Here is a 144,179-nt window from a genome sequence, read left to right as displayed (position 1 = left end):
ATCTGCATGAAAATCAGTCCATCTTTCTCTGTCAACACCATTAATTTTCCTAATTAAGAGGCACTTTTATTGGAGTATTTGATTTTCAAAATGGATGTTTGATTCAAAAAGCATACTTCTAGCATTGGTGCCTATCTAAAATCCCTATCACTATTTGGGTAGAATATATTGATGGAGCCAATTGAGCCAATCATCATACTCATTGATATATCACCAGATATCATATTTGATTCTGCAATAAGAGCTTTTAATGATGTCAAGCATTTTTCAAATTTGTATTGAATATTTACATCGTTTCTTCTTCTTGGGAGTATTAGCCATTATGTCTTACCATTGTTAAGTAATTGTCCGGGATCCTATTATTCTTATAAATAACCTTTTATATCTTCTTTTTTAAACCTATATGTTGAATGAGATTTTTTTCCCTTTAGGATCAATCCGAAAACATCCTTAGCTTAAGTTTCTAACTCGTCATCCATTATCGTTGTCCTTTCACTGTTTTCTTCCTAGTTTACTGCTGTTCCAGCTTTCCTAAACCCTCAAAACAGCCAAAAACCACTCCAAAATCTGATTATTTCCCTACTCCCTGTGCTAGCACTCTTTCGTTTGCCATCGGAGTAGTAATCAATTTTTGCAATGCCAAAGTTCCTTTAAATTTACTTAACAATGTCTCTAATCTATGAAGTGGATCTTTGATCCCTCAAATTCATGACTGATCTATTTTTAGCCAAAATTGGAATTAGTGCCCGTCTTGAAAGCATTTTAATGCACCACAAACCTAATCATTCTAAAAAGTGTAATGACACTTAACCTGCCTTTTTAGGCAAATTTAGGAAGGCCAGAGCACCATCAACCTCCCTTCTAACTGCCAAGGCATCCGACATATAGCTTTAGCAGTTCAGAAAGCATGACAATGTAAGAACATGTTATTTTGCATTTTTCAGTAAATATGAAAATGAAGCACTAAAACTTGAATGCCAAGGTCTTCAATAATGCTACACTATAAGCCGTAAAGAGTTGGCAAAAGCCATATGAAAAATTCTCCAACAAGGAGAGTTGACAGAACTTTAGCCGAATTTAGGTTAATGCCTCAAACATAACAAACAAAGTTAAGGTCCTATATCATCATCCTAGAACAAATGCTCGATGCTAATGAAACAACAATAGCCAGCCTAGGCTTTACTCTGAAATTTGCTCATTAAGGCCTTCAATACAATAAGATCAAGCTCCTACTCTGTTAGCTTGAAGGCAAGAATTGAAACCTTCACTTGGGACTACTCTGACATTCTTGCTTATGCTTTAACAAGCCGCTGCATATCCCCCATTAAGGCCTCAAATAACGGAATTAAAGTTATGCTAGGCTAGTCAAGAGCAAAGGCTCCATGCTGTTAAAATCCTTAGCGTAGGTTAAAATTCAATTATAGCAAACCCGCTTCGATATTGGTAAGTTGTTGAATACATATATAGACCAAGACCTTAGAAAAAACAAAAAATCTGATTGATTTGAAAGTTTGAAGCCAAAGCTTAATGCTACCATTTTTCATGAGTCAGTCAAGACATCCTAGGGAAATTCAAGCTCTGCACGAAAAGTTCTAAGGAATTAAGGCAATAAATCTCGCCTGGCCAAGGCTTCAAACACATAATAAAAGGAAAGGTTCTAACAGTCAACCCAAAGAAAAAGCTCCATACTGTAAAAATATTGAGACGGCCAATGCAAGATTTATAAAATAACAGAATATATTTCATCTTTTTGTTCTTTAGAAAGCTCCTCGGATGAGACATCCATTATTACAAACAAAGAAGACTTCATGTCCCAGTCAAGGAACCCTCATAACCAGTGATAACCCAATAAACTCAAGATAATGAAATCATGAAAACTTAGCAACATTAACCAATCCATCCAAACCCCAATTTCAAGTCTTGCATGCTAACAGGTCTTCCAAAATTTAGAGCTGAGCTGTGAGCTATAAAAATCCCCATCAGGCTCTGCTCATATTTAAAAGATTCCGGATCAACCATTTATAATACGGATTTGATACAAAAAATAGCATTACCTAGCCACTAACAAGGACTTTATGTGAAAAAATCCTAAATCCGTGGTTAGAACATTTACATCTACAACAATTCAAAAATCCAAAGCAATTCTTCATCTACAGCAATCTAACAATCCAAGCAAAACAATAAGTCATCTACTGCAATACAAAAGATAATTGTGTAAGTGTATAACTTCTACTGAATTCTAGAATTAAAGACTGATTTCAACATAAGCTTATTTCCAATATAGTTGTTTCTCCACCTTTATATGTACAACTTTTTTTCTTCTTTTTCTTATACATAGAACAAGCGAATAAAAGTCATTCATAAATTATTTTATCCTCTTCTCTTTTCTCATTATAATTTTCAAACATTAAAAGAGCTATTAAGGTTCAACGCTCTGTGAGGTTGATGGGTCCTTCAACATGGAATATCTCCTCCAAGTCGACTCGTCCTTCACCAACATTAATGAAAATCAGCCGTCCTCAAGCAAGAGTGGCAAAAATACATGAAAATATTCCTCTTGGAAAGAGCATGGTGGTAGCTGACACAAAAAAGCTAGCGGTAAAAAATATGACAACTATAGTGCTGAGAAATCAACCTCAAAATGAAAAATTCATATCCAAAATATAATAAATTCATGATAAAATATTGGATTAGAATTTTTAAAGAAAACCAATAATAAAGAAATATTGCAACATCTCTCTCATTAATATTTCAACCATTTAGACAGTAAACTAAAGATAACCAATTATTCTTATAACAAAAACTTATTCTCAAACATCAATAGAATATGCTCAGTTACTCAAAAAAGTAAATACTTAGATGCTCTCATCACAAACAAGAAGTAAACTACTACTTAGATATTAGAGCCAAAAGCATCAAATTATACGTTATGAGACAAAAATGTCTTTCATAATTACAATACATGCCATAAAAATTATAATGTCCAGATTGAAAATGTGTAACTATTAAAAGTGGTCGGAATATTTTTTTTTTTTTTTCATTATGTAAAAAGATTTGACTATTGATTTTGTATTTAGTGTCAAACTCACTCAAGACAAAAACTATGTAGCAAAGTGCTCACTCAATTTTTGCCACTTTAAGAACTCAAACTAATGGATAATGATTGTTAGCGTGGAGATGTTTTCAGGACTCTACCTTCTAAAAAATGATTCCTTAAACTAAAATTTCAAATACACTTTAAAAAATGATAGTGAAGTATGGCTTTGGCACTACAGGGCAACCAAATTTTATTTACCTTGAAAAACTAACTCTTTCTCTAATAACCAACCAAAATTTTAAAGGACTTTCAATATGAAATTTATCATCTAGTTAAATACACTCATAATTCATATATCCCAATCAAACCCACAAACCTTCCCAATCTTTTGTTTTGGTCTGCAATAATGTCTAGAATAAATCAAGGTTACAAAACATCTTTGAACTTAGATGGTTTAGTCCCTTCATCGATGATAATATTTATCTCATTTTAAGTTTTCTTGATGAAGGAAAATTTTAAGGTGGGGCAAAATTTTAAACATTTCAACATCATGATCCACAGTCAATTTTAGTCCAAAAACTAAATCCTTAAAACCAGCAATTCTAAGAATACTATGAACCTATCTTAGAAAATTATCTCCTACATCAAAAGATTATGTACCAAAGTCCCTATGCCGACACCCCTTAACAAAATGGGGTTGTTGAATGAAAAAAAATAAAAACCTCATAGTGGTAGCCATATCACTAAGTATCATTGAGAAGAAGCTATTCTACGAACTACGCCCTCATTAATAGAATGCCCTTAATAGTACTTAAATTTCATACTCCTGTTCAAACCCTTACTGATTCATTTCCCAAAAAAAAAAATCATTTCTCTTCTTTCTAAAATACTTGGGTCTGAGCCTTCATTCATATTCATTCTCAACACTAAAGCAAATTAGCATCTGAATCTACCAAGAGTGTGTTTATTGTATACTCCCCAAATAAAAAAGAGTACAAATGCTAACACCTTGCCATTAAAAAAAGAAATGACCAAATGATACATAAACTTTTTTAAGTATATCCATTTTAATCTCAAACGTTTTTCAACTATTCAATTTGATCCATAAACAAACCAAATTTGGACCATTTTGGTCATACCATCAACTTTATCATTTCTTTAGACAAATCAATCCAACTTTTAAAGTGTCCATTTTAATCCATGAGTGCATTTTTTTTATTTCAGGGTCAATCTCATTAGTTTGAACTGGTACAAGGAGAGAGATTAACCCTACAAATTCTAAAATGCTCACAAGAAAAGCTTTCCTCCATCAATTTCTCTTAAAAAATGATAAAGTTGACAGTATGATCAATTTAGTTCAAATTGGTGAGCTGAGAAACTAATTGAAAGTATGGAAAAGTCTAACTAAAATAAACTCTAAAAAATCTAGAATTCCATGAGTGTGACGTTTTTTTAATATAACTCTAAAAAATCTAGAATTCCATGAGTGTGACGTTTTTTTAATATAAACCTAAACACTCCAAATTCGAAAATTAAGATGAGGAAACTCATGAACAAGAATTTTCATCCACCTTGCTTTATAATCAAGCACATGTAAAACAAGCATGCCCCATTGTCCCTCATTCAACTTAATAAAGCCTCACCAAAGCTCCAAACTCCCTTCTCACCATATTGGTGCATCAAAACTACTGATGCCTCCCAGAATCGCCGACTCCCTCATCACCTTATCACTACATCCAACATATGCAGAAGGAGCTTCATGTATATACTAGCAAAGAAAACTAGAAAAGAATAACAAAGAGCCTAATCAAGATATTTCAAACACACCCAAGAACCTGAACCTGATTCAAAAACCAATGAAGTGCAAACTTATGAGAATAAATTCATATATGATGACATTATGAATTTTCGTACAAATGAGAAGACCTATTTGCAAAGTTTTTGTACTTTCTTTTCGTGGAGAGGAAATCCTATTTGCAATATTTTCATGCAGGTACGAAGACCTATATGCATCATTCTTAGTGTGGTGGGAGCAGTAGATCGAGCCATGGTGTTTATAACCAACATTCTCTTAATGCACCCGACATGAGAGTGATGTCGAAATACTGCCAAAACTTTCAATGACCAAGACTTGAAACATAACGAACTTAAATAACTTTCTAGACCCAAAAAAGTGAAAACACAACTAAAAAGAAATTAAAAATGCAAATCACATTAAATGACCACTTAAATTGACATCTAAGTTATGTCTAAGAAAATAAAAACCAGAATAAAACCTAAAATGAGAGCTTGAATTGGACTTGCAGAAAACTTACAAAAACCTTGAAACCTAGCCTATGAGCAAGGGACTCTATGATGAACTTCAAAGCTCACTACGAGCATAGAACTTCATGATTGCACTAAAAACTCTCTTTAACATTCATAGCCCTCACGAACACACTCAATGAAATGAATTGAGAATAAAAACGAACTAAAATGGCTTCCTATTTATATATAGAAGAGCAATTCCCTACAGGGCCCATTCAAGTAAAACATAAGCCACATAAAATCAAATTGTGTCCCTTTAAAAACATAAAAGAGACCCAAACTCGTGAAGCTTATAATTAGATCCGCAACCAACACACACAAGCAAACAAAAGACGAGCAATAATAAACTCAAAATTTAGGCCACATGCATGTTTCAAGGACAATGAATTCATGTGAAGAACAGTCACATCATACCTTTAAACGTCTCAAATATTTGTTTGTTCATGTGAACTACTTCTAAACCAAAAAAATGGTCAATCTATTCCTCATCATAGGTCTTATTACTGCTTTAATTGATGTGCACATCAATCATTAAAAGCAAATCATGCATGTCACAAAAACAGTATGCTTCCATGAATAATAGTACACTCCACACCCTCGTGAATGAATTTTTTTCAAAACTACAAGGTCATTGCTATATATCACATGTCACGTGGTCATTTCAAAAAGCATGTACAACATATTGAATCACCAAAAGCGGCTCCACATGTGCTCGACAAATGAGGTAAACACTCGAATTTAGAGTCTAAGAATGTTGCGCATGCTAATAGTAATACAAATTTGAATTTGACTCACTCAAGAAGCATGAAATAGCTAAAAAAAAGTGTGGTCATTTTGAAAACTTGCAAGCTCTTTTTAAGATCAAAACTCAAATTCATCATTATGTTGCAAGATGTCCTCCAGCAAGCCTACAAGATAAGGTCCTAAGTCCCAAGTTTCAAGTATAATCCCCCTCACAATGAAAGAAGTCAATAAAACTTGAACACCATGAGCAATGCTCAAGCAATAAATTTCAAATAGATCATAATAAAAGAATCATTTCAAGTTCTACTATTATAATAATTTAGTAAATTCATGAAAAAGCATACTATTACAAATTTCACAAAGATATTTTATTTTAGATTTGCATTAAATCTTCAAGCTTCTTACAAAGAAAATGTGAACTACTTCTAAACCTTATCCTCTGTAAGCAAGGATACAAAATTGACAGGGCTCAAAAGGACCAAGATCAAACACCAAACCCTAATAGTGGTCGAGTTAATAGAATATCTCAATAAGAGGAAAAAAAATCTCAATAAGAGAAAAATCTATTTTCAAATGCCACCAAATTCAAACATGAAATATTTCAAAATCAAATCTCTAGAAAATACAAAATTTTAAAAAAAAAACTTATATTTAAATATAAAATATTTAAGTAAAAATTATCGCACTAAATTTGAAGTAACAATCCATCAACACTTCGCAATAATTTGTCAAAGGAGCCATTTAATACTAATCTCAACTCACAAAGAGACAATCTCATATCAAGCGTATCAATATTTACTCCCAAAAGATTTCTCGCAAGAAAAAGACATAGCACGTGTCCTCCATATGTGTGGTTTTGCCACCAAATGGTTACACCAAGAAACATTTATGATTTTCATTCTATGACGACATGGTTTAGCCATAAAATAGAACCATTAAATTACGATCACGGCCATAGTCTACATGTTTCCCAATGGCTCAGCCCCCCTAAAATTGTGAAGTGTAGCATGCACTTGATATAGCACAAAGACCTCTGTTAATTAAGTTCAGCTTAAGCTTCCTTAAATAAACATCTACCCCAATACTGCAATATCTTCTGGGACAATACAACCCACAACTGCCAACAATGATACTTCGATAAGGTCTGGTAGGATACATCCACTGACTAGCTAGACCCGGAAGCCATAATAACATGAGGCAATGGAATCATAGGATCTTGATTAGATTCGTCATAATTTCCCACTCCATCTACTCTAAACTTATGAGAATAAATTCATATATGATGACATTATGAATTTTCGTACAAATGAGAAGACCTATTTGCAAAGTTTTTGTACTTTCTTTTCGTGGAGAGGAAATCCTATTTGCAATATTTTCATGCAGGTACGAAGACCTATATGCATCATTCTTAGTGTGGTGGGAGCAGTAGATCGAGCTATGGTGTTTATAACCAACATTCTCTTAATGCACCCTACATGAGGGTGATGTTGAAACACTGCCAAAACTTTCAATGACCAAGACTTGAAACAGAACGAACTTAAATAACTTCCTAGACCCAAAAAAGTGAAAACACAACTAAAAAGAAATTAAAAATGCAAATCACATTAAATGACCACTTAAATTGACATCTAAGTTGTGTCTAAGAAAATAAAAACCAGAATAAAACCTAAAATGAGAGCTTGAATTGGACTTACATAAAACTTACAAAAACCTTGAAACCTAGCCATGAGCAAGGGACTCTACGATGAACTTCAAAGTTCAATACGAGCATAGAACTTCATGATTGCACTAAAAACTCTCTTTAACATTCATAGCCCTCACGAACACACTCAATGAAATGAATTGAGAATAAAAACGAACTAAAATGGCTTCCTATTTATATATAGAAGAGCAATTCCCTACAGGGCCCATTCAAGTAAAACATAAGCCACATAAAATCAAATTGTGTCCCTTTAAAAACATAAAAGAGACCCAAACTCGTGAAGCTTGTAATCGGATCCGCAACCAACACACACAAGCAAACAAAAGACGAACAATAATAAACTCAAAATTTAGGCCACATGCATGTTTCAAGGACAATGAATTCATGTGAACAACAGTCACATCATACCTTTAAACGTCTCAAATATTTGTTTGTTCATGTGAACTACTTCTAAACCAAAAAAATGGTCCAATCTATTCCTCATCATAGGTTTTATTACTGCTTTAATTGATGTGCACATCAATCATTAAAAGCAAATCATGCATGTCTCAAAAAACAATATGCTCCCATGAATAATAGTACACTCCAAACCCTCGTGAATGAATTTTTTTCAAAACGACAAGGTTCATTTCTATATATCACATGTCACGTGGTCATTTCAAAAAGCATGTACAACACATTGAATCACCAAAAGCGGCTCCACATGTGCTCGACAAATGAGGTAAACACTCGAATTTAGAGTCTAAGAATGTTGCGCATGCTAATAGTAATACAAATTTGAATTTGACTCACTCAAGAAGCATGAAATTGCTAAAAAAAATTGTGGTCATTTTGAAAACTTGCAAGCTCTTTTTAAGATCAAAATTCAATTCATCATTATGTTGCAAGATGTCCTCCAACAAGCCTACAAGAAAAGGTCCTAAGTCCCAAGTTTCAAGTATAATCCCCCTCACAATGAAAGAAGTCAATAAAACTTGAACACCATGAGCAAAGCTCAAGCAATAAATTTCAAATAGATCATAATAAAAGGATCATTTCAAGTTCTACTATTATAATAATTTAGTAAATTCATGAAAAAACATACTATTACAAATTTCACAAAGATATTTTATTTTAGATTTGCATTAAACCTTCAAGCTTCTTACAAAGAAAATGTGAACCTCAAAGTTACCCTGCTTATATGGTAGTTCAAAAAAATCTACAAACCTTATCCTCTATAAGCAAGGATACAAAATTGACAAGGCTCAAAAGGACCAAGATCAAACACAAAACCCTAATGATGGTCGAGTTAATAAAATATCTCGATAAGAGAAAACTCTATTTTCAAATGCCACCAAATTCAAACATAAAATATTTCAGAATCAAATCTCTAGAAAATACAAAATTTTAAAAAATAAAAAACTTATATTTAAATATAAAATATTTAAGTAAAATTGATCGCACTAAAATTGAAGTAACAATCTATCAACACTTCGCAATAATTTGTCGAAGGAGACATTTAATACTAATCTCAACTCACAAAGAGCTAATCTCATATCAAACGTATCAATATTTACTCCCAAAAGATCTCTCGCAAGAAAAAGACATAGCTCATGTCCTCCATATGTGTGGTTTTGGCACAAAATGGTGCCACTAAGAAACATTTATGATTTTCATTCTATGACGGCAAGGTTTAGCCATAAAATAGAACCATTAAATTACGATCACGGCCATAGTCTAGATGTTTCCCAATGGCTCAGCCCCCCCTAAAATTGTGAAGTGTAGCGTGCACTTGATATAGCACAAAGACCTCTGTTAATTAAGTTCATATTAAGTTTCCTTAAATAAACATCTACCCCAATACTGTAGTATCTTCTGGGACAATACAACCCACAACTGCCAACAATGATACTTAAATAAGGTCGGGTTGGCTACATCCACTGACTAGCTAGACCCGGGAGCCATAATAACATGAGGCAATGGAATCATAGGATCTTGATTAGATTCGTCATAATTTCCCACTCCATCACTCTAAGCCAAAGGTGATAAATTTTATCTAAATTTTAAAATCAAACTAATGTCACTATAAGTTAAGCACATAGTGCCTAATGACTAGCCTTAATTGAAATGTTTCTCTCATCACTTAGGAAGAGTAATTAACCATAAACATTTGTGTCTATGGGAAACATGGAACCATATCATTAAGTCCTAAAATTAAGGAGAATTTTTGGGCAACATCTTATATATGATTAAATCTATCTTTTGGAAATTGGACAAGGAACAAAACTCCCTCAAAAGAGTCGGGAGTGAATTTTCAAAGTCCACAATAGCATGTAAGAAGTAGAGAGGTTAGCAAGTGATTGAATTTCATAAGAGTATATCTTGATTCATTTTTTATCTTTTAAGCACCTTTAGAATATTTCTAGATATTTATTTTGTCTTATTTTTACATTTTATTAACCTAATGTTTGTGTACTTAAGTTGTATTGTTTCAATTCTAAAAGCATTTTTGTTACTTTTTAAGTGAATTTTGAGTAGAATTAAAAGTGCTTTAGCATCATCCCATATACAGGTTGTTAGAAACCATGTTGGTGTATGTGTCATGCATAGAATAATATGGCCAAAATCAAGTCCACACAACATAAAGAAAAATGTGCCCATGTGGTGCGTGGAGCACCTGCAAAGATACTCCACATTTGGATTTCAACACCCCTACACCTGTCTTTTTTTTTTTCAAAAGGATGGCATGCAAAAGAAGCTAGTGGCAATGCTAACAATCTAATCCCTTTTCTAAGCGGGAGAGACATGGTTGAGTATCAAAAGCTCATTTTAATAAAGAATTACTCCAGCTTGGACCGATTGAGCTGGTGCCACGTAAATGAAAGAAAACTCCAAATGCAACTTCAAATGAAGGAGGCACCCTTCCCTCTCAAGTGGCCAATGATGTGGTCCTTTAATGGGATTGTAAAGGGCGATGTAACATGGCTAACCCACTGTTGGGGTGTCAGAATTTCAACACCCCTAAACAAATTTTTTTTTTTTTTTTCAATAGGATGTCATGCAAAAAAAGCTAGTGGCAACACCAACAAAACTAATCCCTTTTCAAAGTAGGAGAGACAAGGTTGAGTATCAAAAGCTCATTTTGATAAAGAATTACTCCAGGTTAGACCAATTAAGCCGGTACCCCGTGAATGAAACAAAGCTCCCAATGCAACTTCAGATAAAGGGGACCCTTCCCCCTTAAGTGACCCTTCCCCCTTAGGATTGTAGGGGGCGCTACAAGACAGCTAACCCACGGTTGGGGCACTGGGACACTAAACAGCCTTAACCTATTAGGATATTAAAAAACATTATACTATAAATCTTGTTACTGAATCAGCAGCTCAATTGAAAAGCACAACTAAAATAAGTAGCAAGCATTTTAAATAGTTACCTGAAGTGCAGATATTTTAGCAAACCTTTCATACAAGCCTTCAACCACAACTTCACAGGTTGACTCAGCTGTAACTATAACTTTCTTTAGAATATTCTTTACATATGTAGAGTTGAATAAAATATCACTATGCACCTGCATATGCAATCCACGTGCATGAATCAAGGACCAGAACTAATTACAAAAAGCATGAACATAAAAAAAAAAAATTAGAAATTCTACTTGTCGAAAGCCAATGTCTATCTTTAAGTAGGTTTAATATGTACCTAAAGGTGATATAGCAGAAAAAGACTAGTGAACATCAAAAATATCATAAAACTTAGAACTTATTTTGCTTCACATGCTGCTTAAACAAACAAATTCTATATGCTCACTAGAAGTGATGTTTCAAGTAGCTTCCCTGCAAAGTATCATCAGGTCATACAATAATCATAACAAGACATAATGCGGACATGATCAAGACCGAGACCATGTCATTCCCAATGGATATTTATGGGACTAAACAAAAAGAAAGTTGGTTTAGTTTAATCAGTTGAAAAGATAGAGAGCAAGCCAGGGTAAAATAATTAGGTTGTCAATATTGTAACATGTAGTTCACTGTAAATCATGGAAACAATGACAGAAGATGCATGTCTATATTGGATGTAGAAACTCCAGGGTCAGCAAACGGAGAAAAGATAAGTCGCCAATTAAAGGAACTAAGAGAATACAGAACTTGATTGCAGAGCAACACAAAGAATTAAAAGTCCACACGCACATAATCCCAGATGAGCAAAGTGTGGATCTGGAACAAAGCACGGAGGAGGCACAAAGTCTAGAGTTGGTAACACATAGTAAAGTTAAGAACTCATCTTTTTATTCATAATAATCATCATGAATTACAACAAGCTTAAGAGGCAGCTTATAAGATAATCGCTTAGGAAACAATGATATAAATTATTTACTAATGCTTCAAAAAACATCTAACTTCTAAAATGGCATATTAAACTCAAGCAATGTAATATAAAGACAACGGAAAAAACAAACCCTAAAAATGCTTCACACTACAACAACAAACACTGACATATCTAAAAGTCCTTTGAAAAACTGGTGCAGCATCAATTCTCCAAATGTACAAAGAAGTACTCCTTAGAAGTTGAAGAGCTTCATTGGAAGAAAGAATTAGTATTTCATAACCAGTGGGAGAAATATTTGGTGATCTCCTAGCAGACTGCAAGAATGGTTGATGGTCTAATTCCAAGTAAGAAAAGAAAAAAAGGGGGGGCGCGCAGGGGCAAAGCAAGCAAGCCAAGTTGATGAGTAATCATGAATTTAACACATCAATCAGGATGATGATTAAGTTGTCTTCATTGTGACCTAGATTTGATGACTACTAGTTATGGAAACAAACTCTCTAAAATGTAGAGGATAGACTTCATATATCAATCCTAGCCCAAACCTACATTTGGTGGGAACCTCATAAATTGAGTTACGACTTTTAAACCAACACGATGAATAACTTTATTCTTCTTTTTTCCCCTCATCTCTCATAGCTCAAGTTGAATATAGGCATTTAGGGTTTTGTTTATTTAGCTCAAATTGCATGAAGGCATTTAGGGTTTAGTTTATTTTGGAATCATATGATTAAAGAAATTTGGATTGGATCTTTTCATTTAAGAAGGGAATATTAGGAAGGTATGGCATGGGATTTCAAAATGGCTGATTAAGAACATCGTATGGGAAGATCTGGAGTAGGACAAAAGATTAAATGCTATGTTTATTTAGGAAATGTATGATTGGATGAATTGAGAAAAGAAAATGGGGTGGAGGGCCCATTTTAGCTTTGGTGATTTTCGGTAAGAGAATAAAAAGGATGGGATTGCGGGTTTTTTCCTTGAAAGGAAAAATTAGAGGCTCAAATAAAGTCCTAAGATTGGGAAAAGAGAGTGATTCCTAATGGGAGAGTTGTCTTTCTAGAGAGAGGACAAGAGTGCTCAAGTTTGGCGAGAGAATCCTGCAAAGAGAAATAAAGTTGATTGAGGAAGGTGAGGTGAAAAGAAAAAGAGAGTTCGTTGGGTAAAATAAAATGGAAGTTATGAGATAAGAGGATATCCAGCTTAGAGAGAATGTTTGGTGCCATGTGAGAGAAAGATCATATCTCTCAGTAGGGGTGTCAATTCGGGTCAGCGAGTCGGGTTCGGGTCGAACTCGGAACTGACCCGGCACTGTTCGGGTCAACCCGAACCCGACCCGTTTTTAAAAACGGGTTAGGTTTTTGGACCCGAACCCGACCCGATTCGGGTCCGGGTCAAAGTGACCCGATACGAATGACCCGAAGTTGACCTAAAATTGCTAATTTTCGGGTCAAAATCGAGTCAATATTCGATTTTCGGATCAAAATGGGTCAATCTCGGGTTTTCGGGTCAAATATGAGTTTTCGTGTCACTTTCGGATCAATTTCGGGTTGCTGGGTCAACCCGAACCCGACCCGATTTTTAAAACGGGTTGATTTATTCAACCCGAACCAGGATTTTTCCGAGTCGTGTTCGGATCGTGTCAAAAATTGACACCCCTATCTCTCAGAAACAAATGAGAGATAAGAGGGAATACAATAAAGGAGTGGAGTTTATGGATGAAAGATAGTACCATGTGAGAGAAAGATCATCAGAAACAAACAGAGAATCGATAGGAAAGAGAAAGAGGGAGCACTGGATAAGAAAGATAGAATTTATTCTAAGAAAAGTAAAATTAGCCCATTCGTGCATTCATCATAATCAAGCTAGAAAATTATATACCCCTGAGTAATGACCAACAATAGTTATCCATTATTTGAAAGGCCAATTATTGTAAGGACAATTAACACACAAACTAGAGCAAACGTCAAATGGCACAAAAACAACAAAGGAATTGCAACAACAACAACAACATCAAATCTTTATCCCACTATATGGGGTCGGCTAAAAATTTTTTTCTCCATTATGTCCTCTTAAATAGACAAAGGATTTATATGGCAAAGCCTGTATAAGGTCAGGTTCGTGATTCAATCTACTAACTTTTACTTTAAGTTGTTCACGTCCATAATTAATAAAGAAATGTTGTCCTTCAAATTCTACAAGAATTTGTGCAGAATAGTTCTATATTTCTCGTGTAGACTAGCATAGTCATGCAGTGTTAAACCATTATTTATTGATTTGTATAGGTTTGGCTCATAGTACGGATACAAAAGTTAGATGGAATGAGCCTCTAGTCCAACATTACCCATCAAGCTAATTTGGTGGCACACGGGTAATACATAATTTAGTCTCAAGCTAAGGAATTGTGAAATCATCATGGACACTAGTGTAGAAAATTGACATAATGGTATTATCCCTGGACAAAACTATGGATAATGCCTAATTGAGTTATGAATGAGCAGATTATTAAAAATGTCCAATAACAAACAAAAAAATTCAATTAAAACAGATATATGTGTGTGAGCCTAAGTCTGAAAGCCAACAACTATATCCAGCGCTTTTTTTAAAAAAACAAACATATCCAGCACGCTTGGCACTGGATGTCACTAACATCAGAACTAACATTACACAAAATGAAGTGCAAGTAATACTTTAACAGCAAGATGAGGATATTCAAAGTACATTTTTGTCAAGATTAAAAAGTAAAAACAAAGATGTCGTGTCTCTTATCCTAATCATAAATCCTAAATTCGAATGTGTATCAATGAAATCCAACATATGCAGTCGCAAAATGAATGGAAGAACAAACCTTTTTTATACCTTATTGTGACAAAAAAATCCAACAGCACATACAACTCAAAAATCCTTAATTTTAAATAATCGGAAGACATAGAAAAATCATCAAATTAGGAGAGGGAAATTTCAAAGCATATCACAAAAAATTCTAGCTCAAGCAATAGGCTCCCTAGTTCCTGCAGCATTGTTCATAAGTTCAAGTCAAGCATGTGAACTTCAAAATTAATCATTCACTGGCTCTCTACATAAAATTGTATCTATAACTATTTTGTACTTATAACTAGTCATGCATCTACTTATTTGTAACACGTCTTGAATACTACTTTTAATTGATAAAATATTTGGGATAGGCTTCTATCCTCTCATAAGATGAAAAAAAATAAACCTTAGAAGTAGACCAAATTCTTAAAATGCAAAAAGAATTTTTGAAACATACGGAATTTTCAACACATAGCTCTAAAATGAAATTCTGAACTTCTTCAGTAAGGGATCCTCCACAAGTTTGCCTGTAAAGACAAAATATATGTTTTACAAAAAAAAAAAGACATAGGAAAATGATATGCGCAGATCATTAGCATTTCCAGAATACTATAACTGAAATGTCAATAGCTAAACACTATGTTATTCCAAATATGGCTGAGGCATACCTTTGCTAAAAATAAATGCAAAGTTTCCATTCAAATTAAGGCAAAAATATCAAGAGAAAACTTTCATTTTCAGCTTCTGCGCAGAAATATTGATCTTTGTCTCACCAAAAAACCATCAACTTTTTTTCATTTATCATTCAGCATAGCAAACTGCCGCACGATATTACTTTTTTTTATTTCCACTCAGATTAATTTCCCTTTTGTCTGATCAAAATAAAGATGCCTTTTGAGCCTCAAAACAGAAACTTGAAACTAAGAATTTATTCTTCTTTGAATAATCAATGATACGAAATATCATACAAATGAGAATGAAATTCACGCGCGCTTCTTCGGTTTAATCCCGTAAATCCATCAAACTATTGGATTTAATAAATCAAGGACTTCGAGCAAAATGTGGAAAACGCAGTGAAATGAGGACTTTAACTTACTGTGACATTTGAGCAACCTTTTTTTCTTTTTTCTTTTTTTCTTTTTTTGCATTTGACAAAATTTAACTCAATTCCTACTTAAATATTTCATACATCTTTAGTTGTGGCATTGTAGTCTCGAAGGCCAACTTTGCTTGAAATATTTCATACAAAAACCAAACAGTAACAAACGAAACTACCTGGCGATGAGGAAAGATAAAAAGGAAAGGTACCTTGCTAATGAAATGAAGCAGTTAGCCGGCTCCAAGGCAAGAAAGGCTGCCTTTAGACACAAAAAATTATGGCTTTTGGTATCCTGTACAAGAGCCATTTTGCCCTCGAGAAAGCGCCGCCACTAGTTTCAAAACTCTACGGAAAGCGCTTCTATCCAAATTCCTAACCAAGGAAGGGCAGGGGGAACCGGAAATATTCCGCGAAGGCTACCCGGGCCTCCACGGGAGAAATTATTCATGCCGTCCGAATTTCATTAATTTTAAACACTGCGCGAAATTTTACCTTATAATTATAATATAATATATTTGTTTACTTATTTGTAACTTTCATTTAAGATGTTAAATAGTAGAAAGATAGACTACTTAAAATAAGACATTAATAAGCTTATTTGTAAGCTAAAATGAACAAAGTCATGTGAATAATTTGAGTAAAACTAGAACAAAATATGATATAATGCCATGATTTAAGTGCATCAAACATGAATAAATTTTGATGTTATAACAGTTGGCAATGTGGCTTGAAGACATGAAAAGTATGACTTTTAGCACAATCAAATAATAAATATATGAAAATTACACTAATGTATATGACAATATGACAAGACTAAGGTGCTCAAGGTCAACAAGAATTTTACAATCTCTAACCTCAACATTATTTGTAGGATAAAACTGAATGAAACCCACCATATTTTAACTATCTATAATACAATTTTGGTGCCAATTTAGTGTTATCCATGGCTACTAGAGTAAGAGGGCAGTTACCAATGACATGAGGAAAAGCATAGATAAGAAGAGCACAATAGCAATAGAAATGTCAAGTGGCAATACTTAGAGGAAAAGTCAAATAAAGAAAAAAAAAATTTACTTGTCTAAATAGTAGGAGAGGAGGAGAAGATGATGAAAGAAAAAGAAGAGGAAGAAGTTTAGATGCTGCTGTGTGAGATTCACCCTTTAGGTTAGTTAGGAGATTTGTTATGATTCATGTTAGCTCCCAATAACAAATTTCTGATTTCAATTCTGATATTTTTACGATAAGTTATGAAGTAAAATATATTTTTAATAAGGATTACAAATCTTTCATCTTGTATTTTATGGAATACTATAAAATACTTTATTTTGGTCATTTTAACCGTAAGAAATCGATATTTCACTGGTATGTTTCATCTATACAAATTTCTGAATTATTCCTATTGAAAATGACAATTTTGGTATTTGCTAAGATTTATTAAAAAGTCTTAGGATGATATTTTAAATATCCCTTATAAATGGTTTTTCAAATTGTGAATATTTGATGTAAAAGTAACGCATACATGCATCATCTTTATGAAATGTTGTAAATATATATTCATGTTCATGTTTTACATCATGTATATAAGTTAAGTATGTTTATCTATGCATGTGCATTCATGTTCATATGATGGAAGTTCTTACGTGGGAGATAGTTAATGTGCACTACGAGTTCTATTATAGGAGCTCAATTCTCCATTATAATTTTGTTTTTGACTCTTACTCGTCTACTTTTATGAGGATTGGAGAGATTATTTGTGATCTCATCTACTTTATTCGAGTGTGGGAGGTTCAATAGAGTTATATGTGGAAGTAGAGTTATAAGGAGAATTGATTTGTTCGCTTTAACCTAATGGGAATTTGATCCTGCGCTCTCACCTCACACCGTCGCCCACTGCTACACTCGCGAAACCCAAGCTCCGTTCTCTGCCGCGCGGGTCTGGTCAACCCGGCAACCCGGCCGGGTCAGGTCCGGGTTGAAATGTCTGACCCGTTTGCAAAAATGGGTAGGGTTCAGGTTGACCCGTTTATATATGGGTCAACTCGGGTTCGACCCGAACCCGACTCGTCGACCCGAATTGACACCCTACATTAGGGCATGCATGTCATAGTTCATATGTTACATATTCTATCAAATGAAATAAATTTAAATACAAAAAATGCATTGTAGTTTTTTTTTAATTATTTCCGGTCTCGACAATTATCCTTCCGCAGTTCTGTTAAACAATGCACTCTAATACTTATGTGAAAGTATATTAATGTTTGTACTTTTCAATTTCAATTAACAAGTTCCAAAAAAGTTAATTTTGATGCACATTGAGGTTTTATTCATTTTATGTTATCCTTCTAATAATATCAGCATGAGTAACCCTTATTTTTATATTTATTACCAAAAAAAGTATTTATATTAATGAATATTTAAACATTTTATTTATACATTACAAATATGAGTATTAACATCTATTATAAAAGCTGGGATAGACTACTAAGCATGCGAAGCTTAGTTTATTATTTATGAAATAATATGAAAAAAGAAAGTTATGGTTGAGTAGAGCTTGATAAGGGCAAGACCATCAAAAGCTTTGTATTAAGGTATTTTGTAATCCAATTATTATATTTTTTATGTATAAAATGAAATCGAATTGAAATGTTTATGTATGATTCTTTTGAAAATGAAATTTGGGCAATATTTTATGTTATTTAAATTCTTTTGGATTACTTAGTCGGATCTGAAATATTTTACATTGTGGTTGAGATGATTAGGATTAAGAATTAACTATTTCATTAGATTTTGGGGCATGACAGTGGTATCAGACCAACGATTTGGAAGAATTGAATCATAACCAAAGTTGTAGATAATTATATGCACATGCAAGGAGAATGTCAAGGCACTTTAGTATTATTTTATGTATATATATGTTATGTGTGTGAATAGTTTAACCATGTATTTCTATGATAGATAAAATATTGTTACATCATGAATCCTCAAGTCAAAAAGTAGCTGAAGAATGGAGTTACAGTCAAGTTGATTTAGTTTAGAGTACTATGGGGGCAATGAATCTAGAATCCATGATGCAATGTGTTGGATTAGTAGCCCATTTTATGGGTTAATTTCAAAGTAGGATGATGGGAGTTAAGGGAGAGGAAGTGGAGAGGCATCTCCATTTATTTTTGAGATTGAGGCCTCCAAGATTTCAAAGAGCAGTCGAGACTTTCGTAGTTGAGGCTTGCCTGATGAGGTTTGAGAAGTATTATTAATAGTATGCAGTGTTCTAAGTGTAGGAATGTCCCATTAGCATTATTTAGGTTGGATGGAGAGGAAAATCATTAGTGGATAGGCCAACGAAGAGAGAAGTCTGAAGGTGACTGTATGCTGAGATTTCCTTGGACGAGTTTACTAAGGCTTTCAATAGTTATATTACCATCAGCCATGCAGTAGATACAAGAGTCGTTCATGATAGTTATCCATGGAGTAAAATGATAATGCAGTATGAGGAAGATTTTATAGCCCTTATCATTTATGCTCCTTAATTGGTTAATATTCTTGAAAAAAGTGTTATAGTTTCTTGAGGGGTTTGATATATAGTTGAGGCACCCCTAAGTTTTGATCCATATTCTTTATTTTTATGTGCTCGTGGAAAGAGCACTGCTAGTTGAGAATGAATTGATGTCCACTCAATAAAGGTAGGATACCATCATGAAGAGGCTTGCATAAGAATAATCTAGAAGTGGTGTTAGTGAGAAGAAGACTTGGTTTGGATGTACTGATTCTAGGTGGGGAGGACCTACCGTATATGGGAGAGTGTAAGTGGATCAATATCTACAGGAAGAAGCATGCAAGTCGATCATGTATAATCACGTGACATTATTTCATCTACGGTTAGTCTAGTCACCAAGTGACTCAGTGTGGAGGGCACCAGATGGTAGATATATGGCAAAAGGAAGCAATACTGCAAGAGCTAGCAACTATTAACAACAAACACATCTAGAATTATTAGTGAAGGATCCTCAACCAATAATGATGGTAAGTTTGGAGGCAAATGATTTGGTGGATCAACATGAGGTGCTCATATTAGTGAAAAAGAATTGGTTTGGATGTAGTGATTCTAGGTGGGGAGGACCTACCATATATGAGAGTGTAAGTTGATCAATATCTATAGGAAGAAACATGAAAGTAAATCATGTATATTCACGAGGCATTATTTCATATGTGGTCAGTGCAGTCACCAAGTGACTCAGTGTCCATGGAGAACACCAAATGATAGACATATGATAAATAGAAACAAGAGCTACAAACTATTAACATCAGCCCCATCTAAAATTATTAGTTAAGGATCCTCAATCAATAGTGATGGCAAGTTTGGAGGCAGATGATTTGGTGGATCAACAAGAGAGGCTCATAGAGAGTTAATTGTAGCGGTTAGTGTAGCATAAGTGAGGCATAGAATATACAATCTAACCCAGTAAGAACCAAAGGATGTACATGATGTATTGACAATTACGACTTTTGTTTTTTTATGGTCTTATCATATTTTATTTGATTATAGAGCGAGCCATTCATTTCTTCTAAGTATGCGTTGAATGGTTTGGGTCAAGTTTTTGATATGTTATTATATAGTTTGTTTGTTTGTTTTACTACTTATTGGACAATTTTAGTTACTAATCAAAATTGCATATGTGAAATTAAAACCCCAAATAAGAAGTTAAAATAATTGATGGCGTTATCATATTAAAGTAGTTTGATGTAATTGAAGATATGGACCGACTAAGTAAATATGTGGCCAAGATTGATTGTAGTAAAAAGAGGGTGATTCTACATGACAAAGTGCAAGTGTTTCATTTTCAAGGTGCCAGAGGTGTTTTATCTTCCCTAATATTTGTATTGTAGTTGATAAATCCTATAGAATAGTTGATAAAGTTTGGATGATGAAATCAATATAAATGATTAAAGTTCAGTTAAAGTACAATTACAAAGAGAAAAGTCTTTGGAGAAAGAGATAGAGATAATGCAACTTTATATGGATCCATTATGATTGTTAGCTGGTACTGAATGTCTCAATGATTAAATTTTACTTGGGTTGAGAATGCAATGACCACTTTTACATTACCAAGTCCACATGTGATAACCAAAACTGAATATGGTGAAAAATTTAAGCGTGGACCTTCGAAAGAGCACCGCTCGTGGGATACAAACGCAGAGAGTACGGCCGCACTATCCCATAGGACAAAACGATTGTAGACCTCTACACTCGACACAAACAGGTCGATGGAAGGGAAGATTGGATCGTGCATACGACTAACCATTGAGGATAGAGGCTGTCGCCAACACACCCCGATGGGTAGTAATATGTACGACCTAGTCACGGGTTTCCCCCACCCGATACAACAGTTCGAATGGGGTTTAGTAGATGTGGAACCGAGTCTCCCACGGGCGCAAGCCCCCATAGTTAATTACATCCGAGGCCGGAGCCCGAGAAAATTCTCGATTAAGGATCATACATTATCCCCTCCTAAAGTGGGATTGGTACAGGGGTGAAGACTAGGAAGTCCTATCCAAAAAAAAAGAAGAAGAAAGGTCCGAATGGCTGAATCAATATGCGTGGTTCATACCAGCATTCGGAGGCTCTAGGGTACTAAAAAGAAACTGAAGAAAATAAAAGATCAAGCACTCAATCACATATGTGATAGAAGGATGGAGGTGGCATCATCCTGTGACACAAATAAGTAGGATTTATAATCCCTGAAATAAAGGGACATACCTACTATTTAAGGAATACTACGAGACCTAGTGTAGTAGCCTCGAATCCTAGATCTAGGTTGGGCTTAGTGTTCTACTCAACACTAAGGCCTGTGTCCTAGCTAATGTAGTGCAAAATCTGGACTTACCCTGGCCTAGATTGGGGAGCCAGCTAATCGCTTTAAAACCATGCAGTCTAGTCAGTTATGAAAGATTGGTGGGTGGTACAGTTATTGGAAGTAGGACCGACATCTAGAAGATTTCCTAAGTGGTCTTAGACTTATATGGGTCAGATGCTTCTAGCTAATGCAATTAAATTTTATTTAGTTGGTTAATAATGCAATGCATGCTAGTTGAAATGTCAGCTCATGAATGCTATAGAATTTTAAAATCAGGCTTATAGAAAATAATTTTTTGAAAAGACTGGGTCTCCCTAGGTCCGGCACTTCATCCTCATAGGCCAGATTATCCGAACTCTACCCGCAGGCAGGGAGATGTCTTATAACAAGGAAAGAAAGATGTAGTAACATGCATGCGACCCCGGACGATTCCGGCAGTTCCCTAGGTATGTTAGATTTCTATGTTATTTAGACTTAGAATTTTAAAGATTAGTTGTGAGTCGAAAATATTTTATAATCCTTAAGGAGCCTAACGAAAATCCAGGCGAAAGCAAAAACGGCATGCAAGAAAGAAACCTAGAAAAAGCAGGCAATTTCTACTATGCAATCAGGTAAACACATCAATATAAATCCAAAAAATAATCAACTAAATGGTCATAGACAAATTGCCCTTATTACAACCCAGATATGCAGAAAATAAAGTGGCCAGGCACCACTGCCAACAACCTAGATTTCTAAGCCTATGACAGACGCAAATGATTTTGAGTGGGATATTGGTCTTCAGTCTTCTGGGGTGTCTCCTTCTCCTTGGACTCCTTGGACTCCTTGGATCTCTCCTCCTTGGACTCTTTAGATCCGTCGTGGCTTAAATATCCAAACGAAGAGACAATTCTCCCCTTTGGGGATGATTGCCTTTTCTCTTTGGATATCTAAAGCCATCCAACTCGATCTTCCAAATGGAAGAAGACTCTCTCCTTTAGGGTTGCCTTCTTCTTTTGGAATTCGAGTTTGATAAGAATATCCACACTCATAGACCATTTTCATAACTCTTTACAAATATTACAAATTTTATATCAAATATAAAGAAAAAAAATTCTAAAGTCCCTACAAGGTTATCCTAATAAAAATCAATCCCAAGCCGTTTATATATAAAAATAAAAACTAAACCCATTGAAGCTGTGCCAAGCCATGCTCTTAATTATGAGGGCTAAGCAGTCCACCTGTAGCAGTTATAATTATTTTAGCCCTCATTTATTTAGGGGGAGCCGGCTGAGCAAGCACCTGCATAAGACAATATTAAAAATCATAATGGTGCCCCCCTTTTATTAGCTTGAGCATGGATACCTACACGAAAGAACAGTATATATATTATATATATTTTAAACTGTCGATCCCCGCCAGGATATTTTTACATCCTTTGTAAGTGAATTTTTTTTTTCAGTTGTAAGGGTATTTTTAAATTGTAAGAAAAAAAAATAATGTAATGATGTCATGAAACTGTAATGAAGTCAAGTAAAGCAAAGTATAAACTCTAAAGCAACAGGTTGATATAAACAGGAAGCAATCGAACAAGAAAACTCAGAGAAATAAAACCAAACCAACATTCAGATGAGTATTAAGACCAACGAAATATTTACCCGACCAACGTTCGGATGAGTATTAACGAAATATTTACCTTTCAGCAATTACAAACAATCGCCTTTTATTCGATCGTTTCGAAATTGAAAGAATCTCAAGAACCTAAATATCAAAAGAAGATAATCTCAAGAACCCTAGAAATCACAAGAAGAAAAAAAATGTATAAACCCTAGAGAGTGGCATTGGACATTCAAATGAATTAAAAGAATTTTACCTGAGTATGGGCCGTCGCGATTGGAGGAGACGAACAACAAGAAGAAGCCGGCCGTCGCGATTGGAGGAGGCGAACAACAAGAAGAAGCAGCCATCGTGGTTGGAGGAGGCGAACAACAAGAAGCGAACAAGAAGAAGCGGGCTATAGAGAACCCTAGAAAAAGCGAAAGAGGCGAACAGGAGGCGACCAAGAAGAAGAAGCGGGCACCGTAAGTATAACTTACCCGCACGATTTCGACCTCACGCCAAACCTCTCGCGCCAAATCGCTGTTACTTAGCGCGAAATGAAATATGCCGTAATAAATATTTCTTAAGGCATTTAAATAAAAGTGTCATAATAAATATGCCTTTAAAAATAATTTTTTTTGTAGTGGGCTGAGCAAGCACCTGCATAAGACAATATTAGAAATCATAATGGTGCCCCCCTTTTATTAGCTTGAGCATGGACACCTACACCTACACGAAAGAACAGCATGGACACCTACACGAAAGAACAGTGTTTCTAACCTAAGGGCAGATCTAGCGCTCATCACATCATCTACAGAGTGTAGAAAAAGTAAGCAAACACACCAATCATTTTCAAACAGCATGCAATGAAAACCACAGAAAGCTCCGGCACACAGCAGAAAATAAAACCCAGTGACCTAGCCTAGATCTAGAAGTTCTTACCTAGCAAACAATTCTATGTGTGTGTAAGGCTTATGTGGCTTGGATAGGTCCTAAGCAGGGTAGTTGGTTAAAATTGTCTAAAGTTCAGATGTGTTATAGGACGGAAAATGAAATTTTAATTAAAATTTAAATATTAGTGAATTAGGGTCCATTTTTGTTAACTTAGTTTGTTGATCACTTTTAAAAGCTTAGTATAGTCATATTTGAAGTTTAAATTACATTAGCCAATTTTGGAAAGTCTAGTGTCCTCCTAGGTACCAAGTTGAGGGGGTCCAAAAAGTCAATATGGGAAATAGGATAATTTTGGGTATCCTAATATTTAGGAAAATACTAGACCTTAAGAGGAGTAGTTAGCCAGGTAGTGCACTAAAATTAGAATTTTCTAGGCGAAGTTATGAATTTTCTAAGTTTCAGACCCTAAATGAACTATGGTTGACCAAAAAGTTGATTTTCTAATCTAGGTCATTTTCTAGAAATCTAGTATTTTTAATAAATATTATATCCTAATTGGAGTCTAATGAAAGTGAGTTTGCCAAATTTGGAATTTTCTACAATTAGTAATGAATTTCTAAAGATCGGGTAATTAAAGGAATTTTCTAAATTTTCTAATAAATAGCTGATTTTATGGTTTTGATCCAAACCAGCTCCAAACTGATTGGAATCACCCCCAAAGGTCAAGGATGACCTGAAAAAGTGATCCCAAGTGTTTGGGGAAAATTTGGGGTTTTTAATAATTTTTTATGAATTATCAGGGGCAAAAAGGTAATTTCCACCTATGTTCAAATTAAGGGTCAACCTAGAGTCAAACTAAGGAACCCTATTTATCTATGGTCAAGGATCAGATTATGGTCAAATCAAGGTATTATGGGTAATTGTTTGACCTAAGATGTATTTATTGTAATTTTTAGAAGGTCTCGGGGCCTTATTTAGCAGGTTAGTTATGGTTGGTTAATTAAGGAGTCTAACAAGCCCTTAAAAAATCCTAGAAAATTTTGAAAGATTTAAGATGTCTTTAAGTTTAAATGTTAAGGTTTTTATGTTAATCAGTGGTCTACCCTAGCTCCTAGAAATTTTCTAAGTTCGCTAGACGGATCCTTAATTATTGTCCTTAGGATGTCACTATGTTATATGGGTTTAAATTGCGTTTTGAAATAACCCTCAAGGTAATAAATACATGGAATACATAAAAACAGTAAACACACCATGTCCTTAGATCTATGAGAGCCTAAACTAAGTGCTCGTGGTGCAACCTACACATGCAAGCTACGACGAACAAAAAAAGTAAGTACGACCAATAAAGGGACCAGTTAATGGTAGGGACTCAACCATTCACTAGTCCAACTCCCCCAAGATTGCTCTTCATTCATAGAACCTATGTCCAAAATTTCATACGTAGTGGATCTCCCAAAAATTAGTATTTAGTAGTATAAGTAATTTTAAAATACTTTAAAATACTTATATAAATACATATATTTTAAAAAAATAATAATAAGATAGTTTAAAATAAATCAGTTTGTAGTAGAAGAATATATGGGAGACCCACTGACCACTCAATCGAGGCTTCAAAATGATTTGAAAATAATTCTTAATTTCAAAATAATTATTCTAATAATTATATAAACAATATTAAAATACCCAAATAATCAAATCCAAAGAGAAATCAGCTATAATAATATTATATTATAATAGTAATAACATAATTAAAATATTATTTTTAAAAAATAGCATTTTTACTATTTCTTAATTAATTAAATAAATATAAGCTATTTTTAAATAAAATTAATTTTGAAATAACAGGGACAAAAATACGAACGAAATGAGATATTGTGAGTCGAAAACGGATCAAAAACGAATTTATTAAGATTTTTTTGAATAAAAATAGCTTAAAAATATTTAAAATAAATGAAAATTTCAGAAAAGCTATCAGCGCAACACGTGGCGTCCTCCAATGATTGTCGCAATCAGTGCCACTTATCCACGTAGGCACTCAGCAGGATCTGCTGTTTGGTCCAAACACACAACGGCGAGATTACATCCGTTGATCTAAAGATCAACGGCTGCGATTTCATGCAGTTCAAAGAGAACGAACCAAAACCCTAGAATGATTTTTTTGCCTCATTCTCCCAAAATACTCAATGAAACGAGATGAAATTTGAAACATAGGCTCTATACATGAAGAGCATTCATGGGGAAGTGTTTGTTTAGCAAATAATCAGCTTTTCGAAAAGCTATTAAACCAAAAACTATGTGATCTATTCTAAGGGTTTTTAAGAGATCTAACCGTCAGATTTTCACGTTCTTGGGCTTGTTGGACTCGTGGAAGATGCAGGAGTATTTCTTCTCTTGACCTCAAGCTCCGAATCTCCTTGGATCGGGCGGTAGGAGTCCCAAAAGTTCTTTGTCTTCGGTGTTGCCGGAGGGCCGCCGCCGACGAGCTTCTGACCGTTGGATCTGGTCGGGAAAGATGGTGGGAGGCTGTGCGAGTACTCTCCTCAAATCTCAGGGGTTGAGGATTCTTGGGGATAGAGCAAGAGCAAAAAAAAGTCCATAAAATGACCTAAATTTCACTATTTAAACCCCGCTCCCTCTCTTGGACGGTGGAGATGAGATCAAGCCTCAAATTTAAAGAGAGAGGGAGTGGAATTAGGCGGGATTTTGAATTTGAGCCATTAAGGAGGCATTAATTCCATTGAATGGGGTCTTAATGGGCTCTAAATAGGTTATTTCAACCTATTTAAGACTTGGTTTGACCAAGTCAACGATTGACTTGGTCAAATCAGTCAAGTGAGTCAAAGGGAATGAGAGATTGAGCCAAGAAAGGGTTTGAAATTGATTTGGGCTCTTAATGGGCCTATTGGGTCAATTTTGACCCATTAAGGCTTGGGTTGATCAATCAAAGTTTGACTCGGTCAACCTAGCCTATGTGGACCCATGGAGTGTGGTTGGGTCAAAAAAGAGGTCAACATTAAGTTCATTGAATACTTGTTAAATCTCTATGAATTTTTGAAGTTTTTTTTTTATTTAATCATAAAAGTTTGTGGTTTGAAATTGATTAAAAAAAAGTTAAGAATGAAAATACTACTTATGAGCATTCCTATGTTATTTTCTCTGTAAATTGGTAAGTGCATATTAGCACAATTGTGCTAAAGTCAATGTTTAGTCTAAAATTCTCCTTAGGAATGGTGTGGTGATTGGTTCATTGTCTGTATGTTCAAAGTTTTCTTTTGGGAGTATTGTGTGGAACCTTTAGAATTAGTATATAGTTCAACCTATTTAGATTCGACTTGAGTTGAGGTAAACCACTAAACTTTTGCTTTTGAAACCCTCTACATGTGTTTAGAAGTGTTTAATGTGTATGTAAGAGTTTGCATGTAATCTTATGGAGATCTTGAAGGTTTCTTTGCATGTCTAAAAATTTGTATTTTTCCCTCTGGAGCATTGCGGTGCTGGGTTTGGTAGTGCTCGATCTGGCATTAGTGCTATTAGTTTTTTGGCAAATTAATTTAGCAAGGCAGCATTGGGGTGGTGCTACAAGTTTTCTAAAGTAGCATCATGGTTGGCTCCATGGGGCACTATTTCATGTCATTCGATTTGTATGTAGTTGGTGCTTGCGAGAGAAAAAGTAGGATTTCAAGAGATATAAAGTCCATTTTGGGAGGCTTTTAGGCCTTTTCAACTGACACCCTAGTTCTAAAAGCTGCTTGGGCGCGAAAGGTAATATTTTGCCTATTTCAATTTTCAATAATTTAAAGTTTGGGGATTTTTTTTGATCGAATTTATAATTTAGTTTTACAAAAAATCTGATTTTTCCATAGTTTAGTAAATTTCATTTGGATAACACTTTATATGTTACTAATATAATTATTTTGGTCATTTTGAACATTTATTCGAGATTTGATGGGTGATTTTAAAAGTAGCCATTTTTATCAATTAAAAAAAATCACTTTTACATATATAAATGGTGCTTTAGTTTAGTTAAAACTTCAGAATATTGTTATACACAATATCCGGTAATGTGATATAATTCTGAAAAAGTATAGTTTTCAGGAACTGTAGAACATCGGATGAGAAATTATTTTGACAACCATTACAACATTTTATAGAATTATAAAATAACTTTGTAATCGTTTCAATAGTGTAAAATGCATAATGTATGTGTTTTAAATTTTTGAATTGGGTGAAAGGAACTTCTATTGGCAGAGAGAAAATGTTATCTTGGCGGCGAGAAGGAATTCTATTATTTATTATTTGTGTAGAAAATTATAGAGCCTAAGGACTATTCTGAATTTACTAAGAAGTGATTTTAAACCCTAAACCCTAAACTAAGAAGTGATTTTGTTGGCAGTGAGAGGTGCTTATTTTAGCTAAGGATTAGTTGTTATTTTATCTTTGGTTTTTTTGTACAGTACTTTAGTTTTTTTTTATTATTATTTAAGCACTTTTAGCTCTTTTCAATTTGAATTGTTGATTCTTTCTTTAGGCTATTATAACATATTGGGCCAAATTATCTCACTCCTGTTTTTTACTTCCATTTTCAGACCAAGAAAAGGGCAAGAATCCAGCTGAGTAGTTTTTGATAACAGACTTTAATTTGTGTTGTAGGTATACATTTTAATTGATTTTGTTATGGTAGGATTTAATTTTTTTGTACTCTTCTATTGTCAATTGTTGTGTAGTTAAATCTCAGATTTTATATATATTTTTTGATGACATAAAGGAAATATTTATGAGATTCTATAGTCTTCTACTTTATATTGACAAAAGTGGATGTGTGTTGTGTACAATTTGGATGTTCAGTTCCCAATATTTCTCCAATTGGACCTAAGGGTTAGTTTTCGAATCTTACCATGATCGAGAATGGTATGACTAGTAAGGTTTGATCGTGTCATATTAGGCCAGGTCATGATAAGCTTTTTGGTTTCATAGCATCGGTTGGAGAAAGAAATTTTAATCGAGCCATATGATTTAATTCAACGAAGAGTGACATAATTCTTATGCATGTGTCACATATAGTTAAATTCAAAGCCTCTGAGATGGATCAGTTACATAAAGATAGGACTAATGGTTAGAACTCTAGTTAGGAAGTCAAGTTCAGGGTATAGCTCCTATGATTAATTATGAGGTAGTTTTCATAGTGTGGGTCACGTAGCACACCTCATAAGTGAGGCTCAGATATGGTTCTACGATACCCAATATGATGATATGGATAAATTAATACTAATAAAATTTTATAAAGTTACAACCTCCAAGACTTTCAAGTGTCATTAATCATAAGGTAACTAAGGATTGATTAATGACAATAAATAAGCCATTGGATGGGATGCATTATCCCCTGAGAGGAGAGTAACATTAGTTGCTTTTTTGCTAGATTGTGATATAGAGCAACAGTGGCTAGGCGAATTGAAGGAGAAGTTTTAGGTTCACGCAAACACCATGATTACTTGGAAAGATTTTCTAGTGACATTTAGAACTTGGTTTGTACCTTCGTCTGTTAGTATGCAGCTATATGACTCTTTTTTTAGATGGGATTAAGGGAGTATGTGTTAAAACTAAAAATTTTGGAAATTACATTTTTATCAACAATAATCAATAAATTTATTTAGGAGTTATTATAAGCCCAAATCATAAATCGTCTTCTTTTTAACATCTCTATTATTGTGTTTTAGTTTTTTTAATTTTTTCATAATTTTTTGGCACTCGTGAATTTTTTTAAGAAAATAACACCTAACAGTACAAGTGGAGATTTTGGGATCACCAAGTGTTTATTTTGAAAACTGATTTTATCATAATTTTTAAATAAAAGAAATTATTTTATGGATATTTTTCAATAATTTTTCAAGCCCAATAAGTATTTATATGAATTTTATATTGAAAAATGATTATAATATTAATATATTATTTTATATACTTTTTTTTAAACCATTATAAAGTTTATAAATCCAATTTAAATCCCTCTCTCCTTTCAGCTTAACATAGAAGGATTTTTTAGAACTGAAAAGAAAAGAGAGAGAAGGAAGGAAGTTATATTTTTGTAGTCGTAGAGCAATTTTCGTCCGTCGGCCCAGTTAGAAAATTTGCTCATCTTGAGGTATGTTACGTTTTGTCTATTTCATATTTCAATAATTTTATTTTTTTTATATTGTTCCTATCAAATTTGTATTTTAGTTATAAAAAAATAATGATAACTCTATTTTGGTAAAAAAAATTATCACGTATCTTTTTATATATTATAGATATTGTTGTGATCACAAATATTTTGAGCATATTGTGAAAATTTTTCATCAGATGATTTTAAAAAAGTTGTGATTTTTTGACAACTCAAAAATTTATTTTAAGATCTAAAAATAGTTTATTTAATTAAGGCTTTATAATAATATTTTACACAATTTGTGATAATTTGGTCAAGTTCGAAAATTATAAATTTTTTATTTAGTAGTATTTTTGTTGCCAACCGTTGGAACATTTTAATAATTTTAGAATTAAGTCCAACTATGCTTTAATTATGAAATGCATTAAAAATATGTTGTGAAGTATTGTGATGTGATGCTGGTGCCAGTGGGCGACCGAGGTGGAATTTTGTTATGCCGGCTCTAGTGGGCTGCCGAGGTGGGATTCTATTATATAGGTGTGAGTGGGTGATTTATTATGTCGGTGAGATTCTATTAGTTCATGTTATTATGTTAGAACCAATGAGCTATCGAGGTGAGATTTTGTTATGAAGTATTTGATTATAATTTAATTCATTTTAGTATTTATTTAATTTTAATATAAGATTCAGCATAGTGATCGCAATTCTTTTTATTTTAGTTATTGGTTTATATTTTAGACTACAATAGCCTACTAAGTCATGTTAGCTCATTCATTTGAAACCACTTAAGTAAAAGAAAGCTAATTCTGAATCATTGAGGTGCCTTTTGGTGTAATGGCTGGAGTTTCCATAAGAAACTCCTTGTTGACCGGAGTTTTCATAAGAAACTCCTAGTTAAACGTGCTCATCCAAGAGCAATTTTAGGATGAGTGACCTACTGGAAAGTTACATCAACTTGACAAAACCATGAGGCTTGTAGTTCAAAAAGAATAATATCTCGATAGTTAAGAGTTTGAGCTATTATAAATGGTAACAGAGAAATACACCACCCGAAAGATGTGAGCTAAGTGTCATACAAGACAAAGTGATATGCCAAGGGAGCCACATATTGAACCCTATCTAGTACAAAGTGCTACCTAATGGTAGCCAACACTTAAACTTATAGGGGCCACCTCATGAGTCATATCTTTCTGGTCGATGATTTTGGGATATAGTTGTTGATGAGGATGTCAATTACTTATGTTGGGGAGATTGCGAAATCCCTTAAATAAAAGAAAGCTAAATGTTAAACATCGAGGCGCCTTTTGATATAATTGCTCAAATTTTTATAAGAAACTTAGCAGTTAAGTGTGCTCATCCCATAGCAATTTTGGAATGGGTGACCGACTAGAAAGTTACACCAACATGACAAAACTGTCAAGCTCTTGAGCCAAAATGGATAATATATTGATATTTAAGAGTTTGAGCTATTACAATTCCTACTTTTGCTTTTATTTTTAGGCCAGGAAAAGGGTAAGGAGAGAGCTAATTAGTTTGGATATCACGCTCCAATCTATGTTGCAAGTATGATTTAATTAGTTTTTATTTTTGCGGGCTTGACTTATTTTTTTGTGCTATCTATTGTCAAGCATTATTATATATATAGATTTTAGATTATATATTTTTTAGATGATATATAGAAAATCATGTTGATATTTAGTAGATTTCTGCTTTATATTGCATTAAATAATAACTATGTGTAGTATAAAAATTTAAAGTTTTTTTTTTTTTCAGTACTTCTCCAACCAGATATTGTGGTCAATCTTGCTACAATTGGACATGATATAACCTGTGTGTTATCAGATTAGATTGAGTCAAGTTGTGATAAGATTTTTGGTATCAGAGCATAGGTTGGAAAAGTGAATTATAACAGAGCCATAAGGTTTAATATATAGAAGAGTGAGATGCTTCTGAGTAGTTTTGGGTGCTAATTTTATTTTTATTTTTTGTATACATGTGTTGCATTCAGTCGTATGTTTTGAGATAGCCGCTTTATCTTAGCTAGATCCAGATATGACCAACGGTCAAAGTTATAGTCAGGCATCTTAGTTTCAGGGTATAGTTCCTATGACCAATTATGAGGCAATTTCTCAAAAAGCATATATAATAACACAAATAGTTGGTGAGGCTCACACACAAGTTATAAGTACCCAATTTGATGATATAGATAGATATTTATATAATTTAATGTGATTACAGTCTCCTAAACTTTCAAGTGTTATTGAGCTAGAGCAGCTGAGGATAGAGAAGACTCTATATGGGGTGCATTGTCATTTTGATAGGAGAGTTGCATTAGCTACATTTTTATTTGATGGAGAGGCATAGCTCTGGTGGTTGGGCCAATAAAGAGAGAAGTTTCAGGGTCATATAAATACCCTGATTACTTGGGATGAGTTTGTTGAGACATTTAGGACACAATTTATGCCTCTGTATACTAAGAGATAGTTATATAGCTCTTTTTTAAAGTTGATTCAGGGAACCATGCCATGGATGCAGTACAAGACCGAGTTTACTGCTCTCTCCAGGTATACTCCACAGTTAGTTAACACTTATGAGGAAAAGTTTTACTAATTTCTAGATGGACTCCAAGATGCTTTGAGGCAGCCACTGTTGGCACAAGATATCAAAGATATTGATCAGTTGGTCGAGAGGGCCAAGATGATAGAAATTGATATGGTAGTAGTATAATAATGATGGACTACAAGCAAGAAGATATTTTGCAGTGAGGCAACTAGTTGTATCCATTCTAGGAAGAAGAGTATATTTGGACCTGATGAGTTCAAAAAATAGGGGACCGTCTATTGTAATTTCATCTGGATCAGATAGAGGTAGTTTTGTTAGTTATGGGATTCGGTGAGTGAGGCCACATTATGTCAATAGTGTGTTAGAAGGCACAATGTTCAGTGTTGTAGAGCATCAGGTAGGTGTTTTCATTGTGATTAGTTTGGACAAAAGATTGTTAAGTGCTCACAAGGTGATTTTGATAGATGTTCTAATTTCATAGGCTCTAAATAGTCGATTGTGGGTAGGCCGAGGGCAATACCACCTTGAGTGTATACTGATACTTATGGTAGCCAAGATTATCATGAGGTCAACCTTCTATCATTTCTCGATGTGCAAGTAGTTGTGTTTCTTTGACCCCAGTGCATCCATAAGTTTACATTTTGATGCAGCAAAGAGGCCAACGAGTCCCCATATGCTATGATTGGAAAGACTTATATTTTTGTATCTCTTCATCATATTTTATTTGATCTTGGTACTAACCAATCTTTCATGTATGGGCAGTATTTTGATTCTCTTAGTTTGCATCCATATTATTACTTATTTCTTTGTTTGTGGTTTTGCTTACGGAAGATGTAATGGTAACTAGTAGGATTAATTTTTTTGATTTAAATTTTTCTAATAGAGTTTGGAGATATAGTTTAATTTTTCTATATATTTTTGCATTTGATATCTTTTTAGGTATGGACTGGATGAGCCTATATGGGGTTCAGATTAATTACTTGAAAAAGAAAGTAACTTTGTATTAGAATGGTGAGAGCTTTATATTTCAGGGAATAAGAGGTGTTATCTCTTATCTAATTTCTGCTCTAGAAGTGGATAGACTTTATTGCAAAAATAGCCAAGTACTTTTAGCATTTGTTAGAGAAGTAATTTTTTTTTTAATTTTATGAGTAGTGTACCTGTAATTCGGGAGTATCGAGATATCTTCTTGAAGGAATTAGTGATTTTATCGCTAGACAGAGATAAAGAGTTATGTATCGATCTTTTTTGGGTTATGCTCTAATCTCTAAAGCTACGTATATAATGACACCTAAGGTGCTTCATGAATTGAAGGTTCAACTTTAGGAGTTAGTTGACAGGAGATTCATTCGCCCTAGTGTGTCTCTTTAGGGAGCACATGTTCTATTTATGAAGAAAAAGATAGTACAATATGCATATATATTGATTACAGGAGTTGAATAAATTCACAATAAAAATAATTATCATTTGTTTAGAATTGATAATTTATTTGATTAGTTGGTTGAATGTTCAGTATTTTCTAAGATCGATCTACGATATGTTTATCATTAGTTAAAGGTAAGGGAAGATAATGTGGAGAATACTACATTTAGTATGAGGTACGAACATTATGAGTTTTTATTCATGTCATTCAGAGTGATTAATGCCCTAGCAGTCTTCATGGATTTGATGAACAGTAATTTCAATGAGTATTTTGATCAATTTGTGATCATTTTTATATATGATATTCTAATTTATTTTCGATCTGAGGAGGAGAATGCAACACACTTTGAAGACTACTCTAGATATTCTAAGACAATATTAAGTATATGTTAAGTTCTGAAAGTGTGAGTTTTGGCTAAGGAGCATATCATTTTTAAGGCATGTAGTGAGAAATGCATGAATTTTAGTAAATCCCCAGATGATTCAAGTTATTTCTGATTGGCCAAGGTCTACTACTTTTCCATAGGTTCGTAGTTTAATAGGTTTGGATGGTTATTATCAAAAGTTTATTAAGGGATTTTCTTGTATTTCCTTACCTTTGATGAGATTAACTCATAAGTCAATTACTTTTATATGGACTCCGGAGTGTGAGGTAAGTTCTTAGCTACAGAAGGATCATTTGACTTCTGCTCTAATTTTGACTATTCTTTCAAGCATTGAGGGGTTTCAGGGTTTTAATGATGTATCATCTAGAGGTTTGGGACGTGTGTTGATACATCATGGTAGAGTGATTGTCTATGCATCTTGGTAGTTGAGATCACATGAGAGAAACTATCTGATACATGATCTTGAGTTAGTTGTTGTTATATTTACATTGAAGAGTTGGAAGCATTATTTATACAGAGTCAGATATGAGATATTTACTAGCCATTAGAGCTTAAAGTACATTTTATTTGGAATGATTTAAATTTGAGGTAGAGAAGATGGTTAAAGTTGATCAAGGATTATGATCTATTTATTCAATATCAACCTTATCAGGCGAATGTGGTAGCATATGCTTTGAGTAGGAAGTCTTTAGGCACTTCTCATTTGTTACTTACTTATGTAGAATTTTTTTTTAGAGATTTGGAGAAATTGGAGATATATGTGGTGTCTACTGATGCATATCTAAAATTATTATCTCAGATGATTATTCAACCTACTCTATAGGAAAGAATTCAAGAAGCTCATAAATTGGATATATAATATCTAAAGTTGGGTGATCAGACAGATTAAGGTTGGTAAGAGATGAACTTTATTTATCTGATTCTGAAGTTATTTTTTGCAAGGATAGATTATGGGTTCCTTTTACTGGTGATCTGAGAGCTAATATCCTGCATGAGGCACATTACTTGGGCTACACTATGCATCTAGAAAGTAATAAGATATATAGAGCTACAAGTAAGCTGAGGAGATGATGATTGTTCACATACATGTACATGCATGAAAGAAGATAAAAAAGAAGAAATGATAAATAATGCCAATAAATGAATAGGCATATAAGAAGTATTTACCTCCAACTTCACTGGGAGGGAACTCATACAAGCCCGAAGGAGTACATAAAGTATCCAAACCAATCAGCTCCAAAATCGAACCTTGATTAATTAATAGATGTATGACTAGAGGCCGAAATAAAGGAGAGAAAATATATCACAAATATAAAGTTAAACTTTAATATTTGTTGCTCAAATAAGATAAATGTTATAACCTAGCTTGTCGTACGATATCTTACTCCTATGGTGGTCCTTGTAAAAAGAAGAGAGATCAATCTATATTTGTGTAAGGGTGCTACAATGTATTTGTATTATTATATATGTAAAAAATGAAAATAAAATAATATTATAAATATGAATAAATTAAGTGCAAGGGCTACCATGCCTAAAAGCAGGCTCGGGGCTTCTCTTTCTTCTCATGTTAAGAGCTCTAGATGACTTTGACTATACGTGAGCATGATCTCTCAGCCCTGGAGAACTTCTCGGCCATCTAGGTCCCTTAATCCTTCTATTCTATCTATGAATGGCTAGATTAAAATAGGTGGAATTATGTGTCGAGTCTAGGGCAATCGTAGGTGCACAATGCTTGTGGGAGAATCTATATGCTCAATATAAAAATGAAAGCATGTCCCGAGACAATGAAGGAAAGCCCATGTCATAGAAGTTACCTCAAGACAAGTTGAAGATGAAAGGGAGCTCAAATGAAGACAATATGTCACCCCGATAAAGTACTAGAAGCCGATCAAAGGGTGTGGCATGAATAAACCCAAACTTCCATGCTACTCAATTGGTATTGTATCTCTCCAAATATCACAGAATCATCTTACCTATAACATAGTCAAAGAGGAATTATACTAATTTTGTAAAAAGCAATAGGTGTGTATCCACCCATAGAAAGCAAAGTGGGTTAGTCAAAGAATCAATAAGTGAAACACTAAAACTCTAAGGTAGTAAATACCCAACTAGAGATCTATAGAGTAGTATGAAACAATAAGCTAAGTGAAAATGGGCGAACATGAATAGTCTGATCTAAGCCTGATTAGTAGCTGAGGTTGCTATGGCAAGCTAAATCAAAGAAGGAAAGAACCAGTTCATATAGTAATCAGGTTACTCGGGGCAACTAAAAGCACCTGTAATATGAATGTGTGCCCAACCATGAATGTAATGCCATGACAACTCAATACTGTGTTGGCGACGTCCATAAGAAGTATTAATATGTCCAAAGGCATGATATATCTATGTGAGCACTGTTGGATCCAGCAAAACTTGCCTCCCCTTAGCAATTAGACTAGCCATCAAGAAATAATTGGGGCTATCTTGGTTAGGAATAATAAAACAACATAACCATGTGAATATGAAAGCCACTAAAGATATCTCTTCTGAAACTCCCTAACATAAATAGATTGCACTTCTTATACTATCTTAGGCTAAAAAACTTCACTAAAGATAGCTCAGTAAATTGAAATCCCGTGTCAAAAAAATTAAGAGGTTGGGCAGACTGTATAATATATGACTCCTAAACCAGTAGACTCTCAATCCAATCATCTGAAGAAATAATAACTTGGTGATGGCGGCTTCTTTGTTTCTACAGGTGACAGTAGTGAGCTAAGCTATGATGAAGACTCTTAGAGTAAATTAATTCCCCTCTCCTCTACTGACCAGTCAGTTGATGGTTAAAAATATAATAGCTCGTATTTTGACTCAGATAAATAATTTTTTTTAAGAGTAATTATAAGTCAAATTTGAAAACCGTCGTCACCATAAGATATATATTATTGTGTTTTAATTACACAAATTTTTCATAATTTTTTGATACTCATACAAATCCTTAAGAAATTGACACATATAGATATAGGTGGTGATTTTGAGAGTGTCAGGTGTTCATTTTACAAATCAATTTTATTAAAATTTTCTAAATAAAATAAACTATTTTATAAATATATCCTATTATTTTGAAGCCCAAAAAGAATTTATATGAATTTTATAATAAAAATTGATCAAATTATATAATTATATTAATATTATTGGTATTTTAATGATATTATATTATTATTTTAGTAAGAAAAAAATCTTAATCCATTAACATATAATCACATTAAAGCCACTTCACTAAAAAATTGTTTTAGTTGAGAGCACATAGAGAGGAATTAAGGGAAAAAGAGAAGAGAGAGAAAATCATAGGATTAGGATGCTGTTTGATTTTCGTTTGTCGATCATATTGGAAAATTTGCTCCTCTTATTGTAAGGAACATATTTCATTTTTTTATGTCAATAATTTGATGTTTTTGATATTTTTCTCATCAATTTTATATTTTTGTTATAAAAAATAAGAATAATTTTGTATTGGTATATCATTCACTACGTAACCTTTTATATGTTATAGAAATTGAGATTATGAATATTTTGAGTGTTTATTTGATATTTTTTATAAGATGAATTTAAAAATGCAGTGATATTTACCAATTTAAAATTTTATTTTAACATCTAAAAAAATTATTTTAGTTCAATCAAAGCTTCATAATATTGTTATATATAATCCCTAATAATTTGGTTAATTTCTAAAAATGTGAATTTTTTCTCATTATAATTTTTTGTTGCATGTCATTAGGAAATTTATGTACTTTCTAAATTTGGCCCAATTATGTTTTATTTACTACAATGCATTGAGAATGGGTGTATGAGATTACTAGTCACTGATATTGTTATAATATTAAGATAATAATTTATGTGTTGAGAAAATAAATAAAGATTGGTTACTTATTAATGTTGGCTGGAAACTGATTGACCAGTTCATGATAGTGTATGCAAATAGGTATTGCACTTAAGACATATATACAAATAGTGCGGGTTGGTCGCCTTGTTCGGTTTGACGTGGGATCCATCGAGGCGCCGAGTGCGGGCTGGTTCGGTTGGACGCAGGATCCGCTGCTCCGCGGCTGTGCGGGCTCGCCCGACGACGCGACCTTGCGAGTTGACGGGACGCAACCTGAGCAGCGAGTTTGCGAAACAGGTCAATTTGGGTTGACCCACGGGTTGTTGGGTCAACCCGAACCAGACCCGTAGACGATTAAGAGATTTGATATTTATTTATAGGATAATCAAAATACAACAAGAGAAATTTAAATAAAATATAACAAATATTTGTTAAAATTAATTAATTATTATTTATAATATTTTATAATAATTATTTTCATTTAAAATCATATTTAATCTTATTAATTATTTTAAAATAACTAAGTATTTATCTAATAAATTTATTAATGATTTAATTAATTATGTAAATATTATTTAATTAATTTAACTTAATTATTAATATTTTAAATTATACTAATTAAGTTATCCAACAATTACATAGAGGATTCTAGGTTTTGCCTTTCCCTTATTTATTTCTTTCGGCTTCGTTCCTTCGCATGAGTGCGAGTGCAGAGTTTCTTCGTCGCTGTTCGACTTCGATCCCCTTCGACGACGCTCCCTTCCTGGTGGATCGGAAGTTACGACATTTTTTGATCGGAAGCAACAACGGGAGCTTGCTTTCTGTGAAGGTAACTTTCTCCCTTTCTCGCGCTTCTTCGGCCAAATCCCGTAAATCCGCCGAACCAAAGGATTTCGTAAATCCGGGATTTACCACGAAAAGAGGGAATTTTCCGTCAACCGCATCTTTGCTTTACTGTGAGATTTGGTTTTGCATTTTTGGCCGTTTGGCTGGATTTAGCTCAAATCCGGCATCCAAACAGCCCCTAAGTATGATTATATGATACTTCCTTTATTCTTCTCAACCTACTTGTCTCGTTCCTTTCTGGCGAGAGCTCAAAGTTATTCCTCTGAATCTTGTTCAGATTGGCAAAGACGGAGAGCTTTCACTGAGGTAAGGTTGTCAATATTTTTGTTCTTTTATGGTTTTATTTGGCAAAATATCTTACAAATCATTCCATAATTGGATTTAGAGGAGCTATAGAAGTTTAGGGGTTATCGGTAGGTCTGCAAAATGTGTACTTTTTTGATGGATTCATGTTGCGTAGTTTACGGATTTAGGGTTTGCACTTTTCTGATGCTGAAAGACGTTGAGCTGGTGAGGGATTGTCTTTCTTGTTAAGTAGTTCGTGAATGAGGTGCATCGAGCATTTCACTCTCAGGAATATTTGTATTTCATTTCCGGCAACCACATCAATCAACTTGGCAACCATGCAAAAGCATTCCAGATTCCTAGTGAACCCAACATCTCAATTTATGCATCGAGCTTGCTTAATCTGACGTGGAAGGAATTCCCCATTTGCGTTGTCTATATTTAGGATCAGATTCGTTGAAGAACTATCTCAGTATGACGACAACCATTAGCGGTGACACAAACATGGTAGGAATTATGGTAAATTTGAGGTGAAAAATATTCCCTTTTTTATGGATAACTCCACATTGAGGATTACCTACATTGGGAGCAAGCTATTGAATTGTTTTTTTTTATCATACATACACTCCTATAGAGAGTGAGCTTTGTCATGTAGCTTGCAAATTTAAGGGTAGGGTTGGAGCGTGGTGGATTCAATTATTGCAATGTCACTGTTGGGAAAGAAGCGGTAATGTGAGGAACTAGCCTCCAATGAAGCAGTTGTTGCATGTCTTTTACTTCCTGCTGATTATGAATAGATGTTTTGCCTCAATATTAGTGGTGTTCATAAGTATCACAAGCCACTAACTGCTTGACCTATCAGTTTTATCGACTCAATGCAAGGAATAATGCAAATGAATCTACATATCTATAAGTGTTTCGTCGCATCATAGGGTTGAAGGATGCTATCTATGACTATGAGAAATTGGAAATGAATCTCGTCTACTCCCTCTCGCAAGTAGTCAAATTCACCGAGAATGCCACATCAATTTTCCTGCCTCCTAAACGATTTTATCCTTAACTACACTCTTCGAACCTTCCATTGAGACAATCAAGAGTATTCTGATGATCTCTTAAGTTAGCCTCCTTCAATCCCAAATTCAGCTCCAACTGTGGGATCTAATGAAACAAATGGGCCACCAAATCTCGCCTAGAATCAAGAAGGTATTTAAACAAGCCAGGTTCATTGAGGTGGTTTTGATGCTTCCAATTGGGCCATCGATCAAATGAGTTCTTGAATCCTTGTCAATTCTAAATAGTAAAAGGATAAGTCGACAAGGGGCCTAGTAGTAGGTTTTTGCTCTCAAATGGGAGTTTGAGGACGTTTTGGGTGATGATGATGAATTTCTATCATGTGTTGCGAAAAATTATTTCTTCCCCAAAATAGCCCATAGCAATTTAGAGGCACACTTTTTCATGCTTGATAGACTATCAATTGTAAGGTCTGTGATTTGTTGGTGGACAGTTGTTGCATCGAAAATAGTGAGAGGGACGAATGGAAGTCCGCATTCAAAATGCTTGAAGGATTGTTTGAGTGGTGGGTCATGTATTTGGGTGTGCAATGCGCTAAGCAACTTCATGGGGTTGATGCATATGGTGCTTGCTCTTTCAAGGCCATTTTTATGTGGCATATTTTGAAGATATACTTGTTCATATCACATATATTCCCATTCAGATCACGCCAAGTTACTTTTGGATGCTGGAAGAGATCAGAAATTGTTTCTTAACTTTTTTAAATGCGAATTTGTCATATTGGAAGTGCATTTTCTAGGATTTATTTTGGGAAAACAAAGTGCCTAGATAGACCCAGAAAGGTCGAAGCAATCCAATCCTAGGCTTTCCCCACCCTACTTAGTGAAGTCCACAGCTTCCACATGGTTTAACTTTCACGAGGCAATGCAAACTAGATTTGGTTGAAATCACATTAACAATGGCTGCACATAAAATTGCACAAAATCAACTATACTCTTCAACCGTAATTGAAATTGCCGATCAAACTCTTGATTCGCAAAATAGACTTCACCATTTTCGGAGCACATAAATATATATAAATAACTCGCGCATCACAAATAGCGTTGGGTAGCTATTTGTGATTGAAGTGGCCCAAATGTTATGCACATTGTGTTTGAAATGCTTTGACTGCAATTGAAGTGGCCCAAATGCCTTTTGTTCATGGAATGAGTTGTGTCGAAGCATTCAGAGTGTCAAAATCTCCATAGAAAGCACTCATTGCAATCAATTCAATCAATCTCAACCAAAACAATGTACAATGGACACAACACTATACAAAAAAGCCCAAATATTGCTCGCGCGCAAGAACGAATTGCGTTGGGTCATCTAAAATATTAAAATTGCTCAAAAAGACATCTCTATTGGCCTATTCTTTGCACAACCGCAAAATGTAAAAATTGCTAGCGCAAGGTGGCAGCACACAGTTTGAGATGCACGAGAAGCATGAAATTATGCAAGTTTATTCACACTTTCTTTATATATATTTTTAATTAAAAATCAAAATAAAAGGTGATATCAAATTAAAAATTGAATCTTGTTTTAGCCTAAAATTAAAAAAAATAGATGTCCTGCGGTGCTGCAAGAGGTCTTGTTCGTCGTGTTATATGTTCTATTAGCATGAAGAGTTGAGAAAATAAAAAAAAAATCCAATCTTCTATCTGTCTTGGCTCCCCACCCTCCTAAACTTCGCTTCTCCTTCGTATTAATCTCGCACAAGCCCACCTCTCTTATGCTACAAGGCATGCAACTCTCTAACCACCTCTATTCACTCTTTGTCGAACCCAGGTCTCCCATTTCCCAATATTTTTCTTCCAAGATGCCTTCATCACCTAGCCTACTCCTTGTTTCTCATCTCGCACAACCCAATGCTGAAGCCCCCTATCTCGTGACTTCTTCAAGCAGTTGTGACGACCACCTTTATATTGAATGTTGTTTTATAAAATAATGTTAAAAAATCTGTTATATTGTTTTCATCCTCAATGAAGTTCATCACCTCATTCTCGTTGATTGCCTCATGCGCAAGGCATACCGCAAAATCCCATAATTATATATTTGTGTGTTTTTTGTGATGTAAAAATGAGTTAATAGGTTGGGTTCTGGTTCAACTTAAAATTGCCCCGACTCGAATCCAATAAACTTGAATCCAACCTATTTAATAAACGGGTCAAAAAGGAGATTCAAATGAGACCTGTTGGCAATCCGAATTACTTGATGACCTGTTTTGATTTAATTTTTTTATAATTTGTCAACTATAGAGTTTATGTTAGTTAATAAAAAATAAGAATATCATATAACAAGTAAAAGAATTTATGAAAAAAGAAGGTTCACTTTCTGGTTAAGTTGGGGTTCATTGGTCAATCCGAATACGATCTGTTTATTAAACAAATCATAATTCTGGACTTGAGCCCAACCTATTTATTAAACTGTTCAGCTGAATGGTAGATGACTGATTTTGTATTTTAATGATCATTATATTGTAAATCCAATTTTCTCTAGCTTAAAGAATTATGAGTTTGATGACTGATTTTCTTCTAGTAAATTAAAGGCCACCTATGTATTTAATAATTTTATATTAATTTTTGTAGCTAGTTTATTTATTTTTTCATATATATTGTAGAAATTATTCTTATATAAAAATAATCAATTTATTCTAATAGTAGTGTGGATACTGCTGGGCTTTGTTTACGGGAGAAATGGAGCATCCAGAAGAAGAATGTCATACAGTTGGGGAACATCACTGCAAGCATGATGATGATGTAAGTTTATTTAGCGTCTTCTAGCAAACTCTTAGGCTGAAGTGGGATAATATGACGTTTGTAATTTTTATTTTGCTATTAAACTTTTGGAAGCTAATGTCAACCTGATAATTGGCTGATAAAATCTATACCCGCTACTTGAGTTTTGTTATGTCAAGGTGCAGTCAATAAGCCACATTTTTAAAGTTTAAAATGGTGTTTACCCAATGCAAGAAGCTTCCTTCATTGCATGGTTTGTGGAGGGTTTTTGTACAGAAGTAACACCACTTTGCCCCTACATTTCAAGATATTAATTTCGTGAAAAGGGTTTTAGATAACAAGGATATGGCACTGGCTGTACAGAAGCAATAATTGAACAATACCAGTATAAATTGATAGGCATAATGCTTTGTTTGCACCTCATACGGACCATTTAGCTCCTGTGTTTTTTTTTTAACTTGGCTGTAGCAATGTCTTTATAGACATTATGCACCTCAGCATCCTTAGCTTTACCAGTAATGGGCTGGCTGTTTTGAATATTTCTGTCATTAATTTCTCTTTATAGCTGCAATAAGGTCTTCAGCTAAATATTTCTTAACCAACTTCTAATCTTTATTAGCTTTGGCTTTACCCATGCCTAGCCTTCTTACTTGAACTTTTGACTTTTATGCTTTTTTATTGATTTGTTTTTCTTTGTTGTTTTCTCAGAACTTTCATTCAGTGATCTATTACTTGAGTACCGTGCTTCTGTTATCTCGCTGACTTCTGTAATGTTGTTATATTTATTTATTCTATTTTTCTTTGCCACTTAAGCATTTCAGTATCCTCATTTTGCCACACTGAACTATTTTTTTTGCTCCTTGTCACTCTGTAGTCAAATCCCTAAAATTAGCTCTACAATTTCACTATACCATTGATCCAAGATAAGAAATTTTACCCAACCTTCTATGGTTGTGATCCGATCAGTGACATTTGTGCTGATTTTTATGTCCACTGAATATTACATCAGATGATAGTTTTGATTTTGAGTGGTTTGAAAATAAATTTGCATTACATCTTTTTAACATTTTGCTTCTTACCTAGTTTACTTAGATTAATCTCCTCTTTGGAATCAAACATCAATGGTAATTTCAAGTATCTTAAATTGGGAGGGAAATTCTTTATTGCCTGTTTGCAAATTGAAATCCTTGCCATATTCTCCATTCTCATTTGAGTTCAATTTTGCTTCTGCCCCATGACATTTCGTTGTTGTTTTAAAATGTTTATAAAGTAAGCAAATTTTCTTTTTGAGCGAATGAAATGAAGGCAACAAAGTTTGCAATCACACGCCCTTCAAAGTTATGTGGAAATAGAAGTTACTTTTTAGGTTCCTTTTCTACTAGCTTATATGCTTCATTGAGATATTTCATTTTTTATGTAATGATTTTTCACGATCCTTTTTTTTTGTGTTGTAGGAAAATGTTTCTCGGACTGAATACAAACGATCTATTGACATGAAAATTGTTCTTCGTCAGAGCAATCTGAACCCTGAAAGACCTGGTGCGTGTGCTAAGACCTTGTAAAGCTAAATCTCCTCAATGATTGGTTTCCTGCTCCACTAAGGACTAGGTTTGATAGGTAGCTAGAAACTTTTTTAGCATCAATGGTTTTTATATGCTATTAAATCAACTTAATCTAAGCTACTACTAAGCCTGAAGAATAACTATCTTCGGGCATATGCATCTGTTTCACTGTCCGTATGCGACTGCACTACAGGTAAATAATTGTAATAAATGAGTCATTTTGACTTGATTAGCTGGCTTGTTCTCGGAAATATTGGTACATTTTGGATTTGTTTTGTAAGTTTGGCTGTTATTGTGCTGTATGAACTAGATGTCACCTCTTATCCCACAGAGATGGATGTGCATGTCTGCAAATGCGTTGCCTATTGTTAAACCGTGTAATGGGTGCAAGTGCAGGGTAGGGATTTTATTGCATTTTTCCTACACAAATTGAAGTTGTGGTATGACAAATTTCTGTGAAGCGAAGTAGAAGAAAGATGTTAGCAAATGAGGCCTTAATATTCGATGTGTTAACTTGCTAGATTATGCATTTACTTCAAGCGAATGCGCGCTTGTAAGCAGTTAGATGCTGGTTTGTATCCTCAGAATCACTGCTAAATACAATAAATGCCCAGATTAGAAAATTCTCTTCTTCATTTTTGTGGGCCTGGAAAGTGTGAAACGATAGATGGTACAATTAAACTGGATATATGATGTATAAATATTTTTCGGGCACATTGTAGTTAACTGAATTAGATATTGTAACAACTGCTACTTTTCTTTATTTTCGTTGATATGGCTCATGCAATGCTGTTCATAATTTTGATTCTTTAGAGATTTCAGGCTCTGCGTGATACATATGGTGTAACGTTTTACCTTCAGATTCAGGTTTTCTTAGGACACTGGACTCCAGTATCAGGCGCAACACCGCAGTAATCAAGAAGCTTAAGCAGATAAATGATGAGCAGCGGGAAGGGCTAATTGAGGAGTTACGAAGTGTGAACCTTAGTAAATTTGTTAGTGAAGCTGTGGCAGCTATCTGCGATGCTAAGCTTAAAACCTCAGATATACAAGCTGCTGTCCAGGTAGAGACTCTATCAACTTTTATTTCTGTTTTCTTTTTTTCCCTTCTTATTTTATACCTTTCAGACGCTGTCCTTGAAACTATAAGAAAGAAATATTAAAATAGAAGTTAACTATAAAAGGTGAGCAGAAGTATGTTTGGCTATTGATAGTTTTTGCCCTCAATAATTAGAGTGAAAGTTCTGGGCAAGTGGCAACTTTATTGTCTAAAAACTAAAGCAGCTCAATTTCTAGAAGATAAAAAAATGTTAATGTCTACGATGAACTCTGCTACTGTAAACTGCTTCCTTGAGTAAAGCTTTAGTATCACTTTATGTTTCAAGTATTTTGGAACTTGTTGCTCAAATTCATGCTAAATAGTTTTAGTATGTCTACCAACATGGATGCAGCAATTTTACTAGTTTGATGTGTCCTTTTGTGTAGGCATGCTCATTGCTTCATCAAAGATATAAGGATTTCTCCCCTAGCTTGATTCAGGGTCTCCTGAAAGTTTTTTCCCCTGGAAAAAGTGTAGATGATTTGGAAGCTGATAAAAGCCTGAAAGCAATGAAGAAGAGGAGCACTTTGAAACTTCTTCTGGAACTTTATTTTGTTGGCGTTGTGGAGGATGCTAGCATTTTTGTTAACATTATTAAAGACTTTACAGGCTTAGAGCAATTGAAGGACCGTGATGCAACTCAGACAAACTTGTCCCTTCTTACTAGTTTTGCTCGGCAAGGAAGGTTCTTTTTGGGCATGCATCAGCCTGGACAAGAAGTTGATGAGGAGGTAATATTTCACTATTTTTGTATGTTGTTTGTTACCCGTGTGTTTTACACATTTTAAAGCTTTTTATATGTGTGCTTTTTGCTTCCTTTTTTTATTGCTTCTATAATCCCCTCAAAGAGATAGGAGTAGTAAGGATTTAGTTCAAGTGAAGTGTATTAAGGATGAAGATAAAAAAATACTTTTTTTAGAAGATGATATTCAACAAAGGTGGATGAGATATTTTGTTAAACTTTTTAATAAAAATTGTGAAAATAAGATTGACTATAGTGACCTTCGCACCCTAAATGAAAATAAAGATTTCTATTTTTATTGGCGTATTAGTAAAATCAAAGTTAGAGAGGCATTAAAAAAAATGAAGGGTGGAAAAGCTGTTGGACCTGATGATATTCCAATAGAGGTGTGAAAATGCTTAGGAGATGAATGTATTTCTTGGCTTACTAAACTTATTAATACTATTTTGAAGACTAAAAAGATGCCAGATAAGTGGAGAATGAGTGTGTTAATTCCTATTTTTAAGAGTAAAGGTGATGCACAAGATTGTGCGAATTATAGAGGAATTAAGTTAATGTGTCATACTTTAAAACTATGGGAGCGAGTTATGGAGCATAGGTTGCGGCGTGATACTAATGTTTCTCAAAATCAATTTGGATTCATGTTGGGTAGCTCGACTATGGAAGCCATACATTTATTAAGAGGTTTGATGGAGAAATATAGAGAAAATAAGGAGGATCTACATATGATATTTATTGATTTAGAAAAAGCATATGATAAAGTTCGAATAGAAGTGCTATGGGGAGTTCTTGAAAAGAAAGGAGTTAATAATTCTTATATTCAAATCATTAAAGATATGTATGCATGAGCGATTACTTGTGTTCAAACACAAGGTGGTTTGACCAAGTATTTCCCTATTTCGGTTGGGTTACATCAAGGATCCGCCTTAAGCCCATATCTTTTTGCTTTAGTCATGGATGTTCTCACTAGACATTTGAAAGAGGATGTACCTTGGTGTATGCTTTTTGCTGATGATATTCTTCTTGCTGATAATACTTGAGAGGGAGTTGAAAGTAAACTTGAATTATGGAGGTCAACATTAGAGACTAAAGGTTTTCGCTTGAGTAGATCTAAAATGGAATATATGAAGTGTAATTTTAGTAGTAATAGACCTAGTGAGGGGATTGTGACTTTGGGCGATCAAGTCATTAATAAGAGTACATGTTTTAGATATCTTGGATCTATTGTTCAGAGTGATGGTGAAATAGATGGGGATATTATCAGCAGAATTCAAGTTGGATGGTTGAAGTGGAGGAATGCATCGGGCTTGTTGTGTGATAGAAAAGTACCCCTCAAACTTCAGGAAAATTTTATAAGATGGTAGTGAGGCCTGCAATGCTTTATGGTGCTGAATTTTGGCCATTAAAAGAGAAGCATAATATTAAGTTAAGTGTGGCAGAGTTGAGGATGCTCAGGTGGATGAGTGGCTTTACCCTTAGAGATAGGATACGAAATGAGCATATATGTGAAAAGGTTGGAGTAGCTCCATTAGAAGATAAGATTAGTGAGAGTCGCCTTAGATGGTTTGGTCACATAAAACGGCGGCCTTCCAATGACCCGGTTAGAGAGTAGAGATATTAGATTTGACTTATGTTAAGAAAGGTAGAGGCAGATCTAAAAAGACCTGGTTTGAAAATATTAGGAATGACCTTTCTTTATTAGATTTAAACGAGAATTTGACCTTTAATAGGACACAATGGAGAAAAAGTATTCATGTAGCCGACCCCACGTAGTGGGATAAAGGCTTGATGATGTTGTTGTTGCTGTATAATCCCCTCTTTTGAAGCCAAGTGAACATGTAGTTTTCACAGGATGATTCATCACTGCTGTTTCTATTTTTCTGCCATAAGAAACGAGTCCCTGTTTACTGCCAGTGAGCTCATCTATTATCCTTGACATTTCCTCTGTTTTGCTATTTAAGTTCCATAATAGAAGATCTATGGCTTGATTTTGTGCTTTGAAAACAATGGGGTATGCTTCAGCTTTTCTTTCTATTTGGATGCTGTTTTTCTTGCAACTATTTTCTTAATTGTTTATGTACATAAAAAGGACAGCCTTGTCAGTGTTTTAATACAATCTTACCCACCATTTTCTTCTCTTAGATTATATTTAAGATATTACAACATATACTGCGTAGTTTTGATAATAAGTTAATTGAGTAAGCTGACCATTGGAGACTCTCTCTATGCAAATGATGCAAGGAAGCTTTCTTGTTATTTTGTCCTTTCTTTTTTAATATAGTCTAATAATTATTGAAGGAAATTTTTTGTTGTCTTGTGTTGCTAAAATGTTCTAATATAATCACGCTTTTAGAGCTATATACTGAATGCTTTATACTTGTCCGTGATTCATTTGTATTTTGCTCACTTTTAAGCAGGACGGCCTGCATGTCTCTTTTTTTTTTTTGCCATTGGTCTTCATGTTTCATTTTCTATATGTATTCTAAAGTAATACTGTATCCTTCTTAAATCATTAAAAAATGTATTTATAATGAAGTATATTTCTTTATCCATCTTAAATATTAAAACTGACGCTCTGTATATACTACAGTTCTATAAGGGGCTTAATGTGACTGTGGAGCAGAAAAAACAATTCAAGAAAGCATTGCACTCGTACTATGATGCTGTCACTGAGCTGCTGCAGGCGGAACATAGTGTAAGATGTATTGCGTATGAACTTCTTGTTATGTGCATTGTCTATCAATGACTAGCGGATTTTCACCTTTAGGTCCTTTTCCTGTTTTAATTGATTCTACATATCTTAGTTCTTTATTCTTCATGTTTAGATATTTCATTATAATGTTTATTTGGTATTTCTGTCCTTGTCAGTCACTTCGGCTGATGGAACTTGACAATGCAAAGATATTAAATGCTAGAGGGGAGCTTAGTGAAGATAATGTGACTGCATATGAAAAGCTTCGTAAATCTTATGATCATTTATTTCGTGGTGTTTCATCGTAAGCTTTCTTAACAAGTTTTTATCATTGATTTTTGGATAGTCATTATATTTAGTAGATAGCCATGAATGATTTGACTTTTGCAAGCTTCTGCTTTGGAATGCAGTTTCTTGATTGCTCCTTTCCTTTCCAGTTCTTAAAATCTTTTCATAGTTAAGTGGATGGCACAACATGACTCACATCCATGTCCATAGAATAGACTATGGACATGAGTTGTTCACTAAGAAAGTATGTGCAGTTGCTAGATGAATGTGTTGTTTCCTTGCTCATTACTTGGGTCTGTACCGGTACAATTCAGAAAATTTCGGAAAGAGATTAAGATATATATAGTGGAGTGGGTGATGCATAAATATAATAGCATAATGAGTGCTGAGAATAGACAGATTTGAAGTTCTATGTGCCATGTCTTGGGAATGCTTCCGGTGTTGCAGGAGTTATTGATGTTTAAGGTGAAGTATCCTGATGAGAACATTAGGACATGGAAAGTTTATCAGAAGCATGACCGTAGATCTACGGCCACGATTGCACCACTCTACTTTTGATTTTCATATTTATTGTTGATGTGTTAGTTTTATTTATGAAGTTTTATTATGCTTTTCCATTTCTGCCCTTACTTAAGGGTGTAGGTATGTGTAAGCCCTAGGGGCATAGTAGTACTTTGTATTTTCTCCTTGTATGGGCTATTTAAAGCCTCCATCTTCTTCTTTGAGGGTTAATGATGAATATGAAAGAAAATTTTCTGCATATTATTCTCTTGATGTGAGAGTTTGAGAGTTTTGGAGTGAAATCCCTAGGAGAGGGAAAGCGGATCACCCACCAATTTTGGAAGAGTCCGGGTTCGTGGCTTTCTTCTCTATCATTTTTCTCAATCTCTCCCTCCCTTTCCCTCTACCGCCGGACAAGGAGATCCCTCCCCTAGTTCCGCCGCCTCCCTCTTCCTCCTCCACTCAAGCCGCCAACCCTCCCTCACAAAGCCACCCCATCTCCGGCCACAAGGATCACCCAACCTCACCTCCCTTTCTCACTGCTAACCGTCCCCCACCATCCCTCCCACTTGGTTACCCATCTTCCTCTCCCAAACCGCCAACTTTCCCCCAAGCCCTAATCTAGCCGCCGGCCTACCCCTCTCCCCTTGGCTTTACTTCTTTCCAAACTTGGATCAAGGAGATTGAGAGGGAAACAATTCAAATTATGAATTCTAATTTCAGATTTGAAACCTTTCCTATTTGGTATGATCTATATTTGGAAAGTTTTAACTCTCCTTTTAAAAATTCAAATTTGAATTAAAAGGAGAGCATAGTCATCCTTCCCTCCTAATCTAATTAATTCAATTTAGGAAACCCTCATTAAACTTCCCCCAAAAGCCCTTCCCCTCCTTGAAGCTGCCGGCCCCTCCTTCCTCTTTCTCCCTCAATTCAATCAATCTCATTCCCCTTTTGCTTCCCAATCAGTTTCCATCCCCAAGGTGCCGCCTCTCCATAATTTCCCTTACAAAAACTTCAAGCTTCCTTGCTATCCATAAATTTCTGGATGCTAATAGTGGCTGTCCACCCTTCCAAACCCTAGAGAGCTGCTGTCCAAGACCTCCCGTTTGCTGTCCAGTGATCCAAGCAGGAGTTTGCTGCTGTCCATCCCCTTTGGAAGCCACCGTTGCTGCTTGGAACTGTCAGGATTCTCTGTCCCAGGTTGGCTACTTGCTGTCCAGGGTTCGAGCTTGGATTTGTTGCTGTCCGAGCCATCCAAGAAGCCACCAACTGCTGTCCAAGCTTGCGAGAAGGTTGAATCTTAGCAAAGGGTGGACTCTTGCCTTCTCTCATACCTTCCTCGTTGATCCTTACTTGTGGTTTTGATTGATTCATGCAAAATCTTGCAACGCTCCGCTAAAGCTTAGTGTTTAGTAGGAATTGTGTGAGAGATCTTTCATAGCACTACTCTTATTGTTAGATTAGGAATTTCTTGTTGAAACCTATTTTGTATGCAACATTAAGAGTAATCGATTGTTATGTGGTTTTTACTTTTCGCAAGTAACTTTGCCTAAACTTGTGTTACTGCTCTTTGTGTTTTATTTCATTGTTTAACTCACCACCACCACCAACAACAACAACAACATCAAGCCTTTATACCACTACGTGGGGTCGGCTACATGAATCCTTTTTCTCCATTGTGTCCTATTAAAAGTCAAATTCTCATTTAAATCTAATTAAGAAAGGTCATTTATAATATTTTCTAATCAAGTCTTTTTAGGTCTACCCCTACCTTTCTTAACACAAGTCAAATCTAACACCTCTACTCTCCTAACCAGGTCATCGGAAGGCCGCCTTTTTATGTGACCAAACCATCTAAGGCGACTCTCTCTAATCTTATCTTCTACTGGAGCTACTTCAACCTTTTCACGTATATGCTCATTTTGTATACTATCTCTAAGGGTAAAGCCACTCATCCACGTGAGCATCCATAAAGCTTTAATTAACTTGCTCTTAATCATCAAGTGTGCAAAATCCTTATCTAAATCATAATTTCATATATGTCCTGCATCATACCCCCTTTTAAAAGCTATCGTAATCATATTTTCTTAATATTTCAATTGTTAATAAAAATAAAAATGTCGTCAAAGTGATATTGTTGCAGTTAATGAAGGCTTCATCAGTTTCCAATAAAAGTTCATTCCCTGTCAAACCAAATGGCCTACAAAATGGTGAATTCCTGATAATTTTTTTTTGGTTAGGAACCATTTACTAATTTTTTGTCACAATAATAAATAATTTGAGAGTAATTTTGTTAGATCAGAGTAAATTGATATCACAAAAACACTTTGGATATTTATATGGAAATGAGTAGATAATGTCATTTCAGGTGGCGTTTCAATATGAGTTTCTTAGGACAAAGAGTCTTTGGAGAGAGCTACTTTCGGATCTTTATTTATTAATGAATGCCTTTAACTATCTAGCTTCATGGAAGGGTATTACATATTGCATGAAGCTCCTGCCATGGCAGAGTCTGGGAAGGATTGTGCGACTTTTCCTTGCATTTACAGAGTTTATTTCGATTATGATACATCTTGTCAATTTGTTTTTGTTGTTTTTAATCCATAAAAAAAACTTTTTGTTTCTATTTTGTAAACCTCTTCACGTTTAGGCTCACTCCAAATTTTAATCCTTCTGTCAGAATGCTTCTTCTTTAGTGGATTGCTTATTTTTGAAAAATCTTGCATATTTATCACATTCCCTCTTCCATCACCTGAAATAACTGCACATTTCATGGAGATTGTGCAGTGCACGTCAACATCATCCATCTTATAGTCATACCTTATAACACAGTGAAGAATTCTGATTTTTCTCTCTTATACCATAGTGATGTGAAACGTACATGCAAGGATGACTAGATTAAGGAAGTTGCACGCTTAATTTTAGGAGCCACAATAATTATATCATTTATATTGAATTTAAATGACAAGACTAAATACAAAGAGCTGTAAAACAAGCTTAGGCTAAATTACATGCATAGAAGTTAAGATTAGGAAAACAATTAATTAATCTAACATTGCTTACATGAATGATTTTCAACGTAAATCCCTAAACTAACAATGAGATTAGGCACTATGCATGAGTCCCTCACTCGACTCTCTAGTTCTCTAAGCTTTAGCGGTGAAGAGCTTGACATGAGCTTTGTGAATCAAAGTATAACCACATTGAAAAATTAAACTAAGAAGATAAAAGAGTTGGGGGTAGAGTTTGCCCAAGGTAGAGGAGTTGCTATGCTCCGGTGTGACCGATTATATGCTTGAGGAAGGATGGACAATTTCTTCAGATCAGGGAGCCTTCAAGATGGCGATTGGAGACCGTATGGACATCAGTGCAACCATAAGAGGTCTCCAAGACGGCTAGACGGTAGCTATGGATGATGTAGATAGTAGTACTGAAGGTCGGGACAGCAGTTCGACACCTGGAATAGTTCTGTACAGTAACCAAACAACCTCCAGAAAATTTGGACAGTGATTGCCACATCGGGGAGGTATTTTGGACAGCAAGGAAAGCCTCTTGGTGGTGTAGGACAACAAGATAGGCTTGCAGTAAACCTTAGACAACAATTAGAAAACTCCCAAAGGGAAGAAATTTGAGGAAGATGCTTTGGAAGGGACGGGTGGGGCTGTAAGTGGCTCTATCATAAATTCTTAATTTTATTTCGGATTTTCTAAAGGGGAATGAGAGTAATTTGAATTCAAATTAACCTCACAATTAGGGCTGATGGGGGCGGCAGTTTTAAGAGAGATTAAGGAGTATTAAATGGGATGGGGGGTTTAATTAGAGAGAGAAAGTCCAATGGAGGAGGGGCCGCCATAGGGGGGAGGGGAGAATATGTCTAGATGCGATGTATGTGGTCCCCAAAGGAGTTAATGTGATTTAAATCAAATCAGATTTTAAGTTCAAATTTGATTTAAATTGAGGTAACTTCCTAATGAGGGGTTATTTTCAAAGGAGGCGTTTGAAATTCAAAAATAGATTGAATCCCAATAATGAATCTTTCCTAAATAGCATGGAGGTATTTTAGGAAAATAATTATGAGTAATTTCAAAATTGAAATTCAAATTTAGGGGAGTATGGAGGGGTGGCCGGCGGGTTGGGTGTGGGGGGGGGGGTAATCTTTTGAGAAAAAAAAAAAAAAAGATTACAGAGAATGGGGAGGCCGGCGGGGGGGGGAATTGAGAGAGAGGCTTATAGGGAGAAAGAAGAAGACGACGAACCGCGAACCAAGGAATCCACCACGGTTGACGGATATTGCTTTCACCTACTTAAGGTCCCTCCTCTCATGAACTCATTTAGAGATCAAGCAAAGAAAACTAGAATTTCATTTCAATAATCATCATCCCAAATTACAAGAGAGCTAGCCTATAAATAGGCCTCATGGAAAGAAAAGAAACAAAGACTAAAATTCCCTTCGAGCTACAACACCACATGACCATCCCTAGGGGTAAAATGTGAAAACAGAAAAGTAAAAATAAACTAGTATATAAGACATCAAAAATAAAATAAACTCCAGATCGTAGCCGTTGATCTTCCGATATCCTCATCACATAGTATCAAGATTCACGATGGAATTTGCTTTTGTTATCAAGGGATGCGTGCATGCATGATGAGTTCAAATATTTGCCAAATTTTTTTAATTAATGATCCGTCTAGTGTCTTTTAATTCTTTAATGTATGTTGCTGTTCTGTAAAAAATATCTGAACAATCTGATGACATGCCATATGGAAGAGTTTTAATTGCAGACCAGAGAAAATAGAGTCCGTAATGGTAGCACTTTTACGTGTTAGGCTTGGCTCTTTGAGTAGTTTTAGACGTTGAGTGATGATTTTAGATATTTGACTGAAACATGAAAACCGTTTGGTGTTGATTTTTAGATTCGTTGAATTACTGTATTTCAGTATGGTTATGATGTGTACTGTGTTCTTTGTTATGCAAGAATTTTTGCCATTAGTTGAATTCAGTAATTTGTAATTTGCATCCAAAGATGATAACTCTATTAATGATAGTTGTTTAATTTTATGCTTCTTCAACTGAGTATGTAGAGGCTCTCTCTGTCGATTGCTTCGTTTTCCATGTAATCTTCTCATTTTCTCTTAATCCAGATATTCTTCCTATTATTCCTTGAATGTTTATCTCAGCCAGGAATTCTGCTATTAATCCTCTAATGCTTAGTGTAATGGATGATTAATCTGTGATTTTACATTTACAGGCTTGCTGAGGCCCTTGACATGCAACCTCCATTGATGCCTGAAGATGGACATACAACTAGGGTCGCTAGCGGAGTAGACACCGAATCTACTGCTTCTGGAAAGGAGTCGGTACCTGAACCTATCTGGGATGATGACGATACAAGGACCTTTTATGAATCCTTACCTGATCTCAGGTTTGTTTGGGTAGTTTAAATCTGCTCCCTACGTACCCATTCACATGCACATCGACAATTCTGTGTCCTCAGTGACAGTTTAGTAAATTCTTACATGCCTGGGTAATATTTATTGACCGCTTACTAATAGTCAGGAAATTATTTTTTCTCCATATAAAAATAACTAGAAAGCCATATAAAACAATCATGAATACTAAATGTTAAAATTGTTATGAATAAGCTGTAGAAATCAAAGCAAATTTGCTGACATGGCAGAAATGCCCTTTGTAATACACTTCAAATTAATTTACTAGTTTAACCGCATACTCCATAAATGAGTAGTACCATTGCTTTGCAGAAGGATGTGATAAGCTTCAAATTATCCTATTGTTTATACTGTAAAAGGAAGTTATCGTATTGTTTATACTGTTAAAGGCAACGCAATTGTGCTGACTTGGTATTAACTCCCTTTGAAATGCGCTTCAACTTGTTTCTCCAATTTAATGGCATATTTCTATGAGGGAGTGTTATCATTGCTCTGCAGAAGTATGTAAAAATCTTGAAATTATCTTATCACTGAAGACTGGTTTGACACTTTATTTGACTTCAAGGTTGAACAAATACTTTTTCATGAACGGCAATAGCTAAGAAAAACCATGGAAATAAGATAAACTTCGAATGATTTGCTTGACAAAAGGTTAATCTAAACTTCTTTCCTCAGGTAGTGAAAGAGTGGTCCTGGCAAACAAACAAAGAGAGAGGAGGGTGCAGACTAAATGAATATCAGGAATTTCATAGATAATTATGGCTGGTGGCCTTAGGGTCTGTTTGGACTATACAAGCACACTGCAGTGCAAAGTAAAATGATTTTAAAGGATATGTGTGATTTGGCCTCATTTAGTTTGAAGTAGATTATCAAAAATAATGAACTATAAGGTGAAGTAAATAAAGAAACTAAAATTTGAACCAAACCAATCCAAACATAACTACTTTGTGTGTGTTCTCTCACGTAACATCTAACTTGCAATCAGAGGGAACACGGAGAGGGATGCGGAGTATCAGTACAAACTATATTCAGAAGATCATCAATAAAAAAGTAGTCTTATATCAGTTGTTATATTTTATGAATTTTTATTCTCCGATCATTCTTATTGATTTTGTTTAGGGGTGCAAACTTTAGCTATGCTATTTTTGGTTTACTTATTTTTTTGCTATTTGTACAAGGTATTTTGACCAAGTATTTTCCTATTTCTGTTGGGTTACATCAAGGATCAACTTTAATCTCATATAATTTTTGCTTTAGTCATGGATATTTTTACTAGATATTTGCAAGAGGATGTACCCTATTATATACTTTTTGCTGATGATATTTTTCTTGTTGAGTAGATTAGAGAGGGAGTTGAAAGAAATTTTGAATTATAGAGATCAACCTTGCAGTCTAAGGTTTTCATTTGAGTAGATCTAAAACCGAATACATAGAGTATAATTTTAGTAGTAATAGTTCTACTAGGGGGTTTGTGACTTTGGATGATAATATAATTAAAAATAGTACATGTTTTAGATATCTCGGGTCTATTGTTCAAAGCGATGGTGAAATAGATGAGGATATTATTAGTAGAATTCAAGTTGGATGGTTGAAGTGGAGGAATGCACCAAGTTTGTTGTGTGATAGAAAAGTACACTTCAAACTTAAGGGAAAATTCTATAAGATGGTGGTGAAACTTGTAAAGCTTTATGATGTGGATTGTTGGTCATTCAAGTAGAAACATAAAATTAAGCTTAATGTTGCAAATATGAGGATGATCAGGTAGATGAGTGGCCATTGCTTAAAATTGCGCATTATGAGGCTCGCCTTGAGGCCTGTCTCAGCATGATTCCAGTGAAATACGCCTCGAGTCTTACACCTTGATATTTCTTTATGCGGTTCGCCTTGAGGCGTGCCTTGCCTCACTAGCATGAGGCATCACACTATTTATATATTTTTTGATTAAAATTTATCTGAATCATAAATTAAAGCTCCAAACAAATCAAGCCTTCACGCATCCCCGAATTGCAACAACTTCCTTTCAACCACCATGAATCACTTGAAAGCCACAAACCAACACTATAACTTTCTCTAAAAATTTTGGAGTATTAATCTCATCTTTATGTTGATAACAAACATTTATAAAAAAATGATGAAAATTTGAAAAAGTAGATTGAGAGGCATTGGAATCCACAAGATGAGACAATGGAGAGATCAATTTGTTATGATGATGACTCAATAATTTTTTTTTCTCAATGATAACAATGCAGATGATTTTTGAGTTGTTGTCAACTATTTTAGTTTTTTTAAGAATTAAATGTAGATTAGTAAGGAACTGAGAAAGAAAGAACTTGGAGTGTTGTTTTGCTCTTGTAATATTTAGATTTCAATTCTATTTTATGCAATTATCTCTACTCTATGTCTTATGCATTTTTTGTTATATATATATATATATAATAAACTATCATTATTAAAGAATAATAACAATAACTATGAATTGATCCTTGCAAACTCTCTCGTTCCTCATGCATCTCAGTTAGCATGCCATCGTTGTCTCAAAATTCTTATAAATTTTGTATTTTCGCTTGTACAAGGACCCATACAAATGGTAATAATTTTTTAGTATTTTTTTGTTCCGAACACAACAACGAATTCCATTTTGCGAATGGGCGGGTTTAGGTAACGTCGTGTAACGTTTCGTCCATAGTCCATCAATTTTGCTCACCTTCGGTGATATAGGCTAAAGTGTTAGTTCGTACTCAATAAATTATTATGGCTAATTGAGAAGTGTAAATGAGTCAAGCCAACCTATAAGTCATCTCAAGCTCAATTTTATAAATGACTCATGAGCCAAGCTTGATGAGCTAACAAAACAAGCTTTAGCTAGCCCCGAATCAGCTTATCAGTTCTTGAACCAGCTCTTTTAAAAACTGCTAATTTTAAATACACTTAAAATTCAATAAGTTTTAAATTTGTTAAAAAAAGGTTTAAAATTTATAGCTCTCTTCTTTCTTTGAGTAGATTTATTATCATTTCTTTTTTTTTTCTTTTTTAGCATTTTATTATAAGAGTAGCTTGAATAAGAATAATTTTCTCTCTTTAATGATATATGACCATACTTGTGAGCCAACTCGAACTTATATAATTAAGCTCAAGCTTGAGGGTGAACTCAGTTAATTTATCAAGCTCATCCTCAAGTTGTGAAAATAATTTTCATATTTTAAAAATTAATTGTTTAAAATATATAATCAAATATGTAAAAAATAAATAGATAAAAAATAAATAGCATCAACTAAAAAAATAAATATTATTCATATTATAAAAATAATAAAAAAATTGTTAAAAAGAGATATGTTGTATAGTGTATACATGAAACTAAAGATAGCTTTTTGCTTTGTATGGTTTAGTCCCACTTGTAATGTTTAGCTTTGTATAGTTTATATAGCTTTTTGCTTTTACTCATGTTAAGAGCTCTTATAGAGTAATGGATCCATGTGAGAATGTTGAAAGTAATATTTAATCATATGTGTTTAGTACTTATTTAAGAATTTTAATATGTAATATTTATATTAATTGATTAAGTTTAACATTTATTTAATATTAAATAATTTCTTTAATTATTTAAATAAAAAAACTTGAATCGACGGGTTTCATAAAACTCGGACCGATTCATCGGTTGAACCGGCGGTTCTTGCCGGTTCTGGCCAGTTTGATGCAGTGCCGGTTTTCAAGTTGAGTTGGATCGACCTTCAAACCGGTTCACAGTTGAATCGGTCGGACCGGCCAGTCCGGTCCGGTTTTTATAGCCTTGATAATAGCCATGCAATTATTTTTTGAAAATTTAAATATTTATTTTATAATTTTAAAAATTGTCATTTCAAGATCAATATCTTCCGTATGGTCTGTGATGTTCTTGAATAGGCCACCTTGCCTCGTAAGTCCCACATTTTGAAGTCCATTCCTTTATGTCCCCCAAGACTAGAGCAGACAAGACTTCAGCCCTGGAATAATGCTCATCTAATAAATTTGAAGTACCTACAATTAAAAGGGAGATTTTAAATTCTTACTAATGGTGCAATCAGGTAATTTTGCAATCAAAACTCAATAATTATGGATCTCTTCATTTACATTTGCATAACGACTTCAAAGCCTTTAATAAGTAAAATTTATTTTCAGAATGGAAACTCTTGGATAATATTGTCGATGCAGTTGGCCATACGTTCAACTCTATGAAAAACTCGATCCTCTATGAATAGGTAGGGCTGCAAATGAACCGAACCTAGCCGAGTATGTGAGTGTTCATGTTTGAGTTCGTTTATTATTAGCTTGTTCAAGTTCGGTTCGTGTTTGATTCGAGCTTTATTGTTTGTGTTCATGTTTGGTTCGTTTAAATTAATGGTGTTCATGTTCGGTTCATATTCGATTCATGTTCGGTTCGTTTAGGGTTATTGAGCTTTAAACAAACAAGCCTTAACCAACTATGTTTGTGAACATATTTAGCGAATTTTTTTATACTATCAAACGAGCACGTTCATAAACAAATCAAATGAGTATTCTTGAGCTATCAAATGAGCAAGATCACGAATATATACATAAATAGTATTTTCGTGAGCTCGTTCACAAACAAACAATCTATGATTCATCTTAAATTTATTCCTGAACATCTTAAACAAATAATCTTGCTAACATTGACAAATGTGAAATGTATTTTATTCTTGAACAAAATCATTCTATTGAAGGTATAAAATAAAATGAAATTAAATTTATAATATAAGCAATTGTCTATTTAAAATGAAAATATGATTAATCTATATGAATTTATTTATCAAGCTTATTCACGAGTTCTAAATCGATCACGAATCGAGCTTTTATCGAGCTTCTTATCAAGCTTAATGTCGAGCTTGTTCACGAGCTTCAAATGATGTTGTTCATGAACATAAATGAACCGAACATATTAGTATTCAAACTTGTTTATTTAAGGATCGATTATTTATTGTTCAAGTTTGTTTGTTTAGTTAGTTAAACGATCACAAACGAGTTTTAATTGAACCGAGCAACGAGTAGCTTGTCGAACATTTTGTTTTCTTGCAGCCCTACGAATAGCGATAAATTTGACAAGATCTGTAATGCGATGAACATTCAACGATGAACATTCAAAGAAATTTAGGTGATGAATACTGATTCTTTGCCATCAAGCAAGCATAGTTGTCAAGATTTAATCTAACAAAATCTAATAATAAAGGATACAACTACGATGGGTGTGGTTATTGCATATCATTGCCAGAGAGTCCATTTTCATAATCAAGCTGTTAAACCTTAGTAGTATTTATATTTTGGCACTCTTTAAAGCTGCAATTCGTGGCCTAAACAATCTTTTTTTCCTTACAACATAATTTTTCTCTGTTGTGGACTATCGATTTCTGGACTCGCCTAATATTTCAATGATTATCTTAAAGCAATTTGCTATCTTATCCTACGTAAAGTTTTGTTCAACTATAACATTCAATTAACCTTTCTTAACAATCTATGTTTTTAAGATTAATAACTTCTTAGCTTTCGAGTTTTACTATCAATTATTTATTGCAATTGATTTCCTTGTTCTTTAAAATTGTGCATCCATAACTATTCTTTATATTATGTGGTTAACGTTTTCTTTGAACCACCTTTCGAATTTTGTTAGCCTTTTGAGTGAAGTTTATTTGTAATTTAATAGCTTCATTTTTGAAAGCAATAAAATAATCTTTGTTCCTTAGAGTATATGTTCCCACTTGCAAGCTTATGTGGTAGTATGAAATATTTTATAGTTTCTTCCATCATGAATTTTTTCAGAGCTTGCTTAACTAGAGCCCATGTCCGTTTAAGTATCTTCCAAATGTTTTCATGTCTTCTTCTAATATATATATATTTCTAGTTCTTTCATTTATTGTCATTTTTTTTTCCAAACTATATATTCTTATCCAACTGTGGGAATATTTGCACTGATCCTACTAATGATGTCTTCCCTTATGATTAACTTAAAAGCAATCATCCTATCATTAAACTTATTTACCTCAACAAATTTATCAATTTGATTTTTTATGGCCACTATTTCTTTCCATTCCTATTGTGCCGAAGGAATTAGGAAATAAACACAAGGGTAGTGGGGAGCGGCAACATGGGAAAGATGGGGTTAAAGCTTGAGCTGTGCAGCTTTCTTATGACGAGTAGAAGTTTGGTTGAAAAGCTTTGAAACAACTTTATATGGATGTTTCTAGCACCTAGGAAGCAACGTATGCCATGTTGAATAATACTTTTGGTTTTACAGCGTTATCAAAGAATATGGAGCAATCCAACTTGATGCTTTTAAAAGGAGAAAAAGAAAGCAGAAAGGTTTTTTAGCCTCCTTTACTGGGTTGTTTTAAGTCATCTGATGGGTGATAGGTGGCGTGGTTGTGTTGCTGGGTGTTTCATCCATGTTCACTGCTTCTCTTATGAGGTGTGTGTTTAGCTGACTTAAATCTATCATGTTCCCTCTTTGTAAGGTTCTAGAACTTGTTTGGCACCTTCACACAACTTCTTGGACTGATTGTTTCATTCTTGTCAAGGCTCAATAGATGGCTCAGACAATAGAAAAGTTTGATCAAATTGGCCACTCAAATATTTGCAATTAATTTTGTATCTATGTTATTGTATATCATTTGCACATAATTCATTTTCATGATATAGGATGTAATTTTAAACTGGGTAATGTTATTGAAAAACTGAAGGACTTCTTATAATCTGTTATTTGTTGGGCAGATAGGTTGGAGATTTATTTTCTTCCCTTAAACATACCTTGGTCTTTTAAAAGCTTAGTTTTCCCTTGCTCATTTAACAATTTTAATTTCCTTGTGCGTGATCGCGAAATAATTGGCTGACAACTAGATTTCTAGCGTTGTATCAAGTCCAACTATAAACCTGCGATGATTTCATTTTATTGATTGTACATTTCTTGTAATTAACTGGTTTAGAATTTTCTTCAGAGCATTTGTTCCTGCTGTGTTGCTGGGAGAAGCAGAAGCAAAATTAAATGAGCAAATTTTGAAAAACCAAGAGCAACAAAATGTAAGGTGTTAAATTTCTTTTTAGTTTACATGTTAAAGTACTTGAATTAATAGATTATTCTAGATTTGATTCAGCAGCGGTCAAAGATGTTCCTCTTGGTATATTTCTTGTTATGTTGTTTCAAGTAATTAATTTGTTTCAATTAGATAAAATTTTGGTTAATGAATGTTTGCATCAGTCAACTGACAACCAACAGGTGGTTGGTGGCTATGAATAAGCATTATGTACAACCAAAAGTAATTGGTGGCTATGGAAATGCATTATGTTTTGAGTGTGAGGAATGATGGCTATGGGCAGGGTTTTGGAGAGGTTTAGGATATTTTTGAACCAGAAAAGTATGATTTATTATTCATTATCATTGTTAGTCTTATCTCAATGATTTGTTTAAGCTATTCTTTTTGCACGACTTCTAGCCAAGTTGCATTTGATCTCCTTTTTAATCCTCAATAATTTCATAGTAGTTTTATCTATTTAATTTACCAGTATATCTCCTACCTTCAAGCCCAAGCCATCTTAGTATATTTCTGAATAATTTCTTAATTCAATATTCTTCTTGCAAAGAATTAGTAGTACATCTACATATATATACTAAAAAGCTTTCTGATAAAAGAAATAACAGCTTAATTCTTTCTTAAAATTTAGGTAGCAAAATCATAGGAGAATAATTCTTTCCTAAAATTTAGAAATAGAATCATATGTGAAGATCACAATCGATCTCTCCTTTTATTCCTAAAAATATATTCCTAAAATAAATTCCCTAATTAGGAGACAAAATTATATGATACGATCACAATCAATCTCTCCTTTTATTCCTAAAAATATTTTCCTAAAATAAATTTCCTAACTTTAACTTTCAAATATTCAATACTCCCCCTCAAGCTGGAGAATATATATCATATAATTTAAGCTTACAAATTAAGTCTTCAAAGTTATATATAGGTAGAGCTTTGGTGAGGATGTCTGTAGCTTGTTGTTTTGTGGAGATATATGATGCACCGACACTTCTCCTCAAAAAGTTGTGTAGTGTTCGAGATGTATTTGACACAACACGCGTTTGACACTCCCCTGATATGTGTCGGACACACCAAAAGTGTCTGATTAAAAAAATATTAAATACATATTGAATATGCGTGTCCGACACGTTCTTAAATATTTTATGAATTTTTTTAAATATAATTTCTTGTATTTAATTTTTTTTTAATTTTTTAAAATATAAAAACTAAATTTCTTATTTCATATCCACAACACCAAATGAATCACCCGCACTCAATACCCCATTCAATGAATATTTTTATTTTCATTTCTCTTTGGCGGGTTGTGATTTTGGTTTCAGAACAATGCCCATTATCATTTCAACATTGACATCTGACGTCACTACAATATCGACATTTTAAAACCATCTCAATATCAAAGTCTGACACTGTTTTAATGTCCAACGTTAGCAATTTTTACACCCACAACTTGACAGCTCATCTTTATCCGACGTCTTCTTAACATTGACGACCAACGCCCTCTCAACATTGACGATAGACGCCCTCTTTACATTAACCCCCAATACTACATAACATAGATTCCTGACTCTTGATAGCGTTGTCGTCTCCTTTCTCGATGCTTGATACATGACATCGATGCCGGACTCTCGACATCTTAATATTAATAATTTTAAACACACATTGTAGTTAAACGACTTATTATTTTTAACTTATTTTTAATATTATGCTTATTCAATTTTTATACACTAGTTTTAAAATATAATAATTATTATACAATATCCAATCCGTGTCCTATATTTTCAACAATTGAAGTGTCCCGCGTCCGTGTCGCCGTGTCTGTGTATGTGCATCATAGGTAGGGTTGTATTTCAATTTAACAATCTCACTAGTCATCTTCTCTGTGATGGAGTGTCTGTCATTTCAACATGCTTAGTCATATCATGATGCACAGGATTCTTGGCTATCTTGATAGCTACCTAATTATCACACATCATTAGAATAGAACATGAACTCATTTGTCCTAATTTATTAAGAACCCTTTTTATCAAAATCCCTTCACAAATTTCTTGTGCCAATGCTCTGTAATCAGCTTCCGCTGTACTTTTGGCTACAACTGATTGCTTCTTACTCTAGACAAAAGATCCGTACCCAAAATTTGATCGTCTTTCAATAATATTTCCTGCCTAATCTGGATTTGAATACACTTCAGTGTCACGTTTCTCTATATTTTTGAAGAGCATGCCTTTCTCTAATGTCATCTCAAGTATATAAGAATCTTGTAGATTGCTTCCATATGCTCTTTTGTAGGACTATGCGTGAATTGACTTACAAAACTTATTGCAAAATCAATATCTGGCCGAGTGTTTGAAAGATAGATCAGGCCTTCAACATGTTTCTGATATCTCACTGTCTATTGTTGTACTTTTTTTTTCTTCTGATTGTCTATAGGAATATCAACAAGTTTGAATCCAAGCATACCGATATCCTTAAGAAGATTTAAAATATATTTTCTTTGAGAAACAACAATTCTTTTTCTTAATAGCCACTTTTATTCTAAGAAAATATTTAAAATCTTTAACTTCAAATTCTTTTGACAAACACTTCTTCAAATTTTCTAATTCCTCCACATCATATCTAGATAGAATAATATCATCAACTTGAGGCTTATTACTAATTTTTCTGTATCTAGACTTTTTCTTTTTATAATAATAAATTTATGTTTGATTGATTTTGTCTACTAGGTTGATTTTGACCTCAACATTATCGTTGTCGAGTCCGAAGCCCTGTATGAGGAAAGTGGAGAGTTACGTTAGGTAGTTGACAACCATCGTAAAACTTTTCAAACAATTATGACATGAATCTTTTAATAAATTGTGTTTTGCGAGGGCATTCTTTGGAAGTGCCACACTATATGACCTGAATGCAATGAAAAGTGGGAAGGGGTCACTGTATCGACGATTGAGTGCAGTTTTAAATAAGTGACGGTATGCAACGCCCTAGGACCAAATTTGGGAGAATTGTCTATCTTATATCTTAATTCTTTTACCAAAGCTACTAATTTTCATTTATTTAATAAAATTCAGCAAAATCAAAATATACATAAAAATATTTTACTATATTTACCATTTTTCAAAAATCAATTTACAATAGCTAGAAGTTCAATCATTACATCAAGAGTTCTTTTAATACTTTGACTACAAAAAGAAAATAAAACTAAACTTGCAAATCTTGTTCAGCCTCACTCCACTGTATCCTGACTCACTTCTGAAAACATAAAAAATTATATAATGAGCAGAAGCCTAGTTGGTTACCAGAACCTACCACTTTGTCCAATGCACGAAAGGCAAAATAATAATCATGTATTTAAAGTCATGTTATTGCAATATATTTTAGTAACTCGTGTAAAGCTAATGAATAATAAATTATTATACCCATATAATTGATTAGTAATCATTGACACAGTACTATCATAACATCATGAAAAAGCTATGAGAAAACTATCCAGTGAATCATTAAAGTAATGCAATATTTTGGTTTTATCAATGTGGGGTAACATCACGAGTATCATTTTTAAAACTTATTGTGTGCTTGCATAACATTGTCTGTGCCTATCCTTATGCTTGCATGTCATATCGTGCATGCTATATGTACCCCACAGGATTGTGTGCATCCTCTATCTATATCAGCATTAGTATCATCATGCATCATGTTTATCTATCTTGTCATTTATCATGTGCAAGGAAATACGTGTAATAGTGCAAGATTCATCTAATCATATTGATGCAGACATCCGATCATGAAAATTTTTAGAGGAGGAGACGACGATTGACGACCGAGATCATTCCACCTTATCTTAATTTGTAATTTTTATTTTTATTATGAATTTTCCGTTTTTACCCTTACTTAAGAGGGTCGTCATATGTAAGCCCTAGGGGCATATGTGTCTTGTTTTAGTTTTTCTTAGGCCTATATGTAGAGGCCCTTGCTTGTGTAATGTAATGTTGGATGATTAATAAAATTTAGTGTTTGCACTTGTGTTCTTTGGGAAGAATCTTGGGTGAAATTTCTATGGGAGGAATTCATAGCTTCCACCAGCTGCAGGATGTATCCGGGCTCGTGGCCTGAAGTCCCTTGGTGAAGGGCAACATAGTACCTGTTAGCTGCATCCGGGCTCGCGGTTGTATCTTTCTTTTCCTAGATCCTTTTCTCCTCCTCCCTTGACCGCCGACCAAAATCCCCCACTTTCCACTGGCTGATTCTCTCATAAACCCTCCAACTTCCATAAAACCGGCCTCCTTTTCTCCCTCCCCACGACCTTAGCTCCACCTCCAACACCCCCTGCCAACCTCCCTAGCTGCCGGTCTCACCAAACTGCCGGCCACCTTCTTTTCCCTTGGCTTTACAAATCTCTCTTCACATTCAAAGCTCTTTCCTATTTTAGCCCTTCTAACTTAGTAACAAATTGAAATTTAAAATTCAAATTAATTTGAATTTGAATTTGAATTTTGTTTCTAAATTAGGATTCTTATTTTAGGAAAGTATTTGAATTAGGTCCAGTTAATTATTTATTGGATGTGATCTAAATATTACTCCTTAATTTAAGGTTCTAATTAAAGTCATTTTTTAAATTCTTTTTCCATAACCTCTCCTCCCTCTTTTAATGTCGCTGGCCCCTTTCCCCCCTTCATCATCTTTGCCTCCAAAATTTGTATTCCCCTTTGATTACTTTCCTTTTATCAAACAATTTAAGTTAGGAAAATATTTGATTTCAAATTTTAAGTAATTTTGAATTTGAAATACTTTCCTAATTTAAGATAGCCTATTTTAGGAAAGTTACTTAAATTAAATTTAATTAGATTTTTAATTGGATTTGATTTAATTATTCCTAATATTTTGATCTCAACTAAAGCAAGAAATTCAAATATCAAATGTCCACTTTTTTCCCTTCTCGTTCTACATCAGTACATTCTCCTCAGGTGGGTTATCATATCGTCCCAAGGTATATCCGCTGACTTTGAGAAAGTTCGAGCAATTAATGAGTGACCAAAACCTAAGAATATCCGAGATGTTTGGAGTTTTCATGGACTGACCACATTCTATCGATGGTTTATCAGAAACTTTATCACTATAGTGGCCCCAATAATAGATTGCCTGAAGAAAGGAGAATTCCATTGGATTGCGGCTGCTACTAAAGCGTTTGAAGAAATTAAGAGACGAATGGTTGAAACCCCAGTTATGAGATTATCGGATTTTCCCCAAGTTTTCAAGGTAACCTGTGACGCTTCTGGAATTGGCATTGGAGTCCTTTCCCAAGAAGGACATCCGGTCGCTTATTTTAGCGAAAAGTTGAATGACATTAGACAATAATAATCTACCTATGACAAAAAGTTCTATGCTATTATTCAATATCTTAGGTATTGGAGACATTATCTACTTCTCCAAGAATTTGTCATCTTTTCGGATCATGAAGCATTATGATATATTAATTCTCAAAAGAAACTTAATGCCCGGCACGGAAGGTGGGTTGAATTCCTGCAAGAGTACACTTATACCATTAGACATAAAGCAGGATCTGAAAATAAGGCGGCTGACGCCTTAAGTCGTCAAATAATGATCACCCGTGAGATGAGAATTGAAGTGGTTGGCTTTGAGGGTATCTAATAAGACTATAAGGACTGCCCTGACTTTTATGAAATCTATAACTCCTTAACCTCTAGAAGTGACCGCACTATCAATGACTTCCTAGTAGAAGATGGGTACCTATTCCGAGCTCAAAAACTCTGTATTCCCAAAACGTCCTCCGGGAGGGTTGGCTGGTCACTTTGGATAATCTAAGACGATCAACGCCTTAGAGAACCGATTCTATTGGCCGAGTCTAAAGCGTGATGTTAGTTAACTATTGAGGAGATGCCACACCTGTCAACTCGCCAAGCAACACAAACAGAACACGGGACTCTACACTCCACTCACTGTCCCTAGTTGCCCTTGGCAATATGTGAGTATGGATTTCGTTCTTGGTCTACCTAAGACTGGGAAAACATGATTCTATTTGTGTAGTTGTCGATCGTTCCTCGAAAATGGCCCACTTCCTGCCTTGTTCTAAAACTTTTGACGCCTCGCGATTTGCCAAGCTTTATTTTGACGAGATCGTTAGACTTCATGGCTTACCAAAAATCATTGTCTCCGACAGAGATGTTAAGTTTACAAGCTATTTCTGAAAAATGCTATGGCACAAAATGGGTATGAAACTTTAATTTTCAGTGGCCTTCCACCCCCAGACTGATGGACAAACCGAAGTAGTTAATAGAAGCTTAGGAAATCTTTTAAGGACTTTGGTAGGCGAACATATTAGAAATTGGGATTCTAAGTTGCCTATTGCCGAATTTTCCTTATAACAACTCTGTTAACAAAACCACTGGCCTTAGTCCTGCTGAGATCGTGTATGGATACCTACCCAAACAACCCATTGATCTGATTCCCATGAGTCATAGAGTTAGAACATCAGAGTCTACATTTGCATTTGCATCTCATATTCAGGAGTTGCACAAATAAATTAAAAGGAAAATTGGACAAAATAATGCTAATTATAAATTTATTGCTGATCATAAAAGAAGATTTAAAGAATTGGAAGTTGGAGACTTTGTGATGGTGCGAATCCGTCTGGAGCGTTTTCCTCCAGGATCCGTAAAGAAGTTGCATGCGAGAAGCGCCGGACCTTTCAAGATAATTTCAAAGATAAGTAGTAATGCTTACGTGCTGGACCTTCCCAAAAGTTTTTACATTAATCCTGCATTTAACATAGAAGATCTAGTAACCTTTGAGGAACCAGAGTTTAGCCCTAAGAATCCACTTGCAAATGAGCCTTGTGCGACCCCACCTGGTGAGATCTTGAGCCTACCTCCACTCCCCAATTTGCCTCAATTACCCAATGCGGGGAAGATCGAAGTCATATTAGATGATGAGATCATTGCCACGAAAGAAGGGGGACGTCGAAGATACTTAGTTCACTGGAAAGGGACCCCGACGACAGAGGATACATGGGTTGATCGAGAGGAGCTGCTGAATTTAGACTAGACTTCCTAGAGTGGTACGAGAGCTCTGTGGACACTCACTCGATAGGTTCGAGTTTTCTTCCACATGGGGAGAATGATGAGGACATTGACAGACGCTATCAACAAGTTTTATCGACGACGGAATCGCAGATCTACGACTACGATTCAATGCCTTTACTTTTGATGCATTTCTTCATGTTATGTTTTATTTAGTTTGTTGTTTTCCAAATTACCCTTTGGGGAAGTGTCTTGTTATTGTAGCACAGAGGATAATTTCGTACTTTTTCTTTTTCATGATTGAGACCTATATATATATAGTGGTCTAATGTGTTGTAAGATTTTTGATGAATGATTAATGAAAATTTTCCTTTGTTTAAAAAAAAAATCCCTTATTTAAGTTGTCCTTAATTTGGAAATATTTTAAATTCTAATTTGAATTTCAAATCCATCCTCATTAATTACATTATTTTTGGAAACCTCTTTCATTAAGTTAATTAATCAAAATTGATTGATTAATTAATCCTTGATTCCAATTTCATTTCACTATCATTACTTTCCTAAATTAGCTTCAGTCTTATTTGGGAAGTTTTCGAATTCAAATTCAAATGAATTTGAAATTTAAATTCTTTCCTAAATAACATATATCTATTTTAGGAAATCCTTCAATCATATTAAATCTAAAATTATTTTAGATTTAACTCTCCAATCTCCCATGAATGCATGGATCCACATACATTGTATGTGGACACCTTTCCTTTTCCCTCCTCTTTAGGCGGGCCCCGCTCTCTACCCTATTTTAATTATTTCCTTGTTAAGGAATTCAATTAAAGGAATAATTAACCACCTATTTATCATTCCCTCCATCTTATTTGAATTTCAAAATTTAAATCCCTTGATTAAAGGAAATCTGAAATTTAATTTCAGATTTTTAATCTTATTATCTTCCCCCACCCCCTCCGTTCTACATCAATTTAGTATCAGAGCATGGTTGCTCACCCGGGACCCGAACTTGACGGAGTCGAGCTCTTTTCCACCCCTGGAGAATGATGCGGACATCCAACCGTCCATGCCTATTCAAGGAGCTAAAGTTCGACGGCCGTGATCATCCTACGTCATCTTAAGTTTTTATTTGTAATTTTTATTTTAATTATGCATTTTTTTGTTTTTACCCTTAAGGGTCTAATCTTTTGTAAGCCCTAGGAGCCTGATCGTCTTATTTTAATTTTTTATTTATTTTTGAGGCCTATATATAGACGTTCTTGTTAGTGTATTGGTATGATGGATTATTAAGAAAAGAAATTTGTTTTGCACTTTTGTTCTTGGGAGGACTTTAGTGGGAATCCCTATAGAGGGAATTGTGATTTCCACCAGCCGCAGGATGGGTCCGGGCTCGTGGCTTGAAGTCCCTCGGTGAAGGGCATCGTATCACCCGTCAGTCTTCAAAAGAGTCCAAGGCTCGCGGTTCTATCTCTTTTTTCTTTGTTTTGTTTTTCCTTATTTCCCTAAACCACCACCTCCTCAAGCCCTCCACTAAGGCTTCGATCCTCTCGCCCCCTTCACTTTCACAACATCGGCCTACACCAGCCCCTCCCTTCCTCCCCTTCCCCTTGGTTGAAATCCACAGTGGCTCAATCCACCCGCTGGCCACCTCCTTCCCTAGCCCAACTTCCCTCAAAAAAAAAAAAGAACCCTCTTTTCTTATTTAAGTTGTCATTAATTTGAAAATATTTTAAATTCAAATTAATCTAATTTGAATTTCAAATCCATTATCATTAATTACATTATTTTTGGAAACCTCTTTCATTCAATTAATTAATCAATTCTGAAATTGATTGATTAATTAATCACTTGATTCCAATTTCATTTCACCATCATTACTTTCCTATATTAGCTCCTGTCTTATTTGGAAAGTTTTTGAATTCAAATTCAAATGAATTTGAAATTTAAATTCTTTCGTAAATAACATACATCTATTTTAGGAAATCCTTCAATCATATTAAATCTGAAATTATTTCAGATTTAACTCTCCAATCTTTCATTAATGCATGGATCCACATACATTGTATGTGGACACCTTTCCTTTTCCATCCTCATTAGGCGGGCCCCGCTTTCTCCCCTATTTTAATTATTTCCTTGTTAAGGAATTCAATCAGGGGAATAATTAACCACCTATTTATCCTTCCATCCATCTTATTTGAATTTCAAAATTTAATTCCCTTGATTAGAGGAAATCTAAAATTTAATTTCAGATTTTTATTCTTATTATCTTCCCCCACCCTCTCCGTTCTACATAGCATATAATGTTTTCCTATATCTTGTATCTTGTCATGTCACATATCAATGTTAGGTGGAATGTCTAGTGGCTATTTTATAAGAGTCGTCACTTCTGCCCATTGATGTATCTTGTCCACATGTAACTCCTAATATTATATATTGTATTGGGATTACACCATAAACCTAATATTCAAAGGGAAGTTTGTCGGCCCACCCTCATGTTTGGGGTATCTTACTCTAGCCAACCTAAAGCATTCTATTAGTCATTCTTTCTTGTAATTTCACGCACCTATGCCATATAATAATAATAATAATAATATATGCATCATACATTATATAGGTGTTCAATACAATTAATGTGTTGAGCATAATTTTACACTACCAGTATACACACCTTATCAATAGTGTCTTAATGTCAGTATTCATGCATGTCATATAAATTGCATCAGATGCATGTCATGCCAAATGCACTACTTTACTATGCATGCTGTGCATACCTCCTCCATTCTAGATATAACAATTCCTACTTATTCTGTACCTACTTTTATGTGGATCTTTTCAATAAAAAGGTTGTACATGCAAAATGAATCAGTGAAATTTCAATATGATAATGCAAAAATGCTTAGAATGATGATACCTAATACATATCAAAAGTTATATGGTTGAAACTTGTTAAATTGGGGGATACAACATTTTAACCAAATTAATGAGAGATAGAACACTGAAACTCAGAACCAGTGGAAACATGAATAGGATTTGAGTTACCTACAAGATCATGAGAACTTCCACAATTGGGAGGACAGACAAAAATCATCCAACAACTTTCTCTTTCATTTCTCTCCCATATTCTCCTCTCTTCTGCTTTCTTCTTCTTCCCGGCCAAGCAACCAAGAAACGAGAGTGGGGATTATGGAAGGGATATTTATATTAAATATGTATAAAAACATCTGTGAGTGTTTGGTGCCGTAGAACCAGAGGTCATAGTGCAACAATGTTGCATGTTGAATTCTGAGTTGCTTTAGAACAAAGAAAACGGCGCCACAACGCTGATCCAGCCAAGCATCGCTGCGCCTGCACAACCAAACCACATATGCAGCGAGGCCTGCATTGCTGCTTTCGCAAGTACAATGCTGTGATTCTCCCCCAACAAAACTCTCATGCATGCAAAGTTTCTTGATACAATTTACAGGTTATTAATACTTATTTAATCATGTAAACATTAAGGTTCTTATAGGATTCCCCCATTATGGATAGATGTGGGAAAATAAGCTAGTCCCCAAAATTAGAATTTGGATAAGAACATGGAATATTGGTACTCCTGCATGCAAATTATTAGAATTTATAGATATTATTATTCATGTGAAGATAAATTCTATGTATTCAGGAAATTAAATAGGTTTAGGAGAATGTTAAAGAGATTTATTGTTTATTGGGTTGTCAAAACCGGGTCACGGATCAGGTTGGGGTCCAACCGAAATTGACCGACACTATTCGGGTCAACCCGAACCCGATCCACATAGTTCTCTCTTCGACGACATTCCTTTCCAATCGGAATCGAAGTTACAACATTTTGATGGAAGCGATGATGGGAGTTTGCTTGCTGTGAAGAAAACTTTCTCCCTTTCGTGTGCTGTTCGACTTCGCTCCTTGGACGAAGTTCCCTTCTATTCAGATTAGAATTTACAACATTTTAATCGGAAGCAACGACTAGAGTTAGCTTGCTATGAAGAAAACTTTCCCCCTTTGGTGCGCTGGTCGACTTCGCTACTTGGACGACATTCCCTTCCATTCGGATAAGAAGTTACAACATTTTGATCGGAAACAACGATGGGAGTTCACTTGCTGTCAATGAAACTCTCTCCCTTTCGTGCACTTCTTCGTTTGGGTTCGGGAGCCTGCTTTAGCTAATGATTTATTATTGTTAATATTTTATTTAAAAAAAAGATGAACATCTCATCATTTATAAAAGTGGACATTGTAAAATTCAGATTAATTGCTTTTTCATAAGAAAAATAGATTGTTTAAGTTGTAGAAATTTTAAAGTGATTTCGAGTGAAAATTTATGTATGCAACATCGCTTATTAGTTTTGGATTTTAAAATGAAAGGATGTAAAATGAAAATAAAGTAAAATATTATAATATTATCTTAGGATTAGATAGGAGTATTTAAAGAATGTAAATAAAAATAATTTTGAGAGTATGATTCAGCATCTTAAGATTTTGGTTGTTCATGAGGAAGCATGTTATATAGGAAAAAAAATTGTAAGTGAGATTAAAAATGTTGCAAAGTATGTGTTTGGAGAATCAAAATGAAAAACTTCTAATAGTAGAAGCCATTAATAATGGAATTTAAATGTTTAATAAATGATAAAAAATAAGAAGTTTGTTGTAAAAATTGATTTTGATGAAAAATCTTAGAAAATTTTGATAGATATAAAGGGGATCACAGGGAGCTTAAAAAAGTATTATGTGATGCAAATAATTTTGTTTTTAATGATTTATATAAAATGTTAGGTACTAAATAGGGTGAAAGATACATGTTTATGTTAGCTAAGTAAAGAGATAGGAGAAGCAACGATTTATTTCAAATAAAATGTATTAAGGATGAAGGTTAAAAAGTGTTTTTTATAGAAGAGCATATTTAATATAAGTGGATGAGTTATTTCGATAAACTTTTCAATGAAGTTTGTGAGAATGTGATTATTTTAGTGATCTTAGCACCCTAAATGTAATGGAGATTTTTGATTTTATTGTCGTTTTATAAAATTGAAATTGGAGAGGTTTTAAAGAAAATGAAGTATGAAAAAACAGTGGGACTTAGCATGGCTTTAAACTTTTTAATATTATTTTGAAGACTAAAAAGTTGCCAGAGAGTGGAGAAAGTGTACGGTGATTCGTATTTTTAAGAATAAATGTGATGTATAAAAGTGTGTGAATTATAGAAGAATTAAATTGATGTGTTATGTATTAATATTATAAAAGAGAGTAACTGAACGTAAGTCACTATATGATGCTAAAGTTTCTCAAAATCAATTTGGATTCATGCCAGGTGGATCTACGATTGAGGTTATATATTTGCTAAGAGGTTTGATGGAGAAGTTTAAAGAGAGCAAGGAGGATTCACATATGATTTTTATTTATTTTGAGAAGTGCTCTGTAGATTTCTAGAAAAGAGAGAACTTGATAATGATTATATTCAAGTTATTAAGGATATGTATGCATGAACTTTTATTAGTGTTCAAACACATGATGGTTTGATTAGGTATTTTTCTATTTCAGTTGAATAACACCAAGGATTAGTTTTAAACCCATATCTTTTTTGCTTTAGTCATGGATGTTCTTAGTAGACATTTGCAAGAGGATGTATCTTCGTGTATGCTTTTTCCTGATGATATTCTTCTTGTTGATAAGACTTGATAAAGAGTTAACGAAAAACTTGACCTATAAAGGTTGATCTTAGAGTCTAAAGGTTTTTGTTCAAGTAGATCTAAGACTGAATACATGGAGTGTAATTTTACTAGTAATAGATCTAGTGTTGGGATTGTGTTATTGGGTGATCAAGTCATAAAAAAGAGTACATGTTTTTGTTGAATATATATATATATATACCGACATCAGTTTTAAAATATACCCACGTTAATTTTGTCCGAATTGAATAACCCAATCTTCTTAACGTTATGAGAGCAACGACCCAATCTTCTTAACGTTATGAGAGCAACGATGGCCTCAATTCATGTATATATATATATATATATACCGACATCAGTTTTAAAATATACCCACGTTAATTTTGACCGAATTGAATAACCCAATCTTCTTAACGTTATGAGAGCAACGATGGCCTCAATTCATGTAAAAGAGAGGAAGAAACATAACAGGGGACTCACGGGTTTTGGATTGCTCTGTTCGTCGATTTCTTGCTCTCGACACCTCTCGACTTCGGCTCTCGTTCTCCTTCGTCTCCCGCTTGATCCCCCTCTCTCCTGTTTGCATTACATCACACCACCCACCTTTAACTTGCTCGAGCCTAATCGAACAGGCGTTTCGAAGGCAGCCTTCCACTCGGCCTAAGTACCTCCTGGGCAACCCGAACGACACCAAAACCCCGATCCAGCCCTTCCGTCTGTCACCCACAATCGCGACTCACATGCGAGCCCATGACTTTCGTCCGTCTCGCACACAAACGAAATCCATTCCATTGTTGATCAAACCCTACAAAATCCCACAGTAGCTCCTGTTGACTCTTGGGCTGCTGCAATTTTTCTGCTGGTTTTCCTCCCACGGGTTGCTGCTGACCCTTCGGTTTGCTGCCCTCTTTATTACCGTGGCCCCCTTTTTACCTTGAATTGAACTTACCTGCTGGAACCCGAAAATTGCCTGCTGGTTTCCTGTGCTCGGCTGCTGGAACCGTGGCCTCCTTCCTTGTATTTTGCTGTGCCGTTTGGGATTTCAGTAAAGTGACTATTGGTCTTTCATTTCCCTCATTTATTTGGGTATTTGAAGATATTTTGGGGCTGTTTTGGGACAGATTTTTGGACAGTTTTTGGGATTGATTTGGTGGCTGTTTGGGGAGAATTTCAAGAGTTTTTTACTGTTTTCTGTGCAGTTTTAAGGTGCCTTTTGACCTTATATTTTCAGCTTTTAATTAATATTTTGGGCTGTTTATATTCCCCTTTCATGCCTATATATAGAGAATGTTTTGTGGCTAATTTAGGTGTGTTATAATGTGATTTTTGGGACAAAACCTGAGAGGTTTTTCTTGGAAAAAGCTTGAGAGCTTTGTTCCACCTCTTCTTCTTCTACTTCTATGGAAATCTTGCGAGCTCTTTCCAATCTTCGTCTTGGCTTCTAACCTCTTTTGTCTCTCCGCAAGTATCCACTCCATTGTATCCTTCTTCTCAAGAAAATGCAGTTTTAGGATTGATGTTTAAGTCATGTTTGTGTCAAAGTTTGTAAGCGTCCAAGTTGTAAGCGTCGTTTGTAAGAGTTTTTGTTTGTAAGTCCTTTTATGATATAAAAAGTTTTATGTTTGTTTTAATTTGTCTAGTTTTATGAGTTCTTGATATTTTCTAGATCCTAGAAAGAGTTTTTTCTTTTGTGATAAAAAATTTGGGTCCCTCTCCCAAATTTTTGATTGCATCAATTTTTCTTTTGAGCAAGAACAATTTTAGTTATCTCCGTTCATTATGTATGTATAAGATGCTGGTGAGAACTGTAATACTTTATGGTGCAAAATTTTGGTCATTAAAAGAGAAGCATAAAATTAAGTTTCTGTGTTGCAGAGATGATGCTTAGGTTAATGGGTGGCTTTGCACTTAGTGACAGAATGTGAAACAAGTATATACTTGACAAGGTTGGAGTAGCTTAAGTGGAAGATAAGATGAGAGAGAGTCTCCTTAAATGGTTTGTTCATAGAGAACTCAGTCCTTCCGATGATCCTGTTAGGAGAGTAGATGTATTAGATCCGTCCTATGTTAAAAAAATAGAGGTGAACTTAAAAGGACTTAGTTAGAAAGTATTAAAAATGATAGGTTTTATTAGATTTAATTGAGAAGTTGACTCTTAGTAAGATACAATGGAGAAAAAAAAGATTCATGTAGTAGACCCACGGAGTGGTATAAGGCATGTTGTTATTATTGGTTAATTTTGACCTCATCTATTGCATAATTTGTTGGCTTGGTGGAGACAATGGAATGAGAATGATCATTTTTTATTTGTTCGCATCCTCTTCTTTCATTGGGAGTTAAATCCTTTACATTCTATAAATAATTGTAATTGTCTAGTCCCCCAACCAAATTGTTGTGCTAAGACCAATCAACTATGTGGACATGGAAATCACTTTTTAAGCTGGTTTGGGACAATTCCATGAATTGCAGTATAAAACCCTTGTGAAATAAGAAAAAATTTCGAGTCACCTTAGCTTTAAATGAATGGCGAGTCACTGACGAGGGTTTTAGGCCGATCTAAATTAAAATTGTGGACTCTCCATCTCTTCCTTTTTTACATGCAACTAGCCCCATTATTGTGTTCTCTAGTGAAATCTTGCGGCTTCCATGCTTTATTGCCGTTGAAGGTTTTGGAAATTTCGGTAGAAGTGAAAGGGTATAGATACAAGAAGTGAAAGGGTATAGATACAAGAGGGTTATGCATGGTGTGTGCGGCTGTGTGCAAAATCTGGGTTGGGCGAGTGCCTCCAGGATTGAATGCCACATGAGGGAGATTTATTAGGTTTTCTTTTTTGCTTTGTTACTGCCAGCCAATTTACAGACATTAATGTTGTGGATATATAAGATTGTGTTGGATTCGGGGGGCTCAAGAAGTTATAGGTAAGCATTTCTTCCTTTTTTTTTTAAAATAAAATTATAATAATAAATGGAATTAAATAATACAAAAGAATTGTAAATCATTTTTTGAGTGTTTTTTCATTTCATGTGTCTCAATTTGCGTGCCATCAACTCACATGAGAGCAAACTTTATGTTTTAACTTGTGGCGTGAACTATAAGCAATATTAGTGTTATTTCTAGTTAATTTTAATGTTCCGACACATCGAGACAATGTGCTCCACAAACGGACAATGTTTGGATCACTTCACACAACTTCGCTTCTGTAGACTAGCGTTTTCGACTGCATTTTCTTGAATTGATCACGAGAGGTCCTTTTTTGATAATTTCGATGTTCTAGATTTAATGATGTGATACATTTCATGAACAAACAATGTTGGGGGTGATTTCGCACGACGTAGTGTCTGTAGACTATCGTTTTCTTCATTTGTTCGATTGAGTCGAGTGTGGGTGGTTCATCTTGCTTAAATTCAGACATCTTGAATGTGTCTATTTATACTGTTTCATTAATGGCGGTGTTCAAATGATTTCGGTTGCGAAAGTGGCTTCTCGAACTCGTTACATGTGATGTCGTTTTCGTCGAATGTGCTCGACTCCATGGAGGTCAACAATGAAATTTGGCCACAAGTCTAGCTGTTGCTACTTTTTATGTTATCTATTTTTTTAATAATTTTTCTCTTGCTAAAATTAACATCTTAGCCTTTTTTTTAGGGAACCTTCCATATTCTTCTACTATCTTTTACAGTTGTAGTGACTGTTCTTTTAGAAGTGGCTTTTTGGGGGGAAAAAAAAACACTTCTGGGCTTTGCTTTGTTTTAAGAATTGTTTATTGACCTCAGGAAGTTGCATTGTAAACCATATATTCTTTGCTTGGCCATTTTGATAAGATAACTACCACGTCTGCATGTTTAGTGAGGGCAATCCTGTTTATCTTTTTTACATACCCCATCATTTTGGTAGTAATTGCTGCCACGTTTTTTCCTCTTTGATATGTTTTTCGGATGTATTCTTATAATATTTATACTGCAATATTGTGTCGCTGTGTTTGGCAGATTATTTGTTGACTCTGTATGTTGTTTGGAATATTTTCTTATAAACTCATTTATTTTTATTAAGGAACATGCTCTAGAGCCAGAAAATGTAGTGCAAGAGAATGTTGAAGTCAATGTAGACACAGAATTGTCCCTTGATGGGAAAGCAGATGAAAAGGCTAAAGATGAAGAAAAAGACAAGGAAAAAGGTAAAGAGGCCGAAAAAGAGAAACATAAAGTGAAGGAATCCGAGAGGAAAGGGGATGAGAAGGATAAGTTGAAAGCTCTTGATGGTGCAAGTTTGGATGCTCTGTTGCAAAGACTTCCAGGTTGTGTAAGCCGTGATCTTATTGACCAGCTAACGGTAATGGCCATTAACTTAGTGGAATATAACGATGTACGAAGTACAAGCTTACATAATAAAATATTTTTTATCAGGTGGAGTTTTGCTATTTAAATTCCAAAGCAAATCGGAAGAAGCTTGTACGGGCTTTGTTTAATGTTCCTAGAACGTCTTTAGAGTTATTGCCATACTATTCTCGCATGGTTGCAACGTTATCAACGTGTATGAAGGATGTTCCAAGTATTCTTGTATCATTGCTCGAAGAGGAGTTCAACTTTTTGATAAATAAGAAGGTTTGTTTGTGTACATGTATTTTTACTATGCTGTTGTTTGCTGATGATAATGATTCACATTGCATCATTGGACTTAGCGGCGTTGTTTCTTCCAGGATCAAACAAATATTGAGACGAAGATAAAGAATATCAGGTTTATTGGCGAGCTGTGCAAATTTAGAATTGCACCTTCAGGTCTTGTTTTTACTTGCTTAAAGGTATGTTGATGAGCTTACATGGTTTGCAATATTTCTTCACGCTTACACAATAATGAGGCATTTGCTGGTACAGCAAGAAAAGCTTGAATTGTAAATTTCACTAGAACAATGTTACTATAATTAGTGACAAACTTCTTACGTTCATAAATGTGAACTTTGTAAATAATGGTGGAGTTTAGAAAAGTCAATGTAAGCACAAATTAAAATTTCTGTTTCTTAGCCCTCCAATACCCGTTGTCATAAGTTTGAGCTATGGACTTTTTTGTGAGAGGAGCGTTGTATATTTTTTCTTCTTGGTAATATATTAAAATTGCTGATGTGAAACTAGGTTCGTCATTATTTATTAATAAAAGTTTTATTAGTCCAGTTCCTTTTAAAAGTTACGCATGTCCTTAAGTTTGTTGTTGGTGAAGCAAGTAGCTTCCTAATCCCATCCTATACACATGCCATTAATTGGTGCCACAGACATTGTCACGTTGTTAAGGAGCTTTTTATGGATGGAAATGCTACTGGTTGCTCTAGGCCATTGCAACTCACTCGGAGTTTGCTGAGGCTTCTCTGTGTGTAGGGGTGTTAAATACTAGTTACTGGTCGGATTTGGGTCGAACTTGACATTAACCTGCCATTGTTTGACCAGACCCGTTTTTGCAAAAAGGTCAGAAATAGCAAGTCGGATCCGACCTGCCGGGTTACAAAGTTAACTCGACCCGACCCGATTAGGCGAGACGTGGCAGGGACGGGGGTGAGCGAGATCCGCGGGAGTGAATAGAGTGCTGGCGAGTTGGAAGCCATCTTCTTTTATACATATATTTATAGGTGAAGACAACACATTGAAGAGAGATGTAGTTGGGATTTCTTCTTGCTTTTCTAAAATTCAAGGATAAGGCTACTGAAAGGAGCTCGATGCAGAATGCCCTTCCTCCTCGTAGTGCTTCGAAAGCTAACAACGATCGGCAGAGGAGTTGAAGGATTTAAGCTATGCACCACTGTGCTCTTCTCGCTTCCATGGCTCGTACTCGAGTAGGTTTCCTCCGAACCGGATGTCGTAGTTACTCGATTCTTCATCCTCTTCTTCATCTTGTCGGGGTCATTAGAAGTGTCAACTATATTTAAAACCATGAACCTTTTAGAGAAAGGGGATTAAGAAGTAATGGTGGTTACAATGAGAAGAAAAAGGGAAAAAAAGATGGGACCTTGCAGCCAAGAGAGCAGAAGCGGAAGGAGTCGAGGAGGGTCCTTTCACAATCCTTGCAGGTGTTGGTGACGCCTTTTTCTAGCAGCTGGCAGGCAAGGCAAGACGTGCGGGAGCGCGGGGCGAGGGCAGCGGTTGGGCCGTGCGTGCACGAGATGGCCAGATGGGCATGCAGTTCTGTCATTTGTGTGCGAGATGGGCACGCAGCAGGTCAAAACCGGATCCAAATCGAGTTTCTAGGTTGACCCAAATCTTCCCAAAATTCAAAACGGGTCGAAAATTGGGACTTGAATCCGACCCGTTCTTAAAACGGTGCCCCTAACATGAGAAATTCTGGTTGGGTTCGAGTTGAGTTTTCGTGTCATATAAATTTTTGTTACCCCTATGTGCGTGTGGTTTTTGGACTGTTGACTCGAATTTTTGATATGGCTTAACAGAAGTACAGAACATTTACATTAAGACATGGCAAAGAGTGGAAATTATTTTACAGAATACATCTTGGGCGTGAAGCTGCTTTTATGCATAAATAGTAACGTAAAATTTTTGGAGAATTCATATATTATTTTACTTAAATTGATAATACTAAATTTTGATTTCCATATTATGTTGCTTTAGTAGTTTGTCAGATAAAGGGAAAGATATTTTAAAAATGATAAATGTGTGCAGAAGTGGGAGGGGCATAATTTATGATTCAATTTTTATAAAAAAAATGGTTTACCTAATTAGTGTAACAGGAGTGGCCCTACAAAAATTATAATTTATTAGAAAGGTCAAAGTGGTCATTGTGTCCTGTAGTATTAACTTTTTGGTTTGATGTGACATTACACCCCTACTAAAATGTTTCTCGCCGGGGAAGAGTTAAAAAAGTTATGCGTGTTTAATGCTTGTTTTAGATAACAAATTTGAAGACATGTAGAGCTAATGATAAAGATAATTTTTTACGACGAAAATCCAATTGAAAAAAATCATGTGGTATGGCCCAATTGCACAAACCCTCTAGTTGTAGAAAGTCATATAAGTAGCTCTCTACCTTCCAATAATTAGAAAGACTCCATACAAATTGCCTCATTTGTAGGCAAAAGGATGATTGAGAGTCGTAGCCACCACACAAGTTACACGCAAGTGTAAAGAATGATAACAACATTTGCCAAAGATAACAGAAATGGAGGCATCTTCATGTGGTGTTGGGTAGACTGCATTGTGTTTTTTGCAACAATCTTGAACTTCAATTAATTCAAAGCATCATCATTAGTGGAGGTGAGAAAATTTTTTGTAGAGTTCCAAATTGTAAAAACAATCTTGTAAATGATTTGAATTTAAGCTTTATTTATATATTTTGGATGGTTAGATTATTATCTGATTGTTTTCTATGCTTGTTTATAATAGAAGTGTAGACCGAAGTTCCTCATCATGGAAAGATGATCAGCTGAGGCTTGCCTCTGGTGTAATCAACCTTGACCTAAGCTAGCTCAGACATTTGGTGATGTCTTATAATAGCAACTGACAATGGCCACCATTGAAGTCTTGAATTTCCAATCTGATGAGACCATGTTGCAAGCAATAATGTCATGAGTAGAATAGGTGGCAACATATCAAAGTTTCGATGTGCTGATCTACGGGATTAGGCACCAGAAAGTTTGCCACCTCTTGAATGAATCTGGTAAAATGAGCAATGAGCAGTATTGTTTATCAGTGAGAGTGTTTACCCAAAATGACTTGTGAAATGATGGAGTGTGGGAGTTGCAATGACTTTGAGAAAAGTGGATCTTTTGAATTGTAATGGATAATAATAATCTCAAGGGTTCATAAGGGTTGGCTCAGTGGGCCTCCTATATGCATGCAACGACATCACAACTTATGAAGTTGGCCCAATCGAAGCTGTGCTGGTTGATCTTTATTGTAACAGTCAAGCTCATTTGAGCCCTTGTTCGATTGGTTCAAGCATTCATGAATTTGGCGCAATTTTTTGAAACTTTTTTTGGGGGGTTTGTTGACCATGAAATTTTGAGTTTGTTGGAGTATTACTTCAGTCAAATGGAGTTAAATTGGGCTTTCTTCAGTGCTTGTGGGTCACCTCGATATTCAATTTTACTTAATAAGTTTTGCTGGATCGAATTGGGATTTTGTTATCCTAACAAGTACTGTTAATACTTTAAAAGTTTCAAGCAACTTTTCATTGTTCTTGCCACCTAATACAAGCTTCTTTCTAGTCTTTTGCACCTTAGGATGCTTGGTGGTAGCAATGGCAGAGGAATATGGCAAAGCTTCGTGGTATTTGCATCAATGATGATAGTATAAAGAAGAGGCATTCCTTTTGCTAACATTGTTAGTGGCACAAATATCAAATTGGAAGGAATACAAAGAAAGTAAAAAGAGATTGAAGCGAATGTGGCTTTTTTTTTTTAATTAAAAATTATTTTCCCAGGAGGGGGCGGTGGGGGACACAGGGCAAATGGTGAGGGTGTATGGTTGGTTGGCAGAAGAGATGGAAGATTTGAATGATCTGCGGTTACGATTCCATTGTCTTATAATTCCTTTTTGATTTTTCTGATTGATTCCACAATTTTTTTTGTTTTAAATCAGTTTGATTTTGTTTGAATCAATCTTAGTTTCCTAGCCTGGCTTGGATGAGGTAATTTGATAGGAAATACTTGAGTTTGCAAGTAACCCTAAGGTAATACTTGATGAATGGGAGGTTATGTTAGGCACCGGGACACTTGGGCAGTACCTCCTCTTCGAGGAATGGGAGGTTATGACTTTCTTCAACCTTTCGAAGGCCTGGGTCGCTGCATCACCCCAGGAGAAGTTGTCTTTCTTCAGCTGCTCCGTCAATGGCCAAGCGATGGAACTGTGCCCCTTCACAAACCTCCTATAGTATCCCGTCAGTCCCAAGAAACCCCTTTAACCCTCTGATGTTCTTGGGCATGGGCCATTTCATCCCAGGATGACATCTGTACTTCCATCATATTCCCCTCTCCTGCCTTCAAAATCAGCACCTCGACGCTGAAATTCCTCTCTTCTTCCGCTAAAATCAGCACATCTTCGATCATTTCCCATGCTCATCTTCTCTCTAGAAAGTGGCTCTAGAGGTGGCATGTTGTCTTCTCCCTCAAGGATCTCTACATCCGGATTCCTCCTCCCCCTAAGCGGAAGAGCCCAAGAACACCAAATCCTAGATCTAAAAAAAAAATCAAATTCAAGATGATCTCCCCTTTTCCTCCTAACCTCCTAATTAACCATAAAGGAGTTTTACAAAATGTCTAAACAGCCCCTCGCATTCAAAATTTCCCTCCCAAAATTCCTCCGTGGCCCACTGTTGGTTCCGCTCGTCCGCTCGGTTCCTCCCCTCCCGTGCGGTTCCGTCGCGAGTATGTGAGGACCGGTCCGGGTTGGACCGGTCCGGGTTGGACCGGTCCAGCCGGCCCCTCTTGGGCCGGCCTAACAGTGTGGCCCCTCTCCAGATGTTTCTTTAACTCAAGTATTTCCTATCATAATTGCATATGCGCAATTATCCATAGAGGGAGTTGAGGCAGAGGATGATTGGAAGGGAGAATTAATGAGATGGATGGGAGTGACGAAGAGAACTAATAAGAGGGTGGGAGACTAGATATAAATAGAAGGGTTGTCGAATAGGAAAACAGACGGAGAAAATATGTGATAAGATAGTGAGGCTGAGTATGTTAGAAATTCCTAGCTTGTAGGTCCTTGGTGTTAGCGGTAGGTCTGATGAGGATGAAAGAAATGTGCAGTAGGTCTGATAAGGATGAAAGAAATGTTAGGGAGATTCGAACAGTGATGAAAACTAAAATTAGGTGGTCACCCTTGAGAACTTCTGACCTATCTGAAAGGTAGTTATGATTGAAGGAAATAAATGTTTATTTTTGATAGAATAAAATAGAGATTTACTTGCTTTTCCTATCCTCATCAGGAGGGGCTTGATAAGCTTTTTCAAAATTTGAGGAACCTAGTTGTTATTTTTGAAAGACTTTTTCCTATAAAGGAGGGATGCATTTGCATTTTTGCTTAACAATAACTTACGTAATTCTTGTTAGATGGAATGAGTTTATTGATTCAAACATTCTAAGGAGAATGAGTAATTCTGAGATATTAGAAGATTTACTAATTGAATTGTGAATATGTTGGGATCTAATAATTATGTATGCACCTTTGCTACTTTTCCAGAAGTCGTTATTAGGAATGAGGCTTTGTGCTGTGGAATTTTAGGACTGCTGTGAAGAACAAAGTCCTTTAGTAGCATTAGCAAGCCTTTGTAGAATTTCCAGGCATTTCATGCCTACAAAGCATCAGAAATTGGACACATCCACTGATTTCTTTTGTTTCCAAACGGGGAGAAACTTCAAAATAGTCCCCCATTTTTAAGTATATGACCAATTTAGTCTCCAAGTATCTAGTTGCTCCTATTTAGTTTCTCGACTACATAAAATTGATTCAAAATGTAAAATTGATCCAAAATGGTCCCTTTGGAACTAAATTAGGAACATTTTTATATAGTTTAGGAATTAAATTGGGATCAATTGCATATCAAAATTACAATATGAGGGATATTTTGTATGGTCGAGGGACTAAATTTGAGCAATGTGATACTTTGAGACTAAATTGACCACAAATAAATAGTCTGGGGGCTATTTTAGATTTTTTATGTTTCCAAATGATTGTCAAGAAAGTGGTTGATTCCTTTTTTCTTGTTATAAATGTTCAATCAGTAATTATTCAACTTAAATGTTACATTTACTTCCATGATATGTATTTGGGTAAATAGTCATTCAGTCTTTTCATAAACATCTTAGTCCTGGCTTCTAAAATGAGGCTAATCGTTATCTATGTTGATGAATGCATGCAAAAAAATTGTGCAGGGCATGATCAATTCGTTCTTTTCTTTGCCCTTGGTTTCGTAATACATAAAGCAGTACTTCCCTAGGAGATGATCTTTTTTGTTGGATGTATCTTGTTCCTTCTCATTTTTTATCTTTGTATTTTTCGTTTATACAATTAGAATAGGTTTTAGTACTTAGTATTTTGCTTGTCAACATGATCTACTAGCTAATCAATTCCGAGATGCGAGCAAGATGTGTCTATTTATGCCAACTATTAATTTGACCAGGCTTGTTTGGATGATTTTAATCATCATAACATCGACGTGGCTTGCAACCTTCTTGAGACTTGTGGGCGTTTTCTATATCGTGCGCCTGAAACTTCAATTCGCATGACAAATATGTTGGAAATATTGATGCGTCTGAAAAATGTAAAAAATTTAGATCCTCGTCATAGCACACTTGTGGAGAATGCCTATTACTTGTGCAAACCACCTGAACGGTCTGCTCGGGTTAACAAAGTGCGCCCCCCATTGCAGCAGGTATGATATGCAGGCAATCTTGTATGTTGTTGTACTTTTAGACTAACGCTTAGTTGAAATTTATATATTTTCCTTTGTTGCAGTATATCAGAAAATTGCTTTTCTCAGATCTTGACAAGTCCTCTGCTGAGCATGTACTTAGACAACTGCGCAAACTTCCATGGGATGAGTGTGAACAATATATTCTTAAGTGTTTTATGAAGGTTCATAAGGGGAAGTACAGTCAAGTGCATTTGATTGCTTTGCTCACAGCAGGTCTCAGCCGCTACCACAATGAATTTGCAGTTGCAGTTGTTGATGAGGTGAATTTCTGTTTATTTGCAATAAGATTGCTTAACTAGGAAGACCCAGTACCCTTTGAAAAATAGTAGAGGTCATGATTTAAGTTTTTTCAAAATATTTTAGCATTTTTAATCTAAACATGCAAGGACTGCACCAAATTTCATTTTTGAAACTTATGCTAGTCATTGACTACGAGATCTGATGAAACTTTAAAAAACTTTTTGGTAATTGGAATGGTGCTTTGCAGTGGCGGATTTAGTATGGGGGCCGTGGGTTCACGGGCCTATACTGAACTCTTAATTAATACATAATTAAGGTTATTTTTACTGCTCTTTAATACCGCCTAAAGAAATATGGTTCGGTTTTAATACTTATTTATAGACTATTCAAAATCTTAGTCCTTTCCATTATTCCATATTCAGAACAAGATGCATAATTGGCCTTTAATACTTATTTATGAATCTTTGTTAATTTATTAGGAACATAGAGTGATAATTTATTGTAGTGAATACTGAGTAGTGATCATAGTTAACTTTTAATTTGTTGTTATATATCCTATGGTATATATATTTGTTAATTTATACTAGTGAATAATGATCATAATTTATTGTAGTGATTTTGTTAATCTTATAATGAAATGTTAAAGTTTTTTTCATTAAAATTAGATATGGAAATATATTTCAAAAGAAAACTTGGTGGGAGAAATTATAATATGGAAGAAGAATATCAAAATTTGATGTTCTCAATTGTAATTTTTTTAATTGTATATTATATCTTCTCATAATGAATCTAGCAATTAAAAAAAAAATTTAAACCGCCAATGTCGGTCCTAAGCCCAAGATGAAAGAGGTTGAGGTTTTTTTTTTTAATTCAATAATTTGTGCCCCCACATGAAAAAATTTCTGGCTCTGCCCCTGATGCTTTGTGTTAGAATTTGGGTTAGTGTGTTGTTCCACATTTTATTCATGGAAAATCTCTTTGAATAGAATGAGTAATTGATAGTAAGATTTCTATTGCATCTGCCTAGCTCGTTGACCTCTTTTGAAAAAACACAACTTTTGTTTCTTACCTCACTGAACTTTATAATCCATGAGATCATTAATAAAAGGATTGTTGTTTCGGTCACCCAATCTTAATTGGGTTGAACATACCGTTTGCAGGTATTGGAGGAGATTCGGATTGGACTGGAACTGAATAACTACAATATGCAGCAGCGGCGCATCGCTCACATGAGATTTTTAGGGGAGTTATACAACTATGAGCACATTGACTCATCTGTCATATTTGAAACGCTGTACTTGATTCTTGTTTTTGGCCATGGAACTCCAGAGGTATATTTTCACTCATTTATTTAGTGGGTTTATCATTTTTGTTCTGCTGACCATCATAATTAATCTGTTCTACATGTTGATTAACTATTGCATTACAAATTTTGGTTGCATTAGGTGAAGTTTTTCAAATGCAAGGAAAATGGGTTTTTACAAATTGATATAACTCCTTGTATTATGTGAAGTTTTCATGTATTTCTATGGCATACCATATACAAGATATTCTTGAAACTTTTTTATTGAAAAGGATCCTAATTCTCTCTGTAACTAATGTTTGGAAGATGAAATTACCCTCAATTTTCATGCCCCATGATGGCTCTTCTTGATCAAACACGAGGCGTAATAGAGATAACTAAATTCTCGTATATAATAATTTTTAATCCGAAGTTAAGTATTAACACAAATCAATTGAGCAGATATAGATCTAAAGTTTTTCATTATTTAACTGCGAAACTTCTAATAAATATTAGTATGCATTTATTTCACATTAAAACTCTCATCATATACATATTTGATTAGATTTTTATCTTACATCAAAATTATACACAAAAAATAGAGTAATCGATAAAAATATGATTCTCATTCAGGTGTCACCTTATATTTTCCATTCACCTGAAATAATGTTCGACATAATATCAGGTGAATTTAGAAGCTCAGTAAGATCAATAACTCTGATGCAGAATTCAAGTATCCTATAAATTAAGTTATGCTTATAAACTAGTCTAGATACTTACGTATAATTTTTAAAATAAAATTACTTGAATAATGATTGGTTTAACAGTAAGTAAAATATATAACTGCTAGATACTTACCTATAATTTTTAAAATAGAATTACTTGAATAATGATTGGTTTAACAGTAAGTGAAATATATAACTGAAAACAAAATTTTTAACAGAATGTTAGAACTTGAAATATTATCAATACTAATTCATATGTACATATTTCATCTTGCTAAACCATTCTTTTTATAATTTCCTTCATTACTTAACAGAAATTTTTTTTTTTTTAAAATTCTTCCTGATTTAGAATCTGTCATGTATGGGGAGTGGCTTTATTGGCTATTATAAGCTTGAAAGCTATGTATTGGACCCTTTTGCCTTCTTAAAGGTCTATTTTTGGTTGCCCTACCTGTACAAATTATTATAAGCATATTAGCTCGAGGAACCTTTTGATTATGTATGGGCTCATCTTTGTCACCCTATTTGTATAGGATACCATATTCATATAACTAGTCAACCTATTCAGATATATGATCTTTTTTACGCTCATTTAATTTCATTTTTGAATATCTAGATTAATACTGATACGCATTGGAAGTAAAAACAACAAACAACAAGTAGAAAATAGCAAGAAAGTAAAAACAATGGCTGATTTTTGTATTCTCTCAATAAACAAAATAAGTTATTGGTGATCTACTACTCGAGAGGTAGATCTCTCCCACAAGCCCTAGAAGTCACTAGGGAGCTCTCTAAATTAAACCACAATAAACGCAAATTTTCTCATGCCCTAACTCTAGACACACTCTCTCTTAAACAACACTAATACATAATAAATATAATTAAAACATTCCAAAACAACATAAACATAATTTAACAATTAAATATGATTTAGAAAATCTTTCTAAATAAATAAACATGATTTAGGAAACCTTCCTAAACAATTAAAGATGATTTAGGGAATCTTCCTAAACAATGATTTAGGAACCTTATGAACAATATTTAAAGCATGCAATGATCATAACCAAAATTCGGTTGGCTTCCGCGCCTTGCGTGGTCCTTGGCTAGTCCAGGGTGGAGTGGTCTATGATCACATTTTTCTTCCCTCTGAACAAGAGTTTCATAGCAATCCTCATATAGTGAATCCAATTTTCAATTTTGGGCTCTATAACCTCCCATGGCATCTTCTGTAGCTCCCCATTACTGAGCTTTTCCATTCCTTCACCCTGAATTGCCCTCACCATGGTTTTAAGTGAAACCATAGTTTTGGGCAGGTTAGGACCCCTTATAATAACCACTTTTTTCCCTCAACCTTGAACTCCATCGTTAACACATTCTAATCAATCTTGGTCTTTCCCAACTTCGACAACCATTTCATACCTAATATCACATTAGTGCTTCCATAACTCCAACGTAAGAAAATCCTCCCTTACCTGCACCTCTTGTAATATTATGAGCATCCCTCTACAGATGCTCCTACTTTCCATCTTCCATGTCCCCATCATCACCCCATAACATTCCGTGTTTACTAGCTTTAACTCCTACTCATCCACTACCTAATTGGAAATGAAATTGTGGGTTGCCCCACTGTCTATCATCACTACCACAACCTTTCCCTCTATATTACCCCCTACCTTCATGGTGTGGTTTGGAGTTAACCCCACCATTGAGTTCAGGGACACCTCTGCCACGTTTAAATGTAAATGGGTTGTTTCCTCTATAACCTACTCCAGCTCGTCCCTGCTCTCTCGTCTTACCCTTCTTGGACCAGCAAGATTTGAAGGGCTCGATCCTTGATCCTATGTCTCAGTGCAAATCTCTCATCACACCTGAAGTATATCTCTTTTGCCTGCTCATCCTGTACCTATGCTTCTATGAGGTGCTTTGAATTGCCTCTAGGACAAACTCCAATGCTCTTTTCCCTTTGTGCTTCCCTTTGAAACGACACTTTCTGGGTGCGAGGGTCGTGGAGGTATTCATGTAAGTCTCTTCCATGGTGTTGTTTCTGTTGGCCTTTTCCCTCTGATGCTTTTCTTCCAACCTTTGTGTTAGTTTCATCATCTTGCTCAGCGCTCGAGGCCTCAATACCCTGAGTTCTATACGTATGACTTCCTTTAGGCCCTTCATGAAATCATCCTTCAAACCTTCCTCAGAAATTCCCCTCAGCCTACTGGATAGTAGATCAAATTTCTCCCGGTACTTCATGATTGTTCTCTCCTCGGTGAAGACATAGAATTGCTCGTGGAGGTCTTTTTCCCGGATGGTAAAAAATGTTCTAACAATCCCTCTTTAAATTCTCTTCATGAATGGAGCATGTATCTCACCTCTCACCACTGAAATCAAGCTAAGGCTTTTGCCCTCCAAACTTAGTCTTGTCGCCATGAGCATTTCCCATTCTGTAAGCCCATTGATAGCAAAGTAATGCTCCACCCGATACACCCATCCTTGAGCATCTACCCATTCAAAAATGAACATTTTTAGCTTCCTCACCCTAGCATCTCCACCCCAATTTCCTCTCACTATCCCCCTGTCCCCATTTGTATCGTGGGTGGGAATCCCACCTATCTTTCGTCCGTCCCCCATAATGGTTGGTCATCCCACCACCTTTGTCATGAAACTCCCTTCCTGCTACCCCCCCATATGAAGATCCTATTCCACCCCTTATCGGAGCCCTAGGAGGTAGTTCTCGGTGAAAAAAAGAAACTCTCCTCATCGAACTTTTCTCATTCAACACCTTTTCCCTTGGTTGTGGTCAAGGGAATCTCGATCGATTCTAGGTTGGGGTTAGCCATTGGAACCACCAGTGGAGTTTTTGTTTGCATCTCCAAGAGCCTTATTAACATTTATTACAATCAGCATTCATTCACTAGTAGGAAAATGCTTTGATCCCTCACCAGGATCAAGTGATCAATGCTCATATTAGTAGTACTCTGCAATCAGAAGGTGCAGATGTCTGTTAGCTTGCTATTCAACAGGCACAAGAAATCGGTGATGAATGCAACTCAACTAGTAGCCTACATCAGAATGATAACTTACAATATCTACTTGCAAACAACAATATTCCCTGTGAACATTTACAAGCAATAGTGATAGTAGATATGCTGCAGGGATGCTGAGTCCCCTGTGAATATTGATATGCAAGCAGCGTAATATTTGTGAGCAAGGACTAAAGATCACAACAAATGCAGGAAAACTACAACAATTGCAAGCGTCTACGAGCCTCTATAGAAAAACCCTTACAGTTAATGACCGCATTGAGAGGAAGCACACTCATTTTATACTGGAGTTGAATGTTTTGTTGAGAAAGTACAACTAAGTCCTCCAATTGATAACTTTAGGGGTTCTGATAGTGACAACTGGGATAAAGAAGGGCAACTTGGTGTAAAGAGAAGTTCCACTAATGTGTTACTAGTAGAATGCCCTGATAGTGACATTAAACATGCAAAGTCAAATGATTCTGTAGAGTCAAAGAATGAATAGTTGTAGAATTGTCTCATTCTATCATCTTTTTAGAAATACTGAGGCTTTTGGAGAAATGCTACACTATTTGAATGAAGATCTGCAGATCAAACCTCACAGCCTGATAATCCTACATGCGCATTATAAATGCATGGAACAAGTTCCTCGAGTACATTATCCTGGTGAGAATATCGTGAAATTGAAGGCTGAACTTTCACGTTTTTCCAAGGTTAAATGTTGCAGTTGCGAGCCGCTCCTAGTTGCTATATTAAGGTTGTAGGAGAAGCTTCAATATTCCACGTGCATATCAAATACTACTAGAATGTCGTTGGGATACTAAAAATTATCTTGTGCTTCATCATGTTCATACTTAGGGGAGAATCCATGTGACAAACTGAAGACATGAAGTCGTTTTAAGATAGATAAGATACATAATCTGATAAACCCAATCCTTGCTCAGGCTAGATGAAGACAAAAGCAAGGAATCTGTAGTGAAAACCACGGGCCACTGAAGCACAACACTGCGCCACCAGATCTGCAACACTCGTACAAGCAAACATAAGACATTTACAAACTTCTAAATATAACGTTGCACACATTCAAACGATAATTGCCCGCACATTTGATTAGTGCCAAATATTTTAAAATGTCCTCGTATATGCATAGCAATAGGCATAATAATTCATGCAAACACTTCATTCTGCATCGCAAGATGTGTTATGCTTTAACAATGTATCACATTTTCATGCCAATATGTTGCACATGCATATAGTCGTAACTTGGGGAATACATCATAACAAATGCATCATTTAATATGCAAGATGTATTGTGCACATACACACTAACATACAAAATGTATTGTATAGACACGCTATTTAGCAACATGCCAACATATATGCGCTATGTTGATGCGCCACGCCAATACATCAACAACATTCGTACAAGCGGACATGTGTTAACAAAGCCCAAAACAAAGTCCTGCGTACTTGTTAGCAATGGCTACCTGTATTGCTAGCTACCTCCAAAAATACAAAACACCCCCATACATTAAAATGCACATTCATATGCATCCCATAATATGAGTGCATTTGCGATATGCAGAGGATTTCATTCTAGTATGCCATATGATATTGCAATCATAATTCAAAATGATATACTCCATGTATTTGTAGGATGCAAATGGTCTTTTTCAAGCATGTCATTCGACATTGCAATTACATTAAAAAATAATATTCTGCACGCATTCGTAGGATGCAGAGGGGTTCATTCAAGTAATATCATGCAATATTCTATCTACATGTAAAAATATCGTACATTGTAACTACATAGTTTTTAAATGCAAGAGCAAAATACATAGGCCGATGTACATGATACATGCAGATGCATCGCATCCATCCATTGCAAACGTATAACAATCATATAAATGGACCATGCAAAATGCATGTAATAGCATATACTCGCATGGGCCATGACGAGCATGTTGTAGGTACAGACGTGACGTTTAAGGATGCTGCACGAGTTAATAATGAATTTAGATACAAATTCGATACAATTGGCAGATTCGACAAGATTCAATTAACAAAAATGTAACAACCCATAGAAACCCCGATGATAGTCGTGTTGACAGAAAATGTCAACTGGAGGGAACCTCAAATATTCAAAAGTCCCAAATGCCCATAAAAAACTAAAATTCTGAAAATACTAAAATTTAAAATTAAAATAAATTATAAATACTTAAAGCAAAAATATCCATCCACTCTCCACAACAGTTTGCCGAGTTGGAAAAATCTGAAAATCACTTCAGCTCATAAAGAGTTAATGTCTAGTCTAGAATATCAATAGGATTCATTCTCAATCCGTCTCTTACTAGTAAGGACGTGACATATGTCCTCTAACCGATGGTTTTGCCACTAAATGGTACCACAGGTAAACGGTTATGACCAGGTAGTTTTACTGCAGAATGACACCATTATATTATGGTCATGGTTAGAGCCTGTATGTTCCCCAATGATGTTAAATCATTGAGATATGAATCAATAGGATATGATCAATAGTGCACAAAGCCCTTTGTCAGGTTTGGTCGACTACCTCCTCTGACAAAGTAGATCAGGGATCACGATGGCCCGGGATGACCGAACCTTGAGATTTTGATCGAGCTCATCTTCATTCCCTTACCATCCGTTTTAAGTGCAAGATGGTGAATTTTTTAATTTTAAATATTAAATTCTCAAATGTCAAATCATGTTGCTACTATACGTTAGATACTTCATATCCATTTGATGACTAGCCTTAATAGGAGCTTGCGCCTATAGGAAACTAGAACTAAGATCTTAAAGTACTTGCAAAATGAGGACAAAATCTCTAGATAGTATTTTATTTAAAACCTAATCTACCTTCTGAAAATTTATCTCGGAACTTACCCGTTAAAACTTAAAACTCTCCTCGATGACCTGAAAACGGAATAAAAAAGGGGACCGCAGAGAGTCCGGGGCGCGAATTTCGGAGCCCACAAATATTCCTTGACATTAGCTTACATATTTTATGATGAAATGTTCATTATGATTAGCATATTATTTCTTTAGTTTTTTCATTTCAATTTACTGAATATCCGAACTCTTCAATCCTTTTTCAACTGCAATTTTATTTGATATTCTGTCATTTGCTCTTTAATATTCAGCGTTTCTTTGTTCTGATTTGGTATAATCCTATTTTCATTTTGGCAAATCATTAACCAATCTTCGGTTTGAATGCTCACATAAATAGCAGCAAATTTTTTTGTTTGAATTGGGATTTGAGTTTCTTGTATTACTTTTGCTTTGTCCTCAGAATATGATTTTTTTTTCTTCTTTTATCTCTTTAATGAACTTAATGTCAGTGATTTACATTGCCACGTTTCACAACTGAGTATGACTGTTTTCCTTGATGTGAAGCAAGATGCTTTAGATCCACCGGAAGATTGCTTCCGTATAAGAATGATTATAACACTTCTTCAGACATGCGGGCACTATTTTGACAGAGGTTCCTCAAAGAGGAAACTGGATCGGTTTTTGATGTATTTTCAAAGATATGTGCTTAGTAAAAGTCAAATACCACTAGATATTGAGTTTGACATTCAGGTAAGTGATAGTTTTTTTCTCTGCTTTTTTTAATGATTAAGCTTCTTATTTTCTATTTGCATACTTCTATCTACCTGTAAGTTGCTTTTGACTCAGGAATGCGGATACATTGTTTATAATTCCATTAAAATGTTAATTTAAATGTGCCTATATATAACCTTCTGTAAATTGGAAATGATACTTTTTCTGTATTTCGTCTTGTATGTGTTCACCTTTTTTTGTTAGTTATTTGTCTTTTGAGCTTACCGAGAGCAAATTGATGGCTGCTTGCTAGAGTTTGCTAGCCCTCAGATCTTCTAGAATAATCTCCATAGTCCATCCGTTGAAAATATTCCTTTGTTTATTTTGTAACTTACCTTAAAATCCTCGTTTAACCAAGGACCTTTTTTATTTTAGCTTAATGAAAACTTCTCTTATTTTGATTATTAACTCGTTAGACACTTTCTATATTATTGTTGCTGCTCAGTTGGACTTCAATTCTGAACCTTTCTTTCAAGTTTGATGGCCATGCTGTAATTAAGTTGTCGAACTACCAGTTATTTGTGCTGATAACTGAAAAATCCATTGTAACACAATTGAAGCCCTCAAATGCTCTAGTGAAAATTACCCACCTCTGCATGATTCTCGTCTTTAGTGCATGGGATGTGCTGGATGGATGTGGCTCTACAGCTTACATGTGTTACACAGCTCTACAGCTTACATGTGTTACACAGTGAAGCTTTATTAGAATAGAATTTCTCTAATATATTCGACATGTTTTCACGTGAAAAGGTTGGAGTAGCTCCAGTGGAAGATAAGATTAGGAGAGTCGCCTTAGATGGTTTGGTCACATTAAACGAAGGCCTTTCGATGACCTGGTTAGGAAAGTTGAGGTATTAGATTTGTCTTATGTTAAGAAAGGTAGAGGTAGACTTAAAAAGACTTGGGTAAAAAATATTAGAAATGATCTTTCTTTATTAGATTTAAATGAGAATTTGACTTTTAACCGGACACAATAGTGAAAAAAGATTCATGTAGCCGACTCCACGTAGTGGGACAGTTTTGATGTTGTTGTTGTTGTAGAAGTAGTATAATATCATGTATTCTATACTTTAGAAATTAAGATAATGTTTTGTGCATGTATATATATATATATATATATATATATATATATATAAATGCTGTTTTTGAAGCAAAAAAAGATTTTGTTAACATAAGTTCTTACAGGACATGTATGCCGAGCTAAGGTTAAATATGATCCGCTACACATCAATTGAGGAAGTCAATGTTGCATTGGTTGAGCTTGAGGAGCATGAGCGCGATAAGGCCAGCACTGAGAAGCACTCCGACAGTGAGTCTCAGAAGGCTCCATCCAAATCAGCCATTACCTCTGTTACTTTGAATGGTAGCCGGAGCCCGGTGAATGAACTTGATGAGAATGGCCAAGGCCATGAGGATGCTGCTGAGAGCGATAGCTACTCTGGCAGTGGCAGCATTGATCAAGAGGGGCATGATGATGATGAAGATGTACCTTATGAGGACAAGATTGATGATGGATCTGATGGTGATGATGATGATGATGATGATGGAGGACCTGATGGTTCTGATGACGATGATAACATTCAGGTTAGACAGAAGGTCGTGGAAGTTGACCCCAAAGAAGAAGAGGAATTTGATCGAGAGCTACGTGCAGTTATGCAAGAGAGCATCGAGTCTCGGAGATTGGATCTTCGTGCCAGGCCTGCATTAAACATGATGATGCCAATGAATATTTTTGAGGGGAGCAAGGACCCTAGGGTTGCTGAGGGGGAGAGTGGTGAGGAAACAGTGGATGAAGAAGGTGGTAGTGGAGTTCTGAACAACAAGGTTCGGGTGAAGGTCCTTGTGAAGAAGGGGAACAAGCAGCAAACAAAGCAGATGTTTATTCCACGGGAGTCTTCACTGGTGCAGAGTACAAAACAACAAGAAGCGGCGGAGCTGGAGGAGAAGCAGAATATAAAAAAGAAGATCCTGGAGTACAATGAAAGGGAGGAGGAGGAGTCGAATGGTCTGTCATCGCAATCCAGCAACTGGATGGCAAGCAGCTCTGGTAGTGGCAGCAGTGGCGGAAAGCCGTCAGGCCGGGTAAATTGGGAAGCTGCAGGGAGGACAGCAGTTCCCAAGCAGCAGCGACATCATTCAACTAGTAGTTTTTATCCTGCCCACGGGAGAAGAAAGTGATCCAAGTAATAATAACAGCTGGTTCTCAGTCAGTATTGTTCATCTTGATGTCTGAAAATGGGTCTATTTTGCTCATATGGATGAAAAAGGGCGGGGGGAGGTGAAAGGAGCGCTAGTTTGTATTTAATATTTATCCATACTTTTTTCTACAGCACCTCCAGTTTATTTTCATTTTATATTTTCTATTTTCAAGCCAGTTTGTTTGCAAGGACAAGTGAACTTTTCCTCGCATTTGAAGTTGCATAACAAAAGTGTAGTTTTGCGCTAAGGCTTATTACTGTTCTTAGCGTATGAAGGCTTAGCAAATGTGCTGGCTATATAGTATCTCTGTTTTTGTAATGAGAGATAAGTGTTATAGTTTTCAAATGCAGTTTGAATTGAAACATGGAGAAATAGCTTCATGGCCATTAGCTGTAGTTTATGGTTCAAGTAAACAATTATTTATATATATTGTCTATTATAGAATATAATTATTTCAAGTTCAACGCATGGAGATGGATTCTGTTATCATTTCTATTGACGATAGTATAGTTGATGGTGCCCTCCTAGAAAGACTGGCAATGATGAGTTTTTTCGTATCTTTTGCCCTTTCAACAGCCAAAAAAACGAGGATGTCAATAATTGCGCAGATTTTTAGACGAGCATAAGCCAAATTGATCAAACAGAGCCAAATCAAGATCAATTGAATATATATATCATCTCAGCTCAAAGACGTACAAATTCAAGCTAAATCAGCTTGAGATCTCAGTTTTGAGTACGCTTATGTATATGCACAAAAGCAAAGGTATATACTCTAAAGTAATGTGTCCTCACAAAAAATTACAAGTGTACGCATATTTTCATTATTAATTTAACTTACAATACAGATGATTTTATGGTTGACGTAAATTGGAATATACAATCCACAGCTGATATTTACAATAATACAAAAAGGAAGCTAGTAACAGCATCACTGGACTGTTGCAAAATCAGAACAATAATGAATATACCATACTGTTGCAAGGCACAAATAAGCAGCTTCCCAGGTAATAACAGAACGCCAATTTCTCAGCACTGAAAAGTAGATTTTGATCCTCAAAGAGTACATGACAACGTTTTCGTCTACATAATCAAGAAAAACAAAAAGGTTAATATAAACATGCTGCTCTAAGATAAAATAATTGTTAAATTACTTTAATATATGAATATCCAATCAATGCATATTGCACTCATCTCAATGCAAAATAAAAAAATTTAAATCTATCCACATTAAATTTTGTTTAGAACATCCCCGGCCAATTTCTTAAAAAAATAGTAATAATAATATCTACCTCAGAGAACATCTGCCGGTAGCTCAAGTAGTAGAGTTTATCTATTACGGAGGTCAACAACATCAAACTTGAGATTTGTATTCATAAGAACATGAGAACAGTGCTCGTAGATTGGGCTGCCATCAGAAGGCTCCTCGTGAGGGTGAAATCCACGCGCTTGGCAGTTGCGAATAACAGAGACACCGCTAGGCTCTGACAGGTGGAAGATGCCATGGTTTCTGCTTAATCAAATTTCGATATTAATTATATTTAAGCATAAAGTAATGGACGCATATAAAGAAAAGAAAAGAAAAGAAAATTTTCAGAGAAAACCATTGATTTAAGCTGGATGCAGAATCATCATTCTCCAACAAATTAAATTAGTGTTTAAGACATTGGCATGCAATATTCCAAGAAGATTTTAGAATTATTTAATCATCAATTGGATGCATTGAAATTTTCATTATAATAAACGACTTTCAAATGGGTCAGAAATAAATAAATGGTTTCATGATCATATACATTATATATTGAATGGTTTTAAGAGGCCTTTTATGTAGCATCAGATCATCCTCATTTTTATTCAGATGCCAGATGTACCAAATCAGAAAATACAATTTATTGCAGTAACAAAAAAATCAGATACACGATAGACATATTAAAGAACATATTGTTGAAATGAGAAGAAGAATATTACATCGGTGTCTAGAACCAAATTCGAATGCCATGCAAGAATAAAATAAAATAAAATTCGCAGATGGTCTTTAAACTGAGGAACTTTTATTACGTTTGGTGAACGTACGTAGAGCTACGTTCGGCCGGCACTAAGATCGCAGGCACAAAATGAGAAATACCGAGTAAATACCAAGCAATACCAACAATAACGAGAAATACTATTATGTGAAGACAAAATACTGAGTAATACCGAGCAATACCGAGTTTGGTATTTTTTTGGGAAAACTCGGTATTGCTCGGTATTGTTCGGTATTGATCTTCACAGAGCGGTATTCCTCGTTATTACCAAACAATATCTAGCAATACAGACCAAATACCGAGCAAAAACCGAGTAACAATCCTCTGACCGAACGTAGAGCTACGTCCGGTCAAAGGACGTAATAAAAGTTCTAAACTGAGACGATTATTATAGAAATAAAGACTACAAAAGAATTCTTATATACTTCAAATTAATCTTAAAAGGCATGAATGAGAGTCATGAGAACTGGAATCTTCTAAAAATTATAGGTGTTAGTAAAAGATACAGTTTAGTTCAAGCAAGGAGTTAGAAATTTCTAATCATGGTATTGCTCAACATTGAACTTGCATATTTTGTAATGGTTATAAAGAAGTTACCGACGTTTTTCAAAATGAGATACTGACGTGTATCTCATATGCAAATGATACATTCAATAAATAAAACCTCATATTAAAGTGCAAAATTAGTGGATGTTACGTTAAAAATTATGAGTCCATATTACAAAGGAGGATTTACATATAGAGCACACAATTATTATGGATTACATATCTAATACCTAAACGTTCATACTTATATTACAATTTAGTGCTTCAATCACATTAAAATAATGGATTAATTTTTAAACTAATATTTTAAATTTAATTAAGTTATTAAAAAACATTTTTTAAAAATATAAAAATCGCCAATGCCACCTGTTTGACGAGCGGCTAGCTATTTAAAGTAAGTCGACCATTACCCCGAATTAACCCCCCACCCCTTCATTCGGTTGTCTGTTAATTTCTAAGCTACGGCACGTGAGCACTCCGTTCCGATGAATCGTCGACGAAAACGTAGCAGGTAAGTTTTTTTTTTTTTTCATTTCTTAAGTTCGTATTAATTGGTTCTACTTGTTTAGTACTCTTAGGTGTTAGTTTTAGCTATTATTAACACTAAATCATAAAGTTCTTGTTTGTTTTGAGTTTCTGTGAAATGAATTTTTCGATCGTGAAAGTGATTTTTTTCGGTCAAGATATTATCACATACAAAGAAAATTTGAGATTTTGTGAAGATGTGGTGACTGATTTGTGACTTTTGGATTTTCATGAGATTGCTCGTAAATGTTTATGTTTGTGGGAGAATGAACACGTATGTGTGTTCCTTTTTGTAGGGTGTTTGATGTGAAATTTTTGGAGGATCATTTGATTTCATTTGAAAATGGGAAGAAGTTTTGTAAGAAATGTTTTATTTATTTATTATTATTTTTTTTTGCGAATGCTTTTAAATGTACGAAAATATGGGTACATGTAAGATTACTATTTTTTAGAGAAATCAAATGTTGTGTTTGTTTAATCACTGGATGTTTTGTCAGCTAGTAGAAGGAAAGCATGAGTTATGAAAGTTCTTCGTTTATTTTGATGTACGGTGGTCAGTTATGCATCGATGCCAAGTATGCACCGACTTATATTGTGGGCAGTTATGGTCCTATGCAGTGTCAAGTAACTCAAAGCTAAAGCTGCACCGACTTATATTGGAGGTAGTTATCATCCTATGCAATGTCAAGTAACTTGAAGCTAAAGCAGCTTAAGTTGAGTGTTCCCAAAGGACTTAAGTATGACACGTCAAAGTACAATGTGATGTTAGTGCGTCGATTGCCAATAGGAAATGAGTTTATTACTTGTGGTCGAATGGGAGAGGTAGCAGAGAAAATTGTAAGGTTAGTGTAGGAAAGAGCTTGGTGTCGATTGCAGGCAGAGGACATGAGGTCAATTGGAGCTTGAGGAGATGAAGGTTGAGGTTGGTTCAACTCTGGGCTACAGTGGCTATAGGAGTCGTAGGTTGGGTTGAGGTCATCAATTGAGATCGTGAGGAAGTTCGGTCAGATCAGAGGTAAAGGGATGCTTGCGTTTATGGAGCTTCGGCCTCAGCATGGAGATCGGAGCTTGGAGTTCGGACGAGACTACGACAAGGTTCGGCTAGGGTAGATGAGAGTCTGAAGGCTTGTAGGGAATGAAGGTTTCGGTTGAGAGGAGAATCAAGCAGGGTCAGCAATGGGCATTGGCAGAGTGACTGGAAGATCTGTGCTAACGACTGGATCTTTCAACCAGTAGAGGAGACGTCGGTCTTGGGTGGATATCAGGCTATTGGGGTTGAGAAGATTTCAGGAAGAAAAAATAGGTTAGAGGCAGGGGAGTTGCTTGCGATGGTTTGAGGGCTACGAGATTTCAAATGTGGAGAGCGACGAAGGAGCCAAAGGCTTCATTTGCTCCATGTTTTAACGACGATTAGGCAGAATCGACGAGTTGCATTGCGGGAAATCCGGAAAGAGGCGCGACTCCAGTGGCTTCAGCGGGATTTCGGGTGGCATTCGCGAATTTGATGGGTATGAGGTATGATTCATGCGGTTTTTATTCTCTTTTTTTGTTTTAACCGCAGAGGTCAACAAGTTTATAGTAATAAGTCAAGTGAGACCCATAGATTTGAGAGGATGTTTTGGTCATTTGGGCCTTCAATAAGTGGATGGATCTTTTGCCGGGTTATTCTTAGCATGGATGGCACATTCCTTCTAGGCAAATATCGAGAAACTCTTATTGTCGTTGGCCTCAATGCAAACAACGGGCTATATCCACTTGCATTTGCAATAGTTGAGTCTGAGTATAATGAATCATGGTTATGGTTTTATGACAAATGAGAGAACTTCCTTTTGTAAGCAATCGGGAAAATTTGTGTATTATATATGACAGGCATCCTGGTTTAATGCGTGGTTATCGGGAAATATTCCCTGAAGCTGCACATCGTTATTGTTTATGGCATCTTCGAGAAAATTTTAAGAAAACTATGAGACAAATGGGTATATCTAATATTGAATTTGTTTGTCATAAAATGTATACATCTAGGAGCACAGATGATTTAGGAGTTTTCAATCGTAGCATGGTGGACCTCATCAAGATTAAGATAGACATGCACCAGGGGCTCATAGACCGAGATGTGACTCGTTAGGCTATAACACATGATAGTGGCCTTCGATATGGATTTATGACAACAAATGCCTCTAAGTCTTTCATCGGCATTTTAAAAAGAGCTAGAGGATTGCCTATTCAGGCATTTGTTACGGACATATACTACAATGTCATTGTGATACATTTACGGAGATTAAAATGATTGATGTCACATAACAAGAGAACAATAGCATTCTAGCACCACAAATTCACACGGTAATACGGAAGATTGAAGAAGCCAGAAAGTTACCCCAACTAATTAGAATCAACATACATGAATTTCAAGTTGTCAATACGTCCTCAAGATCTTTCATAGTTGACCTGCTTGATGAGAAGAATTGTATATGCAGTTGTAGTCGTACAAACAATCATCTACCATTACACTTACGCTCATGTTGTTAGTTGTGTATTATTGCTAAGGCGAAGCCACCTCGATTATGTGTCAGAGTACTACACTTTAAGTAATTACAAACAAACTTATAATGGTGAATTTCATAACATCATGATCACGGTACCTGGACATCCCACAACTCATACCTCGGGGTACACCCATTGCTCCCACCAAATTTCAGGAGACGATCTGGTAGACCACGAGTTAATTAATATAGAAACACAATGGATGAATCAAGGAAAACAAGTAGCAGAAAATGCGGTTTGTGCATCTACGTGTCCTACTAGGTAACTTCTTCACTTGTGTAACATAAATTGTCATATTATGTAATCTTGTGTGTTATCTGTTTTATTTATTTTGTCATATCATACACTTCATTTATTTTATTTTTTAGTATTGCATAACTAAATGCTTATTAAATGCTTGATGTTTTCTCTCAGGCATCATGTCAACCGCTCCTGATAAGGCAAACATAGTGCCCCAAAAGTCGTCAAACTCGTGTGGAGGAGCCCACACAACCAGTTGTACATATCATACATCCTAGTATCGCTTCACTCTGTGGTAGCCACCAAGCCCCTCATCCAGATGAGGTATGAAAAAAAAGGTTATTTTTTGTTTAGTCAATATATTTATCCCTTCTAATTATTAAGTAAAAATATGTATTTCAGGGAACGATACTTGAGGTTGCTTCCCATCTGCATATGACACTAGATTGGCCAGTCAATTGTCCAAGATTCATTGATACATTAAGATTTATTGGATTAGAATGTGTCAGTCATATGAGGTACATATGGATGGATCATCATTTATTGAAAGATTTGGTGGAAAGATGGTCAACACATTCCACTTGCTAGTTAGAGAGGTGATCGGATGAGGTACATATGGATGGATCATCATTTATTGAAAGATTTGGTGGAAAGATGGTCACGACATTCCACTTGCTAGTTAGAGAGATGACGATCACACTGCAGGACATCTCTATGATTTTGGTTATTCAGGAGGACGGCCCCGCTCTTATTGGACATAACGTGGTTGGTACAAGTAGGTGGAGTATTGGCCTGACTGCTACGATAACTTGTTAGGTTCTCACCTAGATCTAGATATTATGTACTATAACCCCTTTGATCAACGCATAAGCTCAAAATTCAGAATGGGAGAAGCTCATGCCCAGATGTGTGTTCCACTCGAGTGGTTGCATTGGGCTTTATGGAGGGATTCCTATATTGACCTATCAGAGATGGATTTTTTGGAGAAATGTGTGGGCATATATATTATTCATGATTGGATGACACATTCTACTTGATATTTTAGGATATGAGATTCATTTGCAGTACTTGTCGTTAATGGATGATATTCTAATTTTCAGGACCTACTCACTTGGAGGTACTATTTGGCTCATTTATATAGGGAGTTGAGTGAAGCCACGAGGTACAAAAAGGGAAACATAGCAGATTGCATTCAATTATTGCAAATATGGGCGTCGGAGCATGTTCATGTGGGTAGACCTTCACTTCATATGCCAACCCATCTCAACTTGATGGTCTGTGTAGGTGTTAGGTATGAAAATTTTCACATGTAACGATAGCATTTGTACTTTATATGGTTCTTGTAACAAGTTATATTATATTAACCACATATGGAACGAGGATCGCTTAAGGCACTTACCGACTGGGAATATAGCAATATATAGAGATGAGTTTGACGGTTTGATTGATAGTAAGGTATCTTTGGTTGTTGCATTAAGATTTTATATTTGTAATACTAATCCTAATTTCCTTACTTTGCTGCCAACAACGAAGATGACATGGGAGCCGAATACCACAGAGATTTGAGCTCAGGTTGCCCATATTTGCCTTCTAAGGAAGTATGGATGTCACCATGGTTTAAAATTACGCAATATGAGGCTTGCCTTTGAGGCCTGCCTTTGTGCAATTCTAGTAAAAAACGCCTTGATGTTTACGCCTCGAGTTTTTTTTATGAGGCTTGCGCCTTAACTTGGTTGAGGCCCGCCTTGAGATCCGCCTCGCCTCACTGGCATGAGTCTTACGCCTCACGCTATATATATTAAAACTTACATAAATCTTGAAGTAAATGCCCGACATTGGACTCTATAGGAGAGGAGGATATGTGATATGTCATTGCTACTTATTTTTGAAAATTTGAATTATATGTTAATGAAAAGAATGCTGAAATTTGGGAAAGATAGAATTTTGAGTTGAACTATATTTCATGTTGTCTTATTATTGGGATATTTTGATTTCACTTCACATCTTATGCTTTTTTATGTTTTATATTATTCACTCATTAGTATATAAAAAATTTATCATTTTATGTTTATCCAATCTTTTGATTTTGAGCCTTGAGGCTTACGCCTCGCCTCACGAATGAAAAACGCCTCAATACCCGAATACGCAATTTTAAACATTGGATGTCACGACTACCACTGATCAGTTGGAAGAGAGTGGAGTGACATCTTCCAAACAGAGTGCTCTGACAGTTTGGATGCTCTCCATCTACAGACATCATGCCCATGGATCATAGTTTTGTCAGAGTTGATGGTCGTTGTAAAGCAGACACAGATTGGGCTTTATATCACCAAGCGTACATTGCCCTATGGGAGAGCAAAAGGGCATTTATTGTTCCAGTAGTACATAGTGATTACCATGACGACTCCAATGTTCAACAGTACTTGAGGTGGTTCAAATCATGGCCACGCTTTATATGGTGAAGGCACCTGTGGACCCCCCCCCCCCCCCCCCCCCCCCCTGCAACGTACTACCCTAAAGGTTCCAGTTGGTGGCATATGGTGCGTATAACTAGCACATTCAAGTTAAACTTATTACTTTTACATAACATAACGAATTATTGGAATTCTTACAAAGGGATTTCTTTCTCAGCGTAGAGAGCAGATTACATCCTTATTTTGGCGGGACTGAGGACACCACTATGCAGCAGGACATCAACATTTTAGGGGATTTATGTCGCAGCTTGCGCAAATAAATATATATTGATGATAATCGGTACTTCGAGGATACTAACAGTCAACATACAACATTTAGCCCAGCACATGTACCTGTAGAGCCATATAGTGTTGGACCTTCCTCTTACATTAATGAGGGCCCATCACTTACGATTCCTACGCTACCAAACATTGAGGCTGCATTTACTCCCGATTTTGCACCTTCATACTTTCCTGAGGCATCCACCACAGGCGGATGACATTGTTGATGAGCAGCACCACCTACGCACTAGACCTTCGTGCGGACCTCAACATTTTACTCATGGCAGCGATGCGATACCACATCATCATAAGAGCAGGCATCACTGATATATATTTTGTACATTCTGGATATTTCTATTTCTATTTATATTTATGATGTTCATATTGTACTCTTTTGATATGGATTATATACTACTTCTTTGTTTTATTTCATATACCTTCGCCATTTTTCAATTTCCATGTGCTTTGTTCTATTTTAAATACCAAAGTAGCTTTCATTCATGATGGATTAAAAGACAACTAAGAATAAAAAAATTACAACATAACACGAGCTTAACAGTAAAACGGAGAATAAACCTAAACACTTCTGATGACATCAACAGAAAAAGATGAAATAACATATTTCTAATTAGCATGTCTAGGCGAGCTTGGAACTATGTTTGAGTTGGGCAATATTTAAAGTTGTACTGAAATTCTTGTTGAATTTTACTGTCAATCTCCTCCATTCAAAAACTTCTTTCCTTGCACAACATCTCCCATCAGCTTCTTGTATGACTCTAATAGCCCTTCATCATGTACATGATACCATTTATGGTACATAGTACAGTGATCTACTGATGGGGACATCAGATCGTGGAAGGTTTATCAGAGATGTGGTAGCCGATCTACGGCCACGATCGAGTCTTTGTATTTTTGAGTCATTTGTATTATTTTATTATTCATGCATTTTATTTATTAAGTGTTTTATGTTTTCCGTTTGTACCCCTTTAATGGGAAGCGTCGTATGTAAGCCCAAAGGGCAAGAGTGTCTTTTATTTCATTGAGTCATTGTACCCGGTTATATATAGCCCTTTCTTTCATCTTATTGATTAATGAATGATTATGAGATATTTTTCCTGCACTTGTCTTCTTGGAGCTACTGAGAGAGCTTGAGAGAGAGATAGAGATCTTGGTGAAGCGTAGGAGAGGCCACCCGTCGTACCCAACAGTCACCACCACCGGTGGCTCTTGGTTCCCCTTCCTTCTTCCACTCTCAACCCAAGGTTACATCCCTCACCCGAGCCCCTTTCTCCCCCTCTCATTACCTCGACCAAGGTCTTACCCGAGTCCCTTGGCCGCCGGCCACCTTCCCCTTCCCCCTCTTTTGATTTTCCCTCCTCCCCTATTTATTTCCTAATATGGCTTAGATATATTTAGGAGTATATTTGAATTCAAATTCAAATTATTTGAAATTCAAAATATTGCCTAACATACAAAGTTATTTTAGGAAAGTATTAACACCTCATTCTATTTGATTAGGATTTAAAATCTTATTTCCTAATTTATATATCCTAATCTAGCATGCAATTAATAATTATCTCAAGCCCTATTTTCCCATTAACTACCGCCAGACTCCCCTTGGATTTAAAATAGGAAATCTTCCCTAAAACCAAGTTATTCTCTTTGGAAATATTTCCAAACCAGAGAATTTTGTTTGGCCGAAAATCCCAAGCCCCACCTCCTTTAATCCCGGCTAAGTTATTGCTTTCCCCCCTTTTGGAATTAAGTCCCCACCGCCTCTCATGCTCCACCGCCTTCCTCCTCTCTCCTAATTGCTCCAGACGGCTTCTCTAGTGTAGAACCTGAGGCTTGGAATTTACTCTCAGCCTTATCATCTCTATTAAGGCTTGACTCCTCCCTCAACCTTCTCTACATCCTATTCTACTAAAATCTGGAAATTCGTCTCAGATTTTTAGAAGAAATCTGAAACTGTTTTCAGATTTTGAGAGAAAGAGGTTTGGGAGCTTTACTTCCTCTTCCCTTTCAAAAGAAACTTCTTTTTTTTTATTACTACTCAAGAGGCATATCAAGTACTAAGGGATCTTACTTGCCATCACCCATGAATGGCGGATCCGGAGACTGAATACGGGATAAGTTGGGACGAAGACGGTTTCACCGACATCCTACGATCCACATTCTTCGACGTGAATCTGGAGATTGACTACACCGTTGAAGACTACGTGGAGCGCATCCTATTTTCCTTGGCGGAAGCCATTGACGAACACTTCGAAGGCGTCGAGTGGAGGATCTCCACCTCTCCCTAACGAAGGTTTCTCTTTTCCCTTGCATCTTATTCCTTTTAGTCTAAACTCTCGTTGGTTTGATTGCAGTTACGGCGGACTCTTCCATTTGCTCTTGCTTAAGCTTAGTAATCGTAGGATTTGAGTGCACCTCAATGCATCCTAATTCTCATTGTTAGATTAGGGATTAGTTTGAAAACTACTACTGCTAATCGTGTTGTTTTTCTATTTATTTTGGAAGCTTCAAAGTTCTGATCATGTGATTTTAAACCTAAGCGGATAACCACTAATTGCTTTATTTCATTGTTTTGAATTTGCTAGTAGATTTGTTCTAGAATTATTCTGATTGTAAGTTGTGCAAAATCTAAATGAATTAAACATTGCATACGTGGTCCTGCATCATCTACATCAACCATTGACCTTTCAACGACCACCTCAACTGAACCTTCTCTATCACATCCGATTTCACAAATTCGGCCCTTCAGTATGTCCAACGAAACCAAATGTCCATCATGTTCTATGAACCGCTACTGCAAATATCTCCACCCCATGTATCTAAGATCATCACCAGCCCGGTACAACTTTATTTTCATAACTTCATCATGCATATGTCACAATAAGCAATCTTCATCTTCGTTCCAAGAATGCATAACACAACGAAATTTTTATTATTTTTTGACTTCGCTTCAAGGCTCTCATCAGTAAATCGCATTAAACTTTTTTTCAATTGATTGCTTCTCTCCTGAATCATCTGCTTCGTGGGGATTCTTCGAATCTTATCAATAATCATCGAATACATTGCTAAGTCATGTATAAGAAGTTGCATAACTCTTGCAGAAAAAATTTAAAGACTACAAGATACAGCTCCTACTCATCCAAGGAAGCTCTCCATCAACTACTTATGTAGCCTTCGAATCACATGTAAATGGTCCAAACTAAATAATAAATATAATTTAATCATATTAGATGCTACTGGCTCTATGATAAGACAACACAAACATCAATATCTGATTTGATAATACATATTGATTTAAAAAGACAACTTTACATATTAATGAATGTGACTGCTCCCTGCAACTTTACAACTCAATTAATACCAAAGCTGCCACCGATATTGTACACTTGTAAAACATATCTCGGAAATTGAACATTGACTGATTGATATCTTTTTTTTTAAATTAATTCATATAAGTTGTCTGTTTGACGAACGACTTACCTTTAATAACCAGTCGTCCGTCAAATGGGCGACTTTTAAGTTTTTTAAAAACATTGGTAAATAACTTAATTAAATTTTAAACAGTACTTAGTTTAAAATTAACCCTTAAAATATAGGTATAAAAATATGTCTCTTTAGAAAAATTAATATTAATTATATTTTTAATATGATTTAAGGATTTTGGTGTTATATGAGGTGTTCAATATGTAAATCTATATAAATTGTGTGGTATGTATGTATACAGGACTTAGCTACAAGTATTAGGGGTGTGTATTTGGTTGGTTTGGTGTTTGGTTTCCATATTATCAAAACCAATTTAATTATTGTTCTAAACAAAACTTTGAACGTTATCATAACACTGGGGCAATATTATGAATATCAAAAGTAGAGGATTTCTCCGGATGGCTATTAAGGGAGTTCTAACATCATTGAAATTCACAGACTACGCTTGATGCCTTTATGGCCATAAAGAAAGGCTGCCTTCCTCTAAAGAACGACATTATTTCTAATCAACTATACAAATAGTGAAATTATTTCAACTGAGCCCGACCCAATAATTTTTCCTCATTTTGCATTTTCATGTGAAATTTCTGGTCACTTATAATTCTTGCACCCATATCTCTTATTTGTGTATGTATATTAAATCTTCATATAAAATCAATACATTAAACTCTCTATTTTCTTACCACTATAGATACTCCATTACATTATATATATATATATATATATATAAAATCAAATAATAGAAAAAAAATGACATTTATTATTGAGAGAGTGAATTGAGAGCAATTTCACTTCCTAGGAAAAGTGAAATTGCTCTCAATTCACTTTTCCTAGGAAGTGCCTTCTTATAGAAGTCGGAAATGTCAATTCCTCTCACCTAAGGACAACCAAACATGCCCTGGATGTGCAAGAAGTGATTGTTCTGGAGTCAAATAAAATTACAAATGATAATGTAAATGACTATTGGAGAGAGTCGGTAACACCTATTGAGATACGAGGTTATGGTTAGGCATCTAGAAAAGAGAATCAGATGATGCTGCAGTAGGAAAGAAAAAATTAAATGTAAAATACTTGGGAAGAAAAAATGAGTGACCAGATATGACGTGGGATATAAAATAAATTTTTAGATAAAAGTTTTCATTACCTTTGTATACCCTAAATCAGAACAAAGCTATAGTACTTAAAAGTTACAATCATTTATGATATATTTCTCCAAATAGCTAAATAGCACTATAATGCTACCCAAACAATTGATTACAAAATTAATTGAAAGAAACCATTTCCCATACATACAAAATAATTTTAAGCCGGCAAGAAAATCTTTTACTTTCCATCATTACCTGATAGGAATAATGAGTGTGAAGATCGATTGATGACATGAAGCAGGTTTGTGTTGGGTGTGTCTGGTAAAAATGGAGACAAATTAAACAAACAAAGAGAAAAAACTGTTAGCTGATAATTTAAATCAATTAGATCAAAGACAAGCAGCCAGTAAAATCTCGTTGTTTCCAAATAAGTTATCAAGATCAAAGAAAAACGGGCACTGATCTGAACAACAAAAGTAATAACCTTTCAGAGGTAGAGGAGCAATCATACACTTGGAAGCACTTATTAACCACAATGAAGTATCAACAAAACCATTTTACTAAAACTAATGTTAGCTTAGAGTTGCTGCAAGGCAGATACAATGAAAGTTTAAATAAACTAACAAAAATAACACTCAAAACAACAAAAGGTTGCTTAAAGCAGGCCTGCAGTTGTTCAATATATTTTATGAACTGATCCAAATATTATCAAGCACTAACCTCATACATTGCTTAATTTAAGTCCTTTTTGTTAAAAGAACAATACTTGGCCCTCCAACTTCATGACCATGAGTGATAAACATACATATTAACTTTTCCAAATCCATAAGAGTAAAAAAATTTATGCTATTTCATACCAAATAATATTACTGCTAAATCTCAGCCGTCCCTTGGCCTTGATCCCACGGATAGCATGAGGATCTGTGAGAGACTCACCTAGATCACGCCGATTTTTGTTAAATCCCAGCTGTCCATTGACCCTTGATCCCACGGCCAGGATGGGAATTCGTGGGAGGTTCACCTGGATTACGCCGATCTCCTTTCATATTCAGGTGGCTGATTTAAGAAGGATTATATTAGGGCAATTATGCATGATTCTATATTTATTTGTTTCTTTATTAAGATATCTTGTATAGATCTATAAATATGGATAGTTTTGCGTAATAAAATTGAAAGCCTTTTCCCTCTCCAATTCTATGAATTTAACATAGAATCAGAGCCAGATTCCCACCACCAGCCTTTATTGTCGAAATTCTAAGAGAATATTGATCCTTCCACCAACCATCATTACCGGAATGGTTGGGATATATGAATCCAAAGAAGTAGAGAGAAGCAAGTGGCCTTCATTATTGTTGGAGAGCAAACGAGAGTCGAGCAGTCCAAACCACTCGTGCCCTCTATTTCGTGCTTGAGGCCAAAAGAAGCGAAGACGAGAGTCTCTCGTGCGTCCAAAACTAAGGAGAGATTGAGTGGGAGGGCTCCTCTTGCATGCTTCAGGGGCAGAACGGAACGCAGCCGAGCGAAAGCCTCCTCTTGCGTACGTGTCACTGCACAGGACAAGAAATCATGCATTTGGACAGTGGTCAGGATAAAAAATCGTGCGTCAGGAAAGCAGCCAAGACCTCCTGCAAACTGCAACATCGAGCTTGGTCTTCGTTCTTGCATGTGATGTCCAGAGTCGACCGAGCAAAAGTGAGTGAAGTCGAGCGCATGACCTCCTGGGTGCATCTTGACAGCGGCCAGGACCTCCAGGGAACAACGACATTGGGCTTGGTCTTCGTTCTTGCGAGACGTCCAAAGTCAACGGACCAGAAGTCGATCACAAGACCTCCTCCTATGTAGGTCTGGACAATAGCCAAGACCTCCTCTTGGGAATGGTGGCATCGGGCTCAGTCTTCGTCCATGCGTGCAATCGAGAGAGGAGTGGTGTTCCTCTTCATCATCTGCTTCGTGCGTCTCGTCTTGGAAGTCGAGCGGAGAGGAGCAAGCAGGAACCCTCATATGTGCGAAGAAGGTTGAGCCTTTATGTGCGCGGAAGCAGAACCGAGGTCGGGAGGAGTCGTGCAAGAGTTTTTCTACATGTATGCCTTGGAAGATCTGAACGCTTGGATCAATGGTCTTGTGCGCGCCTGCAAGGGACTGAGAGCTTGGAGCCCTTATTGTCCTACATGCAGCCACTCTTGTGCACATCTGTGCAAATGTTGCTTGATGATTTAATGTTGGAGGATGTGGTCAAAAACATCGGAAACAAGTTGGTATCTCATCCATTCGATTTAAAACAGGTTCACTTACTTCTTGATAAAGCTAAAAAAATTATTGTCAAGAATGGAGCAATCTATATCTACTTTAATGTTGACTGCTATTCAGCCTGCTATGAAGGCATTGATTGCCAACGATCTTCTAGGGCACTCAAACATGGATGTGAAGGTTTCCATTGAATCTTGTCTTAGTGAAATAATAAGAATAACAACAGCAGATGCTCCAAATGATGATAACATAATGAAAGGAGATATTTGGCCTGATTGTTGGAGCTTTCAAGAATTTGGATGAGATGTAAAGTTGTTTATTTCCAAAAAGAGTTTCAATACTTAAAACTATTGCAAAGGTTATCCTATGTTTTGATGTTAGATCTTGATTGTGATGATTTGATATTGAAATTTTTTCAGCATTTTCTGAGGACAATAATGTAAAGAATTCTGACTTCTCACTAGAGACTATCATGGCATTTGTTTTGGAGGAGACTAAAAGTATTTCTGCACCGCTTCTTTCATGTATGTTGGATGGTGTGAAAGTTGTTGAAAAGAATATTCTGCAAACAACTAAGAAGCTAGCTAAGAAAGTGCTTATTACTTATTCCTTGAAGCTAAAGCCTTATTTGGCTTAATTATTGAATGGTAATGGTGCTTTGTTAAGTGATTACAACAAAATTGTTACTACTGTATTTCGGGGGAAATCTAACACTTTGATACATAATAAAATGAATGCTTATGGTGAAAATCAGAAAGTTGATCATAAATTATCATAGCGATTTCTTTTGGACGACTCACCTCAGGGATCTGCATAACAAGAAGGTGAAAATTTTCATCCTGAAAAATATAGTGTTGTTGTAAAAGGATCTTCGAAATTGGTGATGAACATTTTCATTTGAATTGAATTCTCTTTTTCTCCAGTTGTACGCAATTTGAAATTAAGATTTTTAACAAGCAAAATGACCAAAGCAAAAAAGAAATCAAAATTCATTTCAAGATAAACTAAAGAATGCCAAGGCTAGTTCAAAATTTGATTGAACAAGTGTGCGTGTTTATATATATATATTTGTCCCATGCAAGTAATTTGAATTGTGAATTTGGCAAAAGAAATTGAGCATTATGTAGCTATTGAGAATTAAATTAATTAAAGATGAAATCAATAAAAAAAAGTTCTACTATCATGATCTTTGAAATATATTTATATTGCAATAAGTCTTAAAAATAAAATGATTGCAATAAAATAAACACATGAAAGTAAATTTGATTATAATATCATAGACATAGAAAAGAAAAACTAAAAATTATGAGATAGAGGCATAGTTTAAAATAGAATATTCATTTAATAATCACATTAATTTTTTATTTAATATAGAACTAGTAGAAATTACAAGCAATATTAATTTTTTGTTCAATAATGGACTTCATAACCATGATAAATTACTAAAACAATTTAATTTCCTCTGGCTTTAGGCCTAGCTAAATCTTTTGTTTTGAGTTGATAGAATAAAAATTTTCATAGAATTAAAACTGCTTCAATTTATAATTAAATTATTAAAACAGCAAAATTTAATATAAAAGATTGGCTTACTTTCCTATAACCAATTAAGAAACATGATGAAGAATAAAAGTCAAACACAAGTTAATCATAGTTGTGCTATATCAAATTTAAATGCGCCACATGTCAAATTTTTGTACTAAAAGTCAATTTAATTTTGTAGTGTCTTTGTCTCAAACCTTCAAAGGGAGAATACTAAAGAAAGACAACACAAATATCAGTCCACATGCGAAATGCCATATTAGTGATGATAAACGAATATAATAAATTTGAGAAATAGTGGCTTTAAAATGATAAATTTGAAAAGGTTAAATGTTCACCAATTCCTTTAGTTTTATATATATTTTTGTTGCTAATTCATATTTTGCTTTTCTTGGTGACTCATGTTTTTCTTGTTGTCCTAGATTCAGCCCTATGTATTGCTCCTCATTGTATTCTTTTTACCCAACTCCCAATCCCACTTTTTAATTTGGTTGTTTGATTCATTCAACAACCTACAAAACATCCAAGATAGGAGCCCTTTCTAATATCCTAATTTCTCTTTGCTTTCTTTATTTATTTTCCAAGATTATAAATGGAGCTTAATCCATTAGAGTACTATCTTCCGCTCCAAAAGGCCTGTTTCTGCTTTGTTGATCCGGAAGACACTCCATACATTGGGTAAGGTTATTCAATTGGCCAGGATACTGGGAGAATCAATTAATATTTCATTACATTATGTTAAGCATAATACAATTAAGCTACTAAAGGTTTATGAACTTAAGCATGTTATTTAACTAAAAAAAATCCAAGAGTGATTGCCCCTTTAGTTAGCTAATAGTCCGATCATACAGACTGACTTAGCCCTATCCTTGGTAGGTTAGGCTTAAAGTCCTCAAGCCAACCAACCCTATGGTAGGTTGACTTCAAGAAAAACATCAACCTTAGTCTTAATTGACCCAAATGAACCCTAACTTGGCTAAATTGACCAAATTCAATCCTAACTTCCTTCAATTAAACCTTAACACTCGGCAAATCTAATAGGTCAACTTGATAAATTCATCAGGTAAGGCAGACTCGAGTAATGTGGCTCAACCAAGACCCCAGTCAACTCAATTGGGTTCTAGTTATTACTGACATGGGTTAAAGATAAACTAGTCTATAAAGCATGATGAACTTAATTGCACCTAGATTATCCCAGGTTGAGCCAATTTGGCCTTTAGCTTGCTTAGTTAGGTTTCAGCCTTTCAGGTGTCCCAATTGGCCTTTGATTGAGCTCCATTGGACATTACATGGCTCAATTAGCTCATTTCAAGCCCAATTAGGTTTTGTTTAACCTAACTAGCTCTTGGGTGGCTCTTATTAAGCCTTTTTTGCTCCTAACCTAGCCTAATTGATCGTGGTTAACTCAACAAGCAAGATGGCTAAGCCCAATTGACCTAATCCAACATAAATTGATTCAATCAAGCCAAACTGACTCATAAAAACTGAATTTGAGACACATGAACCAAATACAATAGACATCAATGGATCCAATCTCTTCCTTAGCGCCACCTTGATGTTCTTGTTAAGCTCCACCTCTCAAACATGATTCCCTAGGGTACTATTGATGAGGACATCAACAGAAGATTTCGGCGTGTTTATCAGAGGAAACACTAGAGATCGACGGCTACGATCAGGAGCTTATATTTTTTAGTCTTTTATTTTTATTTTTATTTTCAATTTTACTGTTTTACCCTTATGGGTGGTCATTTGATGTTATAGCCCCAAGGGAATTTTAGTCTTTGTTTCTTTTCTTTTTGGTGATGCCTATATATAGGTCATTTCTATTGTATTTGGGATGATGATTTGATGAATGCAATTCCAGTTTATTTTCTTAGTGATTTCTTAGTGAGTTCATGTGATTGGTGAAGCCTAGGAGAGGTCATCGGAGTACCCAACAGCCCACCAGCGGGTGAGCTCTTGGTTTTTTCTATTTATTGTATCCTACCTCCTTCATTCTTCCCCCATACCGCCGGCATCCATTCCCCCCTCCCTCAAACAGATAACCCCCACCCATTTCTCCCCATCACCCATCTCCTCCTCCATCTTTCCTTCCACCGGCCAAATCCCACCACCAAACCCACCGCCTGCCACCCTTCTTTTCACCACTTAATGGTAGTTTAATCACCATTAAGACCTACCAAATTTAGCTTACATGATTTTTGAAAGCCATCATTCAATTTGAAATTTAAATTTGAATTTCAAATACTTTCCTAAATTAGCCAAGCCAAATTAGGAAAGTTTTCAATCCAAATCTAATTTAATATTTAATTAAATTGGAATTCTTAGTCCATTGCTTAAATGGGTTTAATGCATTAAGAGGCATTAATTGCTCTCCCCTTCTCCCTCCTCCCCTAAGCATGCCGCCGGCCCATCAATGGGTTTCCCCCATTTAATGCCCATTTAAGATTCAAACCTTATTTGAATTTGAATTCAAATTCAAATCCAACTCCCTCCAAACCCACCGAATTAAAACAATGCCCTCTCTCCCCTCTTTAATTGGCCGGCCTTCTTAAACCGTCCCCTCTCTCTCTCTTTCTTTTTCCACTTTGCCACCTAAGCACTAATTAATTCCTCCCAATTCCCCTCTATGGCCGACCAACTCTTTAATTAGCTTCCCTATTTTATTTTATTTTATTTTATTTTTTTAATTAGCTTCCCTAATTGTGCCTTAAATCAAGGCTCCAATTAAAGCCCAATTACTCCGATATTTCCCTCTCTAATATTTACTTTCAAATTCAAATTTTGAAACTCCTTTAACCTCAATTTAAATTAGGGAAATCTGAAATTAATTTCATATTTGTTCCCATCCCACCCATATTCCAACTAGGCTCTCTCACCCCTCTCCTCCAACTGGCCAGCCCTCCTCCTCTCCCTCTCTACATTTTCTCATGGACAACTATGCATGGTCAATCCGGATATTGATCATAGATTCATCTTTGATTTCCAAGGACGTGTGGACATTTTGAGATCGCCTTTATGTGATGTCAACGTAGAGATTGACGCAATCATTGAAGATTACGTGGATCGGATACTATTTTCTCTATCAACCGCCATCAACGAATACTACCTTCCATCCAAGTGGCAACTCTTACACCTTCCACCGACTCCTCCAACTCTGACGAGCTTTTCCTGTGGACAGTATTGTAAGCTCCCTCTTCCTCGTGGTGATCACGTTAGTATTGCTAATATCTTTCTTCCGTTAACCGCAAGAGAGCTTGAGTGAGGGAAACTCAAGGCGACTTTTCTAAATATTAACTCATGGATTATTGTTAACGTGCATTTTTCATTACTCGCATGTTTGTTATTGTTTTAAATTGTTTTGCCTAACGAGTTTGTAACACTGCCTAAGCAACTTCGCAACTGAGATTTCATTAAATCGTTAATTGTGACTCGTTAATCTTTATATTGACTTGCTTATTCAGTTGTCTTATTGTTTCTCCGTGCAATTCCGATTACGTTTCACATCAACTATTTCTCTCTTCATTGAAAATTCTTTAATTTTAATCCACAATCCCTGTTTCTCTAATCCCTTGATTTCTTCAAGAATCCGAGTACCTTCTTCCCTTTCAAAGCTTATTCTCTCTTCAATCCTCACACATTTAAGAACTTGACCTTTAGAAAAAAAGAAGAAAAGATCAAGTAATATTAAAGCAAAGAAAAGTACAAATATCAAAGGAAATTTCAATCAAAAGGTCTACACAACACTCCATTTTCAGACAATCTGATCATAGAAATATTTTTTTAACTTAAAATGTCAGGCTTAAACTCATTAAAGATAAGCCACAATCATGTAATAAAAAAATAAAACATAATAATTTAACTCTATATTGCCTGCGGAAGCAAATAAATAAAAAGCATGATTAAGGGAATCAGCTTCAAGAACACAAAACAAAAATTTTCATAATAACACTCCAGATACGAAGAGAATGTGCAACATTTAGCATTAAAATAATTGCTTGAACAACTGTTTTAAAAAAAGTTATGTCAGAAACTTACATGAATCCAGCCAAGTGGAAATAGTGAGCGCTCATCTTGAACATTAAATATCTCTTCCTCATCGGTTGTCTGACACTGAAAATTAATTTCAAAACCTCAAAGGCGGGAGGAAAAAACAAACAAAGCTTGTAAAAGCATGTGTCCTATTAGAATCTCTAGCACCGCAAATAAATGATGATTGTAAAATATTGTATATCCCAAAGAGAACGAAGTAGCTAAAAGCTAACACGCACAAGTTCAGTTAATTGATTGCAATAATCCCCCACGTGAAATAGAGTTAAAAATAGTATTGAAATTATGTTAAATATCATTATAAAAGAGAAACAACCATGAAGCCAAGTATTTTTTTCAAAAGCATACAGGTGAAAGCCCTATTGTCATGCAATTAGAAATAGCCATGAAACATGACAAATCTAACTGATATCAATCTCTTTGGTCGCATCAATCCTTTTTAAGCTCTGCTTTGAACCTAGAGCACCTTTCCCACCCAACACTGCTCCCTCCACATACCCCAAAGCCTTGATCAGTACCTCAAAAGAACTCCAAACATTCTCTATCTAACTAAATCCCTACATGTACAGAAAACTTTGCTCGGGACCATGTATGTTGGACACCTACCAAACCCCAATACTATTTGGATACTTCCACACGACTAACATTCACTTCACATGCCATTTGTTAATCATATATTTTCTTTTGATTGAAACATATGGAAATTTTTGGTACAAAACATTTCTAGTAATTCATACACAAATCTCAAATGCGTCTAGATAATTTCTTGGCTGATGAAATCAATTTTACAACTCTTAATTAAAGGTCATAATTGAACAAGCACAAGCAACTACAGAATATCATTTAAAAGGGCCAAATTTACTACCTAAAATATTAATTTCCAATAAAATGTATCCCCTCAATGGTTGTCGCATACAATAGTACTGAAAATTCATATAGAGATGGAATTCACACGCTAGAATGGTACTTACATGAACATGGTTGAACTTGAAAAACATATAAAAAATCATAAATTGTCTGAAAAAACATATAAGCAGCCATTAACAGTGGCAAAGAATAACATGTGCAAAAGCAAGATCATAAAGAAATCAATACACAATAAAAAATGCAATAAAGTTACATCAGCAACAATTAACACCAGCAAATTTTGTGCACCTGCAAATTTCTGTAATAAATTAAGAAGCAGTGGTTATAGGAATTACAAAGCATTCAAATGGTGGCAACATATTCTCAAAACATTAAAGAAGGCATATAAAACATATATAGATAAAAGCTACAAGTTTGGTAGCATAGAATAATACCGAATCAGATGTTGACTCCTGCTTTGGGATTATTAGTGTTGTCACAACAAACGTGCTGTTTTTCTACAACAATTCCAGAATAAGATTCAATTAGTTTGTAAATCGTTCAACTTATGATGACATTTTGCATAAGTACTTACTAGTAAGCCTGCAAGAACTCCACATGTCTCTAGATTTTTTGTGGTGTTTCCCACAGCAAGCTTCAAGAAACATTCCAACATTTGTACAGGCTGTCCAATACATAATTCTTAAAATCAAATGTTACCACGAAGGAGAGACTTATGGAAGCGTAACTTAATATGAAGATACTAAATTATTGTGCCTTCAGATGCCCAAGAACACAAATAAATTCATTTTCTCTAAATGTACACGGTAAGAAGGCAAGGTAATCGATCTTACTACATGTAATTTCTGATATGTCTTAGAATCTCCCTCATGTGAAAGTTTTGGCAGCCCTGGTCTCGGATCTGCCACTTTTGATGGAGATATAGAACATGACTCTGAGTGGACCTCAGCAAAAACAGGAGGAATAGATGGTTGTCTAATATTCAACTGTAAAAAATCTTCTTCTGTAGTATTTGTGGCCAAAGAACAGGACCCTTCACCAGAAATTGGCCAACTTCCATCATCAAGAGATAGAACAGAATCCATAACAGAGTTTCTTCCTTTTAAATAGCTATTTGGCAAAATGGCAGGGTCGTGAGGCTCCCCCTGATTTAACCTATATTTGGTTACAAATAACATAGCACCTTGAGTTAGAAAACTCATCTAGTATTGATGAAATAGGTAAAATGAAAATGAAGTCGAATAATAATTCTAAACCCAAATAAAACTTGAGGGAGATAAAATTAACTAGTGTGATGCCAAATGACCATTTTATTATTTAATCAGTACAAACACAAACATATCGCTTACCCAGGAGTTTCACTCTGTGCCAAGTCAACGTAGCTGGGATATTGAACCTGTATCCGTAAGCAGTAAATGATCAATTCAAATTGTAGAATTTTCAGAAGAAAAAAAACTTATAAAACAAAAGCTTTATACCCTAATACCAGAAATAGGTCCTTTCCACTGTCCTTGAAGCCCATCAGGGCCTAAAATGGAGTGTTTGGATAATGTTTCTTCCTTTGGATATGGCAAATTAAGGGTCCTGTTGAAATAATAATAATAATTAAAGATCGATTTTTTTGCTAATACAACATTTTGAGGAACCAACTTGATAGGAAAACTGTTCATTTGCTTTTCACACTGTCGATCTGAATCTAGAGGTAACGAACCAGGAAAAACATAGCTACTCAATAAACACATGAACACGAATACTTTTAGACCTACAATAGGGAATAAAACCAGAGAATGTACAGAATTTTGTTCATGGAACGGGTAGAAAGTAGGTATTTAGAAGGATAGAAAGGAAAAACAAAGATTCTTGAAATCCTAGCCAAATAACAGAATAGAGAACATACTCTCACCAGGTAATATTGGAGAATAAAACACTACAGGGTAAGATATTTGGTTTCGGACAAGAATATTACTACTTTTTTTTCACATCATTATAAAGGATCAGAAATGTATCTCCAATGGTTAAAAATTAGGTGAGGCATATACAATTTCTTAAATTGCATGTCCATCTGATTCTCAGACCATTTAACTTCATTTCTTTCCATAGTCTTCTTCTGTAATAAATCAGATGCAAATCGCGAAGGCGGCTGCAGTTTAAGAAGCAAAACCAAGATAAGTAGGTGAGGTAAATGGACAGTAATACGTGATCTCAAAATATCTGTAAAAATTCAGAAGATACAAATTGCCAGCAAACTCAGTCAAAGAATGATACTTACCGAAGCACAGATTCATATAATGAATACATTCAAAGAAAAAGATAACAGATTAAGGTAATGAAGCCAATCTAAAAATGGAAAAGAGGATTTATTAGGTAAAGAACCTGCATGGAAAAAGAACTTGAGGAGAGCTGCTTTCTACCAGGATCAAAAGAATTCTTGTCCAATCCAATAGTTTGATGCGTACTCCCCTTATTGATTTCATCAACTTGATGTTGCACAAGTGGCTTTAGAGCTTCTAGCTCATTAATAACATCAAGCAATTTCTAAGATATGGTAATTGGAATCAATAAGGGATCAATATGTGTAGTAAAAATAAGCTTGTTTTTTAGTTCTAATGAAAATCTTTTACTAGAAAATTTATGAGCAGAAAAGAGAATGAGTGATCTAACCTTCCTAAATGCAGCTTTCTCTTTTGAAAGCAAGATCTGATAATCTCGATGTGAAGGTATTGTTTCACACATCAGACTGCAAGATCAGTGGTATTCAAACACCTTAGCTTATTAACATGAAGAAAAAAGCTTAATAGTTCATGAAGATCATACAAGAATAAGAACAAAGAAATTATAAGCAGAATAGCTTAAGATGATTGAAATATGATTGCAAATGAACTGAGCCAAATCAAGCAAGAGCTTTTTCGAGCTTGAGTTCATTTGCCAAAATCCTATTTGAGCTAGCGATCGAGCTTGATTCAAGTATTTGTAGTAGTGTTCAAACTCGATTCTTTTAAATTTATGGTTGTTTGAGCTAGGTTTGAGCTCAACTCGTTAGCTAACTAAATAAGTCTTATTAAGCCTATTAATGAGCAATAATATCAAGGAGTTTGTTACTAAATTGAACAAACCTTATCGAGCCAGTTAATAAGCAGTATAATGAGCTTAAAAATGAGAATTTAATTGAACTACGTAATAAAAAAGCATTTTAGCGAGCATAAACAATTAACTTGAAGGTGTGAAGGTATTGTTCAATTTAGTGAAGGTATTGTTTCACACATCAGACTGCAAGATCAGTGGTATTCAAACACCTTATAGCTTATTAACATGAAGAAAAAAGCTTAATAGTTCATGAAGATCATACAAGAATAAGAACAAAGAAATTATAAGCAGAATAGCTTAAGATGATTGAAATATGATTGCAAATGAACTGAGCCAAATCAAGCATTTTAGCGAGCATAAACAATTAACTTGTGTTCATGAGCAAAAGCAATGTTGATGAGGACATCGATCCAAGGTTCAAACAGGTGTATCGCCGAAAGCATCGCAGATCAATGGCCACGATTCAGAGCTTATATTTTTAGTTATTATGCATTTTATTTTATGTATTCCTTTTGTACCCTTATGTTGAGTTGAGTCATGTTGGGGCCCTGAGGGCAATTTAGTCTTTATTTCTTCTTGTATGCTTGAGACCTATATATATGGGTCTTTTCTCTTGTAATAGCTAATGAAGATTTAAATGAAAAATTTGTGTTTCTACTTCTTCTCCTTGCATGAGGGCTTGAGAAGGGAGAGAGCTCAAGGGGAGCAAATCGCAAGGCCCAACAGTCGTTGGAAGAGTCCGCGGCTCGTGATTAGGTTTTCTATCTTTTCCTTCGTATTCACCTCCATCTTCCTTCTCCTCCACCACAAGAAATTCCCTTCCCAACCCTTCATTGCCGCCGCCCCTTGGGAACATTTTAAACCTCCTCCTTCCCTCCATGAATGCCGCTGGCCACCATATGAGCAAAATCAGGATTTATTTCCCAATTGCTGGAACCGAAATTCACGTGAGCTCATGGCCTTAATTTATTTCCTAAAACCTGATTTCAGGATTAGGAAATAAATTCCAATTCCTCCCATCAACCTGACGGCTTGGCCTTTACCGGATTTATCCTAAAATCTTTCCCTAGATGCATTGCCTTCATAAGGAAAGTGTTTAAACTCCTACTGCTGCTGGCCGAATTATCCCAAGCCATGTACATTGGTTTTTCTCCACCAAAACCTGCCCACAACTCCTCCCATATGGAGCCGTCTACTTGCTAGCGCTGCAGCCAAGGATTTCCCCGTCCCTACTCACACGTTCCCAGCACAGGAAGCTCAAATAGTTGATGTTTGCATGAACAAACTGCTGTCCAGCAGATCCTCCAAGGTCATCCATCCCCGCCACCTTCGCCACCGCCGACCTTTCCGTGGATCAAGGCCATTGGTGTTGCTACCGTCCTCGTGGCATCGTTGGGTGTGCTGAAGACCTTTTTCCGCTAAGCCTAGTGTAGTTGAGTGATCCATCCCCAAGGTGAAAACTCTCTTTATTAAGTAGCGGATTGTTGATTAATAGCTTTTGGTATTGCTACTATCTTTGGTTACCTAGGAGTTTTTGGTTAATCTACTTGTACTCCTTCGCCTAAGCAAGTTAACAACTAAGAACCTTTAATGATTTTACTTGTTATCTCAATAAGCTCTTAATTGTAATTCCATTGTCAATCACTTTTAATTTTCTTAAGAAGCTCCTTCGCATGTGGTTTCACACCAAATGTAGCATAAAAAAGAACAAGACTTACATATAATCGCATATTAAATAAATTTGTAACCAACTATTAAATGAGTATATTATGGAGCTTCTTAACAAGCTTGTTCATGAACTTTAAATAATATTATTCATGATCATAGACGAATAAAAAACCAAAATATTCAAGTTTGTTCATTTCTTAATCAAGTATTTATAAAGGTGTTCAAATTTGTTCAATCAATTAATTAAATGATCACGAATGCGCTCTAACCGAGCCAAACAAAAAGTTGGACAATTTGCGGGTCTAGAAGGAGTGCATAAATAAAGAATTATGGACAAACACAAAGTTTATTTACCTTGAAAATCTAAGGAGTATGATATACAAATCAATGAGATTCTTCTCCTCCCTATATATGCTGGCCTGAAAATAAGCACCAAGAAATCCTATTCAGAACGAAGTTATTCAAATGATTAAAGCAGCCTAAAATTATACTGTCAAATTGCTACACCAGAAACATTTTTAACTGTCAATCTTACAAAAACCGACAATTTACATATAGAGAAAGAGGTCAGATATAACTAGAAGTTGTTGTAAATAATTAAAATGACGTAGATCAGAGAAGAGAAAAGGGAGAATAGCGAAGGGAGAAGAACAGTAGAAGCAACAGACCCTTAACTATGCAAATTTGATTGTATACAGATTTAATCAGTCCAAAGGAAGATGGAGCATGTTTATTTATAAAGAAAGAAACCAGAAAATACTGTCAAGTTTAGGACCTAATTTATTTTTTCTTATGAACCAGCAAATTTGAAGAGCATCAATTAGGCTTCATTTAGTAAATATTTACTTTGGCTGTGCCTTTCAAATAGAATATTTTGAGTTTTCTTGGGAAATGTACTTTGAAAATTTCCAACTTGCAAACGAACCCTCCATACTACATCATAAGCTACATCATAGCTGTGGGAATGAATAAAATTTCCAATCTAGATGAGTACGGTGATTTTACTTCATACAAAATAGTAATAGCAAAGCAACAACACAGCATTACTAAACAACTTAGAGATCTCATATGAAAGAATTGGCCATAAGAAGGAACAAACCCAAGCACACGGCTCAGACTTCTTCATTTAACAATTCAAGGACACTTGCACATTCAGAAACCAAAACAACAATGAAGAAATTTTGAAGCAAGTTACCCTTGACACATAGATGCAGTAAAGGCATGCATTAAAAATAAGCATGGGCAATTTTCGGAAGATTTTATCATTTTGGAGTGTTCTTAGAATTATATTTCAGTTTTAATGTATTTAACTTTAGAATTATCTTTCTTTTATATGACAAGACATTTAGAGCTAATCTACATTTAAATTAAAAATTGTCAATCTCATTTTAATTAATAAGGTGGATCAATGCTACTTGGAAATTATAAATGAAATTCTAAAAGATTCTCTCTCATCTATTGTCTATCCTCTCCCCTCTTAAAATTTTCTCATTTCTTGAAAAGTCTTAATTTTTTATTCCCCCCCCCCCCCTTTTTTCCCCCCCCCCCCCCCAACCTACAACTACTCTTCATTTCCTATTAGTTTTTTCCAAATTCTAAAATTGCAAGGCATAAAAATTCTCCTTTCTCTCCTTGTCACATGAGCCAATTTCCAAAACTTTTTTCTCAATATTGCTTCCAGCGAACAACCAATTCCCAATAAGGTATCCATAAAGATTTTTGTGTGATTCCAAAAGATTCAAAAGCCTCTTTCAAAGATTGAATTTAAGGAACAATCAAGCAATTCCAAAGGCAATTTCAACAGAGAAGAAAGAGAAAGGTCAAAAAAGAGCTCATCAACAAGGGCACGACAATAATTTGAAACAAACAATTTTCTTTCTAGCCTTCTAAACATTAATAACCCATATGCTTCCCTTTACCTTGATCATCCCCCATCACCTCTTCCATCAAATTCCAAATAAATAAATAAAATCCCTAACCGTAACCTTAACTCATATAATTTCCTTTCTAAATTACCAAATTTAAAGCTGACATGTGCAAGGCGCATTATGCTTGGAAGATACATCACAAACATTAAAACTCTCTTATGCAGCTCCAAAATCTCCTAACTCACGTTATAATCGACATAGAAATTTACTAATTTTGTTTCTACAAACTTGTAAGCATCTAGCTCAAAATATTTTAACAAAAAAGCATCAGAAGCAAGCCAGTACATATCATAATCTAGTTTCCTTCAAGAAAGATAATCATGTTTGGATTCATTTACATAAAGAACGCTTTCCACTAAATTTAAGCCAAAAGCAGATGGACCATTTAGAGTAATTAAGCATATAGGAGAAAATATTTATAAAATTGAATTATTGGGAGATATGAGTATTTTGGTTACCTCCAATGATTATGAAAAGGAAATAGCCAAGGAAGACAAATCTTACCCTAACCGAAAAGCACGATGCGGTTAGAAGCTATTAAACTTCCTTATTCTCTATTTTTCCCCTTTTATTTCTTGTATTTTTTAATTGCTTTTTACCCTTATGTTTTATAGGGATATTTTAGTAATAATTTTATCGTTGGCTTTTGGGTTTCTTATAAATACCTAAGGCTCAATTAGGGAGAAGGAGGTTTTTTCTTTGATAGTATATTTCAAGTTTCTTGAATTTGGGAACGAGTTCCCTATACATTGGGGTTGATTTCTCCTTGTCTTCAAGGGTGGTAAGGCAAAGAATCCATAGTGGGGTCCAAGGCCTTACCAAGATTGGTTTACCTAGAGTCCTAGCCTCATCTATTTTGTCTTGCTGGCATGTTCAGTACTTCCCAACAACTGGAAGGATCCATAGCAGCTGCAGTGTCTAGATTATCTTTCCCACAATTCAACATGAAGCAGTCCACTTCTACAGTTCTTGAGCAGCAGTTTTTGCAGGAGACATTCAAGAATCTTAAAGGGATTTTAGACAGAAAAACACAAGAAAATCCGGTATCTAATCATCTACAAGTTTTGCAAGAACTTATATACAAGATTCAACTATTTTTAACATTTCTAGAAACCTGTATTCTAAAGAGTTTCACCTTGAATCAAAGTCTCTATCAGATTCTCTTTTTTCTTTTTTTTTCTCTCTTAGCCGCTAATTTTGCAAAGCTTCTTGTATAAATGATCTACTAAATATTTTCTTTACTTGTGAATTTCAGGTAACGAGAATTCAAGTCGCTCCAATAATTTCAAGAAAACAAATTAGATAAAAGCAGCCACCAATTGAAATTTTTTTACTGAAGCTGTCTTGGCCAAGGAAACCATCTACATGAGGTGGCTGGAATGCATTCCCAGCAAACCAAATAAATTTCATCCAACAGTGGAGACAGGGAAATTCCAGGCTGGCTGTGTTTACAACAACAACAATAACAAAAAGCCTTTATCCCACTATGTAGGGTCGGCTGTGTTTGTGGTATGAAAATTAGATTTCTGTGAATCCTGTTAGCCAACTCTAGTCTTGGGAGGAGGATTCTTTGGATGTTGAACAACCAAAGTATGATAAAAGCAATTCGTTATAGCATTCTGGTCCAACTGCATCTCTTCATGTAAATATTAGAGCTGTGGATATTTTTGTTCAGTTTTTCTCTCTTTTTCTGGATTATAATATATTCATCCTTTAAGCCTTTAGAAATATCATTTTGTATTCTTATTTTAAGATTTAGTTTCAGTTTTCTTTAGAATTTCCTTCTTGAAACGGTGTCATTATTATAATTAAAATTTAAAATTTAAAGTTTAATTTGTTACTATTACTGTATTATTCATCCACTTTCATGCAATCCAATGTCATCCCAATTCATAAAAAATTCAGTTAACAAATACTACTTGAGGATGCTTCCAATTTCCACCAAACCCTTCCTAGATTTTCCCAAGATTTATCTAGATCTTCTCAGTGATATTGTATGATGCTTGAGCATCTGAAGCTACTATAACATAACAATCAAACCCATATGTCATGGTGCATACCATTTCACAATTTTATAATAACTTTGGGTCTAAACTTGTTGTTTATCCTGATTGAAATTTTAAACAAGATTTAAAACCCCCAAAATGTGCCATTATAGAGCACTTACAAAGTATTTAGCTTTAGTCGACCAAAGACGCAACACTTCTGCTGGGTTCTATAGTTTTACAATACTTACAACCCTAAATGGTAACCTAAAACAACTAGAAAATCTGCAGTAAAATGATAAACATAAGAATGCTCTAGTCCATCTTCAACTAAGACTAGTTACAGCCAATTAAACCTCCACTCATGTGAACCCCAGCTAAAGCCTCTTGTTAATGGATAACTTTAGCTTTCATAAAAATAACCGTGTGTCTTCCTCAGGAGTCAGGAATCCCTTTTAAAGTAACAGTTTAGTTTAAGAACCTGAATACCCTTTTTTCGATTAAAAAACACAATGATTGAAACCAAAAATCAAACTGTTAGAATCTATCAACGTTGATGTATGCTATAATTCCAAAAATACACATGCCAAGTCATCCTCAATCATTTTGGAAGAGGGAGAAATAAATTGGAACAAATATCTCACATATCATAAATCCAACCATTAACAAAGCACTTCACATCCCCCAACAGCGTCAATTATCATGTTTCTTTGATGCTTCTTCTGCATATGTAATTACTCCAATTCATTTAAGGTCATCTCCAACCGAACGCCAAACGAGCGTATGGCGTCGTTCGGTCGCTCCAACCGAACGCAAAATTTTCCGCCATCTGCTTGCAGGTGAACAGTACGACGCCAATATTGGCGTTGCACTGTTCACACACGCCATTTTCGGCTCTCAACCGGAAAAACGCGCGAAAGGAGAACGATCGTTACCTTCCCAGAAACACCTAAAATTGCGTTCGATTAGAGCAGCCGCACGGCATTTTGGAGTTTTGCGTTATTTTGCCGTGAAAAATAGAGTTCTCGGTTGGAGATGCCCTAAATGTTGTAAAAAAAATGTCAAGCAGATGCAGCAATCGGGCAACACAACAGTCAGCACAGGAGAATTGCAGACCAATGCACGACCACTTTATGAGCACAAACTAAGAGTTGCATAAATACTACGATCTCCAAATAAACTGATTGCTACCATGTAAACTGGTACAGCTCTCTAAATCAAGCAAATTTTCATCCTAATCGAGTAACAATTCACACGCGTCTTAAAAAATCTCAAATATAATTTTCTTCTATTGAACTTGTACATAAAATCCTAGGGCCGTCTCCAAAAATATGCCATTACGAAGTCACAATTGTTCCAGTTACACCCTAGCTAAACTTTCCTCTACCTCAAGTTAGAATTTCATCCGACTATCAGCAACAAACCAAGAAAGCGGCAATTGAACTCCTCGTTTTCCAACTCTCAACCCCCCTATCCTTCTTAAAGTAAACCATAAATCATGGCATCCCACGAAAAGAAATTGGAAAAATGACGAGAATAAGCGCTAGAGAGAGACCTGCCGGAGTAGATTTTCGGCTATCCGATAATAATAGTCCAGTGAGATCCGGTTGTCGACCTCCACCTTTTGCGCCGAAGCATTGATGTTGATCGCCCGCACGGCAGACCTCGCCTTGCCCGCCGCCAGCATCCCTCGCCAGCTCTCCGTCGTCATATCTATCTATCTCAAACTTTCTAAAGGGAGAAATCGCTGGTGGCGTGTATAGCTAGAGATGGTTGAGGGCATGAACGAAGACGGGAATTTCCAGCTTTGTTCCGCCGGAATGGATTTCCAGTGCCGCGTTCGGCTGCAAAAGTACGGGCGAGCGTGACGGAGTTATTTTTCACCTAGGAATGAATTTGACTGACTTTAAAGAATAATATTCAATTCATCTATCAACAAAATTAATATTTTATTATTTATATTTATTATAATATTATTTATATGTTAAATAGATCAAAAAAATTATATCCGAAATTATTTTCCTTTTAATTAATTCAAATATTGTAACATAAATGCACAAAAAGATTAATTGATTTTTTCTCTTAAGAGCACAAAAAATTAGTTTTATAAATTAAAAAATTCATGAATATCATATTTAGAAGTGAATAATATTTTCATTAAATTTTTATTTTTATATTATAGAATTAAAAAAAATTATTGACAATTTTTTAGGCTAATGAAGCCTTATATCTAATATAGCTCTTAAACATCACTCTACAAGAACACAACCCTTCTAACTCCGTCTCTAACTTGACTTCAATGGATTTAGGCTATATGTGATAGATTGAACTCTCTTTTACATAGCCATGTCAAGAATTATTTGTTAGTAATTTTGATTGGCTATCTACACATAACTTGTGATAACACATACCTTAAGGACTTTATTTTAGTTAACTATGTCTCCGCTCTAGTTAAGCCTATCCCTAACTTATCCTCTTGACTTTGCGATATTGCTCTTAAGGAGAGGAATCTTATTTCTACCTAAATCCATCATTTTACCCATCATCATTGTTGGCTTAAGAAAAATGACACGAATGTATGAATCCCGCTTTGCAGCGCTTTTCTGTTCTGTCTTTCTTTCTGTTCAAAAGTCATGTACTGTATCTGTAGATGATTGTTTTGAGGAAAATGAAAATATAGATGTTTTGTTCCGCTGTGTTTGATGATTCATAGTAGCTCTGTGGTTGTGTGTCTATTGAGTTTAATTAATTTGGAAGATTCAGTTCAGTAACCAAATTCCAAAGCCAGATCCTGGTTAAGAAGGTTTTGTCGCGGTCCGGCTCGGGCGGGATCCGTCCCCGTCGGGTCGGGTCGTGACACAAGCACTCATAGTTACTTACCTCTCTTACTATGGAAGAGAGAACTCTCGATTAAAGATGAATAAATTTTAGATAATTTTAGTCTCAATAATGGGGGAATTAGAGGTAAACGCGATCAAGATCCCATGGTTCAATCATCCCGGGTATACTGTAGATTTCAGTCTACCAACACTAACAATCATTGACCATAGTATTCAAGGAATCTGATTAGCAGCCATGGGTTGTCTCGTCTCAGGGATCCCGAGTAGACTGAAGTGGTAAATTTGGAGTTTTAATTTTGTTAGGTGTTTTGGGGTTTACATCTATTAGAATACCTATAGATTTATTTAGTTTGGAATTTATGACTTCATTTAGAAGTAACCCATGAATTTGGTTTTGAGCAAGTCTTATGGCTTCTTTAGGAAGTATTCCAGGTATTTAGATTTGGTTTGAGACTTACGGCTTTGGTAGAAAGTAGCCCGGGGATTTAATTTGGAATAGGGCTTATTGCTCTATTTGTGAGTTGCCCAAGGATGGGTCTTACAACCTAACTCTACAGCGGGGCTACCTGAGAATTTTAATTATTTCGGTAGGACTTATGGCTTCCCTTAAGAAGTAGCCTAAAAAGCGGGTCTTACAACTTAATCCTTTAGACTAAGATACCTATAATTAAATTCAATTTTTTTTAGTTAGATTTGGGTTTTAGGGTCATTGCAATTCATTTAATAATTTTCCTAAAATATGGATCTTATGGTTTCACTTAGAAGTCGCCCGGAGATTTAAACCTAGATTGGGATTTACAATTTTTATAGAAAGTAACTCAAGTATTTGATTTAAATTGGGACTTATAGTTAGAGAGTAGCCCGTTAGTTATTTGTAGGATTGTTAGGATTGTTATACTTTATTTTAAAAGTATCCCTAACACATGGGACTTACGACTTCACTTAGAAGTGACCTATTGGTGGGTCTTAAAACCTAACCCTATAGGCTAGGATGCCTGAGTGAGGGGTATAGGGTTGCATTATCACCTAAACACTTGCCTCATAGGTCGAACTTACGACTTCTATTAGAAGTGGTCGAGGGTTTTAATCGGGGGTTAGGAGTTAGGTCAATTTTTTTACCTAAGGCTTCCCACTAAGGTCGGGTTTATGACTTTCCTATGAAAGTTGCCAGGTAGTGGGTCTTACAACCTAATTCTTATAAATCAGGCTGCCCAGAGGTTTTGAATTTGATTATTTGTTTGTTGGGTTAGTTTGAGTTTGTGATTTTGACATTTCGAAGCTTTGACACTAGGTTAGTGTTTTGGTTGTTATGTTTTGTGCTTGTAGCTTGTTTCTACTACAGTAGTCCACTATCCTACCCGTCCTTTAACACTGTTGCTCTACTAGCTTTTTTTGTACTTGGCTTTTCTTTGCTTTTTTGGTACTTTTCTACACTAGTATTTTTACTATAATACTTTTCTTCTTCCTGCTTGGTAGCTTCTATTAGTAGCATTTTATCAATAAGCATTTTATGTTTTAATATTTATTTAAATATTGAATTATTCCATTTTTTAATGAACTTCATTCTTTTATTTGTAGGGATCTCGGACATGAGAAGTGAAGCCTTGTTTTGAAGAGCTTGATATTTGGAGAGTTTGAGAGCTTGAGAGTACTTTGTAAAAGGGATTTGAGGAATTTAAGAGTTTTATTGATTTGAGAGTTGTATTGAATTGAAAGTTATTGGAGGATTTGTGAGGATTATGATGGGAGCTTGTATATATTTGATTAGTGGATACATTATTTTTATTCCTGTATTTTTTCTTTATGTTCAACTTCGTGGGTAGTGGGATTTGACGCTGCAGTTCAACTTCTAAGAGTGATCGAAAAAGATGAATGGAAAACCCTAGACGTCTCCTACAAAACAACGAAGTTTAACTGCAGCGTCAGAGTCGAAGGAGTTATAGAGTTCATTTTTTTTTTCAATCACTCTTCCCAATCTTTTAAAGCAGTAAGCGGGGTGATTTTCTTATTTTGAACGAAACTTTGCTTCGTTTGGAGGCCAACTGTCCGAGGTGGGGTTGGTAGAGGCAGGTATGCTGGCTTCTAAATTTCACTGTTTCATTACTTTTTTTTTTTAGTCCACAATCATGTATCCCTCTTAAATCACTCCTAGGACCTTGGAGACATTGTGCATAACCGCCAATAACCTAATATTATATATAGTCTTTGAATAGAGATGTATAAAACACAAATCTTATACTACCTACCTCATGGGAGAGATTATCACAACCCGGGTCTGGAAGACAATACATCCCGACAATATGAGACATGATAAATGAATAAAAAGACATATTTTGTATTCACAAAAAGAAACATGCATATACAAGTGATACAACATGATATATATATATACACCATAGTAAACAAAGAAAATGAATTAAAAAGCCAATTCATTAAAAAAAATGCAAACAACTAGTACATTCATATAACAATAGTTTTGATACAAGCCAAAATGAATATAAATAGAATAAAAGATAGGAAAGAAGCTATCTAACCCTTAGAATAAAAAATATAATAAACTACTAAAAAATAAATACAAAAAAATAGTCTACTACAGATATCCCTACTCTTAAGGTGACGGTCCACTAAACACGCCTATAGGACCTACTATAAAAAGAGACAACAGGTGAGTTTGGTAAATTAAACTCAGAAACTCTTATTTATCAAAGCATAAACAATAAAGGATTGAGGCATGCAGTTTGAACAATAAAAAAATAGAAGTAACAATTTATAGTTACTATATCAAAATAGCCATGAGTTATGGTATGTTTCTTATAAAAGATTTTAATGTGATAATGAAACCAATGTAAATAATAAACTCTTGCACGTAATATCATTATAATGCAATCACGTTGGGTATCATCATACTCCAAAAGACATATCAGTCATTTATTATTTTCAAATCATGTTCAATTACATATTTAAACATTCATATGCATATAACTATAGTCTGTTTATTAAATACTCATCATCGGGAAGGAAAACACCAACCCAAAAAATCTAGTGATTATGAGTATATGCATAAAATAAAAAAAATTATAATAATATGAATGACCATAAAATCATGTACTGCATAAAGTATGGGTTTATGCCTTTTAATAAGAAAGGGTATGCTCACACTAAAATAAATAATATTTACTTACCTCTAGATGAGTAATATAAAAATTCAAGCCTATTAAAAAATCAACTAACATAGCTACAAGGGAAATGACCCTACAAATAATGAAGCCAAATAGTTAGAAGCACACACTTCAAAACATTTAAGCTAATTGACTTAGCTATAATCATAATGCTATTAATAAGCATCACAAAGATGTTATTTACCCTACAATCATGAATAAGAGCTGCCAAAAGAAAATATACAAAATCATGAAAGTATAGTTAATTAGGATCTAACGCAACCAATTAAATCTAAACAATTCAAATGAAAAAAAAAAACTAATATAGACTTGCCCTTGTTGAACAATCTCAAATAACAGGAAATGAAAGAGAAGGAAGGCTCAATCTCGATTTGAGAGAAAGAAGGAAGAAGGAAAGGAACCCTTCTCTAACAATGGTGTTGATTCAAGTAAAATACCTCGAGGAATAAAGAAAATAATAGAGAGGTAACTTTAGTGGATGTTGTCGAGAGAAAGAAATGAAGAGGAAAGCTTGGCATATACTGATTGCAAGAGAGAAAAGAAGATTAAGGATACGGAAGATCTAGTGGTTATTATAAGGAAGAAGAGAATTTGATGCCCTAGGTCTCCTATTAGCTTTAAATAACAAAAGGAAGGTTGGCGAGGTGAGAGAATTTTGTAAGGCAACTAAATTACAAAATTTTTTGTGATTGGAGAGAGTTGAATAGCGACTGTGTAACACCCCACGGTACCCCTAAATAGTACCATTGAGTGTAACATACATCACAAAAATATTTATCCTTTCAAAAAAATTTAATACAACTTTTCTTTTTAGAAGTTCATATAAAACATCCCACCATATGTCCATTTATACATCAACGGAAGCATCTTCCAAATTAAAACCTCAATAAACACATTTACAGGGCCACTAAGGAAGTCCAAACAAACTCAAAGCAGTACAACAAGTAAACTTCTTACTAACCTCAAAAGTAGATTTCAAATATAGAATAAACATAAACATATAAGGTAAATACTTGCATATTAATCTTCTTCCATCTTTTCCTTTTCATTTCCTGAAACAACAGCCATTAATAAACTACTAGTGAACTATGAGACTCCATAAGTGATGTAATTTGAAATAATATTTAAATTGCATGATTATAAAATTCAGAATATTTAAAATGTAAATAAAAGTTATAATACTTGAGCAAACTTCATAAATTCTCATTTGACATTATCCAATAATTCCTCTTACATCCATACTGAATATCAATTTTACTCATTAAAAGATTTGGCTACTCATTCATAAACATATTCAATGGAGCCCAGGTAAATTTGACATTATCGTCATTGAATTACATAAATGTCCCTTTTGCCTATTTGGGGTCCCTTTTGTCCCACCTGCTTTGCAGGTTTCATTTCTTTGGGGCCCTTTTTGCCCTACTAACCAAATAGTTTATTATATGGGGACCCTTTTGCCCCACCTGCATTCGTAAGTTATACATAAATTTTTAGCCAAATTTTACTTTTAAATTGATATTCAGTACACCTTCCATATTCATTATCCATACTAGACTTGCTACATGCTTTCTTATTCATTCATTGCATAACATGAATATACACATAATAAGTAAAGAAAAGGATCTCATTTTAAAAAAAAATTCAATAAAGAAAATATTTAAATGAACCAAATAAACCTTGATTCAAACTCAAATAATTAATTTATGTAAATGGTTAATCATATTTGGAAACTTGTAAGTATATTTTTTTTCTAAGCCTTTCACACAAGGTTGATCAAACATGCATAATATCAATTCATTTACTTTCAAGACTACTTTTCAAATTGCCATTAAAAGCATTGTACATGTTTAATGATAATATATATACTTAAAAAATACTTGCATCACTTACCTCATTGACGAACTGACTTTTCTAAGTCAACACTTCGTGACTTTCTCTTTTGATAAACTAATTCAAGTTCTCCTCTCTACATAAATATAAATCTTTCTTTCAAATCTTCTTTTTTTACTTCTTCTTCTAAACTTCCCTTTTTATTCACATAATGTTCTTGCTTTCTCAATCCATTTCTAATTCACAACAAAAATATTTTAACATAATTTCTGCTTCCCATAGAATGACGAATTCGGCTTTACAGAAAAGTTGTCGTTACATGAATTATGCCGAAGATGGCAGTCCTTAGTCTTCCTTTCCCCCTACAGCGCTGTGTCATAATTCACTTCACAACACTTGCCAAATTGCTCATAAAATTCACAGTAACTTGTCAAATTTTTCATATAAACTTCACATAAACTTGCCAAACTTCTCATATAAAACCATGTATTGAACTCTGCACAGTCCCACAGTGATTTATATTCTCTTTTCTGAATGCTTCCAACCCTTGCTTGTGTAATTTCTAAACCACATAAGAAAGTAATAGAGGTTTACTCTTATAACTGTCACGTTAATCTTTATATCCCAATTAAAAATCTGTACTAATCCACTCATTTTGCATACGTGAACCCAATTGGAAGTGGGATCCACCATAACTGTCATCCTCCTTCAATTATTTTCAAAGCATCTATTCACGAATTAAAATAATTATTTACTTTAATTAAATCTTTACCTAATATTTAATATTTACTTAATAGCATATTTTAACTTATTGCGTAAATAAATATCTTAGAATTACTTAATAGTAATTCAACTAATAATACTAATTTATATTGCATTCACATTAAGCTTTTTTTTTACTTAACAGTAATTCAACTAATAATACTAATTTAATAGTGCATTCACAATAAGCTTTTTAGAATGAATTTTGAGATATATACATGTTAAAGGAAAAAAAAAATTTTAGGCCCCCCCTAGATATATTTTCTGGCTCCGCCACTGGATATATATATATATATTCATACTTGAAAATTTTTTGGTCTTACAATCTTCCCTCCTTATTGGAATTTCGTCTCCGAAATTCAACTTTTCATACATCTTCAAATAGATGAGGGAATTTCTATCTCAAGTCTGTCTCCTTTTCCCATATAGCCTGCTTTGCTGACCTATGCTTTCATTTCTTTTTTTACAAAAGGAATCATTCTGCTTCTCAGTTTACAAACATCCTTATCTAATATTATTTTAGGTTCTTTAATATACGTTAAATCTTTCTAAAGTTCAATGTCATTCTGAGGAACTTTCTGAATTTCATCTATAACCCATTTTTTGAGCATTGATAAATGGAAAATATTGTGTACATTAGAAATATCTAGAGGTAATACAAACTTGTAAGCAACTTGTTTCACTCTTTCAATGATCTCAATTGGACCCATGCATCTAGGACTAAGTTTTCAACCTTAATCAAATTTAGCAACACTCTTCATTGGTCTCACATTTTAAAATACCAAATCTTCCATTTCAATTTTTATCTTTTTATGCTTGGGATTATAATATTTCTGCTAGTGGTCTTGAGTTGCTTTTAATATGTCTATAATTAGTCTGACATTTTCAATAGCTTGATCCACTAACTATGGATTTAACATTTTCGTTTCACCAACTTCACACCAACTTAATGGAGTTTTGCATTTTCTGCCATATAAAACTTCATATGGAGTCATCTTGATACTGGATTGGTAGCTATTATTGTAAGTAAATTCTATTAATAGAATATGCTCTTCACAACTACCTCTAAAATCCAAAATGCATAATCTTAACAAATCTTCTAGTACCTGAATCAGTCATTATGATTGATCATCTGTCTGTGGATGAAATGCAGTACTGAACTTCAACTTTGTGCCCAAACTTTCATGTGTACTTTTTCATAACTTAGATGTAAAATGACCATCTCTATTTTATACAATAGCCTTAGAAATTTCATGTAATCTGATGATTTTCTTCACGAATAATTTGGCTAATTTCTCCACCAAATTAGTCTGACAGATAGGTAAAGAATGGGCTGACTTGGTGAGTCTGTCAACTACTACCCATATACTATCATGTCCTTATCTTAACCTAGGAAAGCCTGTAACAAAATCCATGGCTATCTCTTCCCACTTCCATTCTGGAATTGGTAAAGATTGCAACATTCCACTGAGTTTTTGATATTCAGCTTTAACAACTTGACACTTTCCACATTTAGCCACATAATCTGCTACATCTCTTTTCATTCCTGTCCACCAAAATAAAGTCTTCAAATCCTTATATATCTTTATACTTCCAGGGTGAATTGAATAATTGGTATTGTGTGCCTCAAATAAGATATCTTGAATCAAATCTGACTCCATTGGTATCCACAACCGCATATTGTACTTGATTATTCCTTATTCATCAACATTGAGTTTCTTTTTTAATCCTTCTTGCACTTGATCCATAAACTTCTAATAATCATTATTTTTCTTCTGAGCTTACTTAATTCTTTCCTTCAATGACAGTTGAACTGTCATCTGATTAATGCTTAGTGTATTATGATATCCTTGCATTCTGACTTTTAATTGCAAGGATTCTATTTCTTTAATCAATCTTTCGTCACTAGTCAACATATTCAATTGTGATTGAGTCTTTCTTCTAAATGCATCAACTACAACATTAACTTTTCCTTGACAGTATTGGATGTCAAGATCATAATATTTTGTTAATTACAACCATCTTCTCTGTCTTAAATTTAATTCCTTTTGAGTGAAAATATATTTCAAGCTCTTGTGATCTGTAAAAAATTTCACATTTAACTCCATACAAATAATGTCTCTAAATTTTTAAAGCAAATACCACTGTAGCTAATTCTAAATCATGAGTGGGATATTTCTTTTCATATGGGTTAAGTTATATCGAAGCATAGGCAATCATTTTTTTATTCTATATCAACACACAACCCAACCCTCTTAAAGAAGCATCACTATATAATTGAAATCCCTTCGTTCCAAAAAGAATTATCAGCACTGATGCAGTTGTCAAATATTGTTTCAATTCATGAAAACTCTGCTCACAATCATCAGTCCACTCAAACTTCATATCCTTCATGGTTAACTTGGATAAAGACAAAATAGTCTGAAAACAAATCTTTTATAGTAACCTACCAATCCCAAGAAACTTCTGACTTCTACCACATTTGTTGGTCTTGGCCATTCCACTACTGCTTTTATCTTTTCAGGATCCACAGATACTCCTTCTCCACTAACAATATGTCCTAGAAATGAAATTTCCTTCAACCACAACTCACACTAAGGATATTTGGCAAACAATTTATGTTGTCGTAATAATTCAAGTATAATCTTCAAATGATCTGCATAGTCCTTATCATTCTTAGAATATATCAATATGTCATCAATAAATACAATAACAAATTGATCTAGATAAGATCTGAAGATTATGTTCATCATATTCATGAATACTGAGGGGCATTGGTTAACTCAAAAGGCATACCCAAAAAGTCATAGTGCCCATATATGGTTCCAAAAGCAGTCTTCTCCACATCACATTCTCTTACCCTAACCTGGTGATAACCAGATCTCAAATCAATTTTGGAGAAAACAGAAGAACCTGCTAACTGATCAAATAGATCAACAATTCTGGGAAGAGGGTACTTATTTTTTTAACTGTCAACATGTTTAGTTCTCTATAATTAATGCATAATCTCATTGAACCATCCTTTTTATTGACAAATAACATAGATGCACTCTAAGGAGATGAACTAGGTCTAATGAAATCATTCTCAATCAATTCATCTAACTGACCTTTTAGTTCTTTCAATTCCTTGGTTGCCATTATATAAGGTGCCTTGACAATAGGATTTGTTTTAGGTTAAAAATTTATTGAAAATTCCACCTCTCTAAAGGTAAGTTCTTCCATTCCTCTGAGAATACAACTACAAATTCATTCACTGTAGGAATGGAACTTAGATCTGCACTTTTCTCTTTAATTGCTTCTAACTTTATCAAGAAAACCAATTCACCCACTTTTAGACTTTTATGCATCTGACTAAAAGCAAGTAAGGATGATATTACTTCTCTTTCTCACACTAAAAAATAAAATACATCTTCCACAAGCAAATCAAATTTGACCTTTTTCTTACAACATTCTATAGTGGAAAAATTTTTAACCAAACAATTCATTCTCAGAATTATATCAATTTCTATCAATGGAAGCACTATCAATTTTGCTTCATATTGAATGACAGTCTTTGTTCCTTGCTTAAGATTAACAAAACTTTCCTTCATTGTTTGCCTTGCTAATGGAGGAACATACCACTCTATGAAGACTTGCTTAAATTCTTCCCAAATAATTTATTTCTCTGATCTACCTTTGAATTTCTCCAGTTGTTTTCCCTTCATCTTTCAACTTTACCTTCTAATATAAATATTGCAAGGGACACACGTCGGTTCTCAAGACATCTCATTCCATCCATTTTTTTTTTCAATTATAATAATCTACTCTTCAGCACTTCTGGCATCAACTCCTTATTTAAACAATGGAGGTTTTAGACTCTGTAAGAGCTTTAAATATTTATCCACTTCTGCTCCCATAGGATCAATTATCTCTGCATTTGCACTACTACAAAGTGTTGTATGAGTAACAGGGGCAACAACAGGTAGAACACTAAGTATTACAGATCCCACCATAGACTATTTCTTTTTCATCATCTGCATCAACATGTTTATCATTTATAGTTGCATCATATTCTCTGACATTACATTAGTAGAATCTAGAATTACTGGTGCATCGTTTACTAGAGGTACACTGCCTCCTATTTGTACCACATTTTTGGGACCTTCAAAGATCCTAATAGGCTGAGATGATTGACCATCGGTCCCTTCAGGTATTCTTTCAGCCATTATATCTGCAATGCATTACATCAAGAGTTATGCAATGCATTTATATATTCATGTACACTTAATTTGAGGTTACTTTCATATGCTTACATACAAGCGAGCTTGAAATTAGACTTATTACTATCTTAGAAATACTACACTCTCATAAGCTCTGTAAGAATTCCCTCAGATCCAATCTTATTCTTTTAGACAATTCAATTAGCTTATGCTTCCTTAATTAAATCCTCTGAACCTAAAATTTTTGATCTGATACCACTTTTGTAACACCCCACGGTACCCCTAAATAGTACCATTGAGTGTAACATACATCACATAAATATTTATCCTTTCAAAAACATTTAATACAACTTTTCTTTTTAGAAGTATATATAAAACATCCCACCATAAGTCCATTTATACATCAATCGAAGCATCTTCCAAATTAAAACCCCAATAAACACATTTACAAGGCCACTAAGGAAGTCCAAACAAATTCAAAGTAGTACAACAAGTAAACTTCTTACTAACCTCAAAAGTAGATTTCAAATATATAATAAACATTAACATACAAGATAAATACTTGCAGATTAATCTTCTTCCACCTTTTCCTTTCCCTTTCCTGTAATAACAGCCAGTAATAAACTACTAGTGAGCTATAAGACTCCATAAGTGATGCAACTTGAAATAATATTTAAATTATATGATTATAAAATTCAAAATATTAAAAACATAAATAAAAGTTAAAATACTTGAGCAAACTTCATAAATTCTCATTTGATATTATCCAACAATTCCTCTTACATCCATACTGAATATTAATTTTACTCATTAAAAGATTTGGCTACTCATTCATAAACATATTCAATGGAGCCCGGGTAAACCTGACATTACTGCCATTGAATTACATAGAGGTCTCTTTTACCTCTTTGGGGTCCCTTTTGCCCCACCTGCTTTGCAGGTTTCATTTCTTTGAGGTCCCTTTTGCCCCACTTACCAAACAGTTTATTATATGGGGACCCTTTTTCCCCACATGCATTAGTAATTTATACATAAATCTTTAGCCAAATTTTACTTTTAAATTGATATTCAGTATACCTTCTATATTCATTATCCATACTAGACTTGTTACATGCTTTCTTATTCATTCATTGCATAACATGAATATACACATATTAAGTAAAGAAAAGGATCTCATTTCAAAACATTATCAATAAGAAAAATATTTAAATGAACCAAATAAACCTTGATTCAAACTCACATAATTAATTTATATAAATGGTTAATCATATTTGGAAACTTGTAGGTATATTTTTTTTCTAAGTCTTTCACACAAGGTTGATCAAACATGCATAATATCAATTCATTTACTTTCAAGACTACTTTTCAAATTTCCATTAAAAACATTGTACATGTTTAATGATAATATATATACTTAAAAAATACTTGCATCACTTACCTCATTGACGAACTGACTTTTCTAAGTCAACACTCCGTGACTTTCTCTTTTGATAAACTAATTCAAGTTCTCCTCTCTACATAAATATAAATCTTTCTTTCAAATCTTCTTTTTTTTACTTCTTCTTCTAAACTTCTCTTTTTTATTCACATAATGTTCTTGCTTTCTCAATCCATTACTAATTCACAGCAACAATATTTTAACATAATTATTGCTTCCCATAGAATGACGAATTCGACTTTACAAAAAAGTTGTCATTACCTGAATTATACCGAAGATGGCAGCCCTTAGCCTTCCTTTCCCCCTACAGCACTGTGTCGTAATTCTCTTCACAATACTTGCCAAACTGCTCATAAAACTTCACAGCAACTTGTCAAATTTTTCATATAAACTTCACAGAAACTTGCCAAACTTCTCATATAAAACCATGTGTTGAACTCTGTACAGTCCCATAGTGATTTATCTTCTCTTTGTCGAATGCTTCCAACCCTTGCTTGCGTAATTTCTAAACCACATAAGAAAGTAATAGAGGCTTACTCTTATAACTTTCACGTTAATCTTTATATCCCAATTAAAAATCTGTACTTATCCACTCATTTTGCATACGTGAACCCAATTGGAAGTGGGATCCGCCATAACTGTCATCCTCCTTCAATTATTTTCAAAGCATCTATTCAGGAATTAAAATAATTATTTACTTTAATTAAATATTTACCTGATATTTAAAATTTACTTAACAACATATTTTAACTTATTGCGTAAATAAATATCTTAGAATTACTTAACAGTAATTCAACTAATAATACTAATTTATAGTGCATTCACATTAAGCTTTTTTTTTACTTAACAGTAATTCAACTAATAATACTAATTTAACAGTGCATTCACATTAAGCTTTTTAGAATAAATTTTGAGATAAATTAAAAATATATATATATAAATTTTCATACTTGAAAATTTTTGGGTCTTACAGACTGGGTAGGCATTCGATCCGCTTGCATAAGGAAAAGCCTGCTCGATTCATGTAATTGGGAGGAAATAGTAAGTCTTGGCTTCGGTTTGATTTTTGTATGATAGGGAAGTGAGCTCATTCAGTGTGATAACCCAAATTTGTGAATTTTTTAAATGAAAATTTTGAATTTTAGCACCGT

The 144,179-nt window shown here is 34.9% G+C and overlaps 4 protein-coding genes across 11 annotated transcripts in view; 1 reads left to right on the top strand and 3 right to left on the bottom strand.

Moving 5' to 3' along the window:
* The window catches only part of LOC110100864 (putative uncharacterized protein DDB_G0277003), a 53,921-nt gene extending 37,465 nt beyond the window's left edge, over window positions 1–16,456 (bottom strand). Inside the window, exons 1-3 of one of the 2 annotated variants that reach the window (XM_020828572.2) lie at window positions 16,218–16,456; window positions 15,367–15,436; window positions 11,203–11,337 (exon numbers count right to left, since the gene is read on the bottom strand). In XM_020828572.2, coding sequence (XP_020684231.1) covers window positions 11,203–11,337; window positions 15,367–15,436; window positions 16,218–16,315 — 303 coding nt within the window. In that variant the 5' untranslated portion in view covers window positions 16,316–16,456. The remainder of the gene's footprint in view (window positions 1–11,202; window positions 11,338–15,366; window positions 15,437–16,217) is intronic. The other variant, XM_020828571.2, reaches the window with a different exon arrangement.
* A 22,912-nt stretch (window positions 16,457–39,368) lies between these two features.
* Window positions 39,369–98,679, top strand: LOC110100855 (regulator of nonsense transcripts UPF2). 7 transcript variants are annotated; one of them, XM_020828557.2, is made up of 18 exons: window positions 39,385–39,526; window positions 39,821–39,849; window positions 43,536–43,634; window positions 45,068–45,152; window positions 46,037–46,239; window positions 46,661–47,005; window positions 49,607–49,711; window positions 49,885–50,012; window positions 55,747–55,920; window positions 62,926–63,007; window positions 79,785–80,063; window positions 80,138–80,335; window positions 80,431–80,532; window positions 86,847–87,098; window positions 87,182–87,400; window positions 88,541–88,711; window positions 95,816–96,001; window positions 97,208–98,679. In XM_020828557.2, the coding sequence occupies exons 3-18, from the start codon at window positions 43,572–43,574 to the stop codon at window positions 98,198–98,200; spliced, it is 3,585 nt and encodes a 1,194-aa protein (XP_020684216.1). In that variant the 5' UTR covers window positions 39,385–39,526; window positions 39,821–39,849; window positions 43,536–43,571; the 3' UTR covers window positions 98,201–98,679. The 7 variants fall into 7 exon arrangements, with proteins under 7 accessions (XP_020684212.1, XP_020684211.1, XP_028555221.1 ...); XM_020828558.2 differs by having other exon boundaries at window positions 39,391–39,526; window positions 43,539–43,634; XM_020828553.2 differs by lacking the exon at window positions 39,821–39,849 and having other exon boundaries at window positions 39,369–39,526; window positions 43,539–43,634; window positions 46,043–46,239.
* Window positions 81,196–84,861, bottom strand: LOC110100857. The gene is made up of 2 exons (XM_020828561.2): window positions 81,726–84,861; window positions 81,196–81,639 (listed from the first exon to the last, which is right to left on the bottom strand). The coding sequence occupies exons 1-2, from the start codon at window positions 81,906–81,908 to the stop codon at window positions 81,400–81,402; spliced, it is 423 nt and encodes a 140-aa protein (XP_020684220.1). The 5' UTR covers window positions 81,909–84,861; the 3' UTR covers window positions 81,196–81,399.
* Window positions 98,680–111,635: 12,956 nt separating the features above from the next.
* Window positions 111,636–130,675, bottom strand: LOC110100856 (AMSH-like ubiquitin thioesterase 3). Its single transcript, XM_028699389.1, is given in 13 exon segments — window positions 111,636–111,730; window positions 119,237–119,267; window positions 119,270–119,311; window positions 120,550–120,612; window positions 120,690–120,779; window positions 120,949–121,270; window positions 121,465–121,511; window positions 121,594–121,699; window positions 122,155–122,255; window positions 122,489–122,650; window positions 122,777–122,852; window positions 125,222–125,286; window positions 130,336–130,675. Coding segments are annotated over 13 exon segments (1,341 nt in total). The 5' UTR covers window positions 130,492–130,675; the 3' UTR covers window positions 111,636–111,650.
* Between the last annotated feature and the right edge of the window lie 13,504 nt (window positions 130,676–144,179).

This window comes from Dendrobium catenatum, unplaced genomic scaffold (assembly GCF_001605985.2).
Source record: "Dendrobium catenatum unplaced genomic scaffold, ASM160598v2 fragScaff_scaffold_1271, whole genome shotgun sequence".
In the NCBI taxonomy this organism is placed as follows: Eukaryota; Viridiplantae; Streptophyta; class Magnoliopsida; order Asparagales; family Orchidaceae; genus Dendrobium; species Dendrobium catenatum.
Note: the sequence above shows the minus strand (reverse complement) of the source record. Positions and strands in the feature narration are given on the sequence as shown.

Excerpts from the sequence above, each read along its gene's own strand:
- LOC110100855 (XM_020828552.2), top strand. The coding sequence starts at position 39,395 with ATGAGTGCGAGTGCAGAGTTTCTTCGTCGCTGTTCGACTTCGATCCCC. Across the intron at positions 49,712-49,884 it reads TGCTGCAGGCGGAACATAGT|TCACTTCGGCTGATGGAACT; the intron begins GTAAGATGTATT and ends TGTCCTTGTCAG. Across the intron at positions 87,401-88,540 it reads CAGTTGCAGTTGTTGATGAG|GTATTGGAGGAGATTCGGAT; the intron begins GTGAATTTCTGT and ends TACCGTTTGCAG.
- LOC110100857 (XM_020828561.2), bottom strand. The coding sequence starts at position 81,908 with ATGACAGAACTGCATGCCCATCTGGCCATCTCGTGCACGCACGGCCCA. Across the intron at positions 81,640-81,725 it reads TCTGCTCTCTTGGCTGCAAG|ATAGTTGACACTTCTAATGA; the intron begins GTCCCATCTTTT and ends ATGGTTTTAAAT.